The sequence below is a fragment of the Barbus barbus genome (assembly GCF_936440315.1).
Source record: "Barbus barbus genome assembly, chromosome: 26".
In the NCBI taxonomy this organism is placed as follows: Eukaryota; Metazoa; Chordata; class Actinopteri; order Cypriniformes; family Cyprinidae; genus Barbus; species Barbus barbus.
In genome coordinates, this window is record NC_136754.1 from 17,774,589 (window position 1) to 17,918,767 (window position 144,179).

At 39.7% G+C, this 144,179-nt stretch overlaps 3 protein-coding genes across 6 annotated transcripts; 1 reads left to right on the plus strand and 2 right to left on the minus strand.

The window, feature by feature from the left end:
• Positions 1 to 4,558: 4,558 nt before the first annotated feature.
• On the minus strand, positions 4,559 to 59,489 carry LOC306846311 (chromodomain-helicase-DNA-binding protein 7-like). Of its 3 annotated transcripts, none has more exons than XM_079379594.1 (38): positions 59,241 to 59,489; positions 43,781 to 45,758; positions 39,164 to 39,576; positions 34,069 to 34,204; positions 32,641 to 32,772; positions 32,404 to 32,469; positions 31,542 to 31,597; positions 31,092 to 31,206; positions 30,497 to 30,580; positions 30,157 to 30,294; positions 29,908 to 30,029; positions 29,498 to 29,741; positions 29,154 to 29,330; positions 28,617 to 28,760; positions 28,236 to 28,521; positions 27,894 to 28,104; positions 27,519 to 27,714; positions 27,130 to 27,297; positions 26,697 to 26,876; positions 26,389 to 26,499; positions 24,419 to 24,624; positions 23,019 to 23,218; positions 22,758 to 22,917; positions 21,125 to 21,214; positions 20,578 to 20,681; positions 19,084 to 19,213; positions 18,866 to 18,923; positions 18,713 to 18,773; positions 18,284 to 18,620; positions 17,972 to 18,180; positions 9,665 to 10,417; positions 9,254 to 9,411; positions 8,621 to 8,848; positions 8,106 to 8,510; positions 7,792 to 7,989; positions 7,532 to 7,672; positions 7,336 to 7,440; positions 4,559 to 6,624 (listed from the first exon to the last, which is right to left on the minus strand). In XM_079379594.1, exons 2-38 carry the CDS (start codon positions 45,581 to 45,583, stop codon positions 5,590 to 5,592), a joined length of 9,360 nt encoding a protein of 3,119 aa, XP_079235720.1. In that variant the 5' UTR covers positions 45,584 to 45,758; positions 59,241 to 59,489; the 3' UTR covers positions 4,559 to 5,589. The 3 variants fall into 3 exon arrangements, with proteins under 3 accessions (XP_079235720.1, XP_079235721.1, XP_079235722.1); XM_079379595.1 differs by having other exon boundaries at positions 59,168 to 59,489; XM_079379596.1 differs by lacking the exon at positions 21,125 to 21,214.
• Positions 59,490 to 60,328: 839 nt separating this feature from the next.
• On the minus strand, positions 60,329 to 72,789 carry LOC306846312 (ras-related protein Rab-2A). Of its 2 annotated transcripts, none has more exons than XM_079379597.1 (8): positions 72,468 to 72,789; positions 68,812 to 68,883; positions 68,378 to 68,445; positions 65,245 to 65,327; positions 64,991 to 65,083; positions 64,076 to 64,187; positions 63,131 to 63,199; positions 60,329 to 61,792 (listed from the first exon to the last, which is right to left on the minus strand). In XM_079379597.1, the coding sequence occupies exons 1-8, from the start codon at positions 72,511 to 72,513 to the stop codon at positions 61,697 to 61,699; spliced, it is 639 nt and encodes a 212-aa protein (XP_079235723.1). In that variant the 5' UTR covers positions 72,514 to 72,789; the 3' UTR covers positions 60,329 to 61,696. The 2 variants fall into 2 exon arrangements, with proteins under 2 accessions (XP_079235723.1, XP_079235724.1); XM_079379598.1 differs by lacking the exon at positions 72,468 to 72,789 and adding an exon at positions 69,413 to 72,432.
• Positions 72,790 to 81,066: 8,277 nt separating this feature from the next.
• LOC306845985 (carbonic anhydrase-related protein-like) lies at positions 81,067 to 103,872 on the plus strand. The gene is made up of 9 exons (XM_079379019.1): positions 81,067 to 81,609; positions 82,526 to 82,717; positions 86,935 to 87,059; positions 87,668 to 87,763; positions 87,914 to 87,976; positions 88,063 to 88,111; positions 88,223 to 88,335; positions 100,462 to 100,632; positions 102,738 to 103,872. Exons 1-8 carry the CDS (start codon positions 81,537 to 81,539, stop codon positions 100,594 to 100,596), a joined length of 846 nt encoding a protein of 281 aa, XP_079235145.1. The 5' UTR covers positions 81,067 to 81,536; the 3' UTR covers positions 100,597 to 100,632; positions 102,738 to 103,872.
• The last annotated feature ends 40,307 nt before the right edge of the window (positions 103,873 to 144,179 follow it).

The following is a 144,179-nucleotide window of genomic DNA, read 5'->3' on the forward strand; positions in this document are numbered from 1 at the left end:
CTTTAATCTCCCGTTCTACCACATTCCAAAGGTTCTCTATTGGATTGAGATCTGGTGATTGTGGAAGCTGCATAATGAACTCATTCACATCTAGTTAGTTTGTGATGATTTTTTTTAGCTTTGTGACATGCCGTGTTATCCTGCTTGAAGTATCATCACAAGATGGGTACATTGTGGTCATAAAAGGATGGACGTGGTCAGTACTTGCTCAGTTGGTACTAAGCGGCTCAAAGTGAGCCAATATCCTCCACCCTATTACTTCACCACCACCAGCAGCCTAAACCATAGATACAAGACAGGATGGATCCATGCTTTAATGTTGTTTACACCAAATTCTGACCCTATTATCTGAATGTCACTGCAGAAATCAAGACTCTTCACACCAGGTAACCTTTTTCCAATCTTCTATTGTCCAATTTTGGTGAGCTTGTGCAAATTGTAGCCTCAGTTTTGTGTTGTTAGCTGACAGGAGGGGCACCTGATGTGATCTTATACTGCTGTAGCCCATCTGCTTCAAGCTTAGATATGTTGTGCGTTCAGAGATGTTCTTCTGCAGACCTCGATGACCTCTGGCATCAACGAGGCATTTTCGCCCACCGCTCACTGGATATTTTCTATTTTCTGGACCATTCTCTGTAAAGACTAGAGATGGTAGAGAATTTTTAGCTTATATCCATCTTAAACCAGTCCCTGAGGCACTTCACTGAGTTTGTACTTAGAAAATTAACAACAAAATGTGCATAGTTTCCATGTTTTTAGGCAATAAAAATTTAAGAATTTATTTGTTCATTTCTTGGGAAAAAATATTTTTCTAAATGAAATGCACGTTTTTAAGTTATGTCCCTCAGTCTGAACTCAACCCCGTCACACTAAAGATTCTATGCGCATATTAATTTAGTCTCCACACATATGTGATATAATTTACCAGAAATGATATCATTCGGGTCTCTTTAATAGTGGTGCAGAAAATGGTTAGTATTATCATACTTTTCATTCATATCTTTGAGGTGTATTATAGGAGGGTACTGTCAAGCTTTACTTCTCAACCCCATCGTATAAAATTAAGATGGAAAATGATTAATTTTCAACATTTTATTTTAATCCCTAAGTATATACAATATACTTATTTTATTTCTGCCATATATGGACTACTCCCCTAACTACATGAGGAGCAGTGGCCATTTTGAGTAAAAACCAACAACCCCATCAAACTCAACCCTGTCACAAATATATGCATTTCTCATTGCTACAGGGTTGTAAACTTGAGTTATTTACTTAATTTATTGATAATTTTAATTAAAAAAATAATAAAATAGTCTTGGTTTCAGTAAATATATGAAGAGTTTATTTGCAAAAACAGATAACTCATGTTTTTTATTATCATGTTTTTATTGTTTTGTGTTAGTTAGCTGTTTTGTTTAGTTTTTTACCTAGTCAAAATAACCCAACTGCAGTTTGATTGAGATTAATTGGAATGCACAATAAAACAAAAACTTTTTCTGAGAATTGTTAAAAACTTGAGTTATGTTTTTGCAAATGAACTCCTCATATACTTACCAAAGTCATGACTACTCATATTTTTGTTCTAAATAGAATTTTTGACGTAATATGTCCGCTTAAACTTTGACAAGCATCATACATCAGAAATTGCACCCACTTTTGCAGCAGAAAGACAATGCTGGCCATGCAGATATGTTGACCCAGAAGGGTACAATATGAGAGAGAAACATAACCAAAAATTAAAATTGAAGGCAACGTATCCCTTCAAATGTAGTACAGTCTTCAACCCCGTCACATCTTCTCACATTAATATATTTGGAAAAGTATAGGGAAGACAATGAAGAATGAAAGCATTTCTTGCTGATTACCATCTGCTAGGTGTAAGGAGTAAAACAATTATATTGTGGTTATTTAAACTTCTAAATAATTTTTTTTATACAAAAATAAAGAGACCATAGACACGCATTTTGTGTATTTTTTAGCTTCAGTCCTATAAAAATGTGAAAATTATGATAAATACATTTGTTATCATTAAATTGCTATCATGAACACATGAGCAGGTAGATGTTTGTTTTATAACAAGTTCTGTGTAAAATACTTTTTAAACCAATCCCATTTTGTCATTTCAGGGTTGAGAAAAAAGGGTGTCTAAATTTGAATAATGATAAAAAAAAAAACTCAAACTGAAAATAATAAAAGGTCTTCAGTGCCAGAGGTGGGAAATTTATTTTATTTTTGTTCAGGTTTGATATGTGCCTAATGATGTGGGGTATTTAGAAAATTAATTATGTAGTTGAAAACATTTATATTCCAAGAAATGTTACCGAATCCCAAGAATGACCCATATATGCACATTTTTCTTGAGCAATTATATCTATAATTGAGCTGTAATTCTGACAACTGGATAAGTAGTTTTTGGTCTTTCCCCATTCTGGTAGTTAGGAGCTGTACATGGCTAGAAATGATACTACTTTTGTTGCAACTATGGGCTCTGAGTGAACTGACTTGCCTTTAAGGGACTTGAAACAACTGATTGAAACAACATGTGATCAAAGGAGTATCTGACATACTGAATATCAGTGGAAATTGTTAAAACAATACATATGGGTAGATTTTGATATGTTTTGGTGGTTCAGTGCAGGTCCTCTACAGACTTCTACAGCACAGCAGCAGCCGAGGGAAGCATTCAGTTTGGCCTTCCCGAGAAAGGGCCTCTCCCAAGAGGAAGCTGCCAGCTCTAATCCCAGCAGCCCAGCGCTACTGAACTGTGCTGTGTTGCCATGTTTGACGCTCAGTGGCTAACCACAACCTGCCTCCTAGCCAATGACAGACTTCACACCCAGCAGTCAGTGGTTTGTGAAGGAGGCATGATGCCGGCGGTGACGAGCCCTCTGCGAGCGACTGCGCCATGTGTCAAGATGGCACATAATGACTAGAAACCACAGAAGATTTTCACTGCCACAAAAACCGCTCTGACAACACGAGAACTCGCTCTTCATTAAAAACAGGAAGCGGAGAAAAACTATTCAACAAGCACAACAGCAGTTCACTGTTATTTGCTTATAAAGGACAAAGAAAAACATTTCCCACATCCCAAAACTCAATTAAAGTACATTAACACCTCAGGACATCCACGGCAACAATAAAAGCCATCATTTTGACAACTGTGTGCACAAGCACCTCCTGTCCAAATCTCAAACTCTAACTCCTGCCAAGAGCTGCATGCTGGGTGCACACGAGACCTATGGATTTCACGAGCCACTTCATCGGAAAGTGCAATTATGAAAGATGTCTGTCGAGAGGGGGGAAAAAGCCTTGTTCCAGGCGTTAGGCTCATAATGGCTGGCTACTGGAGCGGACAGAGAGCCCCTGCCATGTCCTCTCGTCCTGTCGGAGCGTGTTATGTCAGCCGCTCCACAGGACTGATGGTGTTTATGATGGCTAGAGTAAACAGGCCTTTCGGAGCCTCTCTTTTCCTGGCAACCAGGTCATGCAGGGCTACAGTATAAGGCATCTAGTGCACAACTGTTCAAATAATTCTGTTAAATTTTAAAACTATTTAAAATTGTATTCAATTTCAAGTGTGGAAATCCAGCATTGCTGTAACTGGAACAAGTGTTGGGCAATATGCTTGATTGTCATATCGTCAACCTGTGAGATTGTACCATATACCTGATATTATTGTGCTAAGTTTAGTGTTGTGCACATTTTCGACCCACTGCAAAATTATTACCCCCTCATTGAAATAGATACCGGCAGATTGCCTATTCCTAACCCCTCCCCCACACCTAACCCTAAACCTACTGATACTAGGGGGGTAAATTAATAATTTGGCGGGGTCAGAATTCAGAACACCACCGGAAAATGAACCTACTCCAGCAAAAGGCTTAAAGCAGCCTAATGTTTTTAATAGAAAAACTTAAGTATAATAAGGCCTACATTTCAGTTTTTGAATAAACAGCTCCAGAAAACATTAACATTATCAAAGAATATAATTTATGTCTAGAGCCAGTTTAAAAAACACTTCCGTTTTAAGAGAAGCAGTCTACACTGCAAGACAAATAAATCTCTTACAATCGCCGTACATCTGCACTAAGTTTATGAGAGAATTCGCAAGCTGAACAAAACTCCTTTTTCAGCGACGAGTCCGATTGGCCATTGCATTCATAAAGCCAGCGGAATCGTGTGATTGGGTTATAATGCGCAACACTAAAGATGCAAAAGAACAAACCAGCCCAAATATTAATTGGCTAGTATTACCAGCCTGATAATAATTAATACTACAACAACTAATAATAATAATAATAATAATGTCTTGCTATCGTCAAAGGCATCAGACAACCACAGGCAACCTCTTTGACTATTGTCTATCGGCACAACCCAAACTGGAACTATTTGGTGCTAATGATTAAAAAGCCTTTATTTCAAACGAATCTAATTTGACATCAAACAGATGAAAACGAAGTGAATGAATTTCTGTTAGATGATATAGCTATAAAAGGTTCGTTGTTAGAGGATGCTGTTTGACTTCCCCACAGAGCTACACAAACACAGTTTTGGTTTCCTAGGCGAATATTGTGAGTCACTTTTATTAAAAGCATCATTACTACAGTTGGCAGCAATTTACAGTTCATCATACATGATGGTTTCAAAATAAAAATAAAATAAAAAAAGGACACTCACAAAAAAAAAAAAAAAAAAACGTACAACATTTGTCTGTAAACTTCAAGGCTAGTTAGAATTGAGGTAATGCTGTTCAGCTTTGTGGCTAAAGTAACAAAAGTCCATTCAAATAGATAAAAGGTACCTGATTTTATTCTTACACCAGTGCATTAACATGGATACAATGAGACAATTTGACTGCAGTAATTTATTTCATGTCGCTTTTTCACACTTTCCGGTGTTTAGTCAAAAGAGTAAAATTGAACATTCAAAAGCTGCCTTCGTTATTGCTGTCTCCACAGGTTGAGAGGTCTCCTCACCCATTTGGATTGTCAGTGTGAGAGACTGGGAACAGTCCGAGTGTAGGCTATGATATGTGAGAACTTTGCCCGCTCCTCTCAGCAGAACAGTACAACGAAAACCATGATTCTTCCTCAGCAGCGGAGAGTGTCTTAATGCCGTTAAATTGTACATCACTGAATATTACGAGATGCTACTCATTGTTACAATATCAACAGTAGAGAGAGAAAAAAAGTGACAACAAAAAACAATATTAAAATAAGGAGAGAGCAGCATAGCACTATCGGAACAATTAATTCCTATAATATTTCAGGAAATTTCCATCTCATCTAGAAGGCACCCACACAGTGCCAAAGACTTCAAGAAAAAAAAAATAAAAATAAAAAAAAGTAGTAAGGAAAACCCTTTTGACATCCGCACAACTGTTCACGTCATCCCTGGCTATGCTAATGGTTACAGAGACCGCTTATTTGCTTTCCTCTTAACGTTACCTGTCAACAAAAACCAAACGACCAAAGTTTTGGATATTGAGTTGGCATGTAAACAACTGGACTAACCATTCTGTCAGAGTTCAGTCTGCGTCTCCTCAGCCCTGGGGAAATGTTAGATGGGCTGATTAAGTTTTTTTTAGTCACTTTTGTCATCCTCATCAGCAGGGTCATCCTCCTCCTCCTCCTCATCATCATCATCATCATCGTCTTCATCCATTCCACCCTCCATGGAGTCCATTTCCTCTGCCGGCCCTGCCAGGTCATCATCTAGTACTGATGAATCAGCAGTCTTGTTCTGGCTCTCCTCTGAGTCACTGTCTTCAAGTGTGTTGTCAGCAGTTTCTACGTCAGCCATGGAGGCGTTCTGGTCCTGATTTGTGCGGAGCCCTTTACCAAACTCCTTGTCCTCGCCGGTGGCCCCCAAGGCCCCGGACACAGCGCTCTGGAGGTCAGCTAGAGAAGCTTGGGGGAAGCCTGGGATGCTCAGGCCGCCAAGGCTGGGGTGTAAGAACATGGATGGGTAGAAGAGGCCTGGGGCCATGGTGGACAGCAGGAAAGGGTTGAAGGCCAGCGCGTTGGTGGACATGCCAGCGGCAGCTGCATTCAGCGCAGCTGCGTCACCGGTTACCTCAGCAGACTCAGTTTCAAAAGACTTCTCTGCTTCCTTCTCTTTCTCATCTCCTTCGTCCTTGGTCTCCTCGTCCGTCTTCGGTTTGGGATTCTCCTCAGATTCTGCCTGTTCTGTGCCAGAGGCTCCGTTGGTGGCCGTCGCAGCGGCAGCCAGGTTTCCTCCAAACAGACCCCCCAGGCTGAACATGTTGGGGAGGCCACCCATGCCAGGAAGCATGAGAGGCAGCATGGCTGCGGCGTGCTTGGCGTCCGCTCCCCCTCCGAGAGCAGGGGGAAAGCCCATGAGGCCAGCGGCCAGCTGGAGGCTCTGGAGGTTCTGCAGGCCCTGCAGACTGGTCAGGTCCACACCACCAAACAGCCCGTTCATCAGTAAAGGATTAATGCCGGACGTGGAAGCTGCTGCTGCTGCAGCCGCTGCCTGCGCTGCTGCTGTTGCCTTGGTGATCTCAGATTTGGGTCGCCTGCCTCTGCGGCGCACGCCCTCCTCTCGGACTACTGGCCCAGTCAGAAGACGGTCAAACATGGACTCTGGGAGAAAGCCCTGGAAACAAAAAGAAAAAGATAATTTAAGAATATACAACAACCATGAAAAGTTAGTATGATTTTCATGTTTTACAAGAAGTCTCTTGTGCTCACCAGGGCTCTATTTATTTGATCAAGAGAGCAATTAAAACAGTAATTTTCCAATACTACAATTAAAAATAACTTGAATTTAATATATATTTAAATCTCATTTATTCCTGTAATGGGAAAGCTGTCTTCAGTCAGTCCTCAGTCACATGATCTTTCAGAAATCAAAATGCAAAAGAAATTCTAATGGTTGAAAAGAGTTGCTGCTTTATATTTGAATTATGAAAAAATGCAACATTTCTACAGAAATATTAAGTTGAAACAAAACCCACAGCATTTATTTTAAATGGAAATACTCTGTAATATTACAAAATGCTCTTAACATAGAAGTAATCCTTAAAAAAATTCTACAGAAATATTAAGTTGAAACAAAACCCACAGCATTTATTTTAAATGGAAATACTCTGTAATATTACAAAATGCTCTTAACATAGAAGTAATCCTTAAAAATCAACTTGCTGAACTCAAACTTTTGAATGGTAGGAGTATACATTATATTAAAAAAAAAAAAGAAAAAAAAAAAAAGCAACAAGCAATTTGATACATGACAGTGACTAATAGCTGAAACTATCAAATAATGGCTAAACTGATCTGAATTCACTCAATTTAATAAAAGACTCACCGATTGCTTCACTATATCCGTCCAGTCTGGGGCAATAGCGAATTCTGGATTTTCAACCAGCCAGCGGGGTAAATCCTTCATTGGAGGTGCCATGGCTCCTCCCATCTGTAGTTATACAAGTTATAAACATTACAGCCAATGTAAAGAATATTTTGTGGGAAATAAACCGGATCCATTCATAAATGTTAACACTTGCCTTTCTTCCATTCCTAATGTTAACAACAGGGACTCTCTCCTCCCCGGTCAGTGTATTAATGTCAATCTTGTTGGGATTGCGGCATCTGTGTCTTTTCTGTTTGGGCTTGGCAAACTGAGAGAGGAGGTGGTCCTCATTCTTCTGAAAGATAAGAACAAGGGAACTCTGTAAGATAAACTGCACAGGACATCATCACATCAGCCAACAGAAGAAAAAAAAAAAAAAAAGAAAGTTGGGTGGGCAGAAAGAACTGCACTCACTGGTACATATCCAGGCATATCCATAGTGTAGGTGGGGTGCTGTCTCAGCCACTCCCGTAGGTCCTTAGTGCTGGGTCCATCTTCCCCTGTAAGATGGCTTCCCTCTTCTAGGCCTTCAACGGCAGCCTTTTGTGCAGGAGATGACACGGGTCTATGTGCCCGCCCATCCACAAAAGCTTTGGTCCCATCGGAATTTTCCTGCAGATGCAAAGGAACAGAAAATTAGAAAAAGAAAAAGTGTGTTTGTGCTTAAAGAGTCAATGCACCACATGAAACGGCATGACTCCCACATCACATCCTAACAGGATACATACCGCACTGGGTTGTCTTCTTTTGTTCCCCATAAAAAGCAGTTCCAACCCCTCCACATTTTTCCTGCGACCTCTCTTTCTCCGGTTGGGGAGTTCAGTGTCAAGTAGAGAGCCGTTGGCTCTCGGTCTAGAGGAAACGCCTGCTTGCAGCAGCTCCATCTGTGCTTTCAGGGCTGCGGAGGAGGCCATGGCTCCAGGGAAGGTGGTGGAGGAAGAGGAGGTGGATACGCCGTGCAGGGCCTTGGTCAGGTCTATTGCCTGTGCTTGGCCTTCTGCAGCATGGGACTCTCGTAACTGAGCAACCATCTCCATCAGGTTCCTGCGCTTGGCAGCACGCTCCGCCTCGATCTCCACCTTCCTCCTCCTGCGTCTGCGCTGCCGAGGTACTGACAGACTCAAAGCATCATCCTGGACGCGAACAATGAGAGAGTGTTTAACAATTAAATTCTATTTTTATAATTTTACAAAACCAGTGATTCTCAGGAGGCGCAGCAGGCCGGGTTAGGGGTGGGACTTGCCTTGTTGACCTGTGGTGACGTGGTGAGGTCCTCACTGCCACTATAGTTGGTCTGACCCACCAATGAGAGATCACCAAGACTCCGCCTTTGCAGGGGGCTGTCCGTTGCCATGGAGCTGTAGCCAGGCAACAGGCCTGGGAAGTCAAAGAACTGCCTCCTGTTGGAAGGCCACTTGCCCTTCATGACCGCTTCACAGATGTTGTCCATACGATTGATCATTACCCTGTCCTGAAGTACAAACACAGAAGAGCAGCACAAGTGTTATTGAGTCAGTGTGTGTGCGCGTGGATGCATACATGATGAACTAGAGGGTACACAAAGGGCATCTCATTTTCTCCATTTCAGCTCCGGTTTCATGTCCCAAGGATCTTATAATGCAATTTTGCTCTGTTATTAAAGGAGGAAGCTCTGAAACTCTAAGTACAGTCTTTTCACTATGCATCACATCATGTTTTCAAAGCTTTGGGCTTGGATTCATTTTTCTTCATTTACCTCTAAATCACTTTTGTGGCAAACTATATTACTACATGCTAGAAGAGGGGGAAAATGGATGTTAATGCATATTTAATCTGAAAACATTTTTTGACAAAAAAGGAAATTGTGAGTGAAGCGGGAAAAATGGTTCTAACTAACCTTGGGCCAGAAAGAGAACAGGGAACGTTCACTGAACATCTGAGAGGCTGACGGCTCAACGTCATCAACACTGAAGCAGTCCCTGGTCTCATCGCGGGCCGTGCTCAAAGAGGCATTACTCTCCTCATCGAAATTCTTCCTCTCAGAGGCTCCTCCAACTGCAAATAAAAATCATCTTTTAATACAAGCTTAACTGCAATAAGATTTCCCAAATCAAAATCAATTACTTTGAGCATCCTGACCAGCCAATTAAATAAATTTAAATCGTTAAAGAAAAAGCTTGTTCTAAAACTGGTTATGTTTGTTTTTGGATGATACAAAAATGTTTTTGGCATGTTTCTCTGAGGCACAGCCTACATCATAAATGTAGTGTCAACAGAAATGAAACACCAAATAATGTCTAACATTCACCTTCAGCTTGTGAAGATTTTTCTGATTTGTCGTCCTCATCCATCTTCTCTTCCTCATCTTCTTTGGAGGTTTTGTCAGTAGGAAGTTTAGTCTCAGTGGCCAGTGGCTCTTTCTCATCCTCAGCGTTTTTGTTCTCAGGGGTAGTGGGCTCCTGATTCATGGGCTTCTCATCCGCCATACCATCCACAGTACAACCCTGATCTACCTTGGTCTTAATCTCCATCGCATCATCTTTCTCCTCCACTTCCAACTTTTCCTCTTTAGGCTCGTGCTTCAGACCCAAATCATTTGCTTCCTCTTCTTTTTTAGGAGAGACGGCTTCAGGTTTTTCTTCTTTGACCTCCATTTCATCATTCTCCACCAAGACATCTCCCTGCTCTTCCTTCACCTCCTCATCTTTGAGCAGGCTCAGAGGTGTAAGAGGATCAGACACAATCGGCAGCTCCGCACCCTTGCCCTGTGTGAACTTCCGATGGGCCTCCAAGAAGCTCAGCTCAGGGTCGTTGAAGATGTGGTAGTCAGTGCGGCTGACACCGTGCTTTGCGGCGCCCCGCAGGAGGTCTCTGTCATGGCGTCCGGGCTCCCACCAGGCTGGCAGGTCAGGGCTGGGTTGGCACAGACTCAACCTCTCATCCAGCTGAGGGTGCGGCAACACCTGCTCCCTGATCCGCCGCAGCAGCTCGATACGATAGAGCGTCCGTGAAGCCCGCTCTTCTGTAATGGGGTCAATGATGATGGTGGGGTCTGGCAGTTCTGTAAATAGAAAGATGATGTCCAGTTGCATAATCGAGAATAGGAAAATTCTAAATCAAAACAAAAAAAAAAACTCCCAATCAATGCGCTTTTCATTTGATGAATGCACAGTAGGCTACATACAGTATAGTGCGCCTCCCATCCAGTAAATCGCAATAGGCTAAGCTTTGTTACTTTTGATATGAAATACAGCTTGAGATTTAAAATTCTGTCCATTTTATTAGGGTTTTGGCGCTCTTTAATGTGGTGTGATAGATTGCTATCTCCTCAGATCACGCAAAGCGGCAGCGCAGTGAACTCTTCATCTCTTTCACTTTACTAGTGGATCCTTGCCTGTGTGTAATCAAAGTAGGGCTGAAACGATTCCGAGTAACCCGAGTAATTCGAATACAAATTATGTCCTTCGAAGAATCGTTTAGTCTATTCCTAGGGATGCACTGAATTTTTGGCCGCCGAAAATAAGTGCCGCACCGTTATTCTAAGAAATTTCTATGTAGTATACTTGTTCCTGCTTTGCGGCATGCTGTAGTACAGCTGTACTGGTTAAATCTCCTTCACTGATCTGCTTCTTTCGCTACGCTCTGCTCACATGCACCGATAATAGCTTTGCCAGGGTTTTTATATTTTTATACATTTACTTGATATTTCTTTACACAGAATCATAATTTCTATTCATTTCCCACTGATTTACGTGATCTGCTGAGCATTAACTCATTTCACGATCATATGAATGAATGACAGAGACGTGCGTTTTCCTTTACCCCACACACAAACTTTAGCACGTGTGACACTCGCGGTGATTTTGGGGTCTGCCGTCTCAATGAGGACATAAACACACGAACAACATCTCCAGAACTGCTCTGAAAGTCACTTCATGAGTGTTTTACGGTTTCATTAGAGTAAAACTAGCGTCATATCATATACACAGAAATTTAAAGGTGTTCACGGCAACCCGTCAAAATAAAAGTCCGGTTTAATTTTAAGACATTGCAGCAGAAATATAATTGTTCAGCAGAATGTACATACTACCACTACTAAAATTATGAAAACTTATTTTAAGGAATGATCACACAACATTTCTTCCATGTTTTAATTTTAATAGTAAATCCCCTTTGTTTGCCAAAAAGTTAAATTTTCAATAATATAAAGATAAATGAAATTAATGTTTTATGCCTTCATTTGAGAACCAGATACACAACACAGAATTTCTGAGGAAAAAGAAAACATTTCATAAGGCTATTTTACAAATAAATAACAATAAAACATCGGGTGAGAGAAAATAAAACATAACTTTATAATTGTCATTTTCTTTAATCATAGCTATAAATATTATAACACCTAAAATGTGTTGCGTGTAAAAAGTGTCTGTTTCAGCCAGTTGAAGGGTGGGTACATTGTGTGCACATGATCAGGATGGTACCACCCCCACCGCATTTTGAGAAAGGAAAAACCGTTTGCAGGACTATACATTATTTGGATAATTAGTCAAAAACAACAACAGTTATTTCCGATTCTGTCGCATAGAACTAAATAAAAATACACTGATATTTTATAGTTTGTCCAATTTTCTTTAAATAAGTGTGGTTATTTTATTGGCTTGTGTTTTTTTTTAATTCCGTGCCATTAAAATTGAGTTAAATTAAAAAGTCTTACAAAATTGCTTTGTATTAATTTAATAAAATAAATAATTACAAAGCATTTTCGGTTTTCGACCAAGCACATCCAGAATTCTCAGTTTTGGCCCAGAATTTTCATTTCAGTGCATCCCTACCATTTATTGTAACTACATACAGAGCACTGTGTTTGCAACTACATGCTCCTTTAAAGGATTACACACACACACACACACACACACACACGCGCACACACACACGCGCACGCACACACAAGTATGCAGAGAGACATTTAAGAGGGTTCACTCTCCACATAACTTTCAATTCATGATGCTGAAAAATGTGTTAGGAAATTTAATGTGTATGGACTCTTGTTTTTGTTCCACGTTAGCTTCCTGCCCACTAGTTTTTGCCTCTTACAAAAGCCACAAAGCCTTCCAAGAAGACAGTAAAGGCTTATGTCATGTCTGAGCTGTAGTTTGGCTGAAAATTGAAAGTTAAGTTGCACATTGTTTAGGTTTTATTATTATTTTATTACTATTATTTTGATTTATGTCGAGTTTTAGGTTGTACTGTTTACCTTTTGTAAAGTAATTTGAAATAGATTTTTATATATTTGCATTTTGAATGTAATATGGCAATTACTTGTTCATTTAAAGAGACCGGTCTTATTTTCTCTTGTATATTTAGTATTGCTCTTTAGTAAAGAAAAAGTACTTATCCAATTACTCGATTAATCGATGGCATTTTCAGTAGAATACGCTAGGGCTGGGTATTGTGATCAATGCTGCGATTCGATTTGATTCTTATTTTTATGGTTTCGATTCGATTCGATATCGATTAGCTATCAATATTTCATTTAAAATGTTAGTTTTGCAGACATGGGATCCATATTTTGATATAAATGCTGGTAACTGAAACTCTCCTACTTAAGTTTTTTACTGAAATACACATCTACATTAATAATAGGGTGCACACAGGGTGAACCGCCTTCTTGATCATGGTGTCTCCCCTGCCAGGTAAGTATATTTATAGATGGTGACACCTTCAGGACGAGAGGTGAATATTCATATCCTCTTACGTGAAGCACGCGCATTAAGAATCGATTCGGGGATTTCCCGAATCGATATCGTTGCGTTAAACTGAAGATCGATTAAAATCGGAGAATCGATATTTTTTACCCAGCCCTAGAACACGCGATTACTAAAATATTCGATAGCTACAGCCCTAAATCAAAGGCATAGCAAAAGACTTGCGACAGTTTTATTTTTGTTCTGGAGCTGATGATCCCGTGCTCTGCTGCCACACTGGAGCACACTCGCCACCAGCTGAACAGGGGCGGGAATTACAGTTATAAATCACCCTCAGTGTAATCTGTTAAAGTGATGGACGGCCTTCCGATTTTTCCTTTACTGCTAAAAAAAAAACTGCTATGTTTCCATCCAAAGATTCGAAATTGAACTTATGCGCAAAACTAGAATCGCATAAAACATTTGTGAATAAAGCACCGTTTCCATCCAATGAGTCAAAGAGAACAAAATAGTCACTTCCTGGCACTAAATATCACTAAGAAAACTGAGAATCCACTGAATATAAGAAATTTCATATATAATAAATTACTTGCGCCTCATAGCGAGCAGATGAAACACAAATACAGTCATGGCTTTCGGAGATGGATGCCAGCTGTTTGGGAACGCAGTCGTGTAAGACAATTATACAGAAATATTTCGAGGACAGACTTTGCTCAGGCATTTCAGAATGACCATAACATATAGGCCTTGTTTACACTGCAGGTATTGATGCTCAATTCCGATTTATTGCCTATATCTGGACTTTTTTTGGCTGTCCGTTTACACGTTCTTTCAATTGTGACCCATATCCGATTCATGCGTTTACATTTGCCATACCATCAGAAACATCCCGCATGCGTTGTCATTTAGTGCCTCCACACGTGCTTCCTCCCGATAATCTCAATCTCAAGCTTTACTTTATCTGTCCCTCATGAGGGAAATTTGTTTTGAGCAATACAGGTAAAAACTGCATAACAAAAAGTACAGCAAATACCAACATCAATAACAGATCACACAGTTGTGTCCCTTGAATTAGAATTTAACAGCCTTCTAGCCTCATTTTCATTGACTGTTTAAGAATAACCTTAATCAAAGATGGACTGAAAATTGGGGTAAACTCCCAGACCAACCATAGCGGTATACACTAGACGGTTCAACTGAGATCTAAGAGTAACTTTCAAATTACCAAACCAGGCCGTTATACCATATAGTAAGATGGATTCAATAAAGGCATGATAAAACAGCAACTTGACCCTTTGGGCCACCCCAAATAATCTGAGCCTCCTTAAAAAGTACATCTTTTGTTGCACCCTACTACACAGGTTATCCACATGCACCTCCCATGAGTCTATTACCCATAATTAAATCTAAATATTTGTATGAAGCAACCTGTCTAAAAGGCTCATTGTTAATTATAATAGGTCTGATCTATAATCAAAGAGCATTTCCTCTGTTTTACTAACATTTATTACAAGACTATGTTCTTTACTCCATAACACAAAGTCAGCAATCTCTGTAGTGTAACGCTGAAGGTCCTCATCCTTGTACAATCGACCAAGAATGGCAGTGTCATCTGAAAATTTAACGACAACGTTCCCCGGATGGTGACTCCTATATTCATGTGTGTACAATGTAAATAAGAGTGGTGAACAAACACACCCTTGGGGAACACCAATACTAATAGGTCGACAATAATAATAGAATAATGTGACCTGTGCTGACAAAACGAGTCGAGCCAATTTGAAAAATTTGTAATTTTTATTTTCACATTCTCCATTAAAAGACCTTCAAAATGTATGATTTTTTGGAATCGGACAAAAAAATTATTGCTACACTTGTTTAAAGTCGATATAGAGTCAGCAAGGTTGATTATGAGAAAGTTTTCCTCCAGTTCTTTTCTCATTAAAAATTAGGTTACCATATTAATAAATCACAATATAGCCGTTTTTTTAATCTTTCCTAAGAGCACTTCTATCAGCGCGATTCCGCCTATCGCACCTTCACTAACTAATCGACAATGAATTGTGACTCCCGGGAAAAATGGGACGTCTGGTCACCCACTCCCTAACCCTTCAGTTGCTGAGGCCATTGTTTCAGATCGTTAGTTCGCGTTTTGGTAGGCTATCCGTCCACTGCGGCTGCCATACTGAGACTAGATAGATATGCAAACGCAACTTATCCAATGACAGAGACGCACATTTTGAAAGACAAGACAGTTAACTTAGCCTATAGGATGTATTTTGAATGTCCGGTAGTCCTCAAATAACATTTTAGTCCCGTCTCGTCTTGTTAACGAAGACGTGCATAAATTTCGTCATAGTTTTTATCATCAGATATTAGTTTTAGCTCGTCAACGTCTCGTCTTAGTCACAGAAAAAAGGTTCGTCGACGAATATTTCTCGTCATCGTCTTCGTCAACGAAATTAACACTGATTTAATCAGTCAATTAAGATAATACACATTTAGGCCGTTACCAAACAAATGAAACCAGTATCAACAAAATTAATTTGTGTAGAAGTTGCATCTGAAGTGGCATTTAGATGCATTTACACACTATTTAACCTGTTAACCTTCACTGCCATTTGTGGCCTCGCAGGTGAAAATAACCTACCTAAATTAAAATGGTAACAGTTTGTGACAAAGTGTGCTTACACAAACAAATTAGGTATCTTTGGAAAGAAGAGACTCTGGGCTTTACTATCTATCATCCAGAGTTGATAATGCTCAAAAAGATAAAAAGTTATAGGCACTGACGTGCCTTGAAAAATATTTTTCCACACTGAATGTTTTTTTTATTTCATATACAAATACATGAAATAAGTCCTGGAGCAATCCAGAAAAGTAATGGATCGAAAGCCACTGGTCTCATGAGTTCATATTTCAAATTTGAAGAAGATACCATGAAAAATGAGATTCCTGCAATATTTTCTGAAACTATTTATAGTCCCCCCCTCCCCCCTGTTTGAGGAAAAATAACCACCAAATGGATTGCAGAATTATACAAGCTATTTTAGTCATTATACATGTTCCTGCATAGTTTTTCAATTATAAAATAATAGACAGATTTATTTGAGCACTAAAAAATACAAAAATAATTATTTGAGTAATAAAAAGGAAAAAAAATAGAAAAAAAATGCTTTGTATATAGTATGTATACTGAAGTATTCTTCGTTATTCGTTATTACAATGATAAATATCACTGCCAGACGTGAAGTGATATTGCCAGACATGGTCATAGAGTCAGTAAACACGCTGATGTGCTTCCATTCAGATTATAATCAAACAGATGGGCCATATAATCAATAATAGCTGATCAATGAATCACAATGATAGCCGTCATAGAGTCGCTAATAAACACGCTGATGTGCGTCCATACATATTATAATCATGCAGACACGGCCACATTCCCCACACAATACACACACACACGCATAAAAAATGTAGAAGAAAAAAAAAAACAGTTTTTTATGGATAAAGCAGATCGCTAAGTTACGCCCCGCTCAGATGACAGAAGCGTCATAGCCCGCGTCAGAGCTCGCAGGAGGGAGCGCCAAATTCAAATAATCTATATTCCGCTTTTTTGAGACTTTTTTTTCCGTAGACGGTCTCATTATTTTTGTAAAACCGTATGCTGTAACATCGTTTTGTTTTTTTACCACCAAGACGCTGTTTTTGAGCGTAATTTATTCCATAACGGACGCGAACAATAACTCTCTGAAGAAATGAAACGTAAACAAAGGAATATTCATCCTTATTACAACGTTACTGTTTCGCTGGACTAAAAGTGCTCGCTGGTATGTTGTTCTGTGGACCCTTACCTCTCTAACTAAACTGGGATTTCAGCAGTGGACGCGTTTGTGGCTCGTTATTACAATGATAAAGGTACGTACTGCTTTTTTATTCTGCGTGTTTGGATGTGTACTGCTTACACAAATGTAGCAAATTTGTGCCACTCATTCCTTATAAGCTTTCCATCGAAAAACAGCGATCTGTCGTCGATGCTTGAGGCTTAGACCCTCAGAATGATATATAGTTTGACAAGATTAACTTTGTCCCGTTTCATTTATTCTATTAGAAAACAATGACACATGCAAACAAAGATCGTTCAGTGCGAGGTCGCTCTGGTGAACGTTAACAGGTTAATGCAGCTCAGAGGGACAAGGAGTGCTTTAACCAGTTACAAATGCATAATTTTTTTTAAACCGCCAGTAGGTGGCAGACAGTCACTGGTAATAAGTGAGTAATTGCGACCGAACCGAATCATTTAACGGTTGATTCATTCAGGAACGAAGCAGCACTGTCATGTTGCTCAGAGACGCAAAACAGTGCTGTAGTTGTTTGGAATAATTTTTTGTCTGCGAAATGAGCAAAAACAGGAAGAAAGGGTGTCTAAAACAAGTCTCTTAATATTAATATTAACTTGTTTATTGAACTGTTGCAATTTCTAACAATAATAGTATTATGTAGTTAGGTATTTTATTATATTTTTATTGTATTTAAGTCGAGGTCATCCAGGTGTCCCGGCCTCTGCCAACGATCAGGGAGACATCATCATACACACACACACACCTATATCGATTTTAAAATGCCAATTACAAATCAATTCAGGCTTCACAATATTACATTGTCCCGTATTAAAAATAGATATACAAGCTAATATCGATACGGTTCCGATATATCTTGCATGTTTCTTCTGCTAATATTTTTGTTTCTATGGATGAAGACATAACCAACAGGGAACTGGAGCTACTTAAAAGGTAGCAGAAGCTAGGTTGTAATCAAAGAAAAAAATGTTGGGACAAGACAACAAAAACAACAAGCAATCAGGAATTAACAGGAAAAAAATATATTTTTCAAAGAGAGTAGTTCACCTGTTTCAGATTTGACCTGCATCCGACACACCCGCTTGCACATGGCCACGAAAGAATAGTAATATTTTTCCAGGCTTTCGTCTGTCTTCTTGTCTAGACGAGCAAAAGCACGGAACTGGGACCAGTCAAAGCACTGTCTGTGCACGTCATAAACCACACCAAATGTGGACACCACACGGTAGAAATCGGCCTCTTCACGCCTTGTCCATCTGGAAAACAGATGTTGGTAAATGGAAATGAGGTCATGTGTGACTAAAGGAGAAATATAGATTTAAAAAAAAAAAAAAAAAATGGAAGATCTAAATGTAACACCTCTGCCGTCGCTCTTTAAAATAAGCTGCTCCATCAGCCAGCAGGGCGGCGCTATCAGGGATGAAAGGTGATCCCTTGGCCATGAAAGGCCCTCCTTCAGCCATAAAAGCCACCGCTCCATCCGGAGCATAAACTCCTCCCTCTGTTACCATGGCAAGGATGTCATCACGCGGACGGCCTCGGCGCCGGTCAGGTTTGGTCATGGCTTCCTGCCTTAGTTGCTCACGCTTGTGAGTGCGCTGATAGGCCGTGATGAGGCGGCGCAATCGGGCTGTCAGAGCAGAGGCTGGCGGCCAGTACAGATTGCCTGCTTTCCCATTCTCACCAGGCTTAGGCGCTGAGGGTGAACAAACAGACGGCAATGGTGAACACAGTGAAGTAAAAATCTCAAGTATGATGGTAACACCTGTATGCTGAGGAAATAAATACCTTCTCCAGTCTCGCCATCCATTCCATCGTCTTTATCATCCAGGGGAGAGTTTGTAAAATCCTGCAAACATGGCAAAGAAAACGTTACATAAACCAATTTATTACCAATACTGATTTTAGATACAGTCAAGACTAATGTATTTCCAAACCCACATCTAGATCATCTTTAAACGGCATCCGGAGTGGCTTGTACTCTGGGTCCTCATCCTCTCTATTGTCAAAAAGAGAAAAGCTTTTAGTGTGGGAGAGAAAACAAAGAAAAGAACCAAAAGGAAAGCGGGATGAGGGATAAAGAAAGAGGGAGAGAGCCAGAGAAAGAAAGAGCAGGAGGAGTCCCTCTTGCTGGGACTGTGATTTTGGGCCAAACTTACCCCTCGACACCATCTGCCATCATGTCCGCTCCCCTCTGCTCGGCAGCGATGGCCTTGGCATCGGGCATGCCCACTCTCTCCAGGAAACACAGGGTGGGGTCAGCACGCATAGAGTTATACTTCTCATAGCCTAGCGGAAGAAAAGAGAGCAGCGGTGAACATAAAATATGCATAATTACAGGCTGGGGAGCCATTATTTCCCCCGGTGATGTGAAAGCACAGAAAAGTATTACTGGTGTGTCAAACGTAGTTTAAAATGAAATTGAAAAAAAAAAAGTTTAAATAAAATGCTAGTTGCGTGAGGTGCTTAAAAATGCACTTTTTTTTGGTGCAATTAATGCACCAAAAACACCCCCCCCCCCCCCCAAAAAAAAAAAAAAAAAAAAAAAAAACGTGCAACCCCCCCCCAAAAACAAAATCAACCTTATAATACTAAGTGAAATCCTTTCAAAAACTACCAGAAGATTAAATCAAACCAAAAGAAAAAAAAATTAAAAAAGAAACCAAAGGCCAAGCCAAAGGAAAATGCCCGTTGAAATTGTCCAAGCAGAACAGATTCGAGCCTGCGGATCCCTACAGTGCACAACAGGGGAGGCGATTGGCAGGCTGGACCCACTTCAGCTGAGCCGCTGATCAGACGGGGCTCAAGCACCCCCTCCCCCGCCAGAACATCACATTTCAATTAGGATTTATGCGGTGACACATTGTTCCTAACTGCCGCCGCGCCCCGAGCCAAACTGTAATCATGAGGGGGTTTATAGGCCATCACTCTTTCCTCTGCAGTCCAGGCCTGCCACCTCTTCTCTCCCAGTTTCCTCCCAAGACCTCCCTACTGAATTGGGATTATGATTAAGAACAGGCTGCCTGTGTTATATACACGCTCCTGTGTATGTGTGTGCGCGTGTATAGAGGCCAGCTGAGTTAACGAGGTAGCACAGTGCACCTGGGGAGAGCAGAGAGAGAGCTCTCTGTACACACATTCACGAAAAAGACCAATCTGAGAGAAGCATAAAAGCCCCTCGCCATGATTAATATCGGTGGCAAGAGCAGCGGACATTATTAAATAAAGCGGCTATTACTATACTTAATACAATTAAAAGCAGCTGAGAAGCCCCTTTCCATCTCCTTTAATACAGCTTTTGGCCCCGTTTTCCCCAAAAGATAAATTAGGACAGCTGCGCAGCTTCACAAAAGAAAACAATCACGTCCCAAAGTGGGAATTTAGCAGGTTCTCCCAGAACACTTTTTAACACTGCGGGTCAATGTTAATAAAATGTGCTGAGAGGTGCCTGTTGCCTCTGATTGATTAGATCTCGGCTCTTTCCCCATCCATTTTCCCAGCCACCCTGCATCGAGTGCAGGATCAGCCATTCGGAAAATATCACCAATCAATCTCTAGGCAATATTACAATAGGTCAACATTAGCAATTACTGTCGCCTGTCACCGCAAATGCACCAATCAGAGAGTGTCAGCTGTGAGGAGGCGGAGCTTACCATGCTTAAAGACGCCGATTAGGAGGGATTTGTCTGCTTCGAGATCCCACCAATCAGTGGGGACGTCAGCGTGGAAGGGTTGTGGGATCCAGATATCCAACTCGCTATAAACAAAAGACAAACAAACACAGGAAAGAGAGATTAAAACCAGGAGATGGCCACAGCGGCACATAATCTAATGACAGCAGCATTAATGTCTATCTGCAGACATCTGGTAGGAAACACGAGCATTAGCAAACCGCATCTCATTTAGGCCCATTTCTCATCTTGTTTATTCAGGGCCAACCTGATTATGGCCAGAGATCTGAGCCACTCGCTTATCTCACCCCATGCACTTGCGTGCACACGCAAGCCCCTCGCAGTCATTAGAACTCCAGTCGAGTCCTTGAGAGCATCAACATGGCGAGCACGTTTGCACATTATAAATGCATGCACATCTGGGTGGGGGTGTTGTCAGAAAGGGGGAGGAGGAGGAGAAGGTGATGGAGGGAGAGGAAAGATAACAGCAGGCAGGATTCAGTGGAAGGGAATGGAGAGAGATGCCAACCTTGAATCGGTTCCCTCCAGGATTCTGTCTGCATGGTCTCCGATGACTTCTTGTCGCAGATAGTAGAGCATGCGGACACGCAGCAGCACTCTGTCAGAGACAGAACGAGCAGGAGAGACAAAAACAAAAAACAAAGATGAGTTGGGGTTAATGGAGTGACAGAATGAAAGGAAAGAAAAAAGGACAAAGGGAAGGGGAGAAGGCAGAAAAACAAAAGAGTGAGTAAGTTTGGCCAGCTTTGAGCTGTGCCAGCAGCAGTAGCAGCGGCAGCAGCAGCACTTTGGCATGTGCCACGGCTCATCCATCATGCTGCCAGGGCTGATTAGCCACGCTGTGCGGCAGCCTCCACGCCTGACAGATGGCTGCACATAATCACCTCTGTGTGTGCCGCCTTTCACTCGCTTCCAACAGGTCTGCCTGGCACCTGGCCTGGCACCGCGCCGCTGCGCTTGGGGAGCCGCCCGTACCCACCCTCGCCCCCCTCCTCCATGCGTACGCACTCCAGCACCTTCATCCTCTCGTTTCATTTCCTTCCTAATGCTGTTAGGGAAGTTGGGGAGGTGCTAACGGGACGACTCCAAAGTACAGAGGCAGAAGTTTGCAGTGCGGCGAGCAGATGGTTGGCGGTCTAAGCACCTCGCATTTATCGTCTCGTAACGTTTCCTCAGCTGTTGCTCTGTTCCCCTTTTCTGGATGCACATCAGAGCCAGCAGTGTAAACAGTGTTTTGCTTTCTCTCTGTGTCACTGCCTAGCGTAAGGCAGGACACAACAATGCTGGCCTGGCAACAGAAATTATTTATCAAATGAAACCGGAGAGGCCTCAAAAAACAAAAGACGCAAGCCGGCGGCACACCAGGCATAATGGACGTGTGGGGCGAGAGGCGAAATCATCATGCGCGGCCTGATGAGCTGAACGATGAATTATTGAGTGATCTTAAAAAATTTTTAATTTCAGAGATGAAAAAGATTCCTCACGGCCTGTCATTCATTATTTCAGGAACTTGGCAGAAGCCTTTGCCAGAACGATGGGACTCTTTCTTTTGCCAGATTCTCTACAGCTGGACATTTTTTAACTGACATTCATTAGTCAAAGCTAAACTACGGAGGAGCCAAGCAACTTAATGAAACATCTGCACCACAAGGTAACAGCGCTAACTCACTTTTGGACACGTTCAGCTAAACTCGCAAGTTTGCTTCAATTACTTTTTCAACTTCAAAAAAGCTCTTCACAAGTTATCAAATGCCCCGCTTCTGAGGATATCAGGCTTGGAAGGCAAAAGGTTACTTTCAAACAAGACGGCAGCAGAAGAACGGAGCTGGCTGTGTGGAATTTTAAACCTGGGCTCTTCACTTTTTGACCAGGGAATTTCCACGAGCTTTCTAATAATTTGATAAGGATTTTTTTTTTTTATCTCATTATGCAAAAATTGGCGGAATGATTTCCATTCATATGTCAGGTACAAATCTGAATAGATCTAAATTATACTAATGCACCAATGTCTGATGTGAAACATATTGCCAATGAAATATTTAAAGAAATGGAAAACAAAGGACAAAAATATAATATGATTTATTAACTAAAACATAAGTGTCCTTAAGGTGGGAAAGGGCAGTCTGTGAAATGGTACATACTTGTTGCAGTGGTGTTTCAGGTGTCTCTTGTAACTGTCCTCTTGAAGGAGGATGTCAGGATTACAGTCAGCAAGCCAGTCAGCCTGTGGCATGCGAGTTTGAGCAGCCTGCGGCTTCCCCTTCTTCCCTTTACGCCCCCGGGGCACTGGAGCAGACAGTCCTAAAAACCACAGAAATGCCATTATTTAGCACATGAAAAGGTAGATACTGTCAAAGGAAAGAAATGCAGTTTTTAAAATTGGTTCCAGATCAGCATCCTACCAGAGTGGTTGGTCAGTGTGCGGCTCTGGCCATCCTCGGTAGGGGTTATGAGGTCCCAAATGAAGCTCTTGATGTTCTCGTCTCCGCGGTAGTGGAGCAGGCAGTAGGCCAGGAGTGCGCGGCAGATGGTCTCTACGTCTCGCTCCCTCAGTGGGCGCTTAAAGCGTCCATGGGACAGGATGTCACCCCAGCGGCCCCAGCTATGCACAACAGAAGAGAAGTTAGCCAGAGCAAATATAGCATGTGAAAACTTCAGTTTGTATCCTCAGTTATTTCTAAGATTCAAGCCTTTTTTTTTTTTTTAACAGTTGTTTGGTTTTGTAATGAAAGAAAAAAAGACTAGTTAAGCATTCAAAAAGTGCATTTGTACTGTCTGGGAAAAAAAGTATCATGGTGTCAGGATTGTTTAAGTATAGTATTACAAACTGAAGGAGGAGGGGTGGCACCACTGCATTGCTGGCATGGTACATGACCATGAGGAGACCCAATGCCCTTGTTATTTGATGGAGTACTCAAGCGCTCTAAGTACAGGCCTAAAGGGCTTTTTGAGAAAAGGGGGGCGGGGGTTCTGCTCTGATTTCACAGCCTTACACTGCTTTTCCAAAAAAAAAAAAAAAAAAAAACATCAAAAGAGACAAAGGCCTCAGACTTGATGGATCTAATTTGCCATATAGCCCAGGGGTCTAGACGTGTCTGACTGAAAAAAAAAAAACACTGGTCAGACATGGTGCGTGCAGCCAGCCATGATTAGTGCCGAGTGCACTGAGGCCTGGCGCTTAATTAACTGTGCGCGTTAGATAGCGCCGTGTCTGCCACTGCCCCGGGACAAGCAAGCGTGACAAACTCGGCCACTGCACTGGTGGGCTGTGAGCTACCAGATATTCTCATTCCAAATGGAAAACAAGACGAGACAAGGGGAATTTGAATGGCGATAAAACAAAGCAGGAAGCTGAATATCCTGTCTCATGGCACTTGGATGGACTTCCTGCTAAAGCTGGTTTCCATTGCGAGCTAGGATTGAGGGAAATAGAGATCTATTGATGTTTTCAACAAATATGGACTGAAAAAGTCTGATGCATAGAATTAGTTGGGAGCAATATTTTTTAACTTGTTTGTTTTTACGTGGGAAACGCATGGGGATTTTTTCCCCACAATGGGGGCACACCGTTGCCCTGTAGGATTGTGTATAGCTGGTGCACTCAAAGCAGCTTTTGTGGACAAAAAAGCATCTGCTAAATGGCAACTAATTATAGGGATAGGCCCAAGGGACTGCTCAAGTGCAAGATGGTGATTTAGCACAATCTCAGTAAATTTTTAGGCTAGAGCAGCCCACTAAAAAGGAGTACAAAGCTGTTAAAATCAACAACACTTTAATATGACCATTTCCAGACTGCACTCACCCATACACCAGCAGATTCTTCTCCACTCTGAAGCATTCACTGCGGGGGTACCCCTGGGTCCGGTCCTGGGGCCTCCGCGGTTTCTGAATGGGCTTGTCCTCAGAGTCACTCTCAAGCTCCGAGTACTCCATCAAATCATCCTCCTTCATAGAACTGTAGTGCCGAGTCTGCTTCCGGACCCGAGGAGTGTCAATCACCAGAGTATTCTGACGACGAGATACAATCTGGGGTTAGAATGCTCTCTCAAGCGTTTAAGACAGCAGAAAAGGTTTCTGCATGTTTAGCACTTTTAGTACTATACCATGGTAGCACCATGATATAGGTGGTTGCTAGACAGCAAGATGGAAGACCTCTGCTCAAGGACACATGCAGAAAATACAGTGATAAGAGCATTTTTATTTAGACATAACATGGCGTTTCCCTTCAAGCAGATATAAGATGCTTAGCGCTTCCAATTCTCCTGAGTGCAAAGAACAGTGGTAATTACAGAAAATGCTTCCCATGGCCAAGTTTAAACAATTTCGCCTTTGCTCAATTACAGCTACATTCCACGCACTGTTAGCCTGGGGAAATCAGCCTCATTAATTATGCCCAGATAGCATATTTATGAGGAGTGACACCACCGAGTGTGGTGGAAACTACACCGATTTGGATTCACACCATCTTCAGTTATCAATTGTGAGACAGAATTATGAATATGATACCTGTCAAAAGCTGCTAATGCATGACCCCGACATTAGAGAGTGACACGGGAGTGGATTTTCAAACCTCTCCCATCCCACAAAAAAAAAAAAAACTCGTCCCATCCCAATCCCACAAAAAACTGGGGGGAAATCCCGTCCCGTTCCACTCCCGGAAGAATGACTCCCATTCTCTCCCACTCCCATGTTGTTGTTTTTTTGGCCGAAATCTGTCAGTAAAAACTATAGTACAGATTACAGTGTGCCCACCTTAGTTGAATAAAAACCCAAAATGTAGTTTTTTGTTGTTATATTGAACTGAAAGCCAGCTAATGCACAGTGTTGCACATTAAATTTCATGTAAATCATCCATGCTAACACGGTTTTTTTTTTTTCATTTGAAAGTAGACATTTCACTCTCTATAGATATATTTTTCAAAAGACGGAGTTTTGAAGCTCAAGTTCACAGAGACCTAAAGCGCATCCTATTTGCTTTAAAGCGCAACGTTTCGTTGTTATTCTGAGTGCACACAAATAAACAAGTTTTTACAGATTCGAAAGATGTATTAAGCTACTTTTATCTGTATGACCAAAAATTACAGAGATTTTAAGAGCAAGTGAGCGCACCGGTGCCTGTCCTGCAGCGAGCGCGCTATTCCGCTTCCACTCTCCACACATTCAATAGCACACATTTCTCTAGGTTAACATCATATTGAGTGGACATGTAAAGTTGCTACTACATCTTTCAGATGAAAAGCCATATTTGAGGTGGATGAATGACAGGTGAGCGTTTGGATGTCCTGCCCGAGTGTATTACCACATAGACCAGCCGTTAACAATCTGTCCGTCACGGACTGCGTCATTCACATAACCAGCCACACCAAACCAAACAGGAGGAGAGCATAAAGAGACAAGGTAACTAGAATTGAGTTCAGAATTAAAATATACAGTTTATAGTTTATTTATATAAAAGGTATATTTGTGTATTAAGTTGGGTCTCATTACTATTCCCGGTCCCGCCCACTCCCACTGACATTTTTTTCTGTCCCGTCCCAATCACGTGATTCGTTGTGATTTTGTTTCCCATCCCGTGACCCGCGAGATTCCCCAAAAAAATGTCAGCCTCTACTCGACATTAATGAAACAATGAATAAGTCAGCTCTATATTCGCCACATGATTACACAAGAGAGAAGTGTTACAGATTAGTGCCTCACTTCATGCAACATCTCCTGTGAAGCATTTCACAGCACAAGAGAGCTCCTCCTTTTCACCATTAAGTTGCAGCTTACCCTGCCGTTGATCATATCCAGGTCCAGCTCTGCTTTCTTTGCCCATTTCTGCCAGAAATCTGGGTCCTCCAGAGAAATGTCGCTTCTGTTCCCAGAGGCCACAAAACTTGCCTGGTAGGGAACAAATTAATAGAAACAGTGAGATCAGAGACACTTACCCTTTAGGTTACACTATTTTAAGAGCAAGATGAAATGGGTAGTATGCTTATATAAAAGGTAATTAGGCAATAACATCGATAGGTAGGTCATTGTTAATATCATCAATATTTCAGCCATGGCAAAAAAGAAAGATTTTAAAATGTCATCACCTTAGCAAATGTTGAGCCTTTGCCCTCTGATTCAATGGTAATGGTCTGTGTACGTCTCTGCAAAATCTGATCAATGTCTTCTTCACAGAACTTAGATCCTTCATCCTCCTCATCCATTAGAGCACCATACGCTCCTTTCCTTAGAAGGTCCTCAATCTCCTTTTTAGAGAGCTGCTGAACCTAAAAAAAAAAAAGGGAGAATGAATGAACTTCACAATACAGATCTCAATACATTTTCTGTTTTCATCTTGGACCTTTTATGAAGCGGACAAATTTAGGCAGACGGTGAAAAGGAAAATAAGGCGGAGTGCACTGAAATTAGAGGTCTTTCCACTGACTGCCAACACGTGCAAAGTATGTTTGATTAATGAACCATCTGGAACACTGTTTGAGTGAAACATCACAAAATGGTGGCGCTGTCTCCAGTTCATACCCCATTGGCAGCATTTTCCCTCCCGCTCATGGACTGAAGTACAGCCTTGTCCAATCCTAACTTCAGACTGGCCTTGTCAAACATCTCTCTTTCATAGGAGTTTCTGGTGATCAGGCGGTAAATCTTCACAGCCTTGCTCTGTCCTATCCTGTGGCAACGAGCTTGTGCCTGAAGGCAACAGAACAAAACGGTCACACACAGTGCCTCTGAAGACTCGCATAAACATACACATCCTAGAAACCTGCTAAGGTTGCAGCAGAGTACTTCCAGCTGAGTTACTAGTTGGAAAGCAGCTAAAAGATGCTTTGTGAAATAAAATGGCTTCCAATAAAGATCCAGCAGTTTCCCACACACAGGGACCATATATGGTAAGAAACATCCATGCTTACCTGCAAGTCATTCTGAGGGTTCCAGTCAGAGTCAAATATAATGCAAGTATCAGCTGCAGTTAAGTTAATACCCAGGCCTCCAGCCCTGGTGCACAGCAGGAACACAAAACGGTCAGAGTCTGGTCGTGAAAAACGGTCTATAGCTGCCTGGCGGAGATTTCCTCGAACTCTGCCATCTATACGCTCATATGGATACCTTGAGAACAGGAAATGGAGTATTAACTACACCTAATAGGTAATGCCATTTTATTAAGCACTTTCTGTTAACACAATATTGTTATTTGTTTCTACCCAACGTATGAGATTGCACATCAAAACGCATTATAAGGTTTCTTTCTCAATTTGTTGGCAGTGCTATGGGCTCAGGCATCCTACCGTCTCTGGATGAGGTAGTCCTCCAGGATGTCCAGACAGCGCACCATCTGGGAAAAGATGAGCACACGGTGACCCCCAGCCTTCAGTTTAGGGAGCAGCTTGTCTATCAGCACCAGTTTTCCTGCAGCCTGGATCATGGCCTGGAGGTGGAACTCTGGGTAGTCTAAGGAGTGACTCTCCCTGAACTCCTCCATTATCTTCTCCTCGGCTCCTACAGTCAGAGAAGAGAGTGAAATTTCAGTCTGGCTGACAGGAACAAATAGTAATAATCTTAGAGCATACACTTAACACATGAAACAAGTTTTCTGTTCACACATAGTTTTACATCAGTCTACTGCTCACCATTGATGAGGTAGGGGTGATTACAGCACTTTCTCAGCTCCATCATGGTGTTCAGCAGGTTGGGAACATTGGATCCTCCTCCACCTCCGCCACCGCCTCCACCTCCACCTCCACTTTTGGACAGGAAGGCAAAGTTCTTCTCCAAGATGGCACGGTAGTATTTCTTCTGCACATTGGTCAGCTCTACTTCAATGATGGTCTCTTCTTTCGGTGCAAGATTTTTCTCCACGTCCTCCTTCAGTCGGCGCAGCATCATAGGCTTCAGAATGCCCTGCAGTTTTTGTACCTGAAACCAGAAAGCGTCATTAGATAACATCCAGGCATCTCTGAAAATGCATCACATATCGATTGCAATGATTTAACAATGCTAATATTCCATACCTGTTCTTCTGTTTTAAGATCTCCAAACTCCTGCATGAAGGTCGACTCCGAGGGAAACCTGTCAGGCTCCAGGAAATTAAGGAGACTGAAGAGCTCCTCCACTGTGTTTTGCAGTGGGGTTCCAGTCAGCAGGACTTTGTGTTCCTACGAAAGGAAGAGTCTCATTAAGTGAGCGTTCTTTTCTTTAAATCTAATAAAAATTGATTCCACCATTTTCACAAGGAATTTAATTTACTTAATCATTTGTGATCGAAAGATTAAAAAATTAATTATAATCAAATCCATATTTGACTCAAAGGCAATGAGATCAATATCTTTTCTAAAAAAAAAAAAAAAAAAAAAAAAAAAAAAAACCTTAAAATTTGAAATTTAGGATATTGCCAATGCTTTAAAACAACAAAATTCCCTGATAATTCCAGGTTTTCCAGCACCATGAGAACCCTGCATCCTGTATTTAGTAAAGGTTAAAGCTAGAGTGACATTTATAGCAGGTTATTTTCAGCAACATGTTTCTTAGATGGAAGGGGAAGCACTAACCATGTCCATCATCTTTAAGCCCTCAAGCAGCTTGCAATTCCTGTTCTTGAGCCTATGAGCCTCATCAATGATCACACAGCGCCACGGCACACTACGGAGCTCGGGGCAGTCCGTCAGAATCATCTCAAATGTGGTGATGATTGCATGGAATTTGTAGGCTCCCTTTATTACACGACCCTGCAGGAAAAGAGCTTTTGGTTACGATGAAGGGCCCTTGAGAACAACCCTATGTAAAGAGTCATGTATAACCTTATGCATGTCCTGCAGATAACTTGTGAAACATTAGCTCCAATAACTCCAAAGTTATAAAATGCATATCACATGACAAAAGTATCAATACGTACCTGTGTGTCTCTGTAGTACATCTCGTAAGCCTGAATAGTCTTTCGGCTGGCCTGGCTACCATGATAGACAACTACGTTTAGCTCGGTCCATGTCCTGAACTCCCTCTCCCAGTTGGGAATGGTGGAAAGAGGTGCAATCACCAGGAAAGGGCCGTGGATTCCCTTCAGGTATATCTCATAGAGGAATGTGATGGACTGGATTGTTTTGCCAAGGCCCATTTCATCGGCTAAAATGCAGTTTCGTCTGAGAACAAACAAAAAGAGCAATTGTGCAACCCGTAAGAATATGAAATTTCATACAGAGGCTGCAATTCAAACCATCCTCGCATTTAAATGGTATCAAAAATGCACTTCAGTCCATGTATGAGTGAGCAGTGCACAGCTGGACGGCTGGGTAATTGCATACATACGTGTTGTACCAGTTGAAGAGCAGCCAGTTGACTCCCTCCAGCTGGTATTCCCTGAGCGCATTGCCGTTTATATATTCTCTGGAACTCTCGGATTTCTGCCAGTCGCTGGCGGGAGGTCGCTCCTGTTTCAAATAAAACAATTCCCGTTAGTGGTTTCAGTGCAACCGCAAGAACGTGGCCCTCTCCCCTCACTTGCTCAGCACTCCAAAGAGAAAATAAAGAGAGGGCTAGAGAAGTGCCAGCTCTTACCACGCGCTTCGACTCTGGCTCACGCTCCATCACTCTCTTGAACTCCTCAATCTTCCCTTGGTCGATATCAGCTTTTAACTCCCACGTGCTGTCCTCATAGGGCAAGGAGCACCACTTCACCAGGTACAGAGTTACAAGCTGCAGGAACACACGTCAAAACAATGTTATCCAAAAGAGGGTTCTCACATTTTTCTAAATTTTCTGGGGGTGGTCTGACTGACATCTTCACAGCTGCAAAATATCTACTAAGAGCTTTAATCAAAGGTAATCCATGTTGTTTTGAGAGACAGATGCTTTGAGAACGATTGAAGTGAATGGATGAGAGAGAGAGAAGTCATACCTCTCCATTTTCATCGGTGCTTTCAGACACATCCAGAGCCCGGTCCACCTCCACATAATCTGGGTTGAAGGGCTCATCATCCATCTGTCAATAAGAGTGTGATTGATTGGTTAGATGGAATATTGCAGAATGGTGGCTTCATTGCTGCCTAAGCCGCAACTACTACGATCCTACTAGGTAGAATATTTTCAGATCTTTCTGATGTGGGTGGCATAAATCTCTCTGGGAAAACCCCACCAGGTTTTGATTGAAAAGCCCTTTCAAATGTAGTGTGCAGTTGCAAACCAGAAATGAAAGTCTTGACATACATTTCAACGCAACTGTTTAAATTACTTTAACTTGCGAACTGAACCAGGTAGCATGTGTCGAGAGAGTGCTTACAAAAGAGATAAGAGCCATTTTATTGCCTTAGCATGGATGATATTGTTCAAAAAGCCACCATAATACCAGCACAACACACCACTGTTGAGCATACATACTGCCACCATTATCAGTGAGGGTCATAAAATGAGAGGGAAAAAACGGAATGGGGAAAGGAAAAAAAACAAAAGGACAAAATGGTGGATGACAAGGAAAATGGAGGGCTGATGCTAACCTCAGTTAGGAAGTTACTGAGAGCCTGCTTTGCCTTGAACCTCTTGACCTTCTGCTGGATTCTCTTATCCTTCTCCAGCTCTTCGATGTCTGCCCAGCGACAGTGCAGGTAAGAGCTGTAAAAAAACAAACAATAAAAAGTAATTTCCTGGGTGATCCGCAGCAAATCTATAGTCCAGAATTTAGCATGTCAGATAACCAAGACTGAGGATGTTTGTGGGGAGCACAATAAGGAATCTTGTTCTTAATTAACAGGTGCATTAAGAGCCCATGATTCATCTGCATAGCTTTATGCATTGAGAAAGTCATATACTCAGTTTAGTTTTTTTGCACTACTTAATGCAAATAAATTCCATTAATGTTTAACTTTTTACATCTAATAATTCTACAGTTTCCTTTATTATATAAATAAGTGACATTAGATGGAAGGCATACTATAACAGATACTCACAAGCCTTTGAATTTGACATAAAACTCTTCAACTTCAACCTCTTCACCAGACGCCAACTGTAAAATAAAGGGCAGGAACATTATTTGGTGACAAAAAAGTGTGTTTGTAACATGTTTGGAGCGGTCAAATCACTAGTGTGCATAACTTCCAACCTTCACAAGTGTAACCCACTTCCTGTGACAAACAACACTGCTTTTTGGCATTGCTCTCAACTGTAATGCCCCAGGACAAAAGTAGTATGACAACAGAGACTGAGAGTGGACAAAATAAATAAATGAATAAATAAGAGCAATCCTCCTCCTCCTATTCTCTTTCTCCAGCTAGTAGTACGCTGTGCGGCTGAGTCGTGAATCACTACAGCTTCTCTACCACACACAGCCCCATTCACAGGGAGCTGACCCAGGGCCTGGCTTCCTGCCAAAACCACAGCGCTACGGCAGACGCCAAACCTACCATTTTCTCGGGCGGGAGCCCATTTGCAGCTGCGCTACTAAGAGCTATGCACAGCGTATTATTTTTGGCCAGGCTTTGTTTTGTGGAGCTGTTTCAAAGGAGTAACGTTGCACACTGCCACTGCCTGCGTCTAATCTGCGTCTGAGATTAATCACGCTGAGAGACAGTTTATTCTTACATGGCTTCATCTCAAGACCTTGCACTGGCTTTGCTCTGAACCGGCCACGGCCTTTACTGGATTAATACTACTGTTGTCGGGCCAAAGACAATATCAGCCCACTCAGGCATCTTCCTGGCAATCACAGGGTCTGGAGCAGGATTTGCGACAGCTGTTAGGAGTAATCTGCCCTGATCCAGTAGACAGCAGCAGTTAAAGCTCATGTGAGAGGCTTTCGATGGCTCAGCTCACCTCTTTCTTTCCCATGCGCATCCCCATGATCTTCTCCACCACAGGGCCCTCCGCATCCGGCAGCTCCTACGGCACACGTGGAAATGAAGGACACTGAATCAGTGTGAGAACATCCATCATGCATAACAAACAGCAGGTTACATCAGCAGTTTTCTAACTCTACTGTGGGGATTGTTAATCAGCCATCAGCATAAACAAATTTAACACACACGACATCCAAATGTTCAAGATAATGACCTGCTGCTCAGATGTGGTTGAAGGAGACTTTGGTCCGGGAGAATCATCTCCATCGTCGTCGTCATCAGAAATTCTGAACTCCAGGTCCTCAGTGTAGCGTTTCCTCTTCACTTGCCGACTAGATCGCCTCTTCTGCAGTCAACATTCACACACAAAGTTACACAATGGAAAAAAAAAAGTAACAATGGAAACACGTATACTTGGGCTGGGCGATATGGCAAAAAATTAAAATCTCAATTCTTTCAGAATATTTGACCGAATCACGATTTTTAACTAGTTGACTTGAAAATGTAACTGCAACACGATTCAAGTAACTTTATTAACCCTCTAGCTACAGAACATTTTATTCCAAGTGCATCACACATGAAGTTATTCTTGCATGAAATGTTATTCTTTGCAGAAAAGATGCATGAACTACAACTACATCTTGTACAAACTTGTCTTATACATATATGTTCAGAAATGAAAGGAAAATGCTTAAATTCTCAGTAGTCCAGATAATTCAAATTTAAAATGACTGAAGGTAACACCAGTAGAGCTGATAAAATGTAAAAACTGTAACTTGAATGCAATACAAGTCGCTTTGGATAAAAGCGTCTGCTAAATGCACAAATGTAAAATCGCCAACAATTAAGACTATAGACTAACTATAGGCTAAATGTTCTGTAAAAACAATGAACAGCAGCTGTCAGCCTGTCACCATGTTGCAAACATGAAATGTCAGACATACAGTAGTAGTTCTTTACAAGTTTTTTTTATTCGATTACACTGCTTTTCCGTTGTTTTTTCTATGTAAACATGGATGTGTTTGACTGTTGCGCTCAGGTCTCATGCATGAATCGGCATTCTAAAAAGGCGACGCTCTTTAAAAAGAGGTTCACTTCCATCATCTTGCATGTTTTTCCTATTCCACTGCCCGCGTTGCATCCTTGTCAACCCAAAAGCGCATTCTGTGTGAATGGCACCTAGCGATATGAGCGCGTCACACGTGAGCAGTTAATCGCGTGCGCCGACATGTGGATGGATCGTTCTATTCTCTTTACGGTTATCACTGGCATATTGTCAAAGTGTCTAATTCTAATGTTTTGTAATATTTTGAATTAAAATCACAATTCCTTCATTTCTAATAATAAAATCCTTGCAAAACATTAAATTCGAATTAATTGATAAAATCAGAAAAATCGCCCTGCCCTAACGTATATAAATAACTGGTTGTAAGTTTTTGGTATGTGTAAAATCAAAATCACATCTCATGTGCCATCAGTTGTATTAAACAGAATAAAGATGACATTTTATCAGTGTTATCTAGTCAATAATTAGGTATCGGTTTGAACCACTGAAAAAACCATTAGTCAACCACCAGAATAGTTCTCTTTGAACAATAACAACTTTATTAGATAAATGCCAAGTAAAAACTTCAACGCTTACCTGAACACCATCATCTTCCTCTTCCTCTGGTGAATGTGGCGGTGTTTTTTCTACATCAGAGGTGACTGAGGGCTCTCTCTTGCGCTTTGCGTCTTTCTTGGTGCTGCTACTGGACTCCGAGTCAGACTTTTTAGCACTGTGGGTGAACAGGGAGGTTTGGTTAATGTAACAGTCACACCAATGAACCACGGATTTGTCTGGTTCATGTGTCAAACCATTACACTATTTATAGCTTTAGTAAAGAACAATAGCAAACAGCAGAATAGCAAACAACCAGTCCAAAAACTTCAATGCAAACAATTGAAATGATAAATTTATAGAAATTTGTAATTTTTTTTTATAATTTATCAAATAAATTTAAAAAGCGTCACCTATTAGCGTTAACAGTTCACTTAAAGAGTAATAGAACAATTAAATGCTTTAATAAAAGTTACAAAGATGAGATGCCATAGGTGTAAAACATTTAGGTGCAACACACCAAAGGACACTGCTATTGCGATGTCATGTGAATATGGGCAACGCTAATTCCACTGTGTGTCAGTTTTTGTACTTTTCCCCCAACAGTTCTTTCTCCATACTGCCTTATGTTCACACGTACGGACGAGGGGAAAAACAGATTAAGCTTTAAAGCCCTTCCCCTTTTAAGTTCGGTTTCAGACACACAAATAAGGGAATGAGAGGGAAGACTAGAACTAGTTAACTCCACTTCCAGTTCAGAGTTGCGCTCTCTCCCTGCCACAGATTACACAAAGCCCTGGAGGCTCTCGCGCTCACTCGCTCTGGGGGCCCCCTCTCTTTTCTTTCGCACGCCAAGAGCAATCAAATCGCCCTGGTAACCGGCAGTCATGTGACCCGCACCTGTTCCTCTGGCTGGACGCCACTGGCTAAAGCCATCTGCTTGCCTCAGTCAGAGTCTCTCTCTCCAACACTCCTCAAGCACCTGCACCACTCTGTGGCTTTGGGTTTCATACTGTCACTGCTCAGCAAACACAGCCAAAAATAAGGAGAAAAAAGGCACATACAAAAGGAAGAAAAAAAAAAAGGGATGGGGGGGGGGGGCACGAGGGCAGGAAGAACACTCAGTTTAGGGGGAGGGATGACAGGCTTCCTTTCGACGGCTGACCTTTATAAATCATAAAAGGCAAAGAGCTGCTATAGGATGCAGGACACACTGAAGATACACAGGCCAGCAGGGTGGGCCGTGTCGCCTGTAGACTTTGAGACGAACGGGCAGAGAGAGAGAGAGGCTAATTGGCATTAGTAGGGGGAGGACGCTGGCCCCGCTGCAGGTTTGTATGAGCCGCTCCAGTGCTGACACTCAGGAGGAGGAGAGAGGGCCAGGGGGTTAATGGGACACCTGCCGTCGCCAGTGAGATGACTCATCTTCAGCTGGACCCCCCCACGGTGCTCACTCTAACAGCAGCTGCTCACACGTACGTACACACACACTGTTTACCCTCAACAGCTCTTTTGCAGCGTCGCACAAACGTAAACACACGTACATAAACAAGGACACAAAACTGCAGAGAACGAACATGCTACGACAAGTTAACATGCGCAAACAAAAACGTGCATCTTTGTCCTTCAAAGTGAGCAGGCTAATTAGGAACCACCAGACAAAACAAGGTCATTTTTTTTTTTTAACAAAAAGGAGACAGGATCTGAACACCCTGTTAGTCAGAGAGTTGTGCTAGTGAGTGGAATCAAAGGAGGCGGTGAAATTAAAATTGCGTTAAAACGTGCCTGAATTAGGGGAGGGGAAATGCCTAAGAGTGTGGGACTGTAAGGGAGAACGTGTGGAAAGAGGATGTGAGTGGGTGAGTTGAGATATGTGAGCGAAGGAACACAAACTGTGCCGTGGAATGAGTGGAAGGGCTAGAAAGAGACTTGGCAGAAGGATCGCAAGCATGTGATAATAGGTGGAAAAGGACAGTGTAGGCATGCAAGAGTGTGTGAAGAGTCCCAGTCGAGGAGACACACAGGAAGAGAGTCGGGGGGGAAGCAATGGCGTTGCATCTTGTGCTCTCAGAGCAAGGTCACCTGTGCTGTGGAGCCATTCAATTACTCGCCATCACTGAGAAGGCAGGTTATTACATAAACCACAACCACGCATAGAGACCAACGTGTTCTAGTGCAAAACCAAAGCAACATACAATACCATTCAAAAGTTTGGGATGTTAATGATTTGAATGTTTTTTTTTATGCTCATCGAGGCTGCATTTATTTGATAAAAAAAAATATTCAATATTCAAAACAGAAATTTTGTGTTACAATATATACTATTCAAAAGTTTGGGGTTGGTAAATTTTCTCTCTCTTTCTCATTCAGCTAGGATGTGTTACATGGATAAAAAGTGCAGATTTTTGTTAGAAAAGACAATATATTTCTAGTTTGAATAAATGCTGTTCTTTTTAACTTTTTATTTCTAGAATCAAAGAAAAAAAAAGTATCACAGGTTCCAAAAAAAAAAAAAAAAAAAAAAAAAAAAAAAACCATTAAGCAGCACAACAGTTTCAACACTGATAATAAATCAGCAATAATTTCTGAAGGATCATGTAACACTGAAGACTGGAGTAATGGGTAATAAATTCAGCGCTGCATAGCAGAAATAAATTATATTTTAAAGTATATTAAAATAGGAAACCAATATTAGAAAATGGCAATAATCTCAATTACTTTTTTCTGTATTTTTGATCAAAGAAACAGCCTTGAACAAAGAGACTCCATTTAAAATAAAAATCTTACTGATGCCAAACTTTTTAAATGGCAGTATCTAGAGGTGCTAAAATTCCTTAGAGACTATTTTTTTAGCCTTCTAAAAAAAATAAAAATTGTTTCAGAGCGTAAGGTCTTTAATGAGCATAAAATGGGGAGAGTTTTTGTTTTAAGCGAGGGAGTCTTTGATAGATGGCAATGTGAGTCTTCACTTTTACCTGTCCCCCAGTGGCTGCGCATTCAGCGTTCTGCACACTTCTCGAATCCATTCACCGCACTGTCTCACTCACTCACTCTTTTGAGACGGTGGCCTGTCTGATCACCAAAGCAGCGACAAGTCTTCACAAAAACAGAAAACTCCCAAGCCCTGGTGGGACAGGTCTGCTAGTCTTAGAAGGATAAAATAGAGGGAGGACAAAGTTGGATGCTTGGCCCTTTCATTGTTGTGCCATCCACCTCTCTGCACTTTGTCTTTGAGGTTCAATGTCACACAGAATTCAACTTTTTTTTTTTTTTCCACTGGAGCCTGGAGGGAAGACAAGGCGGAGCACTTGTTTGAGGACAAATAAGCAAGCAGTCTGGCGTAAAGGTGCTGCAGTTAGACTCATGAGCAAACAGGCATGCTGGTCCCGCAAGCAAAGATCTTTGAGTACACACACATTGCAGCACTTCCTATGCAACCGCGACTGTTGTGGTTTTCGTATCTGAGCACACAGGATGTAGCTAAGATAATCTGCGAAAGAGAAAGAGAGACTAATTTGACATGAGATGGAAATCAAAGGGTCGGCAGAACTGCCCACCCAGGTTAGGTGGTTATGCAGTTAGAAAACAACCCCACCAACTAAAATGGGGGCTTTGCTATAGTTGCTTGGGAACCTGCCAATAAATTGAAGGTGAGAGGTGTGCATTTGCAATGCAAAACAGTCTTCTCGTGGGGGGAAAGAGCCACATGCAATGCAGCGCTGAGGAGGGATCTTTCTGAAGTGTGTGATGGCTGCGTATGTATATGGAAAACAAACCTGGGCTCACAGACACTCAATATTTTACCCTGGGTGCGGCCTGAGAATGACTATTTATAGTTGTGCTTGCTTTGTTAGATAAGAACGCCAACAGATACAAGGCCAAGACTTTTAACGTCCAACCAAGCTTCCTGTACTCCAATTGCATGAAAAGAGTAACTAAACAAGGAAAACGTTAAAAGAGCTGATAAGAAAAACAAATGAAGCTGGGGGAAGGGAAATGAACGACACTCACATCAAATGCGAGATGTGTTATAAGTAGCCCACTTTTTGAGAAATGGGGCCACAGTTTAAAAACTATCCACAGGGGCTCGCCAACACCACACATCCAGCTCTGTAGCAGATTTGGTCAAATTCAGGCCGGCATGATTAATGAGACAGCATTGTGGACTAACTAGTATTAGGTGCCATTTTGAATGGAGACATTCCCCTCCTCTTTTTCATTTTACACACACACAGACTTTCGTCCCTCCTCCCCCTTCAGATGACCTACTGTTCTGGCACTGTGCTGCAGATGCGCTTGCTTTGGCCCGGCCCTTTTCCTCTTGATGAAAGGGACGCGGCAGTGACGGGGCTTCAGATGGGCGGGGGTGGGGGTTAAGGGGGAAGTCTGACATTCCTCAGCCGGATCATGTTACTACCTCCGCTAGAGGAAAAATGGCCATGCAACCTTGCTCTGCATATTCAGGATGGATGCATTTCTCTCTTTTCCGAGGGGGATGGGGGTCAAAGGAAAAAAGGAAAGGGGCATCATTTAAATGTAATAAGCAGCATTATTGTGAACCATATCCAGAAGAGAGATGGTATATGATAGTATACTGTTTTAGGTAGCGTTAATAAAATATAAACTGACTAATGACTTCTTCACAGAACAAATGATCAGCAAAGATGAGATGCGATTATCTTTTCTTTCTTTTTTTTTTTTTTTTTAAAGGCCTCCAGAATAAAGTTCAGGCAACTAGCGAAGGTTTTATCAGAAAAGTGTCAAGTTTTCTGATAAAGTGTCAAAAAAAGAAGCTAAAAGCAAGTCTTAGACGATATCAAGTTCCTTGTCTCAAAAGCATTATAAAAAAGAACAACACCTTTGACAACTGAACTGACTGAACTCTGATAAAGCACCATCAGCTTGTACCAGACCTAGAAAACAACTCATACTAAACATATCTACAGTTCAATGAACCAGATGATCACATGAGGCTGTGACACTCCATCCAGCACACAAGTAAGCACCTACAGTAAATACGGAGATTTCACATTTGCTCATGTAAATATGGGGTACATTTGCAACATTTAAACAAAAAATGCAGATAAAACCGCAGTTATGATTTTTAAAGACTAAAGGAGGATCAGATTTTGCATACCTGGGCTTTTTGGAGCTCTTAGGCTTTGGGGTGGCAGTCTTCACTTTTTTCTCCTTGGGTTCTTTGGGTGTCTTGGGAGTCTTCGGGGTTTTGGGAGTCTTGGGCTCTTTCGTTTCCTTGGGCTCCTTCTCCTTTGGTTTCTTTTTGCTCTTTTTTTTAACAACAGACTGTTCCATGGGAGTCATAAGAGAATCTCCCTCGTTTATCAGAGAAGGTGCCTCTCCTCTGGCCTCACTGCTGATGTTGTTACCCTCCTGGCCTTCGTTCGTCTTGGCTTTCTTCTTTTTCTTCTTTTTTGGCTTGAGCTCGCTCTCCGTCTGCTGTATGTCACAGTTGGCTGGTTGGAGGTGTGGGCCAGAGGCAGGTGTCTTACTAGATGTTATCATCTCCAGGGAAGGGTCTGATGGAGAATGCTGATGACGGAGAGAGAGAGAGACAGGGCGATCTGTTAGTACCAAGTAAGAAGAAATATAACTAAAGGCAGGAGACACAACTAGAGGATTTCCTTTTGCATTTTTGCATATCTCGCAGACACAGGAGAAGCTGAACAAAGCTCATTGCATCACTGCTTGTTTACATTAATCAACAACAGATACATTAAGTAGCATTTTTTTAATTGCCCAGAAAAGCTAGGATAAGTTGGGGAAAAGTGAATTAACACATTTTCACATTTTAATGCACTCAAAACAGCTGCCCCTGCTGCTGTTGGCCCTTGAGGCATGCCATGTTACTTGGTTTGATTCCCTTAGCTCCCATTAGTGCCAGTGTTAGCTGTAGCTCAGCAGCATTAATGCAGCAACGGTTTTGCCTTTCTCCTTTCAGTTATCTCCGTCCCCCTCTCATTCATGGCAAAGACAGACTGACAGGAAACATGTTGGCAGCTGTGCTAAGCGTCCAGCTTCCCAGAGTCCCTGCAGCAGATGGGACTGAGGCATTATGACACTAATAAATTATATCTATACTTCATAAATGCCTTGGTTTTAAACGTAAGGCAAATTTAATCCAATATGCTACATCTTTCAAAAGGCATATAGACAAAAAAACTGGCCTGGTGAAAGCAGTTTCCATCCTGGCAAATCAGGAAGAATATTGTGTAATCTCCATAAGCCATGTGTTGATTCTTGTCTAGAGTTTTACTGCATACCATGCACTTCGCTTTTAAAACAAAAGACTTCGTAAACCACATCGTTGTGGTGATGAAATGCATATTTCCTGTAAACAACAGCATGAGAAATAAGGGTGCACCATGCATGCCAAACAGTGGCAAGGTCACAGAAAATGCCCAACACCCAGTTCAACAGCGATCATTAGAGCAGCTGGAACAGCGAGCGTTCTGCCGCCGCTTTAACGGATAAATGTCTCTCCTCTTGCCAAGCCTCCCCAATAATCAATTGCATGAATGACAATAGGCCTACCGCACGCGCTCTCTGCATTTCTAATTTGACAGCGGCAGTCCAGAATACAATATGTTCAATATAGGATTTCATCTCTCGGAGGGGGAGACTGACGTGTCAGTTAATCTAGCAGGCAAAGTGCTCACTCGGAGAGCTATATACTCCCTAAAGGAGCACTGCGCTTCGGCTCTGCACGGCAGGCTTTTTGCAGGGCAAACCTGTGAGTTAACACCCAATTCATCTGATGAAATTCTGGCTCCCAGACACGAAGCCTAACCCTTGCTAAACTTTATCTTCAAGATTCATTGCTCACTGCTGTTGAACTTCAGTCTGCTTCTGGCTGAGAGCAAATCTAAATGAGCTACAAATTTATGGCACTGAAACACCTAGATACTGCAAGCTACTTACTAGCAGCTAACTACTCCAAATAAAACTCCCACGGAATAAAAACACACGAGGATGCCAAAGTATAGCAAAGGCTTTCTATCTCTGTGTCACATGAACTTATAAAGTTCTGAGGCTGTATCAATCTTTAAAAAGGACAACGATGGCAGGATAGGGCTTAATCAATATCAAAAAGCCAGAATTTCTAGAACATTATGCACTTGCCATTTTACCCATTCTGTGTTGCAACTTCCTTTTACAACATTTGGTTTGCGCAAATTAAGAACAGCAAGTGCAAGCATACAATCGTACCCTCCTGGCTGTATGCTGAATATTTAGGAAGTACTGCTCTGCTTGCGTCTGACCCAGAGAGAGTGCAACACCACTAAGATGGCAGGCAGCTAAGATGGCAGATGCATGCATGCCCATCTGCACTTCTATTTTAGTTCTTAAAGCCCAGTGTGATGCGGTGAACACTTGCGCTTGGTACCAGTTTGACTGAAGGCACAATGAAGAGTCTGTTCCCTTAAATGAAGCACTGCTCTACTTAAAGGTCATGGTCTCATTCATTTCATATCAAACCTCTCAATATTCCATGAATGACACTGCTCTGGCGTTTAATAGCATGAGAGGTGAGTGCTGCACATTCTGAGTGGAGCAAATTGGGCCTATGTTTCTTTGATAACTTGGTGTGCAAGAAGGTGACCAGCACATTTGACTAACTCCATGCCAACTTCAACGAAACCAAATTTATGTTCCTGCTCAAATATTCTTTTGAAAACCACTGCAGGTTTCAGAAATTAGATGCCATCTCCAGATATCAATTAATTTAGTCTCAGCTGGTCTAAAATGTAGCGTTAAAGTCATGATCAGCGTTGGGGAGTAACTAGTTAGATGAAACTGAATTACGTAATTTAATTACAAAATAAATGCAACTAATCTGTTACAGTTACTGTGAAAACGTTAACGATTACAAGGTAATGAAGGTGGTAACAATTGAATATTTTCACACAAACAGATTTGACTGATTTCTTTCCATATTTGCATTGCCTGCTCAAAAAAAGACCAATGTTTCAGGAGTTTAGGACACATGCTTATTTGATAACTGTTATATTTGCTATTTGGGCTTGTGTATGCGCTATATTTTTTTAAATGAACTTTTTTCCCCAAGGCATTGTCAGATGCCAGTGTTTCCTGTCATAGCTATGCAAAGATTTTATTTCAAAAACAGTGTTAGTAATAAAACTATATTTTATGATTTTAAATCTGTATTTTTACCTCTGAACAATCTTAAAGTAAAAATAGGTACTAAAGTCTGATTTTGTTATTGGCTGTGCTTTAAAATGAAATTATCTTAATTCAAGTGATGAAGTATTTTGGAAGTCTGACAGTAATCAGTGTTGAATGCTACTGTAAGGCTAACCTTCCCTGCTTTTAATGTTTCAAAATGATTAACAGTTTAGAAAAATGTAGCAAAAATTTAGAAATTAATTCTGAAAAGTAATCAAAAAGTAACCAAATGCAATCAGTTACATTTAAGTAAATTTAAATAGTTTCACTACTTACATTTTTAAATAGGTAACTTGTAATCTTGTCACCTATTACATTTCCAAAGCAACCTTCCCAACACTGTTCGTGATGTAAAGGAAGCACTCACAAATCTTTTCATTTATATTGTGACATACATCTGAGTAAAACAGATTAACATGTAGGGCCGGGAACTTGGTTTTATGTGGTTGTTGATTGCGGTTGCTGGTTTAACGGTTATTGATTGGATAGAGACAGATCTGATATTGAGATTACAGTCAATTGAAAGAAATTTTCAGTGTTAAACAGACTAAGTGATTAGAGACATCTAGTATGTGTCACCAGAAAAGTCTGTTGTTTCATTGTAACATCAGTTATGAATTGTTGAAATTACTGAACAGATGAATTTCACAATAACCTCATTCATTTACAAAATGTGTATTTTTGTTCACACCACAGCAGATAGAAAATATTTTAGAATTAAATGTCTTTAGGCAACTCATGATTGGGACAAAATCTAAATGGCTTCATCTAGGTCACAAGTGAGGTGGATGAATTAATACATACTGATCTTAAAATGTCAACCATAAAACTTTAATATCATCACACAATCAGCCAGAAACCACCACGGACATCGAGCCATGGCTGTCACCACTGGTATGAGTGAGATAAAGCGACACACAAATGCTATGTGCAGGATGTGCACGCTGGCATAACAGCAGCCATTGTGTGTGAATGGGTCACCAGATAGAGGCTTTCAGAGCAAAACAAGCTAATGGCATCAGAAGCACGTGACACACGCAGCTATTGAGAGCTGCTAACCTCCCTTCCCCACTGGCTCCCTCCTCCACCCTCCCAACAGGACGCATCCTGCTGTACGCCATTAACTCACGCATGAGTCCTCCGAGACAGGCAAAGCAAACAGAAAGAGCAGAGCGAGAGAGAGACAGAAGTGATGCAGACAGAGAGCGAGCAAGAGCGAGAGGGGAACGGAAGGAGTGCAGACGGGGGAGGAGAGTGATGCTTACTGCGAGCAGGAAGGGAGCATTTCCCCTTCAGAGTGGGAAGGGGGGAGGGGTGGGGGTTTAGGAGATTAGCACTATGGCGCCTGTGTCATGGGGAGGGCCAGGATATGCAGCGAGGTGGAAACAAACAGCTGTAAAAATCCATTTCCACACTTGTGGGGCAAAGGCGGTACCATAGCCGCTAAGAGAAACCCTCAAACGGGCCTTCTGCCACCCACGTGCACAACATGGACTTTCCAAAAGACTTTTAAGGACAATGGAAGGCATGCTTCATTTGCAAAACTCACCTGAATGTGAGGCACTTTCTGCATGGGTGGAGGCGACTGGTGAGGAGGTGCCCATGCCTGCTGAGACGGAGGGGAGCTCTGATGGTGTGCAGCCAGGTGTGTCTGTGACGGGGGAATCGAGGGAGGGGTGTGCACCTGCTGCAGCTGGAAAGGCAATGGGGGCGTCTGCAGCTGCTGACGCTGCGCTTGTAGGGCGAGCAGCCTCTGGTCCTGGGGGTCTGTGTGGTTCACACCCGGTCCTGCTGGAGGTCTTCCTTGAGCACCCGTGGCCCTATGATTGGGTGACAAAGCATCATACATCTGGGTTGGTGGAGGATGTGGGTGTGAGGGATGCGACGGCAGCTGTTGGTGGGGATGCTGCTGAGCTGAATTCATTGGGCAGGCTCCTCTCTGGGCGTGAGCCATTGGGCCTTGAGACTGATGCGGCACGCCAGGGTAGCCACCCACCTCAGTTACCAAACCCGCACTGGGCGGACGGCCCTGCTGGGGAGGCGGCGTGCCCGCAGGGGTAGCCAGGTTCCTCATGGGCGACATGGAAGGAGGGGAGGCGTATGATCCCTGAGGTGGAGGCGGTAGATGCTGTTGCTGCAGCTTCTGCTGGACTGCAACTTGGTTTTGAGCTGGATGCATAGGCTGGGTGTTGATTTGGTTCACATGAATGGGCTGCTGGTGCATTGGTCCCTGTTGAGCCCCAGGTGTGGGGTAGCGCTGGGGCCCCGTCGGGGCAGCGTAGCGCTGCACCTGGGTCACGGGAGCATTAGGATTGCTGTTGCTGCTGGTGGTGGTAGTAAGGCTCAAATTGGGACTCATCCCTGAAGTGTTGGCTAATCCCTGATTAAGGTTGCCATACGAAGGATAGGGAGGGTACTGCCCTGAGCTGTTTACAGTGTTGGAAGGGACTTGCTGGTTGTGCATGTTATATCCCATGTTTTGGTGGGGTCTTCCGCCCATGACCTGCTGCTGCCTTGAAGGGCTTTGTGGGAACTGGGGGTTGTGGCTGGCAACAGACTCCGGATGAACCGGACCCTGGCCAGGCCTGTGGAGAAATTGTTGATTGGGTTGCTGATGCTGCTGAGGAGACTGTGCTGGGTGACGCATGGGGGGTCCCGACATGCTGGGATTCTGAGTCATCCCCACATGACCCATAAAATGATTGGCTTCCTGAGGGAGGCCTTGGGGAAAGTGGTTCATTCTGGGAGGTGTTTGTGTCTGGTTGGGTCCCTGCATGGCATAGTCACCGTGGCCGATAAAAGGGCCCATTTGGTGGGCATGTCCCTGTGGTCCGGCAGGGCCGTGCTGATGAGACGAGGCTTGTGGAGGTTGCTGCTGGAAAGCTGGTCTAGCTTGATCGGGCACCTGCATTGCTTGAGCGCCCCACGCATTTCCACCATCTGAGAATGACTGGTTCTGGCCATCTCCTTGTGCTCCCGGGTAGACATGATGCCCTGCAGACCCTCCTGCACCTGGCGAAGGACCGTGATAGCGGGAATGAGGGGAGGACATGCCATTTACTGGTCCGTTCCCCATCATCCGGCCCCCCTGCTGGTCCATTGAATGCATCTTGGGCTGCTCATACTGATTGAAGTGGTCAAAAGGGTGGCCAAGCTTGGCCTGTCCAGGTACAGCAGGTGAGGAGAGGTGAAGAGTAGAGGAGAGCTGCCCGTAGCCTTGGTGCTCATGGGGCATCTGTTGACTCATTGGATTTGCCTGACCTTGGTAGCCACAGTCCCCCAGGCCCTCCAACTCATCAGAGAACAGATTCCCATCGTCTCCGAAGAGGCTCATCATGCCTGGGTCAGCCATGGCTGCAGCGATCCTGCTGTGCAGCCGAGCTTCAGAAGCAGGACAGGGAATGTGTGCTCACACAGAGGTGATGTCCTCAAAACCGCTAATCCGCTAACTAATCTGCAGCATGTCACTCCATATTTCCTTAATTCTCTCAGAGAACGCAGCGTCAGGCAAAGTCAGGTTACAGGACCTGGAGAGGAAGAGAGAGAGAGAGAGAGAGAATTAACAAATAGCTCTAGGTGAAAGCAAGCCTCTTCCGTTTTGTTCACTTTAACCATTCTTTATTACTTTTTCAGCCAGTGAGTCACAGCTGTTGAGAGATACAAGTGCAGTTGAAGGGTGGCACGTTTTTTTTTTTTTTTTTGCAGTTAAATCAGTTGTAACTGACTCTTTGCCAACCTTTGATCCCAGCCCCCACCCTCTGTTCCTTCTGCTTCCAAACAAAAGGGCCAAAACACATAGGCACCAAGCCTAAATTCATTCATTCTTTACAATTCGTTGATGGTGGGGAAAGAACAAAGGAGTTTAGAGTGAGGCAGCAGCAGAAGCAGTGGTAGTTAAACAACAGCAGCTGCCAGACCAGGCAGGCAGATGTAGGAACACAAGCAGGCGGCCCACCTGCTGAAGCCAAGTCTTAAAACCAGCCCTGTTGCAGCCTTTATTTGTGCTTTTCTGAAGCATTTGAGGAGTACGAGTAAGGTGTAAATTCATACACACTTTGCATACCTAACCTTGTCCCAAGTGCGAGGTAAACAGATGAGCAGGGGGAATTATGTAGATGTGAGATAAACCAGGCAAGGGTGGGGGAAAATGCACCCTGCTAAGATGTCCTACTCAACCACAACTACCTCCATGCGTGTACGAGTTAGCGAGTGAATATGCACATGTAGGGGGTGTTACGCATATGAGCAGGAGAGGGGGGGGGATTGCATCGCCTCAACTTCAGCTACCCCACAAGAAAAATTTTCCACCCCCATCTCAAGCTCCTCCCATCCAGTTCCTCCTTCACCCAACCCCCAATTTTCCTCTCTCTAAACCTCTCCACATGGCTGCTGCTAAAACTATCCTGGTGAAAATCTATACTGACCAGCCTTATCTAAGGATCAAAGAGCCACACTGAAAGACAAGCTTCAGCATGTTGCATTTTAGGCATCCTCAAAAAAACCTGTGCCACAAAAGTTCTGAGGACATGAAATTTCATAGTTCTTCAACACTACAGCACTAGGGCAACAAATGACAGAAACACACACAAAAAAAAAAAAAAAACCTTTTCTGATGTAAACTAGGGTGACAAGAGTGAGTAAAACTAGATAACTTCATAATGAGCTAGTGGTCGTGCAGCATGGCAGGTGGTCAATATCGCAGTATACAGTCACTGCTGCAAACCACACAAAGCAAATGTTACAGACTTACACAACTTCACCAAAACCAGTAGACCAGTAGAAATATTCATTCCACTGATAAGAAAAAAGACCATCAGTTTAAGGAGGAGAGATGTCTGCCTGTGGGTGACAGCAGCACAGCTTTAATCTACTCACAGCTCTAGTTAAGAGCAGGAAGAGGAGTCTCAACACCACAGCCATAAATCAGTCCCTATTCACCAAAGTACTACGCTACTTTTGCTGCATCGGCGGGGGAGGGTGGGAGATCCTACAAAGCCATGCCAAAAGCCGCAAATTTGAATACCTATGATCAGATTTGGCGTCTAAGCCGGCAGGCTGACCGTTCACCCAATTCTCTTCTGAGAGTGACAGATGTGGCGGAGTGCCAAAAAAGCTCCTTCTGGAGCACCACACCCCTCAGGAAGAGCACAAGCCATAGAGCAAGAGCATTATGACGTACACACTTACTCACAGCATAACCACAGCGAGTGGGCGGCCAGGCTTGCCCCTGATCAGAGGGCAGAACAAGAAGTGAAGACGCAGCCAATTACAACCACAAATACACATAACGTCACTAAAATAACCTTGCCAGGTAAAAAAAAACATTTAAGATGTGTACAATATTTGCATCCTCTAAGATAAAAGCCTAATGGAAACAGTCTCACTAGTAAAGTTAAAAAAAAAAAAAAAAAAGAAATTTTAGTGCTGGATTTGTAAAAATAGTTTAGATTGTTCTGGTTCTGCAAAGAAACAAGGAGCCTAGGAAAATATTCAGTTTTTGACAGAACAAGTTATAGAAAAAGACAAGATCACCATCTATGAAATAGGGGTGACAATGCATCTGTAATATGGTTTGTAATAAGTAAAACAAACAGGGTTCGGCTAATGAATGTTTCTGTTAATGGATGCGCATTCTGGCTTCCCAGTACATTACAACAACAGCGATAGAAAAAAAAAAAAAAACAGTGGACAAACCATTGTGCCTTATGCTGGATTATGAGCATTTATTCTGTCATCACACGGGTGCCGATAGTGCGCACGCACAGGCGAGACCTGAACAGCACACGTTTATCTGTGTTTAAACTAAACTCATGTAAGCTTTGCCAGTTTAAACATTTAAAGGGATGCATTATTCTGATGACGTAAAATGGTTGCACTCGGTGAGCTACTAGTGCTACCTGTTGCTATTTTTACCACAAAACTTCAAAAAAATCTCGAAATAGACAACTCAGAAAATTAATTACTGATATGATGACCACAGCTACTGAAAGAGCTTACAGGTGGCAATGGATATAAGTATAGGTTAAAACCAAATGCTGTACCATCGATTTTTCCCCACAAGGAGTCTAAACGCCCCGGATATTGAGGGAAATCAGTGCTGAGGAACTCCTCTAGCAGCCGCGTGTCATGATTAGCGTCGGCATGTTTACATCTTAACAGATGGCATCTAGCGTTTCTTGTCTCAGTCGTTTGTAAGCTCTTTCAGTAGCTGTGGTCTACTAAAAGACTCAAAGGCATCAGGGCTAAAGTGGAGAGAAAAAAGCGGGTTTTATTAAGTTTTATTCGTCCACAGGCATCTTCCCATGCTTTCTCCTATTATCGCTAGGAAAGCAGTCTTACGTTGCTTCTCAGAATTCCCACGCAAATATTAAGCTCTCTCTGAAGTATTGTGTTTGAATGGACAAATTCACACAAAAATGTCAAAATGCCCATCTTGGTAAGTATCCTATAGCAGACATAAGCCGGCTGAACGTACAGCATCAGTGCACTGGATCAGTGCATTCTCTTAAAGTGACGGCACTTTCTTAATATTAATCAAACAGCAACAAAGAAATCACTCACTGCTCTTAACTGAATCGCTTTTGTAATTTTAATTAAGATTCATCTTTAGTTTATACAGTCAAATATGCAATGCTGTTTTACATTTGATTACTTTATTCGATTACTGTACCTAAAAACTAATGCTATAGACCTACCTAAAAAAAAACAACTGAAAATCACTGATTATTTTATTTGTATCTTTACTCTGTTGTATTTTTATTTGTGCTGTTGCTTGTAGTTACATAGATCATTCTTTATTTTTATTTAACAGTATAGTTTCCCCCCTAAACATGCCGAACCGTACCGAAACCGTGAAAAAGTTTAACCGTTCCACCCCTACTATGAAATATTAAATAACATTTTGATCCCTTTAGATGAAGAAGAGGCACTTTTGATTTGTTTGCACCAATCAATTCTGTAAGAAAAGCAAATTTGGCTATTAAAAACATGCACCACCACATTAGGGCTGGACATTCACTCCCCCCACCTACAATCCCTGCCGGCCCGAGACTCGAACTCGCAACCTTTGGATTATGAGTCCGACTCTCTAACCATTAGGCCACAACTTCCCCCATTATAATTATAATTATACAGATTATAGAGTTATAATCTACGGAAGTTCTAAGCGGCCATGCATTATTATAATTTTTCTGTCTTGTTTTCTCGTGATCACGACATAACGAAAGTTGTTTTGTCGTTATCACGACTTAATTTTCTCTGTGTATTCGGCATGAGAAAATGCTATAGAAGCAGCATCATCGCTAGGGCTGGGTATAGAGTTCGATACTTTTTAGGCACCGACCGAATTGCCTCGATACCACAGAGTATCGAAAAACGTCTTGTCGTTCGGTACCAAATTTCGATACCTAAGGGGTTAATCTCATCACCGTCAGTGAGCCAATAAGCCTGCAGCACTAGGTGTGTTTGACTAGAAGTGACGCGGTGCTGATTGATCAGTGTTTGACATCTGCGAGAGCGTTTCGAAAGCGTACGGAGCAGTCTGCTCTCTATATCGCACAGTTTCGCTTACTTGACAGACTGAAGCTCGCGTGACATTTCAGCGTCTGCCGTCTCACTAAATGAGGACATAAACACATGAACAACAGCTCTAGAACTGCTCTGAGAGTCACTTCATGAACATTTGAATTTGATTTGAGTAAAACTTGCGTCATATCATATACACAAAGAAATGTAAAGGTATTCCCGGAAACCCATCAAAATATTGTTCAGCAGAGTGTACATACTGCTACTACTAGGCTACTATTAAAACTCTTCATTTTTAATTAATAATCACACAACATTTCCATGTTTTAATTTTAATAGTAAAATTTTGTTTGCCAAAATAAATAGTTTTATTTTCAATAATTTATAAGAAAAATGAAATTAATGTTTTATGCCTTCATTTGAAAACTAGATACAGAACACAGAATTTCTGAGGAAAAATAAAACATTTCATTAGGCTATTTTAAGGATACATTTAAATAAACTAAGTTGTTTATGCATTCAAATAATTAGACATACTACACCAGAATTTAATATCAATAAAACATACGGTGAAAGAAAATAAAACACCCACTTATGAAAGTGGATGAAGATTTTAAATTTCTTGAAGTCTTTAACAACCTAGAAATGATGATGTGTTTTAAAATGAACATGCACTAATGTAAACGTAGCCTAACAGATGTGTAAACTGAAAACAATTTGAACTTTATTAAAATTATTTATTTATTTATTGTGTTGGCTATATTTTGTTCCTTTGTGCAGTGGCTCAGGAGATGAGTCTTTGAGTCTGTATAAATATCAACATTAAAAAATTGTTTTTTGAGATAATGTAATCTTATTAAAACTGATTTCATAAAACTGGTATCGAAAAAAGTATCGTTCAGGAACCGGTATCGAACTCAAGGTATCGGTATTGAACATTTTTGAACGATACCCAGCCCTAATCATCGCAGCATCATGGATGATCGTATTTGCTTTTACTTTGATCAGGGACTCACTCAAACTGAAATGATAAAAATATGGTATAAGGACCATCCCAAATATTGAAGGTGTTGTGTGTGTGACCGACTACATTGATCCATGATATAATGCTTTTAATGCATATTCATACTTGGCCATTTTAGCTCTGTGTCTGTCAGTGATTGACGACTTACACATAAGTGTTGGACACTTGAGAAGGAGGCTGTCGGGTCTGCAACTTTATCGTCGAAGACAATATAGCGACCCTGATTTTCTCACGATAGCTACAATTACGTCGTGAGAAAACGTTTTTTACGTTGAGATCAACAACTTTCGTTATGTCCAGATAACCACAAAACCAACTTTCGTTACGTCGAGATCACGAGAAAATTCAGTCGTGATAACGACAAAACAAGACAGAAAAATTATAATAATGCATGGCCGCTTAGAACTTCCGTAATAATCTGTTTTAAAATCGTACATCGTAACTCAGAATTTCAAGACGAAAAGACAGTGTACTGGGTAGTAACAAATACTCTGGCAACATTACAACATCCGCCTGCAATTACAGTGATTCATAGCCCAAGTTATATAGGGTAAAAAGCCTAGATCATGTGAAAAGTGTGGTTTACTGTGCGCCAACTGTGCTGCATAACCTTCATTGAGAATAACTCATGCTGGAGTATTCTCAAGAGCCACCGTGCGGATCATGTGATCTGCTGGTCATTTCAGACTTCTCAGTACATTTCTATGACAATAAGCATGTTTACATTAGCCATTACAAAGTACGGCAGCTTTTTGCTTAAGCTAGAGTTTATCTACTCTTTTTGTGTCAGGGCTCCAGACAAAAAAAATCGAGTAAGGAGCCATTGGCTCCTATAAAAGAAAAACTTAGGCGCCAAATTATTTTTTTAGGTGCCACAGAATAAAAGTGGTTTATTTTATTATTATAATTTTATTTTTCCCCCCTATTTTAACATTTCAATCATTTTGTCATGTGTTTATGTCTTATCTTTTCTAGGCTTTATCTGCATTTTAATCCATCTTGTAGATGATCAGGTCGACTGGGGGACTAAGGTTCACTTAAAGTGTGAATTAAATGTCTTTTACAACTTGAAATATACAGTCACAAAGAATTGTTCGTTACACAGAATCTGTACCAATATCCTGGACCATAAGCATCACTTGGCAACTGAGTGCAGTGCAACCTATAAATGTTGTCATGTCTTTCACACATTCAGTCTGTTTTTCTTCATTAGTAAAATGCAATTTTATAGGAGGAGTTGAATCATGTACAACAGAATAAGTAAAAATATTAATATGCAACAGCGCATAAATATAGCAAAACGCTCCTCTTTATAGTTATTTTTCTAGCTGACTGATGAGTTTATGGACACTGAGTGGTTATTCTGAGGTAAATGTATTACAATGCAATGTTTACAAGCTTTATACATTTCCTCAGTTTGAAACACTGAATGAGCTTTTACATAAAACATTTCAGTAAGTTGTACTATAGGCTTTCTTATTGCCTACCTTTTGATCATATTCATTTCATACTATAGTAGTAAATCGAAATGTATAATGGGTTCACTTGCTGCTTTAACTGAGGTGCTAAAGAGATCGCGCCTGAGCATTAAGTGCGATACTCTCCGCTCGCGCAATCCGGACGCATACACAGACCATGTGGACAACTAAATGCTGTCCGAAACGCATTCGAGACGGATATAAATCCAATCGCTCGAACCACTTCAGGAGGTGGTCTGGGCAAAACCGGACAAGTGTAAATGCATCTGGTTGTTGAAACCACATATGGTAATTTTACTCCTCCCATAATATTAAAATAATAGACGTGTGAGAGCGTTTTATAGGCTATATGGCATGTTATAGTCAGATATGACAGCGCAATGCAACAAGCATCACCGCGGATGAGTAACGGAGTATTTCTTCAGCAAGCGACGCGCAAACTGAATGAACCTGAAAGTAAGTCGCAGACGCTCAACACACAATCTTCTTCATTAAAAGTAGCGAGACTAGCCTATCTTTCCTGTGCTGATGCCGCGCGCTCTCTTGTTGCGGTCTCTGATATTGAAATTAGCTGATAATTAATAAAATTATCCATTGCTTTCATTGACGTGAACTCAGTTATATTTGTATATGAAGCGGGAATTGAAGAACGGATTTATATCCGTTTTGCGAAGACACATTTATGTGGCCAAGTGTAAATGGGGAAACGTTTTAACAAATCATATAGATATCCGATCAGAGAAAATGCATGAAGTGACCAGGTGTAAACAGGCCCTTTCAGGTCTCTCTCACTGCGTTCAGCAGACTGTGTGCGGCAGAGACGAGGACTGTTTGAAACTCTTTTCCAGTAAAACTTTGATGCGCATCATCTTATGTTTAATACGTGAACATAACAAAAGATGTGAGCGCAAAACAATCGGGAAAAAAGTCCTTTCATGCTAATTATATATAGTCGCCAGTGGCGACCTCAGCAAAAACTTCACTCTCAAATTAATATTTTTGGTCGCAAATGCGACCATTTTAGTCACAGTTTGGAGCCCTGTGTGTTATGTATATATGGACAAAATCAAATATAATAATAATAATAATAATTCTTCATTACAATTATATAGCGCTTTTCTGCTTTTTCTAAGCACTTAAAGTGCTCCACATTGTCAGGGGGAATCTCCTCATCCACCACCTTCAAATATATTCAAAGGATATTAACACCTCTGTTTCTGAGTAAGCATATAGCAAAGCAGCCAGCGTACAATGAAGAATTAACTGTAGTCTAATGTGCATGCATACTAGACAAAGTTTAGTCAAAAAGCTACAATGACATTATCTTGATTTGTTAGTCACAAAAACTGAACTGTTTTCAGATGGACTCAAGCATTAACTTTTTGAGAAACAAAATTGACTTAAACTTGCATGCAAATGTAATTACTGAGACCATAATAACATGGAAAAAGGTCTCCTTGAGGATCAAAATGCCCTCAAGATGAATACACTTCTAAACTAGCATCGTTTAGACGTAGATTCTCTTGCCGGCTATGTGCGAATTGGAGGGATTCATGCAACTCACTATCTTTTTCAAAATCAGTTTCATAACAGTTAAGTTACACAATATGTGAGAAAGCCAATCAGTCACACTGTTAACTGATTATCTGACGTCACATTGGCTACACGAGTTGCTCACGGAGATTGTCGACGCTCCTCATACAAAATATAGAGGAGCACGTGGTATTCACGGGACAAGCAAAACAGGCATTAATGTTTGATAAAATCTTATACTATGAATACATATTTGATGAACATTATAGGTCACACTGACATCCTTTCCATCTAGCAAGAATGTTACACTGAAGGTCACTAGAGTCTCAATATAGAATCACATATTGGAGATCTGGTTAACTGAAAGCAACAAAAAAAGTTAGTATGCTACCTTGTAAAGGGTGAAAAAAAATTTCTGAAATGCAAACTCACATTTATAAAGGTGAATAAGTTCACACTCTTTCATCATTCAACAATCTTTTGTCAAGAGCGATAAAAGCAGTCTGAGCCGGTTTTCAGCCATCTGTGTCAGAGCACCAACCCACATTGTTTTTTTTCTTGAAACCAAACCAAACCAACCCAACCAACGTGGCCTTGCCAAAAGAGCAATGCACGGTGATACTAGCAGAGGAAAAAAAAAAGACTAAAAGGGAAAGAAAAAAAAAAAGTGGGGGAGGAAAGGCCCACCAAGTGCGTGTGATTGCAGTCATTAACACCGACAGTCTCTTTAATTCACTCGGCAAGCAAGTCACTGATTAACCAATCCTACCTCCCCGATTTTCCAATTTCACAGGGAGCTTTAAAACCCTGTTAAAAGGCCTGTGGTTAGTCTCTTGGGCTTAAGCTTAACGTACACGAGGTGTGCATCATAGCAAAAAGGAGGGCCTGCACTCAAAACAAGCTCCTTGCACAAATGCTCTCCAGCAGCATTCCTTTTATTCCATTCCCCTCTTCAACAACCCCCACTAGAAGCTCTAACTGCAGCTGGGCATAATTTATATCTGTGCTCCTCCACATTATATGCATGGGCGGGGGTTTGAAGGGGGTGTATCTGTGGCAAGTAACTGAGCACAAAGACAGTATGAGGGTGACACAGGATGCGACGGGTGGGTTGCTGGAGAGCGAGCGGGGGTTAGGGCCATAGAGCTGTTCCATTTGCGTGAACTGGTGCTTTTACACAATGCTGCTGTAATTAAACTGATGAGTCTTTTTCTTTCCTGCTGTGTCATGCAAGCTCACCCATACGTGGTTAAAAACTGGTGCTCAGGGAGAGCTGTGCATTCTCCATGCATGTTATGACCTAACGCAATACTCATTTCACCCCAAATTTAAGCGGTTCCCGTTAGAAGGACTGGTTAGGCTGCAGTATTTCAGTGGCACGGATGAAAAAAAGAGCTTGCGTGCGCTAAAAGTCGCAGACACTCAGAAAAGGCGGATTTGAAAAAAAAAGAAGAAAAAAAAAAAAGGGGAAGACATAACTTTGACCTTCACTTCCAGACCTGCTGTCACCCAGTCTGCCTCCGGCACTTGTCTGCGTACTAGCTGAGGACCTGCAGGAGTGTCAGCTGGGGCAAGAAGCTTCACCTCTAGCAGAAGACCGTAAAGGCTTTAAAGCACAATCATCACAACTATGACACAGGCATAATACCGAGGAAGCTTAACTAGATCCATTTCCTGAAGGCGATACGTTGAATTGAACACTTTTATTCAACAAGTTTGCATTAAATGATCAAACTGACAGTTTGAAAGACATTTATATTTATGTTACAAAAGATTACAACTTCAAATAAATGCTTAAATGTTCTTTTAAACTTTCTATTCAAAGAAACCTGAAAAAAATATGTACCAAATCAACATGTTAGAAGGATCATGTCTAGATTGGAGTAATGATCACTGAAAATTAAGCTTTGCCTTGACAGGAATAAATTATATTGTGAAATATATGAGAATAAAGTTAATTTAAAATTGTAACAAAATTTCATAATATATATAAAAAATACTGTATTTATCAAATAAATGCAATCTTGTGAGTATAAGACATCTTTTAAAAAAATTTTTTTTTAACTTTGTATACTTGAAAGTGTTCATTTGACATTGGGGAAACAGACTGAAATATACTATTGCAATAGCCTTCTAGATGATGACTGCTCTGATGACTGCCTGTAACCACATGGGACATAGAAGTGACCTGAAGGGAATTACTACATTAAATCCACTACCAAAAAGTCTGAGGATTCAGAGAATGTGGCTTTAAGCATCAAGTTGTTATACGAGTGGAAAAAGAAATGTTATACGAGTGAAAAAAAAAAAAAAAGGGGAAATGGCACAAAAACGCGCATGAATTGCATGCATGCCAATATTAACAACGGATGCGATTATGAAAGCATCTACAGATATTTTGAAAAGTCTGATAAAATACTGACAGAGAAGCTCAGATGGTAGAGCGTAGATTTATGATTATCTTTTATATAATTTCCACCACTTTGTTTGCTGCCCATAAAAAAAAAAAAGTTTATAAAAACTATGGAAAAAATTAGGTATTCTCTTGGAGAATCATGTGCAGCAAGTCCCTAAATTTAGAAAACTTAAATGCATCTAAACTCATTGAGAAACAGCTTCAGCCATTAAAGTCCAGCAGCTCTCATTTGAATATTAGAAGACTCATCCATTCCAAGCTATTCATCTGAAACTGTTCCTCCATCTTCTGTGTGGCAGGGAAGAGGGGGATGGTCAGCGAGAAGGGGAAAAAAAGCCTGCTTGTTTTGCACCACAACAGGCCACTGCAGCCCTCCTGCTAACCCACGGCTAGAGAGGAGGGGTTGGAGGGAAAGGGCCTGCACACAGAGGTGCTGTTCCTGGCGTAGATTGAAAGCATGTTGTCAGATAACTGAAATACCAGCCTTGAAAGCTCCGTCCAATACCAGTGTTTGTGTGCACATATGTCAATGCAAGGAGTGCCTGACCCACATCTAATGCAGTCCTCCAGATTTGTCACAGCCAGTCATTGGCTGGTTAGCACCAGGACGATTGCACAAATTTAAACAATTAATTATCTATACTAATTTTTGTGCTACGTACAACTATGGGATCAATTTAACTGTTCATTGCATCATTATAGCCCACAGGAGACTTTTTTCAAAGTTTCATTCAAGCCATGTGAATCCACAGATATTTCAATTGGTTTAAAGCTGCAGTGATAACGTGTCTAAAAGGCCAAGGTAAAGAATTCCACTACCAAAACAACACTATTTATCATTTATAAGAGTTTGTGAATCTTAGGCAATGAACTTGATTATTGAAAATGATTATAAACTACATTCAACAAAATATGCCATCATTGGTTACACCCGCTGTCGCAGAACTACAATATTTTACATCTAATTAAAGCATAAAATTAATACAAAAAGTTCAATTTGGCAAAGCCATCAACAAAACGAGATGAATACATCCCTTATCATTCGTTTAAAGTGCTAAAAATTGGTCATGAGAACTAAGTTGCTATCCCGTTAGTTCAATAAAAAGTTAAATACACTAAATCGATTAGAATTTCTCTGAACGTGAACCGCCATTCAGAAGCTTATGTAACTCACGCAAATAATGTTTTCTCTGAAATCACTCCAGTATTTTGATAAGGGCGAAGTTATGCGTTGTAAGCGACTTTGCACTAGATACGAAATGTGTACTGGATCATAACATGTTGGATTCAAACTTTTCTGAGGACAAAAGAGGAACCGGCACTTGACTTTTCAATTTGATGCAACTAGTGAACAAGCCCCGGCAACCACAGGAAAAGGCAAGCGAGATGAAAAGCCTAAAGCGACTACAAAGCAGTCTCACATCTGCTCCGCCATACCAGCTTCATATCTGCTCACTGAGTGGACCGACACACATTAAAAGCTGCCATCTTAGGTTAAAGACTTGAGAGGCAGCGAGACAACGACGATACCATCTTCAAACGAGTCTTTGTTAGATTGGTAGTTGAAATACTGTTGTAGATAACTTTAAAAAACTAAATATTTTAAATAAAAAGTTAATTTAAACGACAACATAGGGATGCGCGTTAAAAGAGCATCAAAAACGCTACAGAATAAATTAGCTTTATCGTCCTAGATTCATAATGTTGTAAACGAAGCAGGTGCTTTTCAAGTTTCGTGTGAGGCTTTAATATAAAGATTAAGTTAGATACGAAAACCTGTTCGACGTCGCGCATAGCACGAGATAAACAAAACAGAAAACTTTTGAAAACACGGAAACTCGTCCAATAATAAACCAGGTGCATTTTTTCACTTCCCCTCAAATAAAGTGTCGTCAGATCCCCCCTCCCTTTAAAACCCGTCTACCTGTTGAGGGGCAAAGGGGACAAAAGAAATGTGAGATGAGTTGTGTCCAGCTAGCTAGTTAGCTTGTTGTGAGACAATGAAGTCGACGCTGTCCGTCTCTTAAAGCAGATCGGCCACTTCCAAGCAGCTAATTACCTCTGCCTCTCCAGCGCACTTCTCACAGTCGACCAAGCGATAAACAACATTACCCCAGCCCAGAAAACAAGCCACATCTGCGAATTGCTCGTAGTAAAACACAAAAGAGCGGTAACTCATATAAACGAACAAATCAAGAAAACGAGGGAATGACCATCTGGCCTCAAGCAACCTTCCCCGGTCTCTATATTGTTCTTCGGACGAGCGCACTTTCCGACTCGCTTTTCTGTTTCCACACACAATTTCGAGTCTCATCCAGTGTCACAAGCGAAAAAACCCAAGCACGATAACTTTGGTGCTATCCTCACGTCCAGTTTCTTGCGCTTGAAAACTATTTTTGAGTGAAATTGTTGATAAGAGGGGTCGGGGATCTCCCTCATTCAGCTCGGCCAATGACTCACCTCTACGGTCAAACCACCTCGTGTCTCAACAATTAACGTTAGCTTGCTAACGAACGCTCACTTTATGTGATTTTGAAAAAATGAGTTTTAGCAATTAGTGAGGGGTATAAAGAATACAAGCGCTGTTTCAGACCTTGAAGAAAATGAATTGCTTGTACGCAGTTTAACAAGCATATTTCTCGCTTCCACTCCTATAGGGATCCGTGCGGCTCTATACAATGCAGTGCGCGTGAGCTAAACGAGCTAATGTTAGCATGTGCTCGAGCTACTTTGGGATTCTTCGAGAAGTTAAAATACAAAGAAACGAAAAAACTAGCGTGCGGCTTCTGTTTTCCCTGTGAAGGTGTGGGCTAAAACAACTTTTCGCCGTTTTAAAGCACTGTTTATACCGCGGGTACCACCGTGGTAGAAAACAAGTTAAATGTACACTCAAAAACACTTTTCTCACAATGAAAGTACGGGTATATTTGTATAACAATTGTAAAAACGTTTGAAACTTACTAATAAGTTTGTGTTCGACTGATAAAGTTGGTGGATTCGTATTGTATGGTTAGAAAGAAAGGCGATTCCTTACCCTACTCAACGCGGGTCAGTTTAGGGTTTTCGCAATTAACTCCTCTCCGTATATCCCGAAAATCCGTTTAAATACGCGAATAACTGTCGAAATTCAAATTCTTTCGGTGAAGTCGGCGTCTCAGCGTCCCGTCCTCGCCGACTCTGCTTCTCTCCTTTGTGCTAATTTCACTCAATTCGAGTTTAATCCGATCGATCCAGGCTCGTGTCCTCTCCTCTAGACTCTCGCGCTCGCTCACCTTCCACAGACAGGGGGCGCGTGCATGACTTGCTGGATAAACATGCGTGCGCGTGAGTGACCTCGCCGGGCTATGACGCAAGTGCTTTTATTTTTATTTTAGTTTCCAGGTCTTCATAAACATTTTTGTGAAACGTATTGTTTCGCTAAGGCAGTCTTTCGTGGACAAATTCTTTAACATTTTTCATTCAATATTTCGATCTTTTAAAACTTCATAACGTTTGTTTCATCTAACAGTTATTTTAATAAATTGTCATTATAAACCCTTGATATCGGATTTTGTGTTTTAAGTTTTAAAACATTTTTGTGCGCTGACTAAGAAAATCGTGTTGTAATCGCAATGAACAGCTGTTTTATATGTAAACAAATGTGTGCACATGGTATTTAAATGGCTTTGACTGCCCTTCTGTGAATAATTTTTAAAAGAAGAACTAAAGACAATTAGTGTGCTGCGGTTGCTTTTCCATTCGCAACTTTACATTTATTGGAACAATTAAACGCAACCAAGCTATACATTTACAAGCGGAATTTACCTGTCTCGATAACCAGCTAATTCCTGTTGGCGACAGTAGCCCGGATGTTCAGGCCTGCCCTCGATCTTTACGTCAGATCTATACGCACGTAAACACATATGCAACATACCTCTGGCGCCATCACACACACAATGCTTAGTTGTTATAAGTTGCGGTTATAAGTTGCATTATCAGATGATTTTTTTTCAACTCATTTTCTACTACTAAATAAACATTAATAGTAAGAAAACAGCATGTATTATCGGACTTTTTTTTGTCGTATGCAACACTACAAAGACTGCCCCGTCGCACAAATAAAATAAAAACTACACAAGCAAACTGAGTTTAGAAGGTTTTATTATATTTTTTCGTGATATTTGAGAACACAGCAAATAAAGTCGAGGGTCACAAAGTTACTCCAGGTTTGGCTTTATCACACCCCTTTCACAACAGACAAGATGTTCACCATATATCTATTAACAACATAGTGCCAAGAGAAAACACAATCACTCAGACACCTAAATTAATGTGGATCTGCACTGACTTTACACAGCGGACTGCATAGGAAAAAATGAACTTTGAAGAGAGGGGAAAAAAAGAAAGATATATTTATATGCATACAAATGCATGCATACGTGACGACTTGTATGGATATATAGGTATAGGCATGTATGCGTGAGTGTCTGTCTAATGGATAAGTGAGTCTAGCGTTATCATATGCAATTGCACGTAATTACTGAAATGATCCTGCATAACATGAATATGTTATTTTGAATTTTTTTGAAGTCCCAAAATCTTTTTAAGGCAAACAGCAGATCTAGTTCCGGAGATGTGATCCATATCTGGAGCCATGATTTTAGAACACAGGTAAACACAAATTTGGCATTAAAATAGGAATATAGAGCCAGAGTTTCTATACAGTGAGGAGGATTGGGGGCACGGATACGAGGAGTCAAGGCAGATGGCAGGACCAAACTAAAATAAATGAAGTAAAACATTACCTTAAAATGGTGTGGAAGCGGTTTAGGAAATATCGCAATACTGCTGCAGTTTCAAGCTCTATTCATACAGTATAGAATTTAAGCAAATTCAGTACAGAATTCTAGCTCGGTCAACGTACACCAAAGCAAGAAATGATAACTATATATACAGAATGTGAATGATAAATACAGATTTAAAACAGTCCTGCTTTTCTCTTCTTCTTTTAACTTCTTCACTTTGATAACAGCTGCTCCTTTTTAGACCAGCTCTACGTTCCTTTTATTTAGACTTCAGGGTTCACCACAGTTTTCATTGAATTCACCCACATAAACTGATTAAAATACTATAGATGACTTTGTAGTGTTTAATACAGTTCAGCTTGAAGTCAAATGGGCAAAAAAAAAAAAAAAACAACTTGCTGAGAAACAAACATGAATATATTTACCATAATAACTCCAAAGCTCCTGTCTTTTTCTTTACTAGTAACCATATAATGTCTGCTGTAGCCCAAACAGGCTTCAGGAGTTTGTCAGGAGGGTTGAAGAGGACCTGGACTTTATAAATATTTTTTTTGTTGTATCGTTTTGGACAGCCATCTAACATATGATTTGAATCCGGGGCCTGGGCTGTGGGAGGTTAAGAAAATGTTAGTGAGCCCGACCAGTCCAGTAGAAACGTAAGGGGCGGAGGGGGACGTGGAGGTGACTGAAGGGTAAAGGGTAGTGCTCAGCAACAGCCCCCTCCGGCTTGCTGTCCTCCCTGACTGCCGCCCATTGTGGAGTTGGTGGCAGCATGCTGGGGTCCAATCTTGATGCCGTTAGCCTGCAAACACAAATAAAACACACGTAAAACACTTAAACCCTTATTTCCATTTTAGATGACAAGACCTCACAAAATTTAAAAGAGCTCATTTGAAATGATTATGATTTAGTACTGTCACATAACGCTGTATTATGCAGAAAATACCAGCCCCTGTAGGCCTGAATTAGTGGGCCGCTTTTGTCAGCACTGAGGCTGGAGAACCTCTGGAGTGTTATTCCAGCGGTAACACAGAGACGCAGGGAAACCTGCCAGAGCTTTAAAAACACACACACACCCAAGCTGGTGGCACTTTCATTCATCACACAAAGGTATCTCTGTGCCAACTTTTCCCTTAAGCGGGCTCGCGTTCAAAATCGACACGCCGTAGTGAGGCTGTGCTTTTGTAACGTTCTCAGGAAACTACATTGTGCCAAATCTGATTTATAGTGATCTGGGGTGAGCTCACATGTGAGCCATGAGGTTCCTGGCTAGGATCTCTATCAGCTGATGCGGTTTGGACTCTGTGCCTAAACTTACACACACAAAAAAAACCTTTTCCTACTACTCCAGTAAAATAGCTGCAGTAGCCTCACCTTCATCAAACTGGCTGTAACTTACAACATGAGGAATTTACACGTTGGCTACCAGCCAATAGAGAGAAAAACTGAAGGGCCGGAGGGCTTGTGTGGAGCTTTCCCTGGAGTATATCTGCGTTCCTGGTAAGTCATCATCCTGCTCCTTCCTCTCACTTCAGTTGTACATGCATTTATAATTGTATAAGTATTCACTACCATTACATTTCTGAACATTTTAGCGGCTGTTACAATCACATGCAAACCAGTATAATAATAACTGCTATGCTCCATTGGCCATTACATCTGAATTTGCATATATTTGAGGACAAAAATGTGGCTACTGTGGGAAAACAACACCACAGTGCAAAGGGTATTAGCCATCCAATGTGAGACTAGTATATGATTTTACCATTTTATTAAACCAATTTTTTTTTACGAAATAACAATGAAGTGTTTGTCATATTAGCAGCAGTAGTTGCATGTATAATTACCTAAATTGTGAATAAGTTAAAATAAAAATAAAAAAAGTTTGGATGATCGTATAGTCCAACCTAAGAATTCACAACATTGGTTAAACTGGTCGCAGAGCCAGTGTTTACGTTTTAGTAGTTGTCTCTGTATATTAAATAGGGAAACTAGCAAGTCTGTGCTGAAAGTTTCAGAATCTACCCACCAAACTATACATAATGGATTTCAGTGTAAAGCTACAGGAAGTCCTCTTGACCCAATTATTTTCAACTTGTAACAGCAAACAAAGAATGTGCTTCCTTGTCGTATGGGTTACCTCGTTGTTTATATCAAAGACTCCCTCCTGGATCTTTTCATAAATTTCCTTGGCCGTGTTGATAAATGCCTGAAACACAAAAAGAGCCATATGTTATCCTTGTGATTAAAATGTCATTCTTCAACTGCTCAAGCTGATAAACTCAAACCGAACCTCAATGAGACCAATGCAAAACACAGCCAATATTGGACACAAAACAATACCGCATACTGGAATCAATATAATTCATGAATAAATTAGATCAGCTTTACATATTCAAAGAGTCAGAGTTTCTACTGTTGATGGCTGGTGCCCCCATCTGGCTGAAAGTGATGTTGTCTACTATTATTGGAACAGAGCACACACTGGTCACCCAGAGAAAATAAACATGGCCGTGTGCACGGCTCACCTTTAAAGTGTTAAGCCCGGCTACTGGCACTTTGCAGCCTAATTAACAGAGCAGCTTTGCTTTTATGGTGCAACTGCCTCTCAGCTCTCCAGAGCCATCAGTCCTCTGCGGCTCCAATTACCACAGAGAGAGAAAGAGATGGCTGAGCGAGTGCCGCAGATGTGCGCGCTCATATCCGTGCATGAGTGTGTGGCAGGGAATCTATGAATATGCATGAACCTTAGATAGGAGATTGAAACGTCATAAAGGGGTGGGGGGAAGGGTCAGGAGAATTCACACGACACTAATGAGACAAATTAATCATTGAGGCGTCTTATAGTGGGAGGATGGGGGAGGGACTTCCACAATTTAACACCCCATTCTTTTAAAGCCGGCTCTAAGCCCTGCTTTAGCTTCTTGGCTTCCACCGCAGAGATCCGAATGTTTTTCTCCCCACTCTGTTTGTCCCTAGGGTGTTATCTATATGCATGTATGTGCATGTGTTTTCACACAAGAAGCCAAACATAAATCACGACACAAGTACTGAAGACCTCTGAGCCACACAAGTGCTGTTTTACCTCTTCTACGTTTGATGCAGTCTTTGCAGAAGTTTCCATGAAGATCAGTCCATGTTCTCTGGCAAAGGCCTCGCCTTCCTCTTTCTTCACCTCTCTCCGTGACTCCAAATCACTGCCATGAGAAAACAAATCAGATTTGAATTCAGATTACACCGCACTGAAAAACTACCGTTTTTGAAAGTCTCTTACTTTCACAAAGGCTGCATTTATTTGATTAGGAATACAGTAAAAACTATTGTGAAATATTATTTTAATACTTTAAAATATAATTTTTGCAATCATGGCAAAGCTGAATTTTCAGCCGCTATTACTCCAGTCTTCAGTGTCACGTGATACCTCACAAATCATTCTAATATGCTGATTTGGTCTTCAAGAAAGAGATGCATTTATTTGAAATTGATTATAAATTTACTATAAAATGCCCCTACTGCCACTTTAGATCAATTTAACTCGCCCTTGATTAAAAGTATTAATTTCTTTCAAAAAATAAATACATACATACACAGACATCGTATGTTTAAATAGTAGTGTAGCATTTCCTACATATTAGTTTCCAGTATATCATCCAAGCAAATTAATCTGCTGATATTTGGCTAAATTAATATTTGAGATTGAGCATTAGTCAATAATCATGCCTGCTCAAAAAGCCATGCCAATGGATATTATTTTGAAAATGGAAAACCTAAACAGAGTAAATGTGTTAAAACTGGTGCATTAGACGCCAGAGTTTAGATCCACAAGTCATTTTAGAAATGCTGTTCTGTCATTTTTTTTTAATGTCATTTCCTGTAAATAAACTTGTCAAAAAATCAAATAGGCCATTTATTTCAATATGTACTAGATCAATTAATAAACACATAGACTATAAGTACCGATAACAATATTAACAATATAAATATTAAAATGTATACAGACCTTTTATTTCCGATGAGCATGATGACCATGTTAGAGTTGGAATGTTGACGAGCATCTTCTAACCAGGTTGTCAAGTGGTTAAAGGTGTCCCTTCTGCAAATATAAGAAACATCCACACAACTAAATAAAAAAACAAAACAATAACGAACTAGCAGTGAGCAACCTTTAAAGTGAAGTACTGAATCAAGAGTAGACAAGATAATAAAGCAATAGAGCAGAACAATAATATGAGAGCCATACGAGTTGGGTCTCACCTTGTGATGTCATAAACTAGCAGAGCCCCAGCTGCACCTCTGTAGTAGGACCTGGTGATTGAGCGGAAGGACTCCTGTCCGGCCTGAAACACACAGAGACACAAGGATCACACCACTAGTAAAAGCCCGTTTATGAGGAACAATCAGGTACCAACAATGTCCACTGGGTATGTTGCGTCTCCACTCTGTGCGTAAACCATCTTCACCACAGTCCTTCCAGGCTGCTGATGCCCTAGGAACTCCAGCTTTAAAAGTCCAAAGTGTCTCCTCACCACTGACACTTCATCCCACAGTGCTTCTCTAGAGCGTGACACCTGTCCAATCCGCCAGCCCCCAGTGCACGGACACCGTTCATCAGCGTGTCACAGCATAAGATGGCCTCTGGTCAACCCAGCCACTTTGACAGCAGGCAAATAAGCCAGTAGCACGTATTTCAATTCAATAACCCATTCCCCGGGGCAGCTGTTAACATTAGAGTTAATGGAGCCCATTGTGAATAAATGATGAATGACACCGTTATGCCTGCCATCTGCTGGAGTGAAAGGTTACAGGAAGGCCAGACATGCAGATTTCTCCTGTTACTTCATCCAACACTCCCCCATCTTCTCTAGCTTTATCACACAGCTTGTTGAAATAACCTTGAAATAAATTATTTATGGTGCATTTAAAGACACGCTAGCATCTAGATGACATCATCGCAACAAAACCACACTGAACAACCACTGCATGATTACCCCTAATTATCCCGACTCTGGATTTTTCATAAGATAGCCGCACCCACGCAAACTGCCTATAATGAGGAAAACATTTTATTTAATGTTTAACATGCCTTCTTTTAACTTGTGCAGAGACGTCATTAAAAATAAAGAACTGTTTTTAAAAGAGCATATAAGCGTACAAAAGGAAAAAACAAGAGATTTCGATGTATAAAACAAACATTGATGCTATGACCACAATATCATGGAATGAATATCATTGATACGTTGTCTCCCTCTGCTGGCCAAAATGTTTATGAGTAGCTGGGACATTATCTTTCATCAACATTGTTCATAACGGCATTTCTTATACAAGGAGGATTGTACAAGTCTGCTCCTGAATGTGCCAAAATATTGACTGCTATACTGTACAAACATTTGTACATGTTGGCAAAGCACCGATCCATGTCGATTTGAGACGTGTTACGCTCTGTCATTTAAACAAACATATTCAATTACAAGGAATGCTTATACAAATAAACTCTCAGAGTGGCATATTTTAAAAGACATGAAATGAAGTCATTCATGATTCACTGAAATATTTCATTATAGGTCTTTCCCTGTGAAGAGCTGCAGCTGTAATCACAGAAAAAAAAATTAAGAAAACATACACGACCTTTCAAAGCTTAGTCAATAAGGTATTTTTTTAAAGAAATTATTAAATTTATCAAAAGTGACAAAAGAACTTTGTTACAAAAGATTAACATTTCAAATAAATACTATGCTTTCGCACTCCATCAATCAAAAAATCCTGAAAACATGCATCATGGTTTCTGACAGTTTCTTAAGCAGCATATTAGAATGATTTCTGAAGATCATGTGCACTGAAGACTGGAATAATGATGCTGAAAAATCAACTTGGCTGCTTTGAAATGTATTCACACAGAGAACCGCTATTTTAAATTACAACAATATTTTACAATATTTCCTTTTTTACTCAGACTTGGGGAACATTTTTTTGAATGGTACTGCACATATACAAAGTCATGATTAAACACTAAAGAGATCATTTAAACACTTCAAAAGAGTGTAACTACTTTCCTGAAAAGGAGATCCCCTAAGTCTATATTTCTAGCTGTATTGCTGGTAGATAAAAGTAGTGAAAAGTTTACGCTAGCAGCACTAACATAAATTAGCATACTACCAGACAGATGAGTGAAAGAGGTGCCTTAAGAAATCAAACCTGTTCTTGTGACAGCCACAGGTGCTGCCAATCAAAAAAATGGCCAGGTGAGCAGCACACAGCATGAAAATGAACCAATTAGAATAATTTTAGGTTTGTTGACATGTTTTTGGAGGGCAGGGCTTTAGAAAGAGAGCATGTGGATGAAGCAAGGGATGCAGGTTTACCCCTGCTGGTTAAATTTGTTACTACACCATTTGACTGCAGAGAGGATCTTTCACCACTAACAGCCCAAAAAAATCTGTGGATTCTGAAGAAAAAAATCCATTTGCAAGTAACATTTACTTAGTTGATCATTTTGGGAGGGCTGCTAGAAAGTTGAAATTAGTAATTTTCTTTTTGCCCGCTGCCTCATGATAGTTACTAGTAAACTGCATGGGACTTTGTTTTGGTGCCAATCAGCATTGTCATCAAGCATAGCGTTAGCTCTGGCTGGTCACGTTAGTCAAGCTTGCATCAGCTGACTCTCAGCTAATTCACATCTACCTATAGGGATACAACACCAATCTTAACTTTCCTATATAAGGTCCTTCACTATTATCAGCAGCTTTCGTGTTGCTCAATAGCTAATGACCCTCCTCCATCCCCAACTCCTCCTCTCATCCAGTCAGAATTTGGCCTTCTGATTCTCTTTTGAATCAGGCTAATTTCTAAAATGTGTACATTAAATTATTGAACATTAATGATATCTGCAATACATTTATGTTGGTTCTGTTTCCCTAGGGGGGGATTATGGCTGCTCTCCCTGCTCTTATTCATGCTAGGCTGCATGGATGCGCAGGACGTTCTTGCCCAGAACAGAACCGTACCGCCAATCCAAACTATGCTAATTGTCAATCATCTTTGACAACAGTGGTCCTGACAGAAATTGCATCTTTTCCTGTGTCTCTAGAGTCATTAGTCACATGACATTTAGGTTCAATATCATGTGACAGGCTCAAAGCGACCTGGCAGCAGAACTGAACTGTCATGAGCAGCCTCAGGCATATTACTGCATTAGCATTTTTGCAAGGCCAAATCTACTGTGAAACCTACTGTGTCAGTTTCATATATCAGCCATAGTAACACTCACATAATTTACTAAGGGCTGACCAACCTCAATAACCACACAAAGATCAAAACAGCAGAACAAAAAACGTAAAATCTTTTTCTACACAAATAAGGTGCACGAAAAATCAGACAGTGTTAATCTTACCGTATCCCAGATCTGAAGTTTTATCTGTTTGCCATCTATAGTGATCATTCGCGCACCAAATTCAACACCTGTTGAGACAAAAGAAGGCAGAGCTTGATTCGTGACTCATGCAACAGTACAGGGGACTGAACACATCACCTCAGATTTGTATCAACACTACTGATAAGATCTTTCATTTAAAAGCCATAGAGATATAAAACATGACAATACAGTTATCAAATGCCAACTTTAATAAATTTGAATACATTTATTTACCCATGGAGTGGATAGAGCCTGTTATCCACACCACAAATTTCACTATTACGTGCTTACAGAAGGTTCCTTACAAAAACACTTCAATAAGACTGGCACCAGTCTGCTTCCTGTGCTAATGAGACCCATTCCTGCTGTTTTAATTAATGAGAGAATATGTGGTTGAGTTAAAAGTGCCTTACCGATAGTGAGATCATGGACTGGCTGAAAGCGCTTATCTGTAAACTGTAATAATAGGCACGACTTCCCCACACCTGCAAAGCAAACACAGAGGGTCACACGTGAATAGCCACAATTAGCCTCAGGCCTATACATCTGCTCGATCCCATTACATCAAAACCATTTGTTCAAGCTATAATTGAAAAATTTTAAAAAGTGACAGGGTTATTTCTGTTTTGAGAGTAGAATAGGCCTTCCACTCTCATCTTACTTCCCAACAACGTGCATAAACACAAAAGGTTTAATTAAAGCCATTGTAAAACCATATCATTATTACTGCTACAATAAATGAGAATAAAATAAATAACTCATGCACGGAGATCAATATCAGACAAATAATTAAAGTGAAACACATTAGGGCAGATGAGTTTGATACAGCATCTTCGACCAATTACCTGATGGACTGATAGCAAAAACAAAGACGTCTCCCATATTCAATTGTCGGTGAGTAATGTTAGTCAAATACAAAGCAAACAAACACAAAACTAAATAAAATCTCACATTTAATTTTTTTTTTCTGTGTACTTTAAACTATATACTTGTATCTTATTAATAAAATATTACCTGCTCCTTGAATGTGATCAAATAAAAGTGAAAAATCTTCAGTTCAAGACATTTTACGTTACCAGCATAACTAAATAAACCCATCCCCCAAAATAAGATTAGAAGATCTGTCATGATATGGAAACAGGTTAAATGCTTATGACATTAGGAGGAGGCGTTACTATGAGCAACAGCCCTTGCGAAGTAAACAAGCAGCATTCAAAGAGCGCTCACAAGAGAGATGCATGGAGACAACACAACAATGATGAAATTACAATGTGCAGACTCACCTACAACAAACACTACACTCAACCTACAGAACAATATAGTAACTATCATGGAAAAACTATTGTAACTATTGTGTGTTGTCTCTTAAGAATAACTGACAAAATATAAATTATCTGGTAACAGCTGGATGTTGTCGCTTCAATCTAGTATTATATCTATGCCAATATGGTCATGGCAAGCAACTGAAATCAAACTAATAGGGATGAGATGCTTTTGGTTTAATTTGTTAAAACTAGTCTAGTTTGCATTTATGCATGCACCACTTTAAGAAAAAAAAAAAAACATTCTCTGCGGTTCAGCACATAAACAGACGTACTGTAGCTCAAGTTAACTGTACAGTAGCACTACTTATAGATGTGAAACCAATCACATATTTATTCTCAGTTTTAGGTAATTGTCAGCTGAACGGATCAATACAAATATAAATGTAGTTTGTCCTAGAAATCCAATCTCACCGGGTGCCAGTTTTAACACTGCAAACTTAAACCTTAAGCATGAACACAGACCAGGCTAGATGCAATCTCATGATGCCTTGTTGTTGACCAGCTCAAGTTGCAGAAGAGCATCATCTGACTTGGGTTGAGCAACATGCAAAGGCACAAGCCTGTTTACACATCACTTTTACAACCACAACTGCCTAAAAAATGATCACAAACCCAATTTTACTGTTGTTCAGCGTTTTGCGAAATGCATTAGGGATTGAAGAGTTTATGATGGTTGATTTTGACTTGATCACAGTTCAAGGCCTGATACAAAAGGAAGAAAATCACTCTAGAAGTGTCAAGTTAGGTAAAATGTTGATATGCAGTGGCTTCATAACATACTGATCATCAGATGTTATGGCACAACCTGTACTAAGCCCTAGTTGTCAAGATTAGATGGATACTCACCCAAGCGCTACAATTTTGCCATAAATTTACTCACCTTCATGTCACTCCAAATCTGTAAAACTGACAATCTTCTGTGGAACATAAAAGATGTTATTTTGAGAAATGTCTTGTGTTTCTAGTCCATACGATAGAAGTCAATGATCACCAAAACTATTTTCTAAATATCTTCTTTTATGTTCCACAGAAGAAAGTCATAGAGGTTTGAAATGCCATGAGGGCGAGTAAATAATTTTAATTTCTGGGTGAACTATTCCTTAACTCATTTATGTTAGCAGTCACATTTTGAGCATACTCAGACTGACAGACACCGTTTAGCTGTAAAGAAAAGGATATAAAAAGTGGTTCAGTTTTGCAAAAAATGTTGAGCACCACCACTACAGTACGTCTCCACACGAGGCAGGTAAGAGGGTTCTCAGTAAACGAAGCAATCCTACCTATTATTCTGTCGATGAAAGGCTTGTTAAAGGTTACATTTGCAACACAAAAGACCCTAGTTTCAAGATGCATTTAAGTACACCAACAAAAGAGTCTTCCTTATGATGATTTTGATGCTGTAGGCTTCAGTGCAACAAAGTCGTCAATACAACATTGGTCCTACAGTTGAATCTAGTCCTTACAAAGATAGAAAAACACTGAGCATAAGATTATTATATGCAGGGGAGGAAAAATGCATTATTTGGGGAAAAAAGGTCCCAGTCCAACTTTATATTAAATGTAGGCTACTTAAGTCAATATATACACAGAGAGAAAGAGATTTTGTGTTATATGTAGGTTTAAGGGTGTGTTAAAAGGTACTGGTAGTGTCAACAGTGTAATTACAAATGTAACTTCAAGAATTACTCATAGATGTAATTAATCGTGAATGTTGTTTTTTTTTAAATACAAGTACAACATAAAAACATGTCTGTGCACATTAAATGCATTGTTTTAACGTTAGTATGTAGTAGTTAAAGACACTTAATATAAAGTGGGCCTGAAAACATACAAGCAAAACCAAGATGTAACCTGGAATGAACTGTATGCAAAATCATATGGACAATGTTGGATGGCATTCAACATCATTAGCATTATATTAATGCGTTTATGTTATCTAGAAAAATATGAATACTGTAAAGAAAACTGTGCGGAACTGAACGCCAGATTAACACTTTTGAAGGCAGAAACACATCTTTCTGCTGTTGCCGTATCTCTTGGGGAAAGGCCTACTGTGACAAATCTGGTGAGAACACTAGCAGGCCACAATTATACGGGGTTACCAGCATCAAAACACAAATTTTATGATCCTGACTGATCAACGTGAGACTTCAGTCATAAAACAAAGGGATATATTTTATAGTCCTTGCTTATTAAACATGTTTATCCTCTGATGAGCCAACGCTATTTTCAGAAAAACAGCAAATAGCTGCTAGCTATGTTGGCTAACTAACATTAGCCAGGCTGCTGTGGCCTTTAAGTTAGTTGGGCTAAAAAAAAAAAGAAAAGATTTATGTAAGGAAAGAGAACTCTGGACTAGATGCACTGACACGTACACAGCATGTTGTTTTTTCGCTCTACATGTCATGCATGCTAATAGAAAGCGGAGATGCTGTTGTTGTTATTGAGGCAGATAGCTGATGTGAAGCAGCGGTTAGCATGCCTGCTAGCTCCCCCCACCCAGCCGAAAACAAAAGACCGTGACAGCCTTATAACGGCACACCGCTGTCGTGACACGAAGCACACGAGTAGGAATCGACTTTACGTATGCGATAATAGTAAGGATAAGAGCTAATGAAGCAGACGGAGAGAAAGGCAGAGAAAAACGGGCTGTCGGTCCTCCCACCCCTCGCGCCTCTGCTTGAACCACGTCATTGAGTCCAGCACTGCGGAAATAAGAGGCTCGCCGTCGCTGCTTAACTTACCCGTGTCTCCGATTATGATGTATTTGAAGAGATACGCGTACGCCATGGCCAACCGGTCCTGTATCAACCTGTCTTGGCCTTGCTAAAATGGCTCCTTGAAGCTAAAACCGCAGGGAAAGAGTGTGTGTGTGATATATGCCTCCGCTAAGCCAGCCCTTTTCTCTGCTCGACGGGAAGGAACAATAAACACCTCGAGCTCCAGCCGGCCTACGTCACGCGTCCCGCCTTCGCCACGCACGCAGATCAGAGGAGGCTGCGGACTCCACACCGGAAGTTCACTCACCGAACCGCTGTGTGTCAGGTCAATGTTCGTCGAGAGGGCAGAGGGACAGTATGTCCTGGGACGTCATGTTCTCTAGACACTTTACAAGAGAGAAGTTATCCTTCCAAAACTTAAGACTTTAGTGATGTGAGAAGTTGAAAGTGAGCGAACTCCTGAGGGTCCATTATGGAATAAGGATCCCTCACAACTTTGAAACAGCAAAGTTAAGGATTCTCCCGTTTAAAAAACAAATTTATTAATAGTAGTAACTTGAAGTCAGCATGAAATAAAAAATGCATTTATTTTGTAATTACATGTTATAGGCTAGATCTTTGCATAATATGTGTGTGTTTGGATTGTGAAGGAAACCCACACTGACACACATAGAGCATGCAGACTCCTCACAAAAAGGCCTCTGGCTCGAACTGGAGACCAACCAGTATGGTGAGTCAACAATAATTCCAGTGAAAATGACAGACTTCTCTCAGGTGACATATACAGGACTTCTTCATTTAGTCCACTAAAACCCACCCCTACAACCTCACTTTTGTGGAGCTTTTTAAAACTGTCAGTGTTTTGTATGCGTTTGGCCAACTAGCGTACACTTAGGTCATTAGTAGTTGTTATAGAACTGTTTTAGACCCTACTCTGAAGTAGGAGCTAATTTAGTTCCCTCAAACAGAGTTCCTAGAACTAAATCCTTTCCTAGTTTCTGCGATGCGAACACACCAAAAAAACAGGTATTTCCACCAATAGTTCTAGGACTTATTAAAATGTGCGAAAGCCTCTATTCACCTGCCTCCACATCTGCAATGCCCACATCTCAAAATCCAATCAACAACTGATGCATAGAAGTCCCCACAATACATTTTTTCAATAATCTGTTACTTTCAGATGTGCATCACGATACAGTGGAAAATATCTTTTTCTGTTTGTTTTATCATGACTTTGAAGGGATGGTTCACCCAAAAATGAAAATTGTCATCATTTACTCACCCTTAAGTTGTTCCAAACCTGTATGATTTTTTTATTTGTGCTGTACACAAAATAAGATATTTGAAAGAATGTGGGTAACCAAACAGTTGATGGTAACGTTGACTAATATGAAAAAATGCAACCCCAATTCCACAAAAGTTGAGACATTTTGTAAAATGCAATAACAATCAAGAATCTGTGATTTGTTAATTCACATTAACATTTATATAATTGACAAAAGTACAAAGAAAAGATTTCCAATGTTTTCACATTGTGTCAACATCCACAGGTGTCAACAAAACCACACTGTCTACACATGCAGAATTAGACATTGCATTGTCTTGATATAAAAACCATGGACTTCCCATGAAAGATGTCATCTTGATTGCAGTAATATGTCTCTGTACAAGCCCAATATATGCCTCACACATCTACCAGTCACCCATGCTGTTTGCACTGAAGCACCCCCATTCCATGACAGATGATTGTTTTTGCATCTGTCGCTGGTGAAAGTCTGGATGATGAAAAAAAAGTCTGGGCCCATTTCTACTGTCTTTTTGATGATCTGAGATGAGCTCTGGCCCAGAGAACCCCAATGTCAATGTCAATGTCAAATTTTATTTATATGGCACTATTAAACACAACCATGGGTTGACCAATGTGCTGCACAATAAAAACAATTCAAATAAGACAATACAAAACAATTACTAAAAGAAAACAATACAATAAAAAGAACTATTGATAAAACGCCAAATCAAAAAGGTAGGTTTTCAACATGGATTTAAAAACAGATAGTGAATGTGCAGATCTGATACAGAGGGGCAGAGCATTCCACAATCTAGGGGCAGCAACTGAGAAAGCGTGTTCACCCCTGCATTTCAACTTTGACTTTGGGATGCATAATAATCTCTGGTTGGACGACTGGAAAGACAAGAGGGGCCGATGTTCAATCAATAAATCTGATAGATAGGCAGGGGCCAAACCGTTTAATGATTTAAACACTAAGAGAAGAATTTTAAAATTAACTCGATAGCGCACAGGCAACCAGTGCAGAGAACGTAAAACTGGTGTAATATGATCACGCTTTTTGGTACTCGATAAAAGCCTTGGAGCTGCATTTTGAACTATCTGCAGACGGAATAGGGCTGACTGACCATTCCCAAAATACAGCGAGTTGCAGTAGTCTAATCTTGATGTATTAAAAGCATTAATTACTTTTTCAAGTTTACTTTCGCTAGAAGTCGAAGCTGAAAAAAGCAGCACTTAACCACTGTATTTATCTGTCGGTCAAATTTTAAACCATCATCAAAAATAACACCCAGATTTTTTACCCAAGGCTTCACAGAAGAGGTTAAATCGACAAGATTTACTTTCGGTGTACTACGAGAATCTGACGGAACAAACACAATTATTTCAGTTTTACTCTCATTTAAATTAAGAAAATTGAAAGACAACCAGGCTTTCACGTCAGACAGGCATGACATAAGTGCTTCCAGACCATTAAAACTCTGTTATAAAGGCAGATAGATTTGAGTGTCGTCTGCATAGCAATGGAAAGACAGACCATGCTTCCTAAATATAGAACCCAATGGGAGCATATACATTGAAAAAAGTATAGGAGCCAAAATGGATCCCTGGGGAACACCACATGACAAAGAAGCTACCTCTGATGAATGGTCACCAATATTAACTCCAAAACTAAGATTAGAGAAATATGATTTAAACCATTCAAGAATACTTCCTTTTTTTATGCCACTGTGCTTCATACACAGTGCTCCAATTGAGCAAGCAGAACAGCGTGGTCCACAGTGTCGAAAGCAGCGCTCAAGTCTAGGAGCACAACCCCATGGCATCACTTCGTTGACAGCTTTCTCCTTGTGTAACAGAGATTCAAGTTGCATTTCGTAATGGAGCTGCAGACAGTGGTAAATGACAGCGGTTTTCTGAAGTATTCCTGAGCATGTGTTGATATGTTTAACACCACAGCATGATGGTTTCTTATGCAATACCATCTGAGGGCTCAAAGGTCATGAACATTCACCCTGCCTTGCCCTACAGACTGAGGTTTCTCTGGATTCCCTGAATCTTTTCACATTATGATTGGTAGTTGGTGAAAGACCTCTTTGTGATTTTGCATTGAGAAATGTGAGTTTTGATTTGTTTGCCACTTATCTCATGAAACTTGGCGCAAAGTGAAATGCTCCTTTTATACCCAAACATGATTATCTCACCTATTACCAATTGGCTTGCTTATTGTGGAATGTTTCAAAACAGTTTAACTTGGATATTCTATAACCTTTTCACTTTTATTTTGCCTCGGTCCCAACTTTTTTGTAGTGTGTTGCAGCTCTCAACATCAAAATTTGTTTATATTTACAAAATACTTTTTAAGGCGGTTCAACCAACTCTGAGTTAAAACTTGAACTCTGAGTTGACTTACCCTGAAATGAGAAACTCTGAGTTTTAAGGTTCAGAACAGCTGGATTGTGTGTGTGTGTGTGTGTGTGTGTGTGTCGTGCCCTGCCCTGCCCAAAGTCTGTTATTGTTTCAGTTTACGTCCTCGTCTGCGTGTCCTTGATCCTCCCTGCTGTGTGCACCGTGACACTAACACTATTTTCACATAATTAAATATTCTCTGTCAACCACTTACATTTCTTAATTAGAGTAATGAAATTAACACCTGACTTGTTCTCAGTCAACAACAAGAAGGCAAAGGCTCGCAAAATGGGTGGAGACCCTGCACCAGCACCACTGACAGATGAAGAGGAGATAGTTAATATTGGAAGAATTTTAAAATCCAAAAGGAAAAAGAATAACTGTTGCTTTTTTTATTTGTTGGAAATGAAGATGACCAATTAAACTGTGAATAATTTGTATTTATTTAACAGCTGTGGTGGTGTTTACGGGATATATCTCATACTACCCTTTCATCTGGCCACCTTTCCATCCAATCAAGCAATCCGTTTCATTTTCAGAAGGTGAGATGGTGGGAATATGCATGTCATCAATGCATCCAACCACGCAAGAAAGAAAAAATAATTTAAGTGCATTTTTCTTATTTTGCAAATTATAATGGGGTAAGAAATTAAAAATAATCTTTCTGTTTGCATTAAGATTATTTCTCTTACCCTATGGCAGACAATTGTACATGTTTTATTTAAATGCACTTAAAATACAATTAAATCCTCTTGTTTCTCCCAGGAAACAAGACTAAATACCTTACATTATTTTTCATACAGTGCCGTGAAGAGGTTTTTGCCCCCTTCCTGTTATTAAAATTTTTTGCATATTTGTCACACTTAAAATATTCATATCATCAAACAAATTTTTATATTACACAAAGATAATGCAAGTAAATACAAAATGCAGTTTTTAAATGATGATTTCATTAAGGGAAAAATTAATTGCCCCCTCCTGTTAAATCATGAAAGAACTGTGATTAAACACTTATGACTCATCCAGGAGGTCATAAAAGAACCCAGAACAACATCTAAAGAACTGCAGGCCTCACTTGCCTCAATTAAGGTCAGTGTTCATGATTCAACAATAAGAAAGAGACTGGGCAAAAACGGCATCCATGGGAGTATTCCAAGGCAAAAGCCTCTGCTGACCAGAAAGAACACAACGGCTTGTCTCACATTTGCCAAAAAAATATCTTGATTATCCCTAAGACTTTTGGACAAATATTCTGTGGACTGATGAGACAAAATTTTAACTTTTTGGAAGGTGTGTGTCCCGTTACATCTGATGTAAAACCAACACAGCATTTTATAAAAAGAACATCATACCAACAGTCAAATATGGTGGTGGTAGTGTGATGGTCTGGGGCTGCTTTGCAGCTTCAGGATCTGGATGACTTGCCATAATTGATGGAACCATGAATTCTGCACTTTCAGAAAATCCTGAAGGAGAATGTCCGGCCATTGGTTTGTGACTTCAAGCTCAAGCGCACTTGGGTTATGCAGCAGGACAATGATCCAAAACCACCAGCAAGTCCACCTCTGAATGGCTCAAGAAAAACAAAATTAAGGTTTTTGAGTGGCCAAATCAAAGTCCAGACTTAAATCCGATTGAGATGCTTTGGCATGACCTTTAACAGGCCTTTCATGCTTGAAAACCCATTGCCAGTTATTGCAAATGCTTGATTGCAGTTGTTGCTGCAAAGGGTGGCACAACCAGTTATCAGATTTAGGGGGAAATTACTTTTTCGAGTAGGGCCAGGCAGGTTTGGACAGCTTTTTTCCCTTAATAAATGAAGAAAATTTCCACATTTGTTCATGACAGTGGTTATTTTGGGGACATATCCCCAGCCTTTTTCCTGGTTCTTTGTCATGTAGAAGTTACATTTTTAGTCTTGTAATATTAATTATATTTAGGCACTGTCCTCATGTAGAAACATGGCCTGGTGTACAACTGGGAAGGTTTTCCCAGGCACTGTGTTGAGGAGGGCCCACTTAGATCCTTTATGGTATAGCCTACTCTTTGAGCCTGGTGGACAGGGGTACCGTATCACCCATGAAAACGTAGTCCCAGGCTGTGTAAATTGTAGAATACATATAAAACATAAATAGGTATGTGATGCTGAATAAACAGAAAATGAGAAGATGTTATACTATTTGGACTTGTAATAAAGTACACCTCATTAATTGAATAATACATATCAAGAGAAATTGTAAAATTCATGATAGGATGTGTATCATCCCATGACTGTTTAATGAACCAAAAAATACCAGCATGATCACTGTATAATATTGTCATGTTGTAGCTCACATCATATGCATTTGTTCTTACAATAAAATAATTAAATCACTATCACAATATTTCTTAATATTTCACATTCACCATAATTCTGAATTTCATTATTGTCATATTTGTATCCACATTTCTGTTTAAATGCTTTTAGTATACAGATGCAAATAATTGTAATTTTTGTTTAAATAAATGTGAATTATTTTAGCAATCCTCATATTCCAGCGATTAAGTAATAATGTTTTCTTTTCTTGATTGTACACATAGTTGCAAGAATAAATTTTTATGTCAGCAAAGCCTAGCCATTAAACTGAAAAGCAGTTGTTTTTGTTCAGACTGACACAGGAGTCAAAGTGCATGGTTAACCGTATTCCAGTGCCGATGGTGCTATTTGGGGTTAAGTGTTTTTCTCTGGGCCACATTGAAGGGGCACGCAATGTCTAGTCTACAAACCTCCTGTTACCAATCTCCATTTAAATTAATTTATTAGGACAATGCAAGGTTTGCAATGCACTGTATATATGTAATTATCTAATGAGAGGAATACACCCTGTTGTGAACTTTACCCTAAAGAGCGGTGGACTCACTCAGATATGAGTGAGGGACACCAGCAGAAGAAAACTGGTGTCATAATTTAGGTACACCTGTAAGTGTAAAGGTGTACGAGTGCACATCTATAGATTGAGAGATGTGCAGAGTCCGGGAGGGACAAAATGCATTCTCTAAGGCACTAAGAGCCCTAGAGGCAATTAGTGCATTTGAATGTATAAATACCGAGAGAATGTGAGACGCTAGAAGGGAGGTTCTAGTCATGAATCGCTCTACCAACTCTAAATTCCTACCATTACAGACGGGGGCATGCCCCGAGTTTTAGCGAATAGGTCAGATATGATGGTCAAAGTAGTGGAATAGTTAGGTGTTTTGGAAGTGTTTTTTCCCCCCGCTCACTTAGTGCGGAAGAGATTGAACAAAGCTTGAGAATATTTGTTTTTAAGTTTGTTGTTTTTATTATTATTATTACAATTTGTCTTGGGTTTTTTTCCAACTCCTTATTTTTATTGCTGTGATCAATATTATTATTATTTTTTTTTAAAGACTATTTTACTTTCTTTCATGTAAAGCACTTTGAATTACCATTGTGTATGAAATGTGCTATATAAATAAACTTGCCTTGCCTAAAGACAGTTGGTTAAGGTATCAGAGATGAGAGAAATACCTTGACCTTATATTGATGAACTATTAAGATAATTGACCTTTAATGGACTTCCCCTGGAAATTTCTGTAAAGACTTACGTACCATGTCTTCACATTTACTCTTAGAAGAATAGTTGGAGGTATGAAGGTATAGTTCACCCAAACATTGCATATTTGTTTAAATTTTAATCAACCCAGGCACTTAATACATAATACATAATAATGCTTCCTCCAGAAGTCCAACCTGCCCTCTCACACCACTGACATATTTGTTTAGAACTGGTTTATACTGTTTTTTCTTGTAAACAGGGCTTAATCTGTGCACATTTCTCTCCTGAGTCAGACAAGATTACTTTTTTGAGCAATATTATGGATAAAGGACTCGTATTTTAGCTGGAAGCAATGACAATGACAAGGTTTTTTTTTTTTGAGGTGGATTTGTTTGCCACCACTCCTTTCATAAGCAAGGTCAAAGGTGAGTCAGAAATTAACACATTATTCGGTTAATCATAGTTCTTTACCAAACCACTTGTATTCCTAGACTCTGAGCAGACTGTCATGTCTTGTAATGTCCACTAGAGGACAGTCCTGTAATCTGATGAACCTGCGCTCAAACAACAACTATATTCAGTGAAATAATTTTTCCAAGTATTTAAATGAATTCAAATTCCTCAATCCTGCTGAAAACTATACCAGACAAACCTTCCTAATAAAATGCTTGTGTTGATGCCTGCTAATGCAGATTTCCCAATATATGCTGAGGTCACATGACAACCCTGTTCTAGTCCCTGAGCTTTGGGGAGTAAAATGACCTACTTATAATTAATTAGGTAGTGATTGCACTTTTGTGTAATGTGGTGCCTTTAATTTTAGAAAATTAGGGTCAAAGTAGTTACTTAGTGTAGAATTCAAGGCAATGCACCATAGTGTTCACCTCCTCCAGTTGTTACAGTTTTTATCTGGGTCAGTCAGTGCATTTAGGAGACTTTCATAAATCCATTTAGTGGAGGCTCAATCAGTTCTTCATAGCATAAGCTGTTTTCCAGCTGATTAAATAACATTTAGCATTGTAGAACCAGGATAAGATTTGACTGTGCCAACAAACAACAAGGTCTCCTGCAAACTTCTGATTAAACTTGGTAAAGCTGTCTCTGGACATTTGTTTCACCAGTGGACAGGAAAGAACAAGCTAGAATAATAACCATCAGCCAGGGGAAAGCACCGTATGGGCCCCTCTCATCCTTACCTTGAAAACACCATCAGTAATGTGCAAAGCAAACAATAACAGACCTTCCCTCTCTACAGTCTCTCCTTCTTCACCCTCCCCCTGGTTGGTGTCTTTATTAACCACACCCATTTCCTCCATTGTGGGAGGAACTCTCCAAGAGCAGCATCACTCCTGCATTCCTGCCAATGTGCACTGTGCTTCCTGTGGCCTGACTGTAAACCAGGCCAGACTGCTGAGCTGTTTCTATGGTGCTACATCAGAGGCTTAAGAGTCACTGCACGCAGCCAATCAGATGGCTTGTGGGGAAACCGTGTGGGCTGTAGTAGAGTGAGTGAGTGAACTTACTTTTGTTTGGTACAGAGAGGACAACTTTCCTAGAAGAGCACACGGAGAAGAAAACTCAACACTTTCAATAGAATGGCGACCTGTTTCTGTTGGCTGCAGTCTCAGCGTGGACATTGAGTCTTTGAAGCTACTGAGTTCAGTCACTTGCCACTTGTATTGTTATAGACCACTTTCTTCATGTTTTATGGGAGGGAAGTGAGAAAACGACGAGGAAGACTTCACCCTGAAAACAGGGTCAGAAAGGAGTCGTTTTTGGCATCTGCTCAGGACAGAAAGGAAGTTCTTCTGAAAGCTGTAGAGAGAAAATTCAGTTGCCATGGCAGATAATGTTACTGAGGAGACCGATAACTACCCTGGCAAAGATGAGCTGGACTGGGGGTATGAAGAAGGTAAGGATTCAATGAGAGAATCACTGGATAATTCTCCTCTTTGTGAAACATGAAACTTTATTTTCACACCCATGATCAGGAATTACTCTAAAAACAACCCCGTCTCATTCGCCTGAAATACATATATACTTCCGATTCTTTAAATACACAGACAAAATTAGACAACTGAGATCTGAGACCACACACAATGCTGTCGCTTTATAACCACGTCAGAACATCTTTTGAATCAGCACTCTATATTTTTTACTTGTAAAGTGTTTTTTTTAATTAAATAAGTGCATAAATAAAACTAAAATAGAATTGCATAATGCATGTTTATTATGTTAAAAATTGTATTTAGACCAAGATTGTTCTTTTTGTGAAGAGAGTCTTTTTTCCGAGCTTTATTTCTAGTATTTCTAACAGTGTTCATCTATTCTATATAATATGTATTCTTTACTAGTGAGATTTTAGATCAAACAAATGCATAGTGAATAGTCAAAGAAAAGAGGAGCGAGTAATACATATAGACAGGGCCAGATGAAAAGCAGCAGAGGGAAAAAATTAGCACATCCTGTATCCCCCTGTGTCTGCTATTCCTGTTGGACCCCTCAGTAATGACTTTGAGGCACTGGAGTTCTGGCAGCCTTTATTTAGTTACAACATTGGGACAAAAAAAATAATAAAAAATGGAATGCCACTGTTTATTATCTATGGCAATGCCAAATATTTTATGTGTAAATTGACACAAAGTATCATGGTACAAAAGGTTGATTGGTGCAGAAGTTTCAAGGTTGAGCAGCAGGCTAGTGGTTCATGAACAAGGATAGTGTTAGCCGCAAGATAAGTATGCTTTGATAACTGCATTAGAATGAAATGTTATCACCATTTAAAGGTTGATTGAATCAACGTTTTTGTCTTTTGTGCATGAATCCAGGTGTTGAATGGGGTCTTCTGTTTCCTGAGGCAAATGGAGAGTACCAGTCCCCCATAAACCTTAACTCTAGGGAGGCCCGCTATGACCCGCGGCTCCTGGAGGTGGGGCTTAACCCCATCTATGTCGTTTGCAGGGACTGTGAAGTCATTAACGACGGTCATACTGTGAGGATCATGCTCAAGTCCAAATCAGGTATAACATGCTGAATGTTCACTAAAAATGATCATTCTGCCATTATTTTCTCCTCTTTCTTCCTTGTTTACCATCATGTCATTCAAAATTCTTCTCATCATTTTTTCATTTGAATACCAAAATATATATTTTTTTAACTACAGTTGACAGAAAACAGCAAAAAAGTACCATAAAAGCACCAAAAAAGAACGTTCAAAGATTCCAAATAGATTCAAAAATTGCATTCTAGCATTCGAAAGGGAATAAATGTTATCAGTGGATGATTTCTACACTCCAAAAATCGCTGGGTTATATTCTCTATCCAACCGCTGGGTTGAACATGTTTGGTCATATGTTGGGTTATTTTTTTTCCAGTGTTGGGTAGTTTTTGTGTTACACAGGCATTGGGTTAGTGGCTGGGTCAATCTCACTGGCAGCTGAAACTACACACCCCTCCCCCTCCCTCAGATGAAACAACAGAGCGCAGGCTTTTTGCATCCTCTCCAAGAGAGAGCAGTTCTCAGCATTTGTTTAGAGTGTAAAACATCTTACTTTGTTCACACAATACTGTTTGATTGCAAAAGATAATAATAACAGACAAGTCAGGTGCAGGGTTATTATACTCAACTAAAACTAAACCATTAAGGTAACACTTTATACCAGGGGTGTCAAACTCAGTTCCTGGAGGGCCGCAGCCCTGCAGAGTTTAGTTCCAACCCTGCTCCAACTCACATACCATGTAGTTTTCAAATAAGCCTTAATGACTTGATTAGCTGGATCAGGTGTGTTTAATTAGGCTTGCATCTAAACTATGCAGGGCTGTGGTCCTCCAGGAACTGAGTTTGACATCCCTGCTTTAGACCAATTCTGTCACAAGTCCGGGCCCTGCGCTTCTCCCTGTCGCCACCAGAGGTCACCATCTCCCTTCCACCCGGACTCACCTCACGTAATCACGTACACCTGCCACATCACGTACACCTGTCACATTACACACACCTGTCCCACTCATTACACCCACAGCTGTTCCCAATTGCCACGGACTATTTAGTCTCCCCTCTCCCACCACTCTGCCTGGTTGCGTTATTTGATAATTGTTATTTGTCATTGTAATGTTTCTAGTGTTTGCTCTGGGCTGGGATACACGCACCTCATTGCCGTTGTTGTATCCCAGTCCTTTTATGTTTTGTTTTTTGTGCCGTGTTGGCCTTTTTGTTCCTGATTAAACTTGTCACCTGCACTTGGACCCTGACCTCATCTTTCCACGGTGCTTTTCACGGCGTCCCGTGACAGAACGCAACCAGCAAGATGGGTCCAGCAGGGAGGTGCCTCCACATCCGCCAGGGAGACCGGAGCATGGAGGATTATGCCAGGGACTTCATTAGAGGAGCTCGTCAGTCGGCGACGGAGAAGACCTGCCTCATGGTCTTCTTCTGGGGAGGCCTGGCTGAGCCCTTCAAGTCCCTGGTACCATACTGGGACCCCGGGGAGTCGCTGGAGGACTACATTAACCTGGCTCTGCAGGTGAGCGGCTCAGCCTTCAGGTTGGGGTTAGCGGCGGAGCCCGTTCACAGTTCTTCCGAGGCGGCGATCCGGGGGACGGCGGTGGCTGCGCCCAGTGCCTCGCGCCCGCTTCCAGAGCGTCCTGGTCTGATGTGCAGCGTGCGGGAACCCTCGCTGATGTCGGTGCGAGCAGCGTGGTCTGCTCGTGGTCTTTCCAGGGCGGCGGTGCCCGCTCTCAAGGCTCTCGAGGCGGCGGTGCACGCTCACAAGGCTTCCGAGGCGGCAGTGCACGCTCACAAGGCTTCCGAAGCAGCGGTGTCCGCTCACGATCCTCTCGAGGTGGCGGTACACTCTCACAAGGCTTCCGAGGCGGCGGTGCACGCTCACAAGGCTTCCGAAGCGGCGGTGCCTGCTCACGATCCTCCTGAAGGGGCGGTGCACGCTCACAAGGCTTCCGAGGCGCCGGTGCCCGCTCACAAGGCTTCCGAAGCGGCGGTGCCCGCTCACGATCCTCTCGAGGCGGCGGTGCACGCTCACAAGGCTTCCGAGGCGGCGGTGCCCGCTCACAAGGCTTCCGAAGCGGCGGTGTTCACCCACATTCCTCCCGAGACAGCTGTGCTCCCCCACGAAGCCCCCGAGAGAGCGGTGTTCGCTCACGTTCCTCCCGAGGCGATGGTGTTCGCTCACGAGGTTCCCGAGGCGATGGTGACCGCTCACGTTCCTCCCGAGACAGCTGTGCTCGCTCACGTTCTCCCCGAGACCGCTGTGCTCGCTCACGTTCTTCCCGAGACAGCTGTGTTCGCTCACGAGGCTCCCGAGACAGCTGTGCCCGCTCACGTTCTTCCCGAGACAGCTGTGCTCGCTCACGTTCTTCCCGAGACAGCTGTGCTCGCTCACGTTCTTCCCGAGACAGCTGTGCTCGCTCACGTTCCTCCCGAGACAGCTGTGCTCCCCCACGAAGCCCCCGAGAGAGCGGTGTTCGCTCACGTTCCTCCCGAGGCGATGGTGACCGCTCACGTTCCTCCCAAGACAGCTGTGCTCGCTCACGAGGCTCCCGAGACAGCTGTGCTCGCTCACGAGGCCCCCGAGAGAGCGGTGTTCGCTCAAGAAGCCCCCGTGAGAGCGGTGTTTGCTGATGTTCCCCACCCTGATGTGCCCCCCGAAGCGGTGGAGCCCACCATTGCCCGCTCCAGGGTGGCAGCTCCACACTCACCGCGGTGGTGGCTGCCGGCTCTGCCCTGGGTCTCCATCCCGCCGGCGCTGCCTCAGAGCCCAGGTTCCCTTCCTCTACACGGGCCTGGCCCACCATCCCTCCCCCTGTTCCACCTCCCTCTGGACTTTTGGGGGGATCTTGTGGAACGTCTGGAAGCCGTTCCTTAAAGGAGGGGTCATGTCACAAGTCCGGGCCCTGCGCTTCTCCCTGTCGCCACCAGAGGTCACCATCTCCCTTCCACCCGGACTCACCTCACGTAATCACGTACACCTGCCACATCACGTACACCTGTCACATTACACACACCTGTCCCACTCATTACACCCACAGCTGTTCCCAATTGCCACGGACTATTTAGTCTCCCCTCTCCCACCACTCTGCCTGGTTGCGTTATTTGATAATTGTTATTTGTCATTGTAATGTTTCTAGTGTTTGCTCTGGGCTGGGATACACGCACCTCATTGCCGTTGTTGTATCCCAGTCCTTTTATGTTTTGTTTTTTGTGCCGTGTTGGCCTTTTTGTTCCTGATTAAACTTGTCACCTGCACTTGGACCCTGACCTCATCTTTCCACGGTGCTTTTCACGGCGTCCCGTGACAAATTCTCACTGTTAACTAGTTGCTTATTAATATGCCTATTAAAAACACATCGGCTGTTTATTAGTACTTATAAAGCACATATTCTGCATGACCATATTCTATATCCCTAATACTACCTTACTAACTATTAATAAGCAGCAAATTAGGAGTTTATTTAGGCAAAATTTGTAGTTAATGGTTTGTTAATAGCGAGGATTGAACTTTAAAATAAAGTGTGACCAAAAATTGTTATTTGAAATAAAAAAAGTGTACTGATGTAAAAAAAGTAAACTTATTTTATTTCAGCTAGTTTAATAGGCAGAATGTTTAATTTATATTTATTTTAAATTGATGTACTAAAATTACAAACTGAAATAAAAATGAACAAAAACTATAGAGACATTTAAAAGCAACAAAAACTAATAAGAGTGACCAAAACACAACAAAGTTAATTAATTTTGACTTGGATCTAATTCAAATTATTAATAACTATAATAGTGTCTCAATTATACTGAAAAACACTGATCAGATGGGCTAGTTTTATGAAGCTTTTTTCCCACATGTTTCTTTCTTGTAAAAATATCAGATTTATATGTTAGCAATTTCTTGATACTGTAATCTTGTAGTAGTTTTCACAAAAACCGAAGTTCTTCTAATTAAAACATGACAAATATCAGGCATTGTATCTGCCTTGCATTTATCGATTTAATGATTACTCACTAGCTGCATCATGAGGGTGATTAAATAATGACAGAATTTTCATTTTGGCCTGAACTATCTCTTTAACCAAGATCACATTAGTGGCATTACAAGATGTTTTGCTTTTCTAGGTCACAGAGAGGTTAAATGACATAAATCTGCTGTCTGTGAGAAACCTATATGTACAGTGAGCTTGTTTTATGTCATTTCATCCTGTTCTCTTTCCTGTGAAATTTGTAATGTCTCAGTTGTGACTGGGGGTCCGCTCCCTAGTGACCATGAGTATGAACTGAGTGAAGTGCGCTTCCACTGGGGGAAAGAGAACCAGCGGGGATCTGAACACACTGTCAACTTCAAGGCTTTTCCTATGGAGGTCAGTGTCACTCAGCCAGTGTTGGCCGTATCATCATTTTCTCTCACTTACTCATCCTTTCTGATGTTTGAGGGACAGACTAAAACAAGCCTGCGTCACACCACACACATAAACAACACATATTTATTTTGGGGCCTATATTAATAGGTCACAGTATTCACTCTGCAGAAGCAATGCAAGTTACACCAGCACGTCAGCTGCTGTATCCACTTGACTTACTGTATAAGGAAGGAAGCCTTTTTAGCTACAAAACCATAAACTGGGAGCTCAATCCATGTCATAACCAACAATACCACATGCTCCAAAGAGGGATTTATCATCAAGTGATCTATTTAAATCACCTGTTGCTGGCACCTGCTCTCCTACTCCTGGTCTTCTGTACACAAGTAGAAAGATAAGAACCTGCTTTTAACGTGTTACCATGTTTGTCAACCTGTTATCATATCACATTTTCTCAAGTTGTTAGCACAACTGCAAGTCAAACCAGTCTTTTAACACAACACAGAATTGGCATCATCACCTTCATAATATACATATACTTTGTAAATGTTAATTTCAGAGTTCAGTTTATTGCAGATCACTCAATTAGAAATAAATATCTCTAACAGCTTCATCTAATCCACTGGAACTCTACATTATTCAATGGCGTGGAGGAGGCCATGGGCAAGAAAAAAGGCATTCTTATCATCGCCCTTTTTGTGCAGGTATTACACTTCCCCACATGGAGGTCATCGTAACAGATACAAAACTACACAATAGTGTTGTGGAAATAAACATGGTATTAGTGGTGTAAATATAGAAAGTCTTTCAAGAGAAAGGCTGTTGACATTGGTGAACTAATTTGTTCTTTGCAGATTGGGAAGGAACATCTTGGGCTGAAGGCCATCACAGACGTCCTGCAGGACCTGCAGTATAAGGTGAGCAGAAGAGCTGGCTCACTAGAGACTATAGCCAAAAATATGACATATGCTTGTGACCTAAAATTTATTTTTTGTGTGTACAGGGAAAGACAAAAATAATTCCATGTTTTAACCCCAACACATTACTGCCTGGTAAATTCATAAACTATTATACTGATATTTGCATTTTATTTGCATGTTTTGATATTTGATCTTTGCTGACAACATCTCCAATGTCGCCGTTGTTTTGTCTGCCTCCTTCAGATCCTCTCTTAAGAGATTACTGGGTGTATGAGGGCTCTTTAACCACACCTCCCTGTAGTGAGAACGTCACCTGGATTCTTTACCGTTACCCCCTTACCATCTCTCAGATGCAGGTAACACCTCCACAGCTATTATTAAATATTACTATTACTTAAATATGTATGAAGTACAGCATATATAGTAGTGGCCAAATGTGTCTGGCCTAGGAAAATTGATATCTTTGCCCTATTCAAACATGATGTTATGTTGATGTAAATTTTCTAAGCATATTGCTTAGCTGTGCTTGGAGGGTGTTTATGTGCTCCATGTTTCAGTTCTGTCATTTGTGATAACACAAGGAAACATGCTTATTGAGGCATGCGCATGACAATGGCTGCTAATCAAATACAAGAGAAAAACAGTAAAATATTAATAATTGATTATATCATACACTGTAAATTTTTTAAACCAGCTTCAGCAGATTTTTGAGTTTGAACTTGTTGTATTCAGTTTATACAACAAAAAGTTGAGGAAACTCAAACATGTCCTACAAAAATAAGTTGAGAAACTAAAAAATCTGCTGAAGCTGGTTGCCTTAAACTTTTAAGTTTTCTCATTTTTTTATAGTGTATGTATACTTTATTTACTGTGAGCTTCTTGTTTTTTAATATGCATTTTGTGAGCTGTAGTTTGCCTTTTTTGCCTAATAATTTTTTATCAATACCTAAGTTTAGTGGTTTTCTCTTACTAATATAAACTTGTAGGATTTCAGTAATATTGTGAAATTTATTAGCATGCCTATTAATAACATATTGGCTGTTTATTCATACTTATAAAGCACATATTCTGTATGACCAAATTCCACATCCCTAATCTTACCTAATACCCAAACTTAACAACTACCTTGCTAACTATTAATTTATTGAGGCAAAAGCCATAGTTAGAGTTTTTTTAATAGTGAGAATTGGACCTTAAAATAAAGTGTGAGCAAATAACTGTTTTCTATTTTAATGTAATTTATCCCTGTGATGGCAAAGCTGAATTTATTCCCGTTTTCAGTGTCACAATGTTCCTTTAGAAATGTTTCTTATATGCTAATTTGGTGCTTAAGAAACATTTATTATTATTATCAGTGTTGAAAACAGTTCTGCTGTTTAACATTTGTTAACACTAAAAAGAATAGAACAGCATTTATTTAAAAACAATTTTTTTTGTAACATAAATGTCTTTACTGCCATCACTTTTTACGTCATCAGTTCAATTCAATGTATCCTTGCTGAGTAAAAATATATCTTTCAAATATCAAAATTTTGCTGACTCCAGAGATGCTCACAAGTCTCTGAGCTAGAGTCCAAGTCAAGTCTCAAGTCTTTAAGCTAGAGTCCAAGTCAAGTCTCAAGTCTCTGAGCTAGAGTCCAAGTCAAGTCTCAAGTCTCTGAGCTAGAGTCCAAGTCAAGTCTCAAGTCTCTTTATTATATTAAGTCTCTGGTTATAATAAGTGTTGCATCACGTACAGCGACCCATCCAACACTGCATAGCTATATATAAAGAATTGAAAGCATGTGATATGTTATTATGACTCCTTTATCTATTAGCATACAGTATCAGCTTTGATTTTTATATATAATCAGTGTAAACAGGCTATTGCAACATGACAAAAACACCAAGAATGCTTTACTTTTAAGTTAATATTATCTGTATTTTGCCTTGTAGCATGAGAACACAGTACAGTACAGACCAAAAATTAAGAAAGACTTAATATGGTCAAACATCACATCGTAGCTAAATGCAAAACACTATTGCAACAAACCAAACGATGTGAAATATATGAAGAGTTCAGATGCAAAAGCCATCTGAAATTTTCTTCAGAATGATTATTTTTTATCAAGCTTGTATATTTAAGTTCAATAATTTCACTTAAATGGCAATGCAAATGCAACTAATCATAGTTTATAAACTACTGTAAGTCAACACATCCCAAACTCTCAAACCAGTGTAATGTTACATGATCAACAATAATCCTGTAACCTGTTTGCAGACAATGTTAATTAACGTGATGGAAGCCAGCGGCACGTAAATGATTACGTTAATCGACCACCACAAGTTTGGCAATTAACCCTTGTATAGTGTTCGGATCTGTAGGACCCGTTTTCGTTTTTTATCAAGAGAAAACATATACGATTAATTATTTTTTCAAACTCAGACTCATTGGCCTTGGCTCATTTTCTGTGAAGAATATATATCTGAACACATTTTCAATGACCACACTCAGTCCCGGCGCCATGGGCGGGCAATGGGGGGCCTGGCCCGCCCTGTGAGTCACTAGTGCCCGCCCTGGACGAGCCTGCTGAGTAAAGAAAACTTTGTACTATTCAAACATCAGTTATTATTTATTTACCCTTGCATTGAGAAAAAGCGGATATCTGTTTCCTCCAGGCTGTGCGCGGCGCTCAATCTGAAAGGAGGCGGGGTGGAGTTACGAGTAGAGCCCTGCATTTCGGCCCTGGCCCGACGGTCCCCGACTTTTTTACGCCTCTAGAGCCGGGCTTCGGGCCAATTTCCACGTCATAGTTCAGACGCGGGCCGGGCATCGGGCCTGTTTTGGGTTTCTCCTTATTTTATATTGTAGACATCTATCCATTGGCGATTAAAAAAATTGCCGCGCTGGTGGAAACAACACGAGACCGTGCCGCGACTGAGAGCAGCTCGATGGTGTTTAGTGTCTCGCAGCAGCAGCAGCTGTTCTGCGTTAAAATGCACGCAATAGGCTAAAGCTTGCTGCAAAACCCCAGCAAACATAACCATGAATGTGTCTGCGGGAAATAGTAAGGAGATATTTGAATTATTTACTACTAAACTAATTTTTCTGAGTCTGTGTCGCAAGGATGAAGTTACTGATCCTGACTCGTCGTCTCCTCATTAGACGCGCCTTTAGAGAGAAATGCATCTTTATTGATTATGATTAAAATTATAATAAACGAGTTTTTGTTTTCATTTTTTTTTATTTCATTAAGTGATAATTTAAAGCTTTCTATAGATATATGTACCATGTCTGTGAGGCATGTATTCGCTCAGCTTCGGTTCATTTTTGGGAAGCGCTCCTGTTAAAGACGCAGAAAGCGTATCATGTTTCTTTTCTTTGTTTTATAAAAGAACTACCTTTTGTTGGTATTGTGAGTGCACACAAATACAAGTAGACCCTTTACAGGTCCGAATGATGTATTACTCTTACCTTTATCAATAAATAAATAAATAAATGACGGCGTAGGTTATTTTAATTTGTTTCCACTGAAATAAATCCATGTGTTTGCTGGTGCCTCCATGTCCTGCAGAGCGCGCTTTAGCTTCCACTCTCCACACAAACTTACATATAGGCTAGCGCACATTATTATTATAGCAGGTTTAATGTTTAAACATTGTTATATACTTGAACTGTTTTAGTATATCTATAGATTTTATTTTAGGCACGTCGTGATGATATGAGAAGGCTAAATTGATCAAACATAGGCTATGATCAGCTCATGCCGCTGGCCGCTTGGTCGTTACTTAAAAAAAACAAAAACTTATAGGCTATTTAACGAACAAAAATGCTCCAAACGTTTTTCTAAATTAACTTAATAAAAAAACAAAACGAAATATGTTAATTTTGCCATTACACACAAAACTGAACAATTGTAATTGCCGAAACAGTAGTATAAACTGTTTTAGGAGAAGGGGGAAAAAAAAGACGGGCTCGGGTTGGACTCGGGCCAGTAATTCTGATAAGCTGTCTGACGTGATCGATTTCAAAAGCGAAAGTGAAACCAATAAAACAGCGCACATAAGAAAGCGATTGCATGCTTTAGCGAGCGTCAGCGACTCACCCCCCCCCCCCCCCCCCCCAACCAACAAACACACACACACGTGATTTGTGCCCCCCCTGGAAATTCAAATGCCCCCCTGATGGAGGTGCCCTGGCGCCGGCTCTGACCACACTGGTCACACATTCTCTCACACGCACGCACGCACGCACACACACACACACACACACTCACTCACTTGGATATGTGGTTTACGGGACTCTCCATGGGCGTAATGGTTTTACTAATGTACCAACTGTATAATCTATCCTTAAATCCAAAGCTAACGATGAATGGCACAGCAGTCGACATGTTTGTTCGTTGTCCTCTAATGTATGGCGGCCGCGCCTAAAATAAAAAAAATAAAAAAAATAAAAAAAGTGTGGCCGCACCGCGCGCAGCAGATACGTAGTACGTCACGTGTTACATGGGCAGGTTATAGGTAACGGAGGGAGGGGAATAACAGCGAGCTCATCATCAGTTGTTTCCTAAAAATAAACATTGTTCACAAGTCCCGCAGCTCGAGTCCGAGTCGAGTCTGAAGTCTTTCGAGGACGAGTCTCAAGTCGAGTCTGAAGTCACTGTGTGTGCGACTTAAGTCGCACTCGAGTCCGAGTCTCAAACTCGAGTCCCCATCACTGACTCCAAACTTAAACTAGTGCATAATGCCTCATCATCTCTTAGAACACTAATTTATATGAACACATAAAAGGGGAAATCATAAACTGACTTGACGTGACTTAAACAGAGTGGGGTTTACCACAGTGATATACATCATAAGTTGTAGAACAATATATGCTGTTTGTCTGCAACTGCATTATCTTTGATCTCAATGACTGGCAGAGCAGGGGTACTTTCAAGTAAAGGCCAGTCATATATTGATTATGAGGTCAAACATGAAAGCAGGTCAGGGTCTTGTCTGTTTTTGATGACTATAATTATGTGTTTGATATAAATCGTTTCCTTTTCGGATTAAGTCATCATGCAACACTGATATGTTATCCCCATTTTGTACTTGAACAGGGTATATGACCCTGCTAATGTTATGACTTCAAACAAATACTTCAGACTATTGTAATTAGAAGTTACAATGGAGATATAATAGCGAAAAAGAGGAAAAAATAGAAAAGCTAAGAAAATACTTTTGCTTTATCATGTTTCCAAAAAAGCTCACACCCAGGGTCCACATTCAACACTCACATAAGAAAGTAAAAGAATGGAGTTACTCACCAGTGTTCTGCCATTTAAATCCTCAAATTTATTTATATAGTGCTTTTCACATCACACATTTTTTCAAAGCAGCTTTACAGAAAGTCAAGATGTTAGTGTTTATAATATCGTTATAGTTGCATTTATCAGATTAGAGCTGGTCGATAATAGAGTTTACATTTTATGACAATACAAGCAATCAAGCTGTTAAGATTTGCTACTATACATCGCTTTTACGTGAATATGCACTGTGTGTATACAGATAAAGCTGGACATAAGAGTTGGGTGATAATATAGTTACATTTTGCGAAGAAATAAAGAACATGCAGTTGAGATTTGCAATACTGTATATATTGCTTTATATCCTGTATGTATGCAGATAAAGTTGGATATGATATATAACTATACTGTATATAAAACTGTGATAATACTGTTTACTCTTTTGTGACAATACAGGCAATCACACAACTGAGATTTTCTATATAGTATATATAGCTTTATGTGCCTATACTATATGTATGAAGGCAAAGTAGGATGTACTATATATTTATACTTTTGTATAATTAACATGCTTTTAACATATTGTTGGATGATAATGTGGATTACATTTTCTATGACATAACAATCAAGCACAGTACAGCTTAATGTGAGTGTACTGTATCTGGGTAAAGTTGGTATAGTAGATTTGTGACCCTGGACCACAAAACCAGACTTAAGTCTCTGGGGTATATTTGTAGCAATAGCCAAAAAAGCATTGTATGGGTCAAAATTATTGATTTTTATTTTATGCCAAAAATCATTAGGATATTAAGTAAAGATCATGTTCCATTAAGATATTTTGTAAATTTCCTACCGTAAATATATTACAACTGAATTTTTTGATTAGCAATATGCACTGCTAAGAACTTCATTTGAACTGTTTAAAGGCAATTTCCTCAGTATTTAGATTTTTTTGCACCCTCAGATTCCAGATTTTCAAATAGTTGTATCTCGGCCAAATATTGTCCATATATCAATGGAAAGCTTATTTATTCAGCTTTCAGATGATGTATAAATCTTAATTTCGAAAGATTTACCCTTATGACTGGTTTTGTGGTCCAGGGTCACATTTTAGGATGGTGATGGATATGGGATAAAGGGGTCATCGGATGCCCACATCGGATTTCCACAAGTTGATATGATTCTTTAGGGTCTTAATGAAAAATCTACAACATACTTTTGTTAAAACTTCTAAATTTTAGTGTAAAAAACACCCTTTTTACCCTGTCAAAATCAGCTCTGTTTTCAGAAAGCTGTTTTTTAGTCCATGTTGCTTTAAATGCTAATGAGCTCTGCTGATCCCGCCCCTCTCTTCCGTGGGGTGACGAGCAGACTGTAAACTTCAGTCGCGAAAAACCCTTATACTCACCTCTTCTGTAGATGAAGCTGGATCACAAATGATTTGCACGAACACAGACGCATTTAGGCAGATCGGGATTGGCGCATTCCCTTCAAAACGAAAGTAAAGTTAATCCTCTGTGTCTTCAGAGGCTCAGATGTTGGGAGTAAACGACGACTGCTATATTCATTATTACATCCAACAACAAAACACCACAATCACTTAATCTGAGACATTCTTATCTTCCCCTGCACCGGAGTCGACACAATGGCGGACAGCTCTCAGCTCACTCAGGGCGAGTCTAAGGTAAGACGGTCTTGTCAAGGATTAAAAAAAAAAAAACACTGGGTGGATTTTATCATTATAGGATGGATGTGTACACACACTTCCAACACACATTTATGTTCAAGCAACTTGTAAAGTGAACTTTGCATCCAATGACTCCTTTATTGTTACTTTCGCTTTGAAGTAAATACGCTGATCCCCAATCTGCCTAAATGTGTCTATGTTCGCGCGAACCATTCATGATCCAGCTGCATCTACAGAATTATGGATTTTTTATGAATCTTTGCAAATCGCCTTTCCTAATAATGTGCTAGTTAGACAGTTTCGCGGCTGAAGTTTACAGTCTGCTCATCGCTCCACGGAAGAGCTGGTGGGATCAGCAGATTCATTAGCATTTAAAGCAACATTGACCAAAAAACGGCTTGCTGAAAACAGAGCTGATTTTGACATGATAAAAAGGTGTTTTTTACACTACCATTGAGAAATTTTAACCAAAGTATGTTATAGACTTTTAATTAAGACCCTAAAGAATCATATCAACCTGTGCAAAATGGGCATCCGATGACCCCTTTAATGTATTTGGTCTTGGCGGAATCGATCTTCTTCATTGCAGCTGCTGGTTATTGCTGTAGTTGTAGATTATTGCTGCTGATGAAAGCAAGTACATGAACTTGCTACTGCCAATGCATGGTGATACGGTGCCATGAGTATTTAAGACATACTGCTGCTGCACAAATAGCATATAAAATAACCTGTAGCAGATCTATACAGGTGGAATTGGGGAAGGTGGAGGGTTTCAGAGAAACTCTGAAAACGTGCTGCAAGAATCTCAAGTGAATGCTAGCTAGCCACAAAAATGCAAGGCAGTAAACTCGTTGGCTGCATATGCAGCATGAACTGATCAGCTTGTGCCAAGCCGTTTAACTCTCTGAATATCATCAGTTAAGTTAACAACCCGTCAGCCTGTGCCATCTAGAGTTTCATGACTGAACCATATATTTATATAAATATTAATGAATAATTTGTTTGATTTTACAAACCCGATTCCAAAAAAGTTGGGACACTGTACAAATTACGAATAAAAAAGGAATGCAATAATTTACAAATCTCATAAATTTATATTTTATTCACAATAGAATATAGATAACATATCAAATGTTGAAAGTGAGACATTTTGAAATGTCATGCCAAATATTGGCTCATTTTGGATTTCATGAGAGCTACACATTCCAAAAAAGTTGGGACAGGTAGCAATAAGAGGCCGGAAAAGTTAAATGTACATATAAGGAACAGCTGGAGGACCAATTTGGCAACTTATTAGGTCAATTGGCAACATGATTGGGTATAAAAAGAGCCTCTCAGAGTGGCAGTGTCTCTCAGAAGTCAAGATGGCAAGAGGATCACCAATTCCCCCAATGCTGCGGCGAAAAATAGTGGAGCAATATCAGAAAGGAGTTTCTCAGAGAAAAATTGCAAAGAGTTTGAAGTTATCATCATCTACAGTGCATAATATCATCCAAAGATTCAAATGATTAAGGGTCAAGGCCGGAAAACCAGACTGGATACCCGTGATCTTCGGGCCCTTAGACGGCACTGCATCACATACAGGAATGCTACTGTAATGGAAATCACAACATGGGCTCAGGAATACTTCCAGAAAACATTGTCGGTGAACACAATCCATCGTGCCATTCGCCGTTGCCGGCTAAAACTCTATAGGTCAAAAAAGAAGCCATATCTAAAGATGATCCAGAAGCGCAGGCGTTTTCTCTGGGCCAAGGCTTATTTAAAATGGACTGTGGCAAAGTGGAAAACTGTTCTGTGGTCAGACGAATCAAAATTTGAAGTTCTTTTTGGAAAATTGGGACGCCATGTCATCCGGACCAAAGAGGACAAGGACAACCCAAGTTGTTATCAGCGCTCAGTTCAGAAGCCTGCATCTCTGATGGTATGGGGTCGCATGAGTGCGTGTGGCATGGGCAGCTTACACATCTAGAAAGGCACCATCAATGCTGAAAGGTATATCCAAGTTCTAGAACAACATATGCTCCCATCCAGACGCTGTCTCTTTCAGGGAAGACCTTGCATTTTCCAACATGACAATGCCAGACCACATACTGCATCAATTACAACATCATGGCTGCGTAGAAGGAGGATCCGGGTACTGAAATGGCCAGCCTGCAGTCCAGATCTTTCACCCATAGAAAACATTTGGCGCATCATAAAGAGGAAGATGCGACAAAGAAGACCTAAGAGAGTTGAGCAACTAGAAGCCTGTATTAGACAAGAATGGAACAACATTCCTATTCCTAAACTTGAGCAACTTGTCTCCTCAGTCCCCAGACGTTTGCAGACTGTTATAAAAAGAAGAGGGGATGCCACACAGTGGTAAACATGGCCTTTTCCCAACTTTTTTGAGATGTGTTGATGCCATGAAATTTAAAATAATCTTATTTTTCCCTTAAAATGATAAATTTTCTCAGTTTAAACATTTGATATGTCATCTATGTTGTATTCTGAATAAAATATTGAAATTTGAAACTTCCACATCATTGCATTCTGTTTTTATTCACAATTTGTACAGTGTCCCAACTTTTTTGCAATCGGGTTTGTATATTGTGACGAGTCGGCTGCCTCCCCCCTATCCATCATCACCACCCCGTCCCGTATTCGCCGCCCTTCACCAGGCTCCCGACGGGAGTGGGTGTGTGAGAGAGGAGGGGCGCTGAACACGCAGGGCTGGCGACGTGTGATGAGGCGCACCTGACGTGAATAGAGCCTCATCACCGCCGCTGTTTAAACGCCGAGCGCGCCTCTCCTCGGGAGACCGGACTCTTCCCCGTGCATGCACACTGGTGTCCTCGTGGGTCCAGGAAGGGTGCGTCGAGGAGGACTGCCGCACCCGTTAGGCGGCTGACGGGCCAGTATGCCGGGCCGCCGAGTCCCCCAGAAGCGCCGGGACCATAGGAGATGGAAGGAGCCGCGCAAGAGACGCCGCCGCCGCTCGCTCCCGGCCCCGAGAGGGGAGCGCGTGCGGCCACCGGACTCCGCCCCTTCCCTGGACCCTTCCCTGACGAACACTACCCTCCTTCACTAGCCCCGCGGCACAACGAGGACACCAGATTCCCCGTTTATTTGGACACTTTTCCCCCTTTGGACACTTTTGTACATTTTATTGTTTAATAAAAACCTCTCCGAGGCTTGACGCCACACCCACTGTGTCTGTCGTTTGCTCCTCCCGCCACAATATTTATATTTGTTTCAAAGTAATTGAATTTTAAATGTGTCATATGCACAAAAATGTTTCATAAATATAATGCAAAATACAGGTTCATGAATTAAATATACAGGTCCTTCTCAAAAAATTAGCATATTGTGATAAAGTTAATTATTTCCTGTAATGTACTGATAAACATTAGACTTTCATATATTTTAGATTCATTACAACACAACTGAAGTAGTTCAAGCCTTTTATTGTTTTAATATGGATGATTTTGGCATACAGCTCATGAAAACCCAAAATTCCTATCTCAAAAAATTAGCATATCATGAAAAGGTTCTCTAAACGAGCTATTAACCTAATCATCTGAATCAACTAATTAACTCTAAACACCTGCAAAAGATTCCTGAGGCTTTTAAAAACTCCCAGCCTGGTTCATTACTCAAAACTGCAATCATGGGTAAGACTGCCGACCTGACTGCTGTCCAGAAGGCCATCATTGACACCCTCAAGCAAGAGGGTAAGACACAGAAAGAAATTTCTGAACGAATAGGCTGTTCCCAGAGTGCTGTATCAAGGCACCTCAGTGGGAAGTCTGTGGGAAGGAAAAAGTGTGGCAGAAAACGCAGCACAACGAGAAGAGGTGACCGGACCCTGAGGAAGATTGTGGAGAAGGACCGATTCCAGACCTTGGGGGACCTGCGGAAGCAGTGGACTGAGTCTGGAGTAGAAACATCCAGAGCCACCGTGTACAGGCGTGTGCAGGAAATGGGCTACAGGTGCCGCATTCCCCAGGTCAAGCCACTTTTGAACCAGAAACAGCGGCAGAAGCGCCTGACCTGGGCTACAGAGAAGCAGCACCGGACTGTTGCTCAGTGGTCCAAAGTACTTTTTTCGGATGAAAGCAAATTTTGCATGTCATTCGGAAATCAAGGTGCCAGAGTCTGGAGGAAGACTGCGGAGAGGGAAATGCCAAAATGCCTGAAGTCCAGTGTCAAGTACCCACAGTCAGTGATGCTGGTGTTGGTCCACTGTGTTTTATCAAGGGCAGGGTCAATGCAGCTAGCTATCAGGAGATTTTGGAGCACTTCATGCTTCCATCTGCTGAAAAGCTTTATGGAGATGAAGATTTCATTTTTCAGCACGACCTGGCACCTGCTCACAGTGCCAAAACCACTGGTAAATGGTTGACTGACCATGGTATTACTGTGCTCAATTGGCCTGCCAACTCTCCTGACCTGAACCCCATAGAGAATCTGTGGGATATTGTGAAGAGAAAGTTGAGAGACGCAAGACCCAACACTCTGGATGAGCTTAAGGCCGCTATCGAAGCATCCTGGGCCTCCATAACACCTCAGCAGTGCCACAGGCTGATTGCCTCCATGCCACGCCGCATTGAAGCAGTCATTTCTGCAAAAGGATTCCCGACCAAGTATTGAGTGCATAACTGAACATAATTATTTGAAGGTTGACTTTTTTTTTGTATTAAAAACTCTTTTCTTTTATTGGTCGGATGAAATATGCTAATGTTTTGAGATCGGAATTTTGGGTTTTCATGAGCTGTATGCCAAAATCATCAATATTAAAACAATAAAAGGCTTGAACTACTTCAGTTGTGTTGTAATGAATCTAAAATATATGAAAGTCTAATGTTTATCAGTACATTACAGAAAATAATGAACTTTATCACAATATGCTAATTTTTTGAGAAGGACCTGTATATTTGTGACCCTGGACCACAAAACCAGTCATAAGGGTCAATTTTTTTAAATTGAGATTTATGCATAATCTGAAAAACTGAATAAATAAGCTTTCTATTGATGTATGTATTGATGATGTTATAATGCGACAATATTTGGCCGAGATACATTTTGTACTATTTGAAAATCTGGAATCTGACGGTGCAAAAAAAAATTAAAAATCAAAATCAAAATATTGAAAAAAAAATCACCTTTAAAATTGTCCAAATTAAGTTCTTATTTTGTGCATATTACTAATCAAAAATTAAGTTTTGATATATTTACAGTAGGAAATTTACAAAGTATCTTCATGGAACATGATCTTTAATGATTTTTGGCACAAAAGAAAAATAATTTTGACCCATACAATGTATTGTTGGCTATTGCAACAAATATAGCTGTGCTACTTATGACTGGTTTTGTGGTCCAGGGTCACATTTACAGTCAGTATTTTTTGTGAATTTGCCCACCAGTGCCCACTGTGGAAAGTGTTAATTTTAGCCCCTGTTCACATCTAAACCACCCACTGCAGTGCACAGGTGAATGCTGGCCTTCTTTCAACTAACATTCAACACTTTGCTCTGCCCCAGATTGAGGAGTTTCGTCGTCTCAGGTCCCATATTAAAGGAGCAGAGCTTCCAGAAGGCAGTGACGGGATGCTGGGGGACAACTTCAGACCCACCCAGCCCCTGAGTGACAGGGTGATCAGAGCAGCCTTCCAGTAAAACCCCCACTGCAGGATACATTTTAATCAGCCATGGGTAAATTTTCAGGAGATTGTATTCTGTTCTTTGTTTATTCAAGCGGAGCGCCCTCATTTGAGCATAATGTGATGGCTTATGTGGCTTTGGCTCCTCTTTGTAAAGGAGGAGTTAGATTAGGCTCCTCACATTAGCTGATTAAATGTCTCATTGTCTGTGTTGCATCAAGAGCCCATCTGGATTTTCCGAATGCAAACCTGTTAGTACTTCCAGAATTAAACAAAACTGATATGACATCTCCATATGACCAATAACTATACAAAAGCTCCTGCTTAGCGTGCGTTGGCTTAATGGAAATAGGCCAAGTTCTCTTAGCAGTATTGGCATCACTATACAATAGAGTGCTGCAAGGGTTAGAGTAATAGAGTAACCCACTTCCTTCTGATCTAGGACTAGCTGCAGCATTGTGTATAGATCTGTCTATTTCTAGAGCTCTCAAGGGGGACACCTGGGTCTGCCTGCATATTACTCATTTTGAAATGAGACTTTGAGCAGGCTAATTTAGGCCATGATGATGCAGTGCTACTAAAAGAGTCTGATGATGTAACCAGAGTAAGCTGAAGTATTACTCTGTTTATATACAATACACTTATGTTAAAAACAGAACGTTAAAGGAATAGTTCAAAACAACATGAAAATATGCTGAAAATGCACTCACCTCCAGGCCTGAACAGCTGATAAAAACATCACAATAATCCTGTCAATCAATTAACATCTTGTGAAGTGAAATGAGCCCGTAATCCATAATAATGTTTCCTCCAGTGAAAAAAGCCCATCCTCTGTTGTCCTCTCACTCCAAAAATCACTGACGTATTTGTTTGGGAACTGTTCTGGACTCTCTTGGTTTATAAAGTATCAAATAGTGCTTGATCTGCCCATATTTCCCCCCTGATTCAGATTAGATGACTGGAGAGTGCAATATTATTGTTTATTACAAACATGCAGCCTTTTGCTTCACAAGATGTTAATTGATGGACTGGAGCCATGTGGATTACTTGAAGATTATTGTGTTGTTTTTATCAGCTGTTTGGACTCTCATTCTGATGGCACCCATTCACTGCAGAGGATCCATTATGAGCAAATAATGTCAAATTTCTCTGAATCTGTTCCGATATAAATGGCTTGAGGATGTGTACATTTTCAGCAAATTTTATTTTATTTTTTGGCTGAACTTAGTGCTTGTCTTGTAACTTACAGTGACAAATAATCATTTTTAGCAGAGCTACTCCAGCACTCTTCTCTTTTCAGCACAAATGAGCAGTTTTATCCATGTTTGTTTGAAATGATGATGAAATAATGTTATTCACCTCAGATTTAATCCATTACATTGAGTCATACAAGCCATGAGCTGTAAATACCACAATAAACAAAAACCCTTCAAACACAGAGTAAACCACTTCCTACATTTTATATAAAAAATACCCAACTAGGTCAAGTATGTTGCCATCATATTCAAACCATGGTCATGAACTGTCAGTAAATCAGACTAAAGTCAGGAATGGATGTATATTAGTTGAATCATTACTAACCAGTAAAACTGATGTAAACAGATCAGGCAATTGTATGTCTCCTCACTAACTGCATTTGAAAGATCTTCTGACTTTCCTCTACTACTAAGCAAATTAGTAATGTCAAGACTGTTTTCTTTTCAGCATGTATTATTTTTTTCTTTTTATTTTTTTTTGGCTCACGTACATATTTATATAATGACACGTACACATATTTCCCATCGCTCTTACCTCTTACACACACACACACACATATGAGCACACTACTTCCTCTGTGCTAAGTAACAGAGAACACATGCATAACAAGTTGATGGATGCACAGTGAGATATTGTTCAGGTGTAATGGATATCTAATGGTCACATGACTGCCTCACAAATCAGCAATTTGTGGTTGGCATGAGAATTAGGGGTCCACAGATCCTTATTTTCACAGTCCTGTAGAATGAATAAAAAAAGTCCCAGTATGAAAGTAACAGTATAGCCCTATTATATATAGACAGTGTATCTATATCATCTATATATATCTGTATCTATGTATCTATATATATATAAATATATTTATATGCATGTAGATTTAAACATTTTTTTCTCTTACAGAGATTAGAATGATGAAGAACTAGATGAAGGCTCTACAATGTCCTGGCTAAAGTGAAAGTTCATCACTTCCTGTAGAGTTGCTTGGGCATTGTTTTGTAGTTAACTGTCCTGAGTATGGCCCTGATGTGCACAAAAGCAGCTTTTAATGTTCATTTAAAAACACAATTATACTGGATTTCATGTAAACAAGTGGAAGCCAGTGAGCATGAAGAGAAGCCTGGTGATAAGCTTGTATGGAAAAGTGAAGGAGCATATTAACGTTTGATGAATATTGTTAGAATACTGCAATTAAGAAGTTTATCAATATGTAGCAAGTGTGTAGTCCTATAAATGTGGCTTTATAGGAATATCATACTACACAGTATAATACACATGACTGACATGTAATGTAGGCAGACCCGTTCCATACACTGTTTGATTATTTCTGATATTCTGATACATCAGTTGACATGATCAGAATCAGTTTAGTCATATCAGAAGGTTTATATGTCTGTACATTGAATGCTCTTAAATATTAGTTCTGAAATAAATTTATACTGTTGAATGAACTGATTTAAGCTCAAAAGACTGGATGGGTGCATTTTGTTCTTTACCTGATGAACGAACAGAATATGAAGGACCATATAGGTGTATTGTGTTTAATGTTTGTTTTAAAATTATTTTGATACATAGCTGTATCGCTTAGATCTGCAAATTCAGGGCTCAGCAGGTGGCATACAGCAGTTTAATAGATAACTGGTCTATTGGTCTTTCATTATCTTGCTTTACACAACTTTTTTAGCAATGCTGTCTCTTTGTAGTCCTGCAAAAAAGGAAACATGATTCATTGACAGATATGTGATTGTGTGCGATATTATTTCTGAAACCTGAAAAGCCACAGACTCTGCTGTTCTCGTGGGAAACCACGTTCAGGTGAAAAGAACTGCTTACATACCTTGAAAATCCCCTTGTCATCATAACGACTGGCATGTAAGGAGTAAGCATATACAACCTGACATTTACAATAGAAAGCACAGTGTCATTTCTATGAGATTCTCACTGGATATTTGGGGGTGGGGGGGGTACTTATGTCAATATGTATAAGTCAGATATATTTATTCTTATGTCTTTCAAATAAACTTATGCTTTCAATTTCATTTTAGTGTGTTTTAATTTTTTTTTACATTTTAGTTTGTTTTCTTTCAGTTTTAGTAATTATCCTACACTTATTACAGTTAATTGTCAAGTTTTTTTTGTTTATTATTATTATTGTTATTATTTTATTTTGGCTTTAACAATAAAATTACTGATGTTTAATCAAGTGACCTATTTAAATCTCTGACACTTTGGTTTCATAAAAGGAAAATATATAAAAGGAATATTTGCTTTAACTGAACAACACCTCAGTCTACACACAAAGCAACAGCAAAAAGATGACTCTGTATTATGATGTTAGCATGCTGTCATTAAGGGCGTTGGCATGAAGCGAACTTACTGAGTTTTACTGATTATTATACTGATGACCTATTCCACTGGTCCGCAAGGAAACATTAACATCCCCCATAGCAACTAGCATATGCAGCTCCACCCAGCAGCTTCAAAGCCTCTTAAACAGTACATTGAAGCATTGAAGTTGTTTGTCTTCTGAATACAGAGGATCCACACCTGAGCATGACTAAAAAGTCAAAATCTTGTTTGTTTACATTGAAAAGGCATGCAATTGTGTGAAGTAGTAGGAACAGTAGAAAAGAATACCATGGTAAGATCTAAAGTACCATGGCACATTCAATATCATGGTACATAATGCAGCACAATGGTTTTACCAACACTACCATTTTTGTTAAGGTCACATAAGCAGTTGTAGCTACTCTTATTATCTTGCGTGTTGCTACAATGTAGTGTCGCTGCTGTGGTCCCACACATGTGAAGTGAAGTGAAGTGACATTCAGCCAAGTATGGTGACCCATACTCGGAATTCGTGCTCTGCATTTAACCCATCCATCGTGCACACACACAGCAGTGAACACACACACACCGTGAACATACACCTGGAGCTTATGCTGCAGCGCCCGGGGAGCAGTTGGGGGTTCGGTGCCTTGCTCAAGGGCACCTCAGTCGTGGTATTGAGGGTGGAGAGAGCGCTGGACATTCACTCCCCCCACCTACAATTCCTGCCGGCCGGAGACTCGAACCCGTAACCTTTGGATTACAAGTCCGACTCTCTAACCATTAGGCCACGACTTCCCACATGTGTAGTAGGCTACCACAGAAGAAAGACATATAATTGGACTTTTTTGATATTAATTGATATTTTTGTCAATAGTAACTTTTGTATAAAGAGATGTAGTTGTCATATCACTTTATGACTATTAGATGGCTGACATCAAATTACTCCTAGCTACCGAAGACGGCTGTGCTACAGCGCCCTCAGCTGTCTGTGAAAGAAACCACAGCAATCACAGATTGCTCATTAGATGCATTCCACAAATGAGCGCAATTTAAAGGCATTGCGAGGGACACAAAGATAGCACTGGGGTCAGTATAAAGACTTATTTATTAAAATCGCTCTATCGCTTAAGGAAAGCTGATAGTAGTGTCTCATCACAGAGCAGGATCATCAAATCTTTAATGAGGATGTGAACATTTATGTTGGTTGGGGGTGAAGTGCACGAGAGGCTTTCATCTTCAAACACTCGATGCGTAAATCGTCATGCTCTGACATCATGGTGAATGGTTAATTGAGGTAGTCAACCTAGTGTGTCACGCTAAATTAAGTGTTTCACTCCAGTAATCAGCAAGAAGATTCGCACAATGCCCATCAGACAGCTAATTCCTCAATCCTCTTGTCGTTATTAAGACTTGATTAGAGGGAAATTATAGCATGAAAAATAAACAAGATACAGATGTTAATATGTTAATAGCCCTCCCTTGGGCTTGAAACAGGCAGATTATAACAATCAGTCACAAATCCTATCAGTCTAAAATGGAACAACAAACATGAGCAACAAGCCTGGATTCATGCACACTTGCGCAACACACACACACACACACACACACACTCACACACACAGACACAGACAGACAGACAGACAGACAGACAGACAGACAGAGACAGACAGACAGACAGACAGACAGACAGATAGAGACAGACAGACAGAGACAGACAGACAGACAGAGCGACAGAGAGAGACAGACAGTTTGTTTTTCTATCATGATGAGGACTGTCCATTCACTGCTATTGCTTTTATACTTGAGCTAAAGATTACATTTAACATTAAATTATTTGTATTTTTAAAGATTCAATTAAAATGAGGGATGACAACAAAAGTAATCGAAATGTAAAAATATGGGAAAATGAGCATGTAAAATGTTATATTTAATCTTAACAGTCCATTTAGAAATATCTAATAACAGCCAATAACGAATATAACACTGATATACTGTAAAAATATGGGAAATTACCATGTACACGCTTAGAAAATAGGTGGGTTCTATATAGACCTTTTAGGGGTTCCAAATATAAAGCGCCTGATAGAACAATATATTTTTTAAATCTCTAATATCAGCCTATAACTGACATTATACCAGGGATATTTTAGTATCACTGAGAGACTATATTTTTTATTAATATTATGAAATAGTTGCAATTGCACACACAAGTACACCTTCCACATTGTTCTTTTAGACCAACCCTAGGCTTATTCAATCTTCATTCACTTCACAAAGACATGCTTTAAATAAACATATGCATTCTCAATATGCTTTTCTACAGTTACCATGTGTAGGAATAGTTATTTTATGTGGCACACACCTGTAAGTAAACAGACTGATTGCGAACACAGAAGAGGATGCATCAGACAGTGTCTATCTCCCTGAATGTTACTGTCCCAAATCTGACCAAACCTGTTTTGATCAAAAATTGTGCTTCCATGCGGGAACAGAAATGACTGAAGTGTGTAACCTGGAATAATTTCATGAGCATGGATGCAAAGCGGATATGAAAATTAGCTGAAAAACTCAAAGTTCCATATTGTATTGTACTGTATGTTTTTTAATGGTGCAAAAAAAACATTCAAGTGGTCATTTATAGTGTGATGTACCAGTGAACATAGTCTTAAAGCAAAATGATAACAATGGGATTTTTTCTCTCTCGAATAAATGCAGATTTATTCCCTCTGGTCTAGTTTGAAAGGATTCTTGGCACCAGGGGGCTGATGGCACACTTGTAGCTGATTCAAAGAAACAGCAGGGGGAGCTCTGAGTATGCGAATATTTCTGCTTGAATGTAGGACAGAAAGGTTTCAGGCCAGGGGCCATCTAATTGAGTGATCTGCCATGACCTTTCACGGTCAGGGGGGAAATATCAGTGACAAAGGATTATTCCAGTTGACATTTCTATTATTCTCCTCCCAATATTCACATGGATAGTTTATTTGTTGTTTTTCTTGCCAAAAGCACTAGGGCTAGCATTTCAGCCATGGATGATTAAGTTTTATCATGTGGATTTTGAACCGGAAAAGAGTAGGACTAATTTCATAGACTTGCATTTCAGATTTTTAATCTAAGATGTGCAATACGCTACATGGATGTTCCATCCTCTACATGGGTTCCACTCATTCATTAAAATGTGTCTGTGTAAAATTCAGTTCACTGTTCATTGTTCACATCAGACATAATTGCAGTGGCTCTAATTGATTTGTTTCCATAGCAGAAGATTAGGTGGACCCAGATGTACCCTGGAGTACAGAGGTATCGCTTCCCTCTTTTGTTTTGCATTAATTCACAAGTTTATTGATGTCATTCCTAGAATGACCTTTTGCTATTACAGCTTTAATACAAAAGAGCTTAAAGCCCAAACAGATGGTTGCTTCATGGGTTGTGGGACAACTCAACACCCTTGTAAAGCTGGTGCATTTCCCGTCAGCATTACTACTCATTTTAGCAACAAAAATATACTGTATGCCACGATGGAGACAGAGGGTCCCTTTACATTCCCTCAGCACAGATATCAAATCACTAGTTTCTTTTTTTTCGCATGTGAATAGAAAAGGACCATAGTTAAAAAAAAAGAAAAAAAAAAGAGCGAGCGAGAGAGAGAGAGAGAGAGAGAGAGAGAAAGAGAGAGAGAGAGAGAAAAATTCCTGGGATGGAGTAGTAAATCCCAAGGGTCCCCAAAGCCCCAGGCTACTACACCTCCACAGACACTCAGATGGAGAAGTGTTGTGGAAAAAAAGAATTTAATGATAAGGTGTTCTAATGAGAAAGTGGGCTACAGAAAGAAATCAGATATATATTCTGTTTGTGGACATAATATTCTGCATAGCAGAAAATTCATATGCGGTGCAGATCAGCATTTTACTGGAATGGGATTCTGAAAGGGACATAATAATAACAGATACAAATCAAACAACAAAATCTAATCCATTTCACCATGACCTTTGTGCCCAAAAGAGAGAATGTGCACAGAGAGAGAGAAAGAGAGAGAGAGGGAGAGAGAAAGAGAGGAATGACTATTGTTCCATTAAGCTGCTCTAAAAATAACTACCATTTCTAACCAATGAGCTGTGGGTTGCTATAACGTCCATATCTTTATGCCAATGAGGGAGATATAAATGTGCAGTATGGAAGAAGAAAGGGGGGAGGGGAGAGAGAGAGGGAGATATTGATCACTCACTGCCAAATGGAATTGAGTATGCTTGACAACACAGGGCTGGGGGTGCACAAGAACATGGCCTTGTAATTCTGCCCACAGGCTCCAAAAGAGAACACCATTCAGTTTGAGAATATTCAAATCATTTTTTGCCGTTTGCTCTGCAATTAAATTGTGTGGGCAGTTTACACAGTTGTCAGAATCGAGCAGTGGTAAAATAAAAACAAAGTGGTGTTATGTTTTCAGACAACAATTTTCTGTTGTAATGTAACAGTTGCGGACTCCATCAGATATGTTTGCAAATTAGGCTGTTATAACATCCGTGACAGTTTTGGGTAGTTGAGATATGAAAGAGAATCTCTGCAGAGATTCATTACGCTTCTGTTTTTAAGCAGTATCACACAAGCAAGAGTGCTGATGTTCAGTACTACGGCTTTTACAAAATACTTTAATAATTAATAAATGAATAGTTCACAATATAGCACCATTGATGAAAATAATTCCAAACAAGGTCAAAGCAGAATGAACTGCACGTCTCTGAACAACACACAGTGCAGTGTTTTGTTCCTGAATGAATCAGTGTTATTGAACACATTGATTGAATGAATGATTCAATGATTCACTCATAAAGACACTTGTTTCTTTCCTGAATGAATCAATGTTTTGAGCAAATTGGCTGTAAATGACTCTCATAATGACAGTCCCTTGTTTCTGTTTTGAATGAATTGGTTTTGAATGCTTAGACAATTATTGCTGCGTCCAAAATTGCATATAGGTACTTATTTTGAGTAGGTAATTACTTTGCTGTTAAAAAGTTCTATATAGTATTAATGTAATCTGGACGTGCTGCATTTGCCATGTTGTCATTATCATGTGGCTTACCAGTGTCAGTTGCATCATTTTACTGCCATTCACAAATCCTCTACTATGACCTGATGGGATGGTAAATTGTAAATCATATGTTGGAAGTAGTAGGCCATCCAGGTACTTTTTGCCTACTCTTTTATGAGTACTATAAATTTGGACATACTTCTTTTGTCACATACTGTTTTTTGCCTACTCTATTATGTATGTCTCTTAAAGACAGTCACTTGTTTTTCTCCTGAATAAATCAGGTATTTAAAAAAAAAACTTGGTTGAATTAATGAATTGTCTCACTCATTTCCAGAATGATCAATGTTTTGAACAAATCGACTGATAATTACACTCTTTCATTAAGACAGTAACTTGTCGCCAGCTACTGGTTTAATGATGTAGCTTGCAGAAAGATTTTAAAAAAATGTACTAAATTGCACAGACTGATAGACTGGACTAAATATCCGCACACTCTGTCAATCAAATTCAAGGACCAGAACTGACCATTGTATAAAACAGACCATTTTTTCCACAACGAGTATAAGACCCTTTTAAGCAAATAGCAGATCAGATTTCTCCTTTCTTGACATCCCCACTAATCTACTATCAATCTTTAAATCTAAAGTTACTTTAGAAGGCTCTTTGTCATGTCAACAATCTTGTCTAGAGTGTCAGGCCTGTGGAAAACAAAACTGCCATTAAGAGGAATATTAATGTTATGCTGAGCTGCCAATAGTGCTCAGATACGGGCAGCTGATTTATGCACACTTGATGAGTATAATCATATCTGGTGCAATTACAAACATTATTTAGATGTCAAGCTTACATTAAATACTTCAATGTTTGTCCCATACAATTTTATTATTATAGGTATCATTTATAAAAAATGAATCTTTTTGAGTCGTTTCGAGTTGTATCTTCACTGCATCTCAGTATGGAAACAGTTTTAAAAATAAGTGTTAGACCATGGCATACAAGCTCCTTGCTTTGAAATACTGCATATACAGGTTCTTCTGGTGACCAAATCCATCAAACCTGCACCTTCTCGACAGGGGGTGTTTATTATCGCAGGGAATCGTACCCTGGCCAGAAGCAGTGGATGCAAATGGAGTGGCACTAGGTTTTAGCAGCCATTCCAGGCAGGCAGCAGAGCATTATGTGGACAGATTGGAGTTGATACGTGATTGTGTGAGGGCAGGGACCCAGAAAATGGGCAGTTATTGAGACTGGGCTCTGAGGAGAGGACAATGTCCCATTCAATTTGCGAATGTGACACAAGTGTTGATGATGAAATGTGAAAGGGAGAGACTCGAAACGATGGAATTTGCTTCATGGAGCCTCCCAAGTTTGGAATTTCATCACTCTAAACTTACTTTAAGGCTCAGGTTTTGTTCGCAGGCTTCATGTTAACTAACATTCCCATGGAGACTTTTCCAGATAGATGATACAAGATCAGTCACAACGGACTCCTCGTTTTGTTAACATACCTCATTAAAGAAAAGCATTTGAAAGAGAGTCAAGCATATTTAAACCCAATGAGTGGTCATTTAAGTACAGCTGGAGGATAATCAATATTGATTTTTCAACTGTTTTAGAAGTGCATCGATTAAACATCACTCAGGAATAACTGATGTTTCTAGATGTACAGTACATTAAAGATTTAAAATGAAGTTCAAACCCGAATGTCTGAACATATAGAGGTACAAAATTATGGGGTCTTGACAGGACCCTGCTAAAAGAGGGTCACTGCAAACCGTACTCTAACAGAGGCAATGACCCAGCAGAAAGAGATCATCAGAGCAAACTAGGTCTGTTGCCCCTCAAGTGGGCTGTGACAGGGGAATCAAAGGACTATTAAAGTGGTATAAGATTCTCCACTGTCCCTGAACTACGTGTCCTTTCTCCAGAAGCCGAGCTTCCGGAACCAACCAAGCATCACTGAACCCACTGATTAGCTCATAACAACCTCTGATCAGGAGTCCACTGTCAGACCACCAAGACTCAAGACACAAAAAACAGAGTACTAAACCCAAATGCTGCAGTGCAAGTCGTTGATGATCTGTGCCCAAAACGATCTATTCATCCACATAAACCACAAATGCTCAGTAGTGCTCCGATGTTCAACGCAGATTATCTGGTAATGTGAGGTGCTCACAGATCGAATCTTGCACCTCCTGATACGCTCGCACACAAATCAGGGCCACCCTGAAGGTGCGGGTTTGATGGATTTGGTCACCAGAAGAACCTGTATATGCAGCATTTCAAAGCAAGGAGCTTGTATGCCATGGTCTAACACTTATTTTTAAAACTGTTTCCATACTGAGAAGCAGTGACGATACAACATTTTTAATAAATGATACCTATAATAATAACATTTTATGGGACAAACATTGAAGTATTTTAATGTAAGCTAAATAATGACTGCAAAACAAGCTTCTGCACAGAGCCGTTGGATAGTGGAGATGGAGAAATTGCTTGTGTAAGTTTTGCAATAACACGACTGTCAGAATAATGTGCCGAAAATGCATCACAACCGTAAGGGGAAAGAGAAACGCTGGGGTGATATCGCCTCAGTTTTCAACGTACCAGGTGAGTGAAAGCTGCTAGCAGGCTAGCTAACATATGCAACATAGACTGTAAAAAAAGATGGACGACTCGTCTTCACTTCCTTCCACTATAGAAAAGTGAAGCCAAAGGATCTCAGTATGGCCGCTGCCATCTTGAGTAAATGATGTCATTTGGAGCCAGAGTCTGCGCAGTAGAGATTCGGGTGGAGCCAGAGTCTGTGCAGTAGTGTCGTGAGGTGGAGCCGTGGAATCAAACTCCCGCCCAAACTCCCACAGACCCAATCAACCATAATGACATGCCCCGTTTTTATAGCATCAAATTAGTATCTAAAATGAAACTTAACACAAAAATGAAAAATTTAAGATATATCAGCATGATAACAACTACCTTAAATGACCAAAACCATATTTCGCAATATTGTATTGGAAGTGTAATTAATTTTTTTATTTTGACTCAAGTCCCATTCGTTTACATGGAGAGGGCGGGGTTTATGACCTGTACTGCAGCCAGCCACCAGGGGGCGATCAAAGAGCCCGCAGCTTCACTTTTCAGAACGTGTGAGGCATGCGCTGCTCCCCTCAAACATAATAATATGAATATCTTGTAGTGTGTGATGTGCCATGATTTTCAAATCCTATAGTGTGTGCATGTTTAAGATTTGAGGGTAAGAAAATCTGCTAAGATTCTCCTTATGTGTGTGCTGCAACCAGATTTCATAATCGGTAAGGATTTTAAAACTCCTGTAATGTAAGCCCGGTTTTAGCTGTTCCATTAATGATTTTGAAAAATTTTGTGGCATGTAACAGAAATTGTCTCGGGTTGTGCATGTAACCATGGTTCCCTGAGAGGGCCCGAGACACTGTATCCCACTGCGTCCTCTAGTGTACACTATGGAGAATGCCACTAGAGGATGCAGTGTGAAGGGGAACGTCTCGGGTTACGCATGTGACCATGGTTCCCCGAAAGGGAACAAGACACTCATCCTCTAGTGGCATTCCCCATAGTGTCCACTAGAAGAAACAGTGTGAGTTCCCTTGAAGGGGAACCCAGATTATGCAATCATTTTATTAAGACTTGTATGGCTTAATATAACGTAAATGATGTCTCTTACTGAAATATGTAGTAGAAAACCCATCAAAGATTTAAGTTATTTAAAAAAAATCACATCGTTTTATGCATATTTTGAACTATGGGGGGCGCCATTATTCTGATGACGTAAAATGGTTGCACTCGGTGAGCTACTAGTGCTACCTGTTGCTATTTTTACCACAAAACATCTCGAAACAGACAACTCAGAAAATAAAATACTGATATGATGACCACAGCTACTGAAAGAGCTTACAGGTGGCGATGGATATAAGTATAGGTTTAAACCAAATGCTGTAACATCGATTTTTCCCCTCAAGGAGTCTAAACGCCCCGGATATTGAGGGAAATCAGTGCTGAGGAACTCCTCTAGCGGCCGCGTGTCATGATTAGCGTCGGCATGTTTACATCTTAACAGATGGCATCTAGCGTTTCTTGTCTCAGTCGTTTGTAAGCTCTTTCAGTAGCTGTGGTCTACTAAAAGACTCAAAGGCATCAGGGCTAACGTGGAGAGAAAAAAGAAGCGGGTTTTATGAAGTTTTATTCGTCCACAGGCATCTTCCCATGCTTTTCTCCTCCTATTATCGCTAGGAAAGTAGTCTTACATTGCTTCTCTTGTTGCCCTTTGACTAAAAATGACAACCAAAAGCCACACAATGTGGTATCGTATCAGTATTTTATTTTCCGAGTTGTGTATTCTGAGTTCTCTTGCGGTAAAAAGCCAAAGACCATAGAAATAAGCACCAGTAGCTCACCGAGTGCAACCATTTGATGCCCCCATAGTCCAAAAACGATGTAAATTTTTTTTAAATAACATCCATTTTCATGGGTTTTCTATTACATATTTAAATAAGAGACGTTATATTAAGCTATACATGTCTTAATACCCGGGGATCCCTTTAAAGCAACAACAAAACAAATTTAACGTGATAGCATATTTCATCCTTTCCTTTATACCACTGACACACTCATCATTTGTATTTTTAACTACACATTATAAACAACCAGTCACTAGCTACACTGATTTAGGTATCATTAGTCTCAAGTATAACATAACACGGTATCAGTTACTTCATGTAACTGGACATGAAGAAATTAATGACTTGGAATCTATAGTAGAATCCACCATAGAATCCAAAAATGAAAAAAAAAACCTCAGTTCTTGAAATTTTTATTGCTATGTATCCAAATAAAAGGATTACATGCTCAAATACTATATCAATCCTCTTTTATTCTTATAAAGTGCAAAAAAAAGTGCATAGTGCATTATAAAGTACTCATATTAAGTACTGCATATTAACATATCAACACACGTGTATCTAATCAGTTTAATTAATGAATCAGTGACAGACCATTTACTTCATTGGCAATTTACAAATATATCCAGAAGAGATATTTGGGATCTGTAATAAAAATTGATTCATCTGCTTGCGATTCATTAAAAAGAATAGGTTCATAAGAGTCTTTTGGTTGGGGATAGGACTTCACTGGTCACCCTCTATGTTTCTGATTCTCTATAAGAGTAATTTGGTCAAGAATCAGATATAAGTGTTTACGACATATGTTTTATTTAACCAAAAAGAACTGGTGCATATAGGAGGCATTTGTTCAAAAATCTAACTTCACTTGGTCGCACTGTAAATTTTGTGAATTTTTCATTAATGGAACTGAGCATTATCTAAATCATTTAATAAAATAACACTGGACAGGCATGCAGGTCTATTAAAAAATGGAAAAGTAACTATTAATGATCTATTAATGACACATTGATGAAAAAAATTGTAATTGGTTGTATCGGGTGTTTTTATGATAATGATCTTGAGAAAATAAGATATGAAAATATTTGACAGTTTCTTGGAAGCTCATTTCGACAAGATTAGAGAAAAAAACATGCTTTGGTAAATCATAATTGCAACATTAAAAATTTAAATTATGACAGAAAAAGGCAAAAATAGAATATAAAAATCATTGTTATGACAAAAGTAATAGTATTATACCTATAAAGGTATTAACAAACCATTAATTATTACTTTTGCCTCAATAAACTCCTAATTTGCTGCTTATTAATAGTTAATAAGGCAGTTGTTAAGTTTAGGTATAGGGTAGGATTAATGATGTAGAATATGGTTATGCAGAATGTGTGCTTTATAAGTACTAATAAACAGCCAATATGTTGTTATTATAGGCATGCTAATAAGCAACTAGTTAATAGTTAGGATTGTTCCCTATAAAGTGTTACTATTACAATTATTGTTATAATTATGAGAATTCCCTTCTGACATTTTATGTCATTGTATTTCTCATAATTTCTAACATAATTTCCATCTTTTTATTTCATAATTAATTCATTTTCTTATGTGGTTGAAATGGGCTTCCATACAACAAGGCTCTTTATGATTTTGTATTATAGATGGTGAGCGCATGTAGGCCTATCTAGGTTGTCATGTCCTTCACTGAGCTCTCTGCCTCTTAAAAAGTCAAAGTTGTGAAATGTTCAGGTTTATTTACATGGCTTCACAGTAACAGACTCTCCTTTCATTTTGAGAAGTCAGCACAAGTCCTTTGGACACAGGAGAGCCAGACTATGAATCTCCACCAGCATTATGTATATTTTATTTGGTGTGGTTTGTACCTTAGTGGAGTTTCACACCTCCTGTAAGTGCTGTAAGTTATGCTTGGGTTGTATTCTGTTTCACATTCATAATGAGAAGGAATGGAAGAGAGGAATGTAATCACAGCTGCCCCTTATAAAACCCTCCTTGTGTTTTGCAAACCACATGCCACACTGGGCTCGCTGTGCCAAGTCAAATAACATGCATTGTATAGTAACATTTACAGCGAGACAACAGCTTGACTGAACATATTCAGTTCAGACACAATCTCCCATTACACTCCTTGGCTCTGGTGGCTTGTCATCAATGTATTGATCAGCAATTCATCATAGTTTGGATTTAGTCTTGGCTCTCTGTTCGCTAGTAAATAATGATAATTAAAAACGGTTACATACGACGTTCCTCATTTATCAAAAATTATACTGTTTGCTTGTTCTCCACTCTCTCAGTCTATAAATGTCAATGCTATCTCAGTAACAATAACATAAAGCATTTGAAAACTGAGTGATATGCAAGAATGTAGTTTTCAGTGAATACAACAAGCTGGTTTCACTGTGTGAAGATAAATATTTAAGATAGAAAAGAGATTTGGCAGAATCTAGGTCATAAAGTTCATGAAAACAAATCCATTCAAACTACAAAAATTTGGTCAAACTACTGTGTGTTCAACAATATTCCTTCTTAGTCTGAAAATTGGAGAGAACTTTAAAGACCACAACACATAATTAGATGTCCATCCGTTGAAAGGCTGTTTCAGATATAGGCACGTCTGGGTTTGGAAGCCTCAAGACCATGGCTAAAGAGAATACTACTCTTACTATTTTTGCCATATGTCAGAAATAGTTGTATGCCAGTGTATGCTATTCTGAATTCAACCCATATTTGTCTTAGAAAGTGAGCTTAAATGGAAGCTTGGTATTTTTTGTTGATATTCCACTGTCCAATATGGCGAAATCATGAACTTATTCTGACATCTAGTGATGTTGGTATATCATGACACTAAAGCAGAAGCAGTTAAGTTCTTCAGTTATTATCGATGTCATTGAAAAAATACACTATTCAGAGTAAACTATGATCGATTTGTTGCAAAAGTGACTGACAATAGACAGAATTTGGCTGGTCATGCCCATCCTGAGGTGATTTCTCCAGCTACAGTTGATCCAGCCTTTGCGAAGATTTGATACGACGCCAACACTAACGAAGACTGCAGATGCAAAACTGTTAAATCCTTATACTGTAATAATTGACAGGCGATCTGACCTATCATAACACAATTTTTATCCGACAAACGAAACAGACAGGAGATTAGATTAAGGTCAGTGGACTTAAATTTGAAAAACGCTGTTTTAAATACTGTGAATTATCTACATCTTTCCACGGTTGAAACAAGATACCTTCTGATGTTCATTCATGTTTATTTCACGCTATAACTAGTAAAGAGGTAGAGATGTCGCTTCACATGCCGCTTGAACTAAGGTGCTACAGTGATCTGTCATGACACATTAAAGATACAAAACAGTATTATTGTTTGAATTTCGTACAAAATTACAAATTTGAAAACTGACACTTTGTTTCCTACCAAAAGTAACCTTCTGTCTTGTCTGTCGGCACATTGTCAGTTTCTTCTTTGCTCCGTGATGTGTTTTTTCACTGCATATGAAACTGATGTGTTGCGTGAAAGCGGCATGGTCTTTACAAAGGTCATTTACAAGGCAAGCACAAGTAGGGTGACCATATGTCCTCTTATTCCCTGACATGTCCTGGCCAGAATTTTTCAATTACCTAAAATGTCCAGGTTTTGGCATTGTTTTCATACTTGAAGATAGTTCAATAGTGAGTACAGTTTATTAAATTTTAGCTGTAAATAGCTGCCTTAAGGACATTACTTTGACATATCTGACTGATAACAGAATAATTACAGCTTTGAACACTGATATAAGCATTTCCTGCAAAGCCGCTTTGAAACAGTATGCATTTTGAAACAAACTTTATTTAAACAAACTATATTAAAACAAACTTGAATTTCAGTATGTCCCCCCCATGAGGCGATCTACTTCATGTAGAATAAAACAGCTGTTTTGTTTGTTTTTTGAGAGAGAGAGAGAGAGAGAGAAAGAAGTTACTTACTGCATTGTTTATCCTTTTTTTTTAGGCTGAGCTGCTTGAACTCAAGATTAAATTGACAAAAAATGTAAAATGTTTTATATAATAGACTCACTGTTGATAAGTGAAATATGCTATTTCACGACAGCTGGTTTAAACCTTAGGTGTAAACACAGCACAAAGCGTTCCAGCAAATCATTCCTTCATCAAAATTTAGTAGGTCTGATCGTTACTCATTTTCTATTATACAACGCCGTGCACAGCAACTCCACCCACCCCCTCTATCACACACACACACACACACACACACAGAGAAAAAAAAATAGATAAAAATTGAAATCCAAAAACTCATCTTACATTGTTTGCTCTATAACATTCCGAACAGAGGATATCAGATGCATGGGCAGAGTGAGCCCAGGTGGAGTGGGAGTGCAATCACTCTAGAAGCAATAAAGAGCTGAAGAGATTGAGGTCTACACTGATCAAATCACACTGTTTCTTCTCATCAAAACGATCACACTAATATTGATCTCGAACATAAAAAGCACACGCACCTGAACTCTTTTTCTGAAGTCGTCACAGGCTATTACCACATTCATTTCCCCCCCTTCTCCATTTCCCTTTAATTAATATCAAATCGAATTTCTAGTGCTGCCCTAACAACTTGACAAATCAAATCAAATATTTTCTAGCCTGATAATACAATACATTCACATCTTGGAGCCAGCAACATGCTTTGCCTCTGTTGTGTGGAAGTAATCATTACGCTGCTGCTGTCAACAGCATAATCAGATCAAATTATACATGGGACTGTGTTTTTCCCGTTGTAATTGATTTACATTGGTGTTTACAGATTTGCAGTGCCGACAGCGCAGCACTCTCCCAACTTCATTTTTTAAAGCAGATTCCAGTACAGACCCAGCACCTCTAACAAGGTGAGACGCAATGGCTGTAGCTTTTATTCCCTGGAGCTTTTAGAGGACAAATGTGTGCTAAATGAATGTGGTACAAACTACAGCAGCAACACAATATAGGTCATTTGGCATGATCTCATCACTTCATGGCTGTCGAGTGGTGAGATATAACTCTATCGCCGTGGACATGGACTTACACAAATGATATACAGCGAGGCCCAAAAGTCTGAGACCACATTGTGGGATTTTTTCCCCCCTATTTAAATCTAGAAATAAACAGAAAGTTTAGGACAGTGAAAACGTGAAACAAAGTAAAGCTATGATGTCAAATGAAAAGATTCTTATTTCTAGGTCACTAAGCAAATTTAAGCAAATATGTAACCCTGACGTCAACTGATGTGAACTCAGAAGGTCAGATGTTCTTGAGTCTATTGGAGCACAATATGCACAAACACAAAAGACATTTTCACTCAAAATGCTAATAATTTGTTCTCAGACTTTTGGACTTCACTTTAGCTAAACATTTATGGTTTCTAGTAAAATAAAAAATAAATGCATCATCCAATTGCTAGAATATTTTAACGAGCCAATTCTGCAGTAAGGATGCCCAGCAGCACCTGCACTTCACAATATAGCAAGAGCGGAGTACCTTACTGACAGACAGAAACCAGGCGTATTGAACTAACTACACTGTTTACTTTTGTACATATGCTCAGGTTTCTGTTACTTGTAAACATGTGCAAACCTCCTCTAGGCAATTCTGGCCTACTATCTTTCTGCCAACAGTAAAAATGCTGACATATAATAAATATTTTGTATCTTTAAACAAATTTGTTTTACAAAAATAACAAATTTTCTTTCATACATGTCCTAATATGTAAAAAATATACACCCCCATTTCAAATTTAGGGTGGGTAAGTTTTTTATTATATAAGTTAATTTTATTCAGCAAGGATGCATTAAATTCATCAAAAGGTACAGTAAAGACATCTATAATGTAAGAAAAGATTTCTACTTCAAATAAATGCTTGTTTTGTACATTCTGTTCATCAAAGAATTCTTAGAAAGAAGTTTAAAGGATTCAAAAAATACATTAAGCAGCACCATTTTTGACATCGATAAGTGTATTAGCATGTATTAGAATGATTAAAATATTAAACTCACAATTTTAACAGTAAAATGTATTAGTAATTTGTAATCAAAATTAGGTGAATATAGAGATTGTTTTAAAATAATTTAATTTCTTCCTTTAAAAATCCATTTCCTTAAAAAAATCCAGTATGCATTGGCATCATATAGGAAATGACATCAAATTTTCCAATTTTATGGTTCCTGTGATGTTTTGTTGTAGTTGGTTGGTCTCACTGTTAATTAATCTCTTTCACTTTGTAATTCTAGAAGTAAATATGCCTATAATATCCAAAGATGAATCTTAAAAAAATGGTAACACTTTATTTTAAGGACCAATTCTCACTATACTCTTAAAAATAAAGGTGCTTCACGATGCCATAGAAGAACCTTTTTGTCTAAATGGTTCCATAAAGAGCCTTTAAGATCTGAAGAGCCTTTCTGTTTCACAAAAGGTTCTTTGTGGTGAAAGAAGGTTCTTCAGATTATAAAAAGGTAAGAAAGAGATGGTTCTTTAAAGAACCTTTGACTGAATGGTTCTTTGTGGAACCAAAAATGGTTCTTCTATGGCATCTCTTGAAGAACCTTTTGAAGCACCTTTATTTTTAAGAGTAACTGCTTATTAGCACATATCATACTTGCCATTTATACTTATAAAGCACATATTAATGCCTTTTCCTGCATGACCATAATTTAGATTCCTTAATCCTACCCCATACCTAAACAAAACAATTACCTTACTAACTACTAATAAGCAGAAAATTTGCAGTTTATTGAGGGAATAACAGTGAATATGTGTTCCCTATTCTAAATATGCAAACAAAAATATAAAAATTAACATCAACTTGGCATCCCCATGTAAACTATCTCTCAATCCCCCATTGAAACGATAGCTAAATTTAGTTGTCTATATCATCTTAGCTTCCAGACTAAAAGACATCCTGCTCATTTTCTTGCCATCTTTACATAATCAAGTTATTATTAATAAAATGTACGCCCTAGAGCTTGACCAGAACATACGTCTGGAAGTCTGACAGTACTGTCTTTTTATAGAGATCCTTCCCTACATCATAACACAAATATATTCATTTTCAAAAAGTTACAGAACTCTATAAAACTGCAGTAACCCTAGCCGCATTTCAGTTTGTCCTTCTCTGTTTTCAACAGAGACAGTCTGTTCAGACAAGATGCAAAGTTCCTTCAACATGCTCATGTTCTTTATATCGCTCTTCACTGATATTCAAAAAGCTTTGGCAGAAAACAGCTTCTTGCACAATGCTGACTCACTCATTTCCATTTCTGACTAAGCCTATTCAAAGGCAGAGATGATATATGCATGTACGGTGCATCAGTGTGCAGTAGTTTTTTTGAGAGTAGAGAGATGGAGTTAGAGAGAATATATAAGTGAGGAGAGTAAAAATAAGACCTTTGACAGCACAATAACAGCTGTCTGAATGCCTGCTCTGAATTATTTTATTGTGATGTTAAAACTATTTTTTAGTTACAGTCTGAACCCATTAATGTTTCACTGAACAACAAACAGAAGACTGAGTCATAGTCTGAGTACACTAACATGTGCTTTTAAATAAAACTGCATTTAGTTCTGTGTAGAGGGAAATCAAGAATAACGGATATTAGATTGGTGTATCAACAAAGAAATGCACCAGCTCTGTTTTTAAATTTGCATATCATTTTAAATCATTTCCTATATGATCAGTTAATAAAAGACCACAAAAGAGCTGGCAAATAAAATAGGCGTTTTGAAATGAATCAGTGACGTGCACGTGACCTTTCACTCTCTGCGCCTTATTCAAAAACTGCTTAACTATACATTCTGCCCATTGCAAGCAGAGCACACATTATGAAATTAGTCCATACAGAGAGCCTTTTATTCTTGTCCTAGAGCTAATTTTACCCCCAAAGAAACAATGACTCAAAATCCCAGCTTTTGTCTTTAGAAGTTTGATCAGATTGAGCCTTTGAGTGTTTTTGCTGATCTTGATGAACTATTGATGAAATAAAACACACACTGAAACCTGCTAATCTAACTGACTTGATTTCTTAAGCCACGCAATAGATTTTGAAGTACAGGTGGGGATGCAGCCATTACATTATTTCCTAAAATATAAAGGCAGCTTTACATTTTTCATGTACAAAAGTCCATAATGTGTGACAACAGGTGGGATTTTAGACAACATTATGCATATATTCTTCATTCCATATATCCTTTTTCTACCTACTACCCACTAAGATAAATATTTTCCGTTCCATTCATAATGCATGTGTGTAGTGCCTTTCACAATATAGGTACATAGCAGTTTTTAGTAGACAACCCTAAAAAATATATTAGTTTTTATTTTAATTTAGGTGTGCAGTTTGAAAAAAAGACAGTATCTTGAGGGAGATCCCATTACCATTTATTATGGTTTTACAGTAGTAAAGATAATTGTAGCAATCATAGTATTTTTATAAAAACTGGTTAACATGATCCACAGTTTACAGTGTTCAACACTAAAATGAGTTTATTGTTGAGGCTATAGCATCACTTTGTCTTGCACTTTTGCATATGCAGACAGCTGATAGCCGATGTGTTCTGTAATCATGTATACAGGGACATTATTAACATTGGAAAAAACTGTGATCTTTTCACATGCATCCAATTATTGTGTAAAAATGTGGCAGATTCAGTAGTCAGTGACAGTCTGTGTCTCACTGGTTGCAAATGAGTCACCTTTAGCTGTCTGCTTTGATTCCAGCTAATGCAAAGTAAGCTTGTGTTACAAACACACCCTGCCGTATACAATTACAAGTCTCCATGGCCATAATGTTTCTGTCTACTGTAATAATATCACACGTGTGGCTACTGAAAATGACCATGAGACAAAGCTCTCAAAGCACAACAGCAAATTAAGGACAATTTCACCTGCCTACAAAGTTTCCTCCAAGTCATTTTGACTGACCTTGGGATCAACTCTGAATTATTTCTGTATTTATCTTCATAAAAATTCCTTCACAATGTGATTACATTTAAATGATAGATAGAGGCAATTTTCTATTAATTATGTTAGAGAGCAGGGAAAAATGCAGAGAGAGATGGTTGCTTTGAGAAGGTTTTTTTTCCCCTTATAAAACAAGTGTAAACAGAGACTGAATGATGTCTTTGAGTCAAAAGGAAACTGTGCTGCTGGCTCCGGTCCCAGAATTACTGAGAAAGAAAAGAGGAAAATGAAGTCATATATTAATCTTTGGTAATTGCAGGATACAGTGAGGTATATAGGACAGCCTTTGGACATCATTTGAGCTGAACCCAATGGCATGTAAGTAAAGCACCAATTTTGGTTTTGGCAGTGCACTCTGCTATTAGAAATCCTGGAGGAATGTGAAACCACACAGTTTCTCTTTCTGTCTGTTTTCAAAAGAGAAAGAATTAGGATTACAACTCTCTGATTGGAAAGGTATAAGGTACTTGAAAAACTGTGAAGGCCTTTCAACATAAATACAGACCTCAGATATTTCACAATGATCGTTTAGAATATGTTTGGGCAGCTATGTTTTCTCTTCTCCTGTGCTACTACTCTAGTGCTTTGACTGTTTGTAAAAAGACAAATTGGGTTATGACTCTTGAAGAAAAAAAAAAAAAAACGCTGCTTTAAAACTGTTCACTCAGACAAAAAAAAAAAACAAATTTCTAAGATGAAAGTTAAGATTTTAACAAAAAAAAAAGAAAAATGTTATTTATATAAATATTTATTTATTCATCCATTCATTCGTTCATCATGAATGATCTATACTTTTGGGGTAACACTTTACTTGAAGTCTTCATATATAATGCATTATAAAAGTATTTTAATGCATTAATTAGGCCTGTAACACACCTTATAATGCATTGTATGATCTCATAATATTATATAATGCAGTAAAACACATGACGAACAAGCAATTTCAGATACAACAAGAAATATGATAATGCATTTCAACTTTGGTTACAATTATTTATGAAAAGCTATAATGCATTATAATGGATCTTATAAATACCTTTATAATGCATTACAAGAAGGCTGTAAGTAAAGTGTTACCAAAATTGTTCATAATACAGGATATTTTGCAGAAAATTAAGAACAACAAAAAAATAAAAATAAATTACAATTTACTATTCATATATGCTTTTTTTTATCAGAGACATGCAAAGAAAATGCTGGTTCTTCTGAAGTAATAACATTTAAATAATAACATTACCATTTTCCTTGATTTGTTTCAAAACACTGGCATATATAAACAGCTTTCTAGACACTGCAGTTGCATCCTTCATTGGCGTCGCAACAGATGTTGCTAAAAACTGCTTTCACAACATTAATGTTAAGCTGTGTTCGTATGGGCTTAAAGAGCTAATCTGCACAATGACTGGCAGTAGCATGTGCAGGTTCAATGTGCTGGCAGTTTAACCCTTCGAATGAGGAGTTACAGTACAGGAAGAGGCAAAGCAGAAGTAAGTGTGCATCCTCATTACCTCTAAATGCAATTAATTATTTATCAATGCAAATTCTAACTTCACATGGCCCTTCCTTTTCGAGAGAAAAAAGCAGAATTTTTATCATATTGAGAGGGCTGTATTAATAAAACATCAACTCTTTGCAATGTAGTCATCTTTTTTCCTTACATCTTCCACCAGACTCAGAATATTCTCTTTTAGTGCCACAATGCACTCTAATGAAAAAGAGTGACAGGGAGGATTGCTTTTTTATTCAGAGAACCGGGGTGGAATGCACCTCATTTGAACACACCTGGAGGCTGCACAGGGAGGTTAGCGTCATTGATCAAAGAACAAACCGATTCGTGAATGTGAAATCTCTGACACGTACAGCCAGTGTATCCTATTTCAGGGACAAGGACTGCATTACAGCCGTTCCTCTCCAAAAAACACGACACAACAAACTGAGGAGCCCATCTTAACCCAAGACTCAGCAAACAATATATATGCACTGATGAAGGTGGATCGTTCAAATAACATCCCTGTCTGGGGTTCAAGCGCACCGACACCCCGCACAGGAAACATCTATCTCAATTTTTTTATCTAAATGTGTTGTCTGAGAGGGAAGAACGAGAAAAAAAAGAAAGAATGAGAAACCGAAATTAGCCTGTCGACTAGATGCACAGATCTACTCGGCTCCTTCTCTTTTTTATTGTTCTCCTTCGCTCTGAATCTAAGCAGCAATCAGTCTGAAATCTCCGCATTCGAATATCACTCTTAATTCTTTGAAGATTTACTGTAGTGAGATGTGTAAGTTGAAAGTGGTGACTTCAGTAAATGAGGGTTAATACGCAGACTAGTTTTAACAGCCATGAAATTTCGCCCAGGGCGTTCGACAATTCAGAGCTCTCTGTAATGACATGACTGCTGCCAACAAGAAAATTCAAACTACAATTCATTGGTACTGACAGATGGAATAGATTGAGAGGAGGATGACTTTCACAGTTCATCCTAGCCTCTCTTTCTCATCTTTTAATACTGCAGATGATCCAGAATAAAGCAACAACAGTGAATAGCATTAATAAACTACTGTTTCATAAACATTATTTATATGCATGTTAAACCACAATCAATTAGGACACATCAAAACACAAAACTGCAAACGGTTAATAGCAAATTCAGCCCTTTTTGGATGTAGATGGTAAAGTAAATGTTATGGTAGTTCCCAATTTTTGTCTAAATTGAGAACAGAATTAAGTAGCCTACCAAAATATGACTGATACTATCAAGGACAAGTCCCTTTAACATTCATAACTGCAAAACATGCAGTATCCCAGGCATTGTAGCTTTTTCAAGAGCTCAGAAAATTGAAAATAACTCATTGATGTTTACCGGAAGAATTTAAATTGAGAAAAAAAGCCATTTCATGGTTATAAACAGCACATCATCAAGACAGAAATCAATTAAAAAGCAAAATACATTGCCAAAATAAATCCTGTTGAAGTAATGAAGCGACCATTCGTGAATTTCTCAAATCCAATTTTGTGGTCGAGTTTTGAAGAGGGAAAGTGGATGATTGCCATTTGGATTATGGGGAAGCTTCATTCATGTGCTATTGATTATACTGATGATGTACTTTTTCCTCTTTAAACATATTACATTCACATGAAGTCACCATTTTGTTTCCCCCTCCTGTCTTTGATGTGTTCCTTTTAATACCGCCTGTGTTTTATGGCTATATTACTGGGTTAAAATGCTATATTTATGTGTTATATATTTAATAACATACATTTAGTAATGAAGACATAACCATATCAAAACACATTAAGTAATACATGTAGGAGGCCACCAACCGAGTACCGCAGATAGGCCTAATTACAGCAGTTTGAGTGTGATATAGTTTTCTTTACATAACCTTGATTAAAAATACTGTACCTACCTGGTTTCACAAATCTTAATCCAGTCTCTGGACTCTCTGACTGTGGTACGATATTTTCCCACCTCACTTCTTATTTATTCACATTTAATAGTCTTTTTACATATTCAACTCATTGCCTACCTTAATTCAGTATAGGCTATTGATTCTATTTTACTACTTATAACTCTACTATGTGATTTACATTCATAGTGTCCTACCTTCTCTTGTGTACTGATTTGGACTAAAATAGTTATTGAGGTAGGCTACCTCAATAGCTATTTTAGCCCAAATCAGTACACAAAGTCACAATTGAAACACAAACATTTGTTTGACCGAACTATAGAAAATCACCACTCACCCCACGATTGTGTTTAAATCCTGAACCAGTTCGTGAGGCTGAACGAATCAGTTAATAAAATGATTCAACGACTCATAAAGACTTATTGCCACCTACTGGCATAATGATAACCTGCAGAAAAATAATCACTTAAAAATCCCCACCGCTACACCACCACCAGTTTGTTATTAAAACCTCTCTGTGATTGTTACAGTGGAAACTGGTTTGGAGAAGGATGATATTGTGAACTCATTTCACAAAGTAAACACAAAAGCTGTTGCATATCCTGAGGAAAAAAATTCTCACTAGATCTGTTAATGATGTAAAATATAATTCCTGAACTTATGCATTTCTGTTTTTACACTCCTCCACGAAATGGTGATATGGTAATTTGAGTGTTTCTGTGGCTTAGTAATGACTTTCTAGCACTTCTAGCGCTTGATATTGTGGGAGTGCTTGTAGTTTATTTCATGTTTTTAAAGACAGAACTCCTGACTTATGAGGACATTCTTGCCACTGGCAATTTATGTCTGTCATAATGAATAGACAAAAATGAATGTCAGTCTCTTCTCTTCTCTTCTCTTCTCTTCTCTTCTCTTCTCTTCTCTTCTCTTCTCTTCTCTTCTCTTCTCTTCTCTTCTCTTCTCTTCTCTTCTCTTCCTCCTATCTAATTTATGCAATACATCTGCAGTGATACAGAAGCCTGAATCTAGACAATTTATACAAGTAGAATTGCCTGTTTTTGTTATGAGAAATATAAATAAATATCGACCTCTCACAATAAAAACTAAGTGCATCACATGAACCTGTGTGTTTGTTTAGATGGTCAATAAAAGCGAGAGCATGTGGCTGCCCTATTGATGAGAAAATAGTTCTCAGCACACCTCTACTGCAATTCATCATATTGGCTATTAATGTCGAGTTGTTCTGTTACCAGCGACTGTATGACTGCAGCTCCTTGCATGTGTTGACATTTGCTAAAGCTTGGTTTCTGTTTATTTATTTATTTTTTTAAATGGATATTTCTGGTTCTGGTTGCCATTTACTCAATACAGTGTTCCAGTGCTAAAATTCATTATATAGTAACAGCTCCCAAAGTATAATATTATTAAAAATATATGTGCATTTTATTTATCTAGTAACACAAACCTGCTTGGATAAATAATTAAAATGTAGCATATTTTCATTATTGGTATTTTTATATGCTTCGCATATAGCATCACAGCTGCTCACTTCCTATTGCTAAAATATAAACATTTTTAGTTTATTTTGTGCTGGTTGATATGGATGTCATCTTGTACTGTACTTGGTATGGATATTTCTTTTCTTATTTTGTATTTTATTATTATAAGTGCACATCATTTTAATCATTTAAAACATGTTACTCTGTACATTTTTGTGTACAATGTGTTAAAAAATGTGTAAATATGGTTTAGTTTATAGTGAAACATGGTCATACACAAACTGGGATGAAAAGTGCGATTGCAACACATGAGCCATAAAGAACTATTAGTAATAAAATGAATAGTCTGGAGATATAGAGCAGTACTGCAGATATAAAAGCTGCCCTGTAGTGTCTTCGCTGTCTTCAGGACAGGAGGAATAATTTTGCAAGATAGTTAAGAAGATAACCATTTCACAGAAGCATCCTTCACAAGCCATTATGGCTGACAGCCTATTACATTTCAGATTGAGGAGGTGAAATGATTAAGAACATTGTACTGTGTTGCCATGACAGCGTGCATTTTTTCATCCTAAGAGTGTAATCACTATAGTTTCGATGATGTACAATCAAACCAGATGATAATAAGCAGTGGAGACATGGAGATATTGGGTTTGGAGGGATGTTTCCATGGCAACTGAAATAATAATCCCCATGATTGATGTTTTCTTTTGCGTTTTCCCCTTTGTATGGCTGCAAGATTCAAAGCCTGTGTTTTTTTCGCTTTTTTTCTTCTCCACAGCAGCTTCATATAGTTTATTAGTCTGTCAGAATAGTTTATGAGATGTTGTTGCAAAGGAAATAACCAAGTTCTCCTGCTTAATAACATGCCACATTTTCTGTTTACATACTCTTTGGGTATAAAACAAACATCAATGGATTCATCTTTCTCAAACACATTTTCCAGTTGCATCCTGGGTAAACAATTTTGCTGTCTATTAGCATCCAGGTCACACATAAATGTCAGTGAGATAGGGCTTTTGGGCAGAAACGAAAATAACAGACAGAATGAGTTGCCACTATTTGTTCATGAACGATGTTAAAAGTGTGACACCCAATTACTCTGACAATAATTCAGCAGCCGCTTATTCTTATCAAATAAAACTCCATTCCTCTCCGTAATGAAAATCTGATCAACTTGAAATAGGTTTACACATGAATACGTGCTAGAATTAGTTATTCGTATGTGCGCCGCTGTAACTTTGCAAGTCGTACAGTAATTAGAAATGTATTTGTTGTGTGAAGTGTGGGAGCTGAGATATAAAAGAACAGATGGTTCTTTCAGTATTATACCAACATTATTATATATCATCTTGGTTTCAGGAGCAAGACTCACCTCGTATGAAGCAGAAGCAGGGCCCAAGTGAAAGACTTCTGTCTGTCTTCAGTTTGGGTTAGGTATGAATTTCATATCTAAAGCATAATGCAACACAAACTTGAGCATTGAGCATATGGTATACCAATTAAAAAACATAACAGCCACCATAAAGTATGGCCCATATGGCACATCCCAAATCTTCTTAAACCAAATGATAAATTTGTTTTTTTGTGAAGAACAGAGCGAAACTGCGGTTGTTATTCACTAAAAATTGCTCTTTGTTTCATTAAAAAAAACATACTACTGCATACTACAAAAACATACATAAAGAACCTATAGTAATAAAACAAATATTCAGGAAACATAGAGCAGTACAGAATTGGTTTCATTCAAAACGATAAATTCAAGCTTGATATGTGACAATTTGTCATGTGATACACAAAAGTCAATGGAATATAAGCCAAGCCGGGACTCGAAATCAGGACACCCGAAGCACAACAGCACTACATGCCCACGAAGCTATCGGTGCCGACTGTATGTAATATATTATTAATGTAAAATGTTATGAGAAAAAATGTAAATATGGTTAATTTAGTTGTGAAACATGATTCAATCTGGGTTGAAGTGAAATTTTGCAACACATGAGACAGAGAACTATTGGTAATTGGGGAAAAAAAAGAATAGCCATGAGATATAAAGCAATATAGTGCTGCATTCAGAAAGACACAGGCTTGGTCATGTGGCATGTGAGAGTCAATGGCATGTAAATGCATGTAAAAAATTAAGGAATTTCCATTTTTGAGTGATGAGTTACATATAGCACCAACGGTTTGAAGGCACAGTGTGATAGTTTGATAAAGTTCACTTGTCTGTTTTCTTACACAAATGTACAGTTGAAAGAGTAGATCAAAATAAGATTCTTCTGAGCAAATCAACACCTGGATGTGTTTTACATTCTATTTATATATTATATTTATATGCAATTCAGAAAATGCAGTGCTTTGTTGATGTAATTTTCATGGCATATTTTCTTTGCATTGGTGATGGAGCCATAGAGCACATTTGTGCATTCCAAAGACATGAGGCAATTGTTTTTTTCAGCTCTATATGGATCATATGCAGAGAATGCAGAAGCTAAGTTTAAAGCTGAGTTCTTTAAACATTCATGACACAATGCATGAAAAAAAAAAGACGAGACATGCATTGAGAAATAAAAAGCATTTCTAATATGGATTTGAGAAACTATAAAGAGTCTCCTTTACAAAAATGACATACATAAAAACTAACTGTAAAAGAAAAAATCAAGTGTAAAGTTTTTTATATTTACAGTAATACTCCAAATGTAATTCTCAAACTAACAACTTCTTTAAGGAACACGAGTTGACCTTGATGAAGACTTTATGTGGATTATGACTAAAATGTTATTGTTCAGAATTTAACTAATATAATGTTTTAGCACAAAGATTTAGAAACCACTAAGATTAGAGTGGCTAATCTGTTAAAATATGATTCCATGTGGTTGAATTAAATCTGATATTTTTTACTTTATAATTACACGCATATTTTTGGTGAGTGGAAAGCAAATAAATTGAAATTGGTTATATGTTGTCATTACTTCTGGTACTAGCCACACCTGTTTCTTGTTACGCTTTATTACTTTAGTCTTCATGCTGTTAATCTTATGTTTTATTGCTGCATCACTGAGCCTTTTCCTGTTTAAATCGCATCTTTGTGTAGGCTATTTATATTCTACATTACATTTATTTCTCAACTTTTTTGCCTTGATTTGTGTTTCTGATCTTTTTTGGCATCATGGAGTTAAGGATATTGGTCTAAACGAATAAGTGCCTCAGACATAACTCTTTGAACCTAAACCAAATAAGTTCTTCCTATTAAGATCATTGTAGCAGCCTGGTACCTGGTAAACACAATTTTGTTTCCCAGCAGAACTGTGCACTCTGACTTTCTGAAATGCATAAATGCACCAGCCAGTGACATTGGACTTGAATTTTAGTGGCAAAGTTTGGATGGAGATTAGCTGGATTGTCAATGGCCCTGGATTTCTGTCCATTCACAAGAAAATGTCACATCAAGCTGACCACAGTAGTAAAGATCACGTGACCCAGACATCCTAGACTCTTTTAACAGCATCCATCACGACCACCCAGACTGTCTTTGGCCTAGAGGCAGGTCTTGTTATGGCGAGGGATTGGCTTCTGGAGCCGGCCCTGGGGTAAATTCAAATGTGTCTTCAGAGGTCGTTAAGCCCGTGAGCTGTACGGTTTGATGGTTTCAGGTATTGGTTACAGATGTTGTTTGTTATGTTTAATTAGTTGCCTTCTTGTTCTCTGTGAAACCTTGCATGTGTGCATCCTCAACTCTGTTGAATTTAATTCCATGTCCATATGCTTATTATTTGCTATTCTTCTTTCCTGAATTGTGTTTCTGTACATTGTAGTTAGATTAACTCTACTTTGATTGTAATTGGACTTATTACCTGTCAGTTCATGGTATTTAGATTATATAGAAGGGTTTTAAAAACAGTGGAATCCGGAAAGCATATTGTAATTGTTTCAAGACCAGATGGATGTGTGGAAACATCGATAAACAAATAACATTTTTATTTGTTTATTTTTTTGCCTGTGCATGATCACACCATCAGTTATCACAGCTTGGTGCTCACATAAACTATTGAATTGCCTTATCTTCAATAGCATATCAGATTTTCCATAGACAATGGACAGAGTTTAAAGTTTTAACTAGACTGTACTTTTTTTCTCTCTCTAAACATTTACCCTTTCATATTTTATTGTAGAATGACCTCACATGGTCGCTTTCTCCATCTAACATCTATCTATTTTAGACCTCTGCATAAGGTCTTCTGGAGTCTTTATTTATTTAAAATAAACCCTGGACCACAAAACAAGTCTTAAGTCGCTGGGGTATATTTGTAGCAATAGCATTGTATGGGTCAAAATTATCCATTTTTCTTTTATGCCAAAAATAATTAGGATATTAAGTAAAGATTATGTTCCATGAAGATATTTATTGAATTTCTTACCGTAAATATATCAAAACTTAATTTTTGATCAGTAATATGCATAGCTAAGAACTTCATTTAGACAATTTTAAGGCGATTTTCACAGTATTTTTTTGCACCCTCAGATTCCAGATTTTCAAATAGTTGTATCTCGACCAAATATTGTCCTACCATAACAAACCATACATGAATGGAAAGTTTATCTATTCAGCTTTCAGATGATGTAGAAATCTCAAAGTTTCGAAAAATTGACCCTTATGATTGGTTTTGTGGTCCAGGGTCACAAATAATAATTAATAATAATAATTTGTTACATTTATATAGCGCTTTTCAAGGCACTCAAAATCGCTTTACATACAAGGGGGAATCTCCTCAACCACCACAAGTGTGCAGCATCCACCTGGATGATGCGATGGCAGCCATAATGCACCAGAACACCCACCACACACCAGCTTATTGGTGGAGAGGAGACAGAGTGATGAAGCCAATCAGTGTATGGGGATGATTAGAAGGCCATGATGGTCAGAGGCCAATGGGCAAATTTGGCTAGGATGCCGGGGTAACACCCCTACTCTTTTCTGAAGGACATCCTGGGATTTTTAATGACCACAGAGAGTCAGGACCTCGGTTTAACGTCTCATCCGAAGGATGTGCTTTTTACAGTACAGTGTCCCCATCACTATACTGGGGTGTTCGGACCCACACAGACCACAGGGTGAGCACCCCCTGCTGGCCTCACTAACACCTCTTCCAGCAGCAACCTAGTTTGTCCAAGGAGGTCTCCCATCCAGGCTACAGCAGCCATATCACAAATGATTAAGATGCACGCAATGATCTAGCATTATTTGGGTAATTCTGCAAAATCAGTGTCACCTGTGTGTGATATGTGCCATATGTGACCCGGGACCACAAAACCAGTCATAAAGGTCAATTTATCAAAATGTCAATTTATACATAATCTGAAAGCTGAATAATTAAGCTTTCCATTGATGTATGTTTTTTTAGGATAGGACAATATTTGGCTGAGATACAACTATTTGAAAATCTGGAATCTGAGGGTGCAACAAAATCAATATATTGAGAAAATCACCTTTAAATTTGTCCAAATTAAGTTCTTAGCAATGCATATTGCTAATCAAAACTTAAGTTTTAAAATATTTACGGTAGGAAATTTACAAAATATCTTCATGGAACATGATCTTTACTTAAAGCTGCAGCCCGTAACTTTTTTGGTTAAAAATGATCCAAAAACAATATTAGAGCAAGTACATACCCATCCAGTGTTCAAAACTATTGCCACACTTTAACCCGACTGACAATGGTTAGCTTATAATAATGTTTTCTAATTTGAGTGGTATGGGTAGGTTTTTGCGGGAAATTCGAGCATGGCACTGTCAAGTAAAGTCAAGTCACTTTTATTTATATAGCACTTTTAAAAGTGTCAAAGCACTTAACAGTATCAAATTAGAGGATAGAGTGTCAGTAATGTATAATGATAAGATTAAACACTCAATTTTCAGTTAAAGACATTCCATTATTGAATTCAGAGATGTCATTGTCTAGCTCAGTTTAGTTTAAATAGTATTTGTGCAATCAAATCGACGATAATCGCTAGAAATTAAGTGTCCCCAACTGAACAAGCCAGAGGCGACAGCGGCAAGGAACCAAAACTCCCTCTGTGACAGAATGGAGAAAAAAACCTTGGGAGAAACCAGGCTCAGTTGGGGGTCCATTTCTCCTCTGGTCAGACAAAACCCGCAGTTCAATTCCAACCGCTAATCTAGGTGTCCTGGTCTCCACTGACGATCAGGGCTATAGACATCATCTCTTGGTGCTGATCCACCATCTGATCAGATACGGACTGAGAAACAGAATAAGAAAGAAACAGACAAATATTAGCGTAGATGCCATTCTTCTTACGATGTAACGAGTACATTGTGTGTTATGGGGAGTGTTCCCGGTTCCGGTTGATCTAATTAATGCAGCCTAACAATCCTTTAAAGGATTTGAATAATAGAAGCATATTAGTGTGTTATGTGTAAGCCAGGTTAAAGAGATGTGTCTCTAATCTAGATTTAAACTAGCGGAGTGTGTCTGCCTCCCGAACAGTGTTAGGTAGATTGTTCCAGAGTTTGGGTGCTAAATAGGAAAAGGATCTGCCGCCCGCAGTCGATTTTGATATTCTAGGTATTATCAAACGGCCAGAGTTTTGAGAATGCAGTGGACATGGAGGACTATAATGTGATAAGAGCTCGCTCAAGTACTGAGGAGCTAAGCCATTCAGGGCTTTATAAGTAATTAACAAGATTTTAAAAGCTATCCGATGTTTGATAGGGAGCCAGTGCAGTGTTGACAGAACCGGGCTAATATGGTCATACTTCCTGGTTCTAGTAAGGACTCTAGCTGCTGCATTTTGGACCAACTGTAGTTTGTTGATCAAGCGTGCAGAACAACCACCCAATAAAGCATTACAATACACTAACCTTGAGGTCATAAACGCATGAATTAGCATTTCTGCATTTGATGTTGAGAGCATAGGTCGCAATTTAGATATGTTTTTGAGATGGAAAAATGCAGTTTTACAGATGGTAGAAACATGGCTTTCAAATTAAAGATTGCTATCAAACAGCACACCTAGATTCCTAACTGATGAAGAAGAATTGACAGAGCAGCTGTCAAGTGTTAGATGGTGTTCTAGGTTATTACATGTGGGGTTTTTAGGTCTGATAATTAACACCTCTGTTTTTTCAGAATTTAGCAGTAAGAAATTAATCGTCATCCAGTTTTTAATATAGAGTATACATTCCGTTTGATTCTCAATTTGGTGTGTTTCACCCGCGAAAAAATATAGAGCTGAGTATTATCAGCATAACAGTGAAAGATAACACCATGTCTCCTGATAATATCTTCTAATGGTAACATGTAAAGCGTGAAAAGTAACGGCCCTAGTACTGAACCTTGAGGTACTCCATACTGCACTTGTGATCGATATGATACCTCTTCATTCACTGCTATGAACCGATGGCGGTCAGATAAGTACAATTTGAACCATGCTAAGGCACTTCCACTAATGCCAAACAAAGTTTTCTAGTCTATTCAAAAGAATGTTGTGGTCGATAGTGTCGAACGCAGCGCTAAGATCCAGTAGAACTAATAAAGAGATACAACCACGATCAGATGATAGAAGCAGGTCATTTATAACTCTAATGAGAGCAGTCTCAGTACTACGGAATGGTGTAAATCCTGCCTGGAAATCCTCACAGATACCATTTTTCTCTAAGAAGGAATATAATTGTGAGGATACTACCTTTTCTAGTATCTTTGACAGAAAAGGGAGATTTGAGATCGGTCTATAATTAAACTAGATGTTTGGGGCCAAGTTGTGTTTTTGAAGTGAAGTGAAGTGACATACTGCCAAGTATGGTGACCCATACTCGGAATTCGTGCTCTGCATTTAACCCATCCAACGTGCACACACACAGCAGTGAACATGGTCATGGTATTGAGGGAGGAGAGAGCGCTGGACATTCACTCCCCCCACCTATAATCCCTGCCGGCCCGAGACTCGAACCTGCAACCTTTGGTTTGCGAGTCCGACTCTCTAACCATTGGGCCACGACTTCCCTTTTTTTAATGAGAGGCTTAATAACAGCCAATTTTAAATTTTTGGGTACATATCCTAATGACAATGATGAATTAAGAATAGCCAAAAGAGGATCTATGACTTCTGGCAGCAGCTCTTTTAGTAGTTTAGATGGAAAAGAGTCTAACATCATGTATCCAAGATGGCGCCGTTGTGTGTGGCCTGCCGTCTGTGTTTTTTAGTTTGTTTATGTCTACGTGTTTTTGGCTTCTCTTTTTACAAGTTGTATCGCCTCTTTTTGTCTACGAACGGCAAACGCTCTTAGATCTTCGAATCTCATCTGAAGTGCTACTTAATCAAATTCAGAAAGGACCGCGGCACTCACCTCCTCCCTTCTTAGGATCCCTGACGGCTTATCTGCAACGGTCACCATATCATCTTCCTGTGAAAAAACGCCGGAAAAGACAGGGTAAGCTGAGCGGTGCGGTCGTCAAGCTCAAACTTCTGCTTCGGACAAGCCGTGAGTGTAACATTCTTCTGGATCTGCCTACGAGGGAAGGTGATGGCAACCGCTCCATCAGCTGGCGTTCATTAGTGGGGGTTTACTCCTGGAACGTACCCATTCTACCGAGCTCGCGGGATCAATGGCCTTTATACCGCTCACCACGCATCCGCCGTCATGGTGTTTCCATGCATCATCTTCACCCGCTGTGCAGAACAACGCAGCTGCCTGAAGACTTTGTGCAGATAAAGATGGCGCTGGTCAACGCGAGGTCTGCGGTAAATAAGACTTTTATTCTTAAAGACTTCTTCACGTCACGAGCCCTGGACTTTCTATTTATCACGGAAACGTGGTTTCCCAATGGAGATCTAGCTCCTCTCTCTGAGCCCAAGTGTAATTTTTTTTAATTCCCCCCGCTCTGGGAGAAGGAGTGGCGGTCTGGTCTCAATTTTTAAAGATTGTTTTCAATGTCGGATCTTGCATAGAACTACATATAGCAGTTTTGAATTGCAGATGCTAGTGTTGGACTCGGACACTCCTTTAGCTGTTGCTGTGGTCTACAGGCCTCCCAAGCCACAAAGACTTCTTAACAGATTTTTCAGATTTCTTGGGGGGAATCATCCCCAATTTTGATAGGTTTTTAATTATTGGGGATTTTAACATCCATATATGCTGCCCCCAAAACTCATTTGCAAAAGACTTTATTAGCCTAACAGAAGCCTTTGATTTGGTGCAGCATGTTAAAGGACCTACACATATTCACGGACACACTCTCAATCTTATTATGTCTCATGGGTGCTCTATGTGTGATATTGAGCTATGTGATCTCTGCTTTTCTGATCACAATCCTATTTTATTCAACATATTATTGTCATTGAATGCTGTGAAATCTCAGGTATCAGTCCATCGGACACAGAGGATTACTGCTGCTACCTCGGCCTCTTTTTCTTCACTGTTTGAAGAGATTTCCCATTCTACTGCTCTCGCTTCATCTGAGCTTAGTCCTGATGAATTGCTTTTTAGTTTTAATTCTGTCTGTACTACTATCTTGGATTCCATGGCTCCACTGAGGACTAAACATCACAAGTTAACTCCCGAGCTATGGTTGAATAATACTACTCAGACTATGAGACAGGCCTGTAAAAGGGCCGAGAGGAAATGGAAAAAGGACAAATTACAGATTTCGTATGAAATGTTAAAGGATTCACTTATTAAGTATCAGAAGGCGGTGGGAGTGGCTAAATCAGCCTATTTTTCAACTCTCATAGATAAAAATCATAATAATCCTAGAACCCTTTTTAATATCATTAATGTATTAAACCCTGTTGTCTGTGTGTATCCTACAGAGTCAGTCTATGTGCGAGCAGTTCTGCCAGTATTTTATTAATAAGGTATCTGAGATCAGACATACCATTAAACCAGATGCTGGCGATCCTGCAAGTCATTTAAAATATATAGGTGTCTTTAGTCAGTTTACACCTATTTCGCTCTCCATGTTAAATGACATTGTTAATCAACTCAAACCAACTGGTTCACCCTTACATATAGTTCCCCCACGCTTATTTAAACAATTGGTCAGTGTTATGGGTCCGACACTTTTAAACCTGATCAATAAATGCCTCGAGTTAGGAGTTGTTCTGGACTATTTAAAACATGCCTCGGTACAACCCAGACTTAAGAGGTCTAATTTAGATACCTCTGATGCATCTAATTTTAGACCCATTTCTAACCTTCCATTTTTAGCAAAAATGATAGAAAAAGTGGTTCTCCTGTCCCGCTTAGAACAGGTAGTGGGCATTAGAGGCTCAGCCTTAAATTGGTTTCAGTCTTATCTTACGAACAGAAGTTTCTCAGTAAATATGACATTATCTAGAGAAACAAGTGTTAGTGATTAATCCCCTGTGATGTTTGTACTGGCTACTGTATACAGGCCACCAGGGCACCACATAGACTTTATTAAAGAATTTGCTGATTTAGTACTGAGTTAGTACTGGCTGCAGATAAAGTCTTAATTGTTGGCGATTTTAATATCCATGTCGATAATGAAAAAGATGCATTAGGATCAGCATTCATAGACATTCTGAACTCTATTTGGGTTAGACAACACGTTTCCGGACCTACTCATTGTCAAAATCATACTATAGATTTAATCCTGTCACATGGAATTGATGTTAGTGGTGTTGAAATTCTGCAGCAAAGCGATGATATCTAAGATCATTATCTAGTCTTGTGTAAACTCCATATAGCTAAAACTGTCAATTCTACTCCTTGTTACAAATATGGTAGAACCATCACCTCTACCACAAAAGACTGCTTTGTAAGTAATCTTCCTGATTTATCTCAATTCCTCAGCATATCCAACAGCGCAGAAAAACTTGATGATGTAACAGAAACTATGGGCTCTCTCTTTTCTAGCACTTTAGATACAGTTGCTCCTTTACGCTTAAGGAAGATCAAAGAAAACAGTCCGACTCCGTGGTATAATGAGCACACTTGCACCCTAAAGAGAGCAGCATGGAAAATGAAGCACAGCTGGAGGAAAACAAAACTAGAGGTATTTCATATAGCCTGCCGGGAAAATACCATATCCTACAGAAAAGCATTAAAAACTGTTAGATCTGATTACTTTTCATCTCTTTTAGAAGAAAACAAACATAACCCCCGGTATTTATTCAATACAGTCACTAAATTAACGAAAAATAAAGCATCAACAGGTGTTGGCATTTCCCAAGAGCACAGCAGTAATGTCTTTATGCACTATTTTACTTCCAAGATCGATTCTATCAGATATAAAATTGTAACCATGCAGCCGTCAGGTACAGTATCGCATCAGATAGTGCACTATAGATCCCCTGAGGAACAATTCCACTCATTCTCTACTATAGGAGATTAAATCATCTAAACCAACAACATGTATGTTAGACCCTATTCCATCTAAACAACTAAAAGAGCTGCTTCCAGAAGGCATAGATCCTCTTTTGGCTATTATTAATTCATCACTGTCATTAGGATATGTCGCCAAAAACTTCAAATTGGCTGTTATTAAGCCTCTCATTAAAAAACCACAACTTGACCCCAAAGATCTAGTTAATTACAGACTGATCTCAAATCTCCCTTTTCTGTCAAAGATACTAGAAAAGGTAGTATCCTCGCAATTATATTCCTTCTTAGAGAAAAATAGTATTTGTGAGGAATTCCAGTCAGGATTTAGACCGTATCATAGTACTGAGACTGCTCTCATTAGTTACAAATGACCTGCTTCTATCATCTGATCGTGGTTGTATCTCTTTATTAGTTCTACTGGATCTTAGTGCTGCGTTCGACACTATCGACCATAACATTATTTTAAATAGACTAGAACACTTTGTTGGCATTAGTGGAAATGCATTAGCATGGTTCAAATTGTACTTATCTGACCGCCATCAGTTCGTAGCAGTGAATGAAGAGGTATCATATCGATCACAAGTGCAGTATGGAGTACCTCAAGGCTCAGTACTAGGGCCGTTACTTTTCACGCTTTACATGTTACCCTTGGGAGATATTATCAGGAGACATGGTGTTAGCTTTCACTGTTATGCTGATGATACTCAGCTCTATATTTCTTCGCGGCCCAGTGAAACACACCAAATTGAGAAACTAACGGAATGCCTAGTCGATATAAAAAACTGGATGACGAGTAACTTCTTACTGCTAAATTCTGAAAAAACAGAGGTGTTAATTATCAGACCTAAAAACCCCACATGCAATAACCTAGAACACCATCTAACACTTGACGGCTGCTCTGTCAATTCTTCTTCATCAGTTAGGAACCTAGGTGTGTTGTTTGATAGCAATTTTTCATTTGAAAGCCATGTTTCTAGCATCTGTAAAACTGCATTTTTCCATCTCAAAAACATATCTAAATTGTGACCTATGCTCTCAACGTCAAATGCAGAAATACTAATTCATGCGTTTATGACCTCAATGTTAGAGTATTGTAATGCTTTATTGGGTGGTTGTTCTGCACGCTTGATCAACAAACTACAGTTGGTCCAAAATGCAGCAGTATTGTATAGATTGTATAGATTTTAAAATCTTGTTAATTACTTATAAAGCCCTGAATGGCTTAGCTCCTCAGTACTTGAGCAAGCTCTTATCACATTATAGTCCTCCACGTCTGCTGCGTTCTCAAAACTCTGGCCATTTGATAATACCTAGAATATCAAAATCGACTGCGGGCGGCAGATCCTTTTCCTATTTAGCACTCAAACTCTGGAACAATCTACCTAACGCTGTTCGGGAGGCAGACACACTCTGTCAGTTTAAATCTAGATTAAAGACACATTTCTTTAACCTGGCTTACACATAACACACTAATACACTTCTATTATTCAAATCCGTTAAAGGATTGTTAGGCTGCATTAATTAGATCAACCAGAACCGGGGACACTCCCCATAACACATGGTGTACTCGTTACATCATAAGAAGAATGCCATCTACGCTAATATTTGTCTATTTCTCAGTCCGTGTCCAGATCAGATTGTGGATCGGCGCCGGGAGATGATGTATGTGGCCCTGATCGTCGGCGGAGGCCGGACACCTGGATGAGCCCCGGGGACATATCCCCAGTGAAGACCTCAACTAAAAATACAATAAAACTTAAAATAAAACAAATAACTAAAATATAATAAAATACCGAACTACATAATACTATTATTGTTAGAAATTGCAACAATATAAAAATAGAAATATAATACATTTATACATTTAAAATTTTAATTAAAACAGTAAGTAAACAATAATATCCTGGCCGGAAGAGAACTGGCCCTCCGACTGAGCCTGGTTTCTCCCAAGGTTTTTTTTTTCTCCATTCTGTCACAGTGGGAGTTTTGGTTCCTTGCCGCTGTCGCCTCTGGCTTGCTCAGTTGGGGACACTTAATTTCTAGCGATTATCGTCAATTTGATTTCACAGATACTATTTAAACTAAACTGAGCTAGACAATGACATCTCTGAATTCAATAATGAAATGCCTTTAACTGAAAATTGAATGTTTAATCTTATTATTATACATTACTGACACTCTATCCTCCAATTTGATAAGTGCTTTGACACAATCTGTATTGTTAAAAGCGCTATATAAATAAAGGTGGCTTGACTTGACGTGAGGCGACTAGCAGACGGTCGGTTTAGCCAGTTTGTCTGCTTCCTGACCTGGGCCCCAGTTAGTCAAGTACAAACTCTAAGACTATGTGCCATTTTTCTAGAGAGAAGAGCGGCACCACCCCAGGAGGGCTGAAGACCATCTCTTTTTAACAGGTCAGGTCAGCCCCAAAAACTTGTCCAATTGTCTATGAAACCCATGTTATTCTGCAGGCACCACTTAGACATCCAGCCATTGAGTGACGACAGTCTGCTATGAATCTCATCACCCCGGTAAGCAAGGACCGCTCCTTGCTTACCGGGGTGATGAGATTCATAGCAGACTTGCCAGAGCATATTACAGTGTCTGACATCGTACTTGCAAGTTCATACACCTCTTTAATGTTATTTTTAGTGATCTCCAACTGGCGAAGTCGAACATCATTAGCGCCGATGTGAATAACAATCTTACTGAATTTACGTTTAGCATTAGCCGGCACTTTCAAATTTGCCAAGATGTCAGGCACTCTGGCTCCTGGTAAATTGGAGTATGGTAGCTGGTGTCTCTATTTTCATGTTCCGTACAATAGAATCGCCAATTACTAGAGCACTTTCATCAGGTTTCTCAGTGGTTGCGTCACTGAGTGGGGAGAACCTGTTTGATGTTCTGATCGGAACAGAAGAGCGGTGTTTTGACCCGCGACTAGGCCGCATCACAGTCACCCAGTTGCCCTGCTGTACAGGCCCTGTAACCGGAACCGAATAATGTACATGACTCTCTGAACTAGTTGCATCCAAAGCCGTATCTACAGCCCTCACATTCTTACTGTCCTCAACTAAAGTTTGGATGCGTGTCTCTAGTTCTAAAATCTTCTCTGTCAGCCTAACTATTTCCCTGCATTTATCATATGTGAATTCCTCATCGCCGATAGAGATAGATAAACTGTATGTGACATGAAGTGCAAATAATAAGAAGAGAAGAAGCCATTACTCACCTTGATTGATGAATGATTCACTTACCACTGTTGTCTGATGAACTCGTGAGTTCAAACGGAGCGAGAGAGAGATGAAACAGAGTGAGAAAAAAGAAAACAATAATAGGCGCGAATAGAAATGTAAGTGGAAACGCGAATGAAAAGCTAACCGGCTAACGAATGCTAACGCATGGCACACGCGCTACACTCGCGGTTTTAGATTAAAAGCAAACGATCAAATTAGTCAGATTAGTTTGACAGGTAATATCAGAAATATGGAGGGAATTATTATATATATTTTATCACTTTAAACAACAGAGAGTGATAGTAAGATTTTCAGCAGTTTCAGCAGAAAAGCCAAGCTACACGAAGCTACAATTGCAAACCTCTCAGCAGAACGGCAGACAGGAGCAATCGAGCACTGCGTCATTATGTCACGTCTGTAAACATAAAGAAGTTGTCCCGGCTTCTAGGCTATCGCATGTGAGGATCCTGCACCTGCAGGTGACGGATCGTTTAGCCTTTTCTCACAGCAGCTAGAATAATTAAATGTATCATTTTGATGGCGGATTGTGATCCATAAAGGATTATGTGTTTATGAAACACATGCAAATTAAAATATTCCAGTTTTAAATATGCCTCTGATTACAGATAGCCTGGGATTCCACAAGATTTGTATTTAGAAGAAAACCGGAGGGAGCATAGTTTGCTTTTTGGGTTAAAATAATTTCTTGATATGAAATTCGAATGGCATGGCAATTAGATTAGACTACAGAAATTTAAATCTACATGCTAATACACACTATAGCCTACTCATAGTCACTCAATGCTGATGTTGTTAACATTAATAATTTGAGAATAAAGTATAACAATAATAATAATTTGCACGGTTTGATGTGATATGAGCTAACCGATCGTTAGATTTAATCACCATTGGTAGCACGATTTAGGCCTATTGTAATGCTTTTTTCCTCAGTTGGGCAGAATAAACGTGGCAGGAAAGCATTGGGTGGAGAGAGGAGAGCAGGATCGGCAGAGGAGTTTGACTCAGGTCACCGTGAGCACAGTTGCGCTGTATGTTGATGCACTAACCACGAGGCTATTGGTGTCGACAGGTCCAGGAGCACATATATGAATGTCAAAATTGTAAACAATGAATAATGATGCCGATTATACTATTTGTCAACAGTACTGGGGAAATAATGCATTACAATATTGTGGAAAGTAATGGAAAGTAATGCATTACATTACTTTAGCTTTACCTTTTCTCATCTGGACTGGGCTTGCTTGTTTGTTTTTACAACCCGAATTCCGAAAATGTTGGGAGATTTTTTAAATTTGAATAAAATGAAAGCTAAAAGAATTTCAAATAACATGAGTCAATATTTTATTTACAATAGAACATAGATAACATAACAAGTGCTTAAAGGGCATATTGCAGGTTAGAGACTCCAGTGAGTCGATGTATAGAAAAATACTGTAGGAACTAGATTTTCTTTAAAATATTAAGGCTTCTGGAGTCGTTTTTGTGAGAGAATTTTACTTCCGCATCTGAAACGCGTACTTCCGTATTTATACTTGTACGACGGACCACAGATAAAATGATGAGCCTGCAATGCAGCCAAGAGAGCAGGAAAGGCCAGGATTAGACAGAACAACGGTCAGAGAAGACAAATTGAGTTGATGTGAGGAGAACAGGGCAGGTGTTTGGTGAGAGATCAGTGTTAGCTTACAGATATACAAATGTTAGCTAATGTAATCAGGCAATAGCAATGCTAGTATTGATACTACCAGTAATAGAAATTAATAAGCGTTGATCAGGCGTGTCATTAATATCCGACACTAACGATACGTGATAGTGGTTTCTTATCACCGCAGCAGAAAGAGATAAACACGTTTTTGATTCATAGGTGCTTGTGTGGGAAATGCGAGGAAAGCATAGACCTCTCGAGGCCAGCAGACACATGTTTTAGGGCAGAAATTATTTATTACTCTAAGCTAAATACTTCTATACATGTATAAATACATAGTTAAAGATTTTAATATTAAAACAGTCTGAATAATT

What these genes read in the sequence shown, in the direction of transcription:
- LOC306846311 (XM_079379594.1), bottom strand. Translation starts at nt 45,583, where the DNA reads ATGGCTGACCCAGGCATGATGAGCCTCTTCGGAGACGATGGGAATCTG. An exon ending in TATGTCAAATTCAAAGGCTT is followed by an intron (nt 31,207 to 31,541) that starts GTGAGTATCTGT and finishes GTTTTTTTACAG; the next exon opens with CTCTTACCTGCACTGTCGCT. An exon ending in GACTACCTCATCCAGAGACG is followed by an intron (nt 27,715 to 27,893) that starts GTAGGATGCCTG and finishes CCTGTTCTCAAG; the next exon opens with GTATCCATATGAGCGTATAG.
- LOC306846312 (XM_079379597.1), bottom strand. Translation starts at nt 72,513, where the DNA reads ATGGCGTACGCGTATCTCTTCAAATACATCATAATCGGAGACACGG. An exon ending in AACTTCAGATCTGGGATACG is followed by an intron (nt 65,328 to 68,377) that starts GTAAGATTAACA and finishes TGTGTGTTTCAG; the next exon opens with GCCGGACAGGAGTCCTTCCG. An exon ending in CTGCATCAAACGTAGAAGAG is followed by an intron (nt 63,200 to 64,075) that starts GTAAAACAGCAC and finishes TTTGTGTTTCAG; the next exon opens with GCATTTATCAACACGGCCAA.
- LOC306845985 (XM_079379019.1), top strand. Translation starts at nt 81,537, where the DNA reads ATGGCAGATAATGTTACTGAGGAGACCGATAACTACCCTGGCAAAGAT. An exon ending in CATGCTCAAGTCCAAATCAG is followed by an intron (nt 82,718 to 86,934) that starts GTATAACATGCT and finishes GTAATGTCTCAG; the next exon opens with TTGTGACTGGGGGTCCGCTC. An exon ending in TCAAGGCTTTTCCTATGGAG is followed by an intron (nt 87,060 to 87,667) that starts GTCAGTGTCACT and finishes TATCTCTAACAG; the next exon opens with CTTCATCTAATCCACTGGAA.